This window comes from Benincasa hispida, chromosome 2 (assembly GCF_027475165.1).
Source record: "Benincasa hispida cultivar pf3 chromosome 2, pf3_genome.v1.1, whole genome shotgun sequence".
Taxonomy (NCBI): domain Eukaryota; kingdom Viridiplantae; phylum Streptophyta; class Magnoliopsida; order Cucurbitales; family Cucurbitaceae; genus Benincasa; species Benincasa hispida.
In genome coordinates, this window is record NC_143479.1 from 3,681,583 (window position 1) to 3,825,761 (window position 144,179).

Sequence of the window (144,179 nt, forward strand, 5' to 3'; positions counted from 1 at the left end):
AATGTTATAGTACAAATAATCACTTTCCTCAAGTGTGGATAGAAAGGGCATCTTAAAAAGAGTGCCCTCAGTTAGGTCGAGAAGTCTACTTGACACAATATGATGTCACAAGTAGCAAGTAATTCAAGGGTATAACAACTGGAAAAGAGTGTTTCAGTAGTACTGTTGGGAAATGGAAAGTACCAATCTAGTAGTAAACAAATACCATGACTCAATAGAAAATGAAAGAGTAACTAAAGGAATGTGACAAATACAGTGAACTATGATGATCAAGTTGTTCATACATACCAGTATTATTTAATATGAACAAAGTTAATATAAGAGTAGCACAGTGAAAGCGTAGTAAAAAGGAAAAGAAGAAGGTTGTAAAGTTTACAACCAAAGGATGTTGTCAAAGCCTAAGTTATAAGTAGGTTCAAGCAAATTTCGAAGACGAAATTTCTTTTAAGGGGGAAGAATTTTTAAAGCTCGAACCCTAATTATTTTAAGTAAGAGGAAGTGATGAGATGTCTCTTAATGAGTTTAATGATGCCATGACTTAGGAAGGATAGAGGGTGGAAGCATGAAGAAATAAGCTCGTGTAAGCTAAGTGTAAACCCCGAAATCTATGTTCCTAAACTAGTATGTTTCGCCAAAGGAATGATATATTAAATATTATATAAGTGAAAATCCATGCAAATTATAGAGGTTGGAATTTCTGTGATCATCATGAAAATAAAAAAACTTCTTCTTATCCCTTTTACACTGTAAAGTTTGCATTTTATCTGGCCATTTAAGCAAATCATTATGTCAAATTTCCATTAGAATCCCCTTTGGTGAAATTGTGGTAAGTATATATCTTTCAAATCGGTTTCCGTAAATGGCTTGTGGTTCAACCCGTTCATCTATCCTTCTCCTTTTGTAACTCTGAGATGGCCTTTCCCTCATGTCTATGTCTCTGTGATGCTCTCTAGGTCGTATTGTGCAATCTCTTTTGTTGCTGGTTGTGCTCTTGGATTTGATTGATTCCTCTGCGCTCATATATTTTTGTGCTTTGGTCATGAACTCTACATAGGATGTTGGCTATTTCTTTTTCTATAGAGCACAGGAGGCACTTAGTCTTGCCACCACTGCTATTAAAGTTGTGTTGATTCTGTGTACCCTTCAACTTGTAGGGCTTCATTGTTAAACCTGGCTATGTACTCCATTAGACTTTCCATCTCCCCTTGCCTTACTATCAACATGTGGACTTGTGGTTTTTGTTGATCCCTACCTATTAGGAATTGAGTGATGAATGCTTTGGCAAGTTCTCTGAATTAATCGATTGATTTTCTTTTCAATTTTTGGAACCAATCTCTAGCTGGTTCCGAAAGGGAAAAAGAAAAAGCCCTACATCTTATTGCATTTGAAACTCCGTGTAATTCCATCTAAGATCTATAAGTATCCAAACGCTCTAGAGGATCTAACTTCCATCGAATAGTTTTATATTTGGAACTTTGAACTTTTGGGGCAGCACCTCTCTCATTATCTCATAAGAAAATGGAGGGTTCATCTACTCGATTAAAGTTTCTAGGTCCACCCTGTCTGTTTTGCAAGTCTTCTGCATATCTTCCTGTATATTACTTATATCTTTTTGTATTTTGAGGAGTTCCTACTTCTAAAGTTTTGTTCTGGTTTGAGGTCTGCCTCGACCTTTTTCTATAGCCGTCTTTTCTCCTCAATTAATCTCTGCATATCAGTCCTTAGTGTATCCTTGGATGGATTCTTCACACTTGATCCTTCAGACCCTCTTCGACCTCGAGTATCGTGATAGGAGGCAGAGGTATGTATGTTCCTTTTGCTGGCCTTCTTCCTACATTCCCTTTGCAATTTCAATTTGTTGATTGTTGAATGGAGGTCAATTTGCTTATCGTTCTGGTTTGGCTTACCCTATGCGCAAGATTTTGATTCAATGTAGCCACCCTTTCCTTTAAAGCTGCAAATTTAGCCTCTGCCTCTTCCCTAGTTGATCGAGGTCGAGGTGAGCTTAGAGCAAGGGGACCTTTTGCTGAACGCTCTACGGTCCTCCTGGGATATCGTTCTTGGTCAGATTCACCTCTGCTATGCCTATCTATCTCACTTGTTTCCTTTGGCATTTTTTTCTCAAGTTTGCTAGGTTCGTAATATTCTTCCCCACAAACGGTGCCAATTATTGATGGCAAAATCCGAGCAGGGGGACTCACCTGAATTTCATATGCCATCGATAGTAAATTTATAATTTCGGGGAAGAAAGATGACCTACAAAACAAGAAAAGAAAACACAAGTATAGTGTCTGCCATAAGACCTCTTATGCTTAAGTCAATATTTAACAAAAGGTCGAAGTAAGTTAGAGATGGTGGAGAAGAACTTACATGGAGATGTGCCTATTACCCCATATTTATAGCATATGGCGGATTGTGGATTCTAAGCCTAAATAGGATTAGGAAAAGGGGATCTTAAACCAAGATGAGCTCAGAAAGAGTAGCTGGGATTAGGGAAAGTAGATTTAGGCTGGCCAAGAGGACTTGAACTTATTTTTTGGGTGAGTTAGGTCGTTTGACCCAAACTTGCCCACCTCGGCCTCGGAGGCTAAGGCCGAAGGGGGCAAGTTGGGTCTTTTGGCCTAACGATTCTCATTTTCTTCCTCTTTGGCCCATTGGCCCATTTTACATCCCTCATGTCTTCCCGAGCTCTAGATCCTTGGTCTAAAAATGACCTAAAACAAAAATAATACTTAAAAGTCAAATTTATGTTTATACATCGGTTAATTGATATGTGACTTGTTAGAACCTCATATACCTAAATTAATCTTTCGTTCAAAGGTAACAGATATTGCAAACGTGACCATTTGACAAGACATGTGTCACACCCCACCCCGAGCCCGTGCTTCTAAGCCCGCGGTGAGGCGTGATATAATATGTTACTTCTTTAGCTCCACTACTAGTTTCTTTTAGTATATTTGCAGCGAAAAAGTATTACATGCTTTTAATAGAAACTAGTTTACAAGTCCAAATTATAAAATACACATGGAAACCCTATCCCGGTAATCGGTCTTATTTACAATTATTTTTCAACTTGTGGCAGACCTTAACCAATACCGCAACCTAGGCTCGTCAGCTACCTGCAAGGTAAACATAGAGATAAACCATGAGCTTTTACAAAGCTCAATGTATGGTAACACAAATATAAATCTTCCACAACAAACATGAGGTTTCCAAGTGAACCTATAACAAAGCATGAAGCTTTCACGAATCCACCTACACACACGGTAGATGTTCAACATACAATATCATAATAATAATACCAGCCTATGTGCACATAGCTCCTCCTATCATGGGCTCAGAAACTAGGCCCATCGGCCCTTTGACCATCCCACTTCAAGGATTCTCTATCCCACAGCCTCAGGCACTAGACTCCTTGGTCCCCTGACCATCCTGTAAGAATTTACTTTGGGCTTAGGTTCTAGGTCCTTAGACCCCCTGACCATCCCAATCATCATACATAACCTACAACATATTAATTTAAAATATGCTCAAAAATAACAAGGGAAGAATTAACCACTCACGGTGAAGTTATGGAGAACTTTCCACGCAGTTCACTTGGTTTCCCTGATTCTACTGTTGGATCTTATTTAGTTTTGAAGCTTAGATTACTACCACTTACGAGCCTTATCTCAAGACAATTCCTTCTTAAAAAATGTGTGAAAATGTCTAACTACAATACCTTAAAGTTTCGCTCCCAAATTTCTTGGCGAAGGCTCTGAGTATCAAATTTACTCTTTCTAGCCCGGCTTCCTTCTTTTTGGTGAGCACCTCTCAGTTTTCCTTAATTTCGATAGCCCTAAAGGTAGCTTTTTGCTGAGGCAGCCACATCAAAAACTAGACTTAATTTAGAAACTTTTGGTTTAAGAATCACTTGATTCGCACAAGTGGTTTGGGAGAACTAGTGGTTTGAAGTTGGCCTTTCGCTGTAGTCCAAATAGTTTGGCTCCTCCGCGTCCTTGCTGGAAATCTCCGACCCACACTTAATTTTTCTCTCTTTTTATTTTTCCTCTCTTTATACTTTTGGAGAAATGACTTGGTGTGTAGGTTGGAGTGAGGCGTCCCTCCTTATAGGCGTCTAAAAGCCTTCCAAGATCGACACCTACTTCTCCATGTGTTGTTCCTAAGGATTGCCAGCCTACAACCCTTTCCACCTTTTGCTTGAGGTGTCTACCAACGCAAGGTTTGAGCCATGCAAGTGCTGGATGTCTCTTTTCTACAATGCCAACACATGAGACTAAATTTTCATGTCCCCTTAAGCCTCCACCTCAATTTCTTAAGTCCGAAGGTTTCTTCTCAACGAGCCACATGTTATGATGACGTCTTCCTCATGAGCTCAACCTTCTTATGCGCTCATTCCCTTCAATATGCGTTCACTAGGGTGATTCTTAATGTATACAACTAGCCTAAGGTATCAACGCATAGTATACTTAGAACGCATAGTAGGGCCTCGACACATAGTATGATTTCCAACGCATAGAAATCCTTAGTCTTCCTTAATTTCCAACATAGCACCATCGTGAGAGCCAACATCATGCATCCAATCCTAGTCTAACGCATGGCCTATGTCCAATGCATTCCAAATGAAAGCCATCACCAACCTCCAACGCATAGCAAGGTCGCACGGCTCCAACGCATGGCTTAGCATCAATGCATGGCTTGGGTGCTTGGCTGATAGCTTGGCATCGACGTATCGCTCAGCAGGGCTCGCTTGGCCGCTCGATGCATGGGCGATTGCATTGTTCGCTCGGTCGCTCGACGCATAGGCACTTGCATCATTCGCTCAGCCACTCGACACATAGGGCGCTTGCATCGACGCATTGCTTGGCACGACAGCTGGGCCCGCTCGCGGGGCTCGCTCAATCACTCGACGCATGGGCAAGGCGCTTCGACGTATAGCTGGGCGTCTGGACGAGCCTGCTCGATGCATGCCTAGGCACTTGGCCGAGGTTGCTCGACACATGGCTGGCGTCTGGCCGAGGCTGCTCGATGCGTGCCTGGGCACTTGGCCGAGGCTGCTCGACGCATGGCGGCGTCTGGCCGAGCCTGCTCGACACATGCCTCCCTCCAGCCCTTGTGCCATCCTTCAACCGCTTACCACCCTTCAACGCATCCTTTTGCCCAAAATGATGATCTAACCTCCAAGGCATGTGTTACTCTTGTTACACTTCTACCTTTGCCTAAGTCTTTAGGGCCAACGCATGAACACACCTAAGCACTTAGTCAAATTTTGTAATAGGAATTTTTCTTAACCACAACTTCACCCCATAGGGTTTAAATCCCAAAGTATTCTATTCCTTTTTATCCCTTAGGGCCCTTCCTACTCTTACCCTAAGATTTAATTCTTCTTTATTCTATACTATTACGGGAAAATGGGCTATGGGTTTTACAACATGGTAAAGATGTTAGTTGTAAACGAATTGTTATGCCATCGACTATAGTATTATTATAGTGAATTATAACTTCTTCTTTTTTTTTGTTAATTAACAAAAAGTAGAAACAAAAAAAAAGGAAAAAGAAAAAAGAAAAAGATGAGGCCATTCTATTTCAACAATATACTCATATCCAAGTCCTATAACTTTGGTCTGCTATTCCGAAGGTGATTTTCCTACTCCTAACACTTAAAAGTATTCTATCATATTAGTTAAAGAATTGAAAGATTGAAAAGTATTTGATTGCCACAAAATTTATTAATATTTAATAGATTGATAATTGTTTTTAAAACATCTTTGAACTTACGTACCTTGCAACCTCAATTAATCGATATCAACATTTCCATTCTAAATATTTTACTATTACCATAAGATTTGAGCTACAATAGGATATTAAATGGCTTACTTTTTTTTTTAAAATATATATATATATATATATATATATAATAATTGTTGTGATGGGAGACTAAATTTCTAACCTCAAAAGAAGATGCATGTCAATAATCATTAAATTAAACTCACTTTGTCATTAAATTCTTACACCTTGTGTCAAGCTGTGTAAATATTTTGTATTAGCATCCTTGAGTTTTTATTAAAAGAATTCTGAAAGTTAATTGTCACGTCCAAAATCAGTGGGCAGAAGTCCAATCTTAAAACTAATTGTCAAATATGTTAAGTGAGGACTCGTTGAACCTAGTGATAATTTGACATGTACTTTTTCTTTTGAAATCGGAGGTTTGATCCCTCATTCCTACCATTATCGTACTAAAAAATGTTTAGATATATTAGATAATAGTTTGTTTCTGTAAAATCAAAATTATACACACCAACTCCACCTGTAGTTTTCTTTATTCCGTTATCCACCTTTTAGGGACATTTCAAACAATAGTTTGTGGAACTTGAGTAAGAATTCATATATTTCATTATCAAAATGCACACCATTTGTAAAGAAGAAAAAAAGGAAAAAAAAGACCAAAAGTCAAACTGCTATAGGCGACCAAAAATATCTTAAATAAATATTAATAGTTTCTTTTAGAGCTCATCAATTTGACTTTAAAATATTTTAAATTCAAATGGTCTCCAAGTGATTTTATTATTTGATGTCTCTGCATTAAAATGACAAAACCAAAACATGTTTTTTCTTATATATATGTAACTAAAAAAGTGTGGCCAAAAAAAGAATACGCCAAAAAAAAAAAAAAAAAAAAGAAAGAAAGAAAGAAGAAGAAAAAGTAAAATACATTTAGCCTAAAGTTTCTAGTACATGTCTATTTGGTCTTTGAGGTTTTATAAGACTTTAACTGTTAGTTGACTTAAACGTATTGTTGATTGGACTGTTAAATTTATTCGTCCATTTTTACTTTAAAATTATTGAAATAAGATATATACTAGGTTAAATTTTGAGATATTTAAAAAGAAAAGAAAAAAAAATAAAAGAATAAATATTTTATTTTTAGTATCTTGCATGTCTCATTTCGTTATTGAAACATTTTTAATCAAAATTGTTTAAAATACACTTCAAAAGTATTTTGAATGGTTGTCAAACACACTAAACCGTCTATGGTTGAGATTTTTCGAAATCGTGATTTATCTTCATGTAAGAGAAAGAGACGCGCAAGAAACCAAAAACAATTTTTTTTTAATATCTCAAATTTCAACCTAATAAATTTCATATTTCATCTAAGTAAAAATTGACAAGTAAACGAGTACACATCAACATTTAAAAGCTCCAGACGATCCGTTAAGTCAATTAACGGTCAAATGGGTCTAGAGACCATTTAGAATTACTAGATCTTTTACTATGTGATTTGCATGTGATATTGCATTTTATATGACCATTATATTAAAATATGAAAATTAACAAATAAAGAAATAAATCTAAATTTTAAAAAATATTATGAAATTAAATTATAATTTTCAATAAAAAAATGTTTAAAAAGTAATAGTAGTAGTTAAAAAAAATAGAAGCAATATTAGTTAGTAAAAGATTTACACAATTACTCTAGAGTATATAATTCTTTTCATATATTGTTATGTAGTTTTGATAAATCAAAACTATTATATTCCAATACATGAAACTTGGAAATTTTGAAATTACAACGCTGAAAAAAAAAAGTAAACAAAAAAGATAAAACTAAAATGAGGTATATATTGATTGTCATATTTCATAAAATGACATATTTAATTAACTATAAAAAATTTATTAAACAGTAATATGTTTTCTTTGTTATTTTTTTTTTTTTTAAAAGAGAACTTATTTTAAAAAATATGTTACATTCGAATAAAAACTAACGTATGAAATATTATAAAAAGGTATAAACATGAATAAATATTAAAATAAAATAAATTCAATACAATAATATTATATATAACATTCCAATGTTAGTGGAGTCTCATTGTCTATGATCAATTAGGCTCCTTCAAAGGTATGATAGATGAAAATGTCTCTTACAGGCTGTTTGTTTAAGGTTTTATAAATACACATAGTAATTAAGGATGCTGATAAATAATAAGTCTGGAAATAAGATTGATTGGAATCTAAGATGATTATATTTGGTTGTGTCATTGGAATGTTATCAAGATTTTATTGGAATGAGAATGAGATATTTTTGTATTTAAATCTATGTAAAATTTTAATAGATTAGTTGAAGAGTGAGGAAGTTTTAAATATTTAATAATCAAATAATAATATTAATTAAATTATTGATTACAAGTATTTGTAAAGTGAGAAATTTATAATTAAAGTTACTCGATTATATAACTTGATGGGACCAATTTGATGAATTTATATAGTTATGATGTTAATTAATGAAACAACTAATGAATTCTGATTAATCAATGATAAACTAATTATAATTATTAAAACAAATAAATTCATATTATATTAATCATAATGGTTAACTATCGATTCTATTGAAAAATAAGTATGAGTATATATGTGTATATATAAATTAATTTATTAAACTATAATAAAAGGAATATAAGCTGAAACATCTCCCGATTGGGTCTCCATTTCAAGTGTTGCTCCCATCGGACTTCTTATGTCAGGATATGGATCCAATAATAAATATTCCTTTTTAGGTGGTCTACGAGCTGCTGCTCAATCAATTAATTATGAAATACCATTAACTCTATGTGTATTATCAATATCTCTACGTGTGATTCGTTGAGACATAAAATTATTTTAATATATATATATATATATATATTGTTTGTTTGTTTGTTTATTAAATAGGAGTAGTTAAATTCATACACTATAATTTAAAATTTAAATAATTTTATAAAGTATAAATTTAATTTTGGAAAATTATTTCAAATGGTAAAACCGTTGAAAATATTTACAAAATATAGCAAAATTTTAGAACTATCAATGATAGAAGCTAATAGACACTGATAGACTTCTATCAGTACTGTCTATCATTGATAGTTCTAAAATTTTTCTATATCTTGTAAATATTTTGGTTTATTTTTCTATATTTAAAAATAGCCCTTTAATTTTCATATAAAAATAATTTAATTAATTAAATTTAATGATATATAAAATAAAAAGAATAAAGAAATGTATTATAAGGAGAGAGAGTGTGAATGAAGAAAACTCATGTCTTTTTTATTGGAATCATTCATGGGTATAATAGATGCATGAGAATAGCTTAAGTTCATGTCAAGGCTACAAAACTTGTCCGACAAGGGGATGTTTATCCCTTACCCATCTCAATTCCCTCAATCCAAACGCCCTTTAAATACTCGCTTATACTATGAGATGTTGGATTTCTTCCACAAAAGTGTAATATTCACAATTTTTGCAAACCAGAATGTAAAGAAATATGATTGTTAAGGTTTCGTTTGGTAACTATTTGATTTTTTTTGTTTGAAAATTACACCTATTTTATCCATATTTCTTACAATGATCCGTATCTTTTTGAAGTACAATGATTGAATTCTTAGCCAAATTTAGAAAGTAAAAAAAACAACTTTTTTTAATTCTAAAAAATTGGCTTTATTTTTTAAATCATAGATGAAAAGTAGATAACAACGAAAGATATTTTGAATGCGAATAGTATCATAAGCTTAATTTAAAAAAATAAAATAAAATGATTATCAAATCGGACCTAAAATATTTATTAGACAGGCCAGAGGAGGATATATATTTGGAACATAGGGGAGCGAACATCTTTTCATTACCACTATACTTTGTAAAGGGTGTTATAGACTTCCTTTATGTCATGTATTGTTTTTACTCTTAAAAATAAATATCAACAATTATAAAAAGAACTAAAAAAAGATACTAATAGCAAGTGAGGAAGATTAAACAAATACATCAAGTAATTTCTTTTTTTTAAAAAAAATAGAATTCCTGAAGTAGAATTCCTTGCTTTTTCAAGATCAATGACTTATCACAATATCACGCTATCACCATCGTCATCATCAAATCATCAAATCAAATTAAAAACTACATAAATAAATAAAGAATAGGTCATATTTATAATCCTAGAAAAATCGAGGAAGTTACAAAACTTGTAGACCCGATTAGGTAATCATTTAGATTTTGTTTTTTGTTTTTTTTTTTTTTAAATTAAATCTATTTCATTCACATTTGTTATAATGATTTGCATCTTTCTTAACTACAATGCTTGAATTCTTAACCCAAGTTCCAAAGATAAAAATAACTTTTTGAAAGCTATTTTGTTTTTAGTTCTCAAAATTTGGCTTGATTTTTTAAATCATTGATGGAAAGTAGATAACAAATAAATAAATTTGCAGGTGAAAGTCGTGTTCATAGGCTTAATTTTAAAAAATAAAAACAAAAAAACAAAATGATTACCAGATAAGACTTTAATATTTCATGCATTTTTAATTCTATGAAGTATGGATAAATTCGGGAGTTACATATACTCATCAATGTTATAAGTATGGGTATACATAGGCCGGGTTGAAGGAATTTTGTAGGCCAACCTGAAAATTCGAGTTTGCTTTAAATGAACCCTAGGGTTCATTCTTGAAGGGTCAATCCAACTCAACCTAACCCAAAATTTTCGGGTTGGGTCGGGTTAGGTCATCAGGTCTTTTTCTCTTTTTTTTCTTTTTTTTTCTTTTTGCATTTTGATTTTTTTTGAATTTTTTTCCTTACTTCCTTTTCTATCAAAGATTTTGATTTTTGTAGGTCAATAAACTTTCATATTTACATAAGTGAACTAAATATATTACATAAATTATTAAAAATTTAATAATCATACAACATGTATTCTATGCAAAAGTTTTAGCATTTACTTTAAAATACAACCGCCATAAATTTAATATAAATTTCAAAAGAAACTAACTCAAATCATTAAAATGTTCAAGTTCAAAGTCCATACTCAAAATATTCAAAGTCTACATTCAAAATAGAAACAAAAAGTTCAAGTTTAATAATAACTATTAACCCATTACATAAAATTCCAAGTTCAATAATAACTATTAGCATATTACAAAAAAAAAAAAAAAAAAAAAAAACAAAAACAAAACAAAACAACACCATGACGAATGAGTGAGTTTTCTTCTTCATTTTTGGTCTTTCACTTCTCAATGCTTGAAAAAATTACAAAAACATTAAACTAAGAGGATCATTTATAACATAAGTAATAATAATATATTATCTTGTGGTAGTAAAACTTACTATTAAAATCATCAATATGCTCCAAATCCAATTATTTATTTCAAAACAACGAAGGATGATTGACTTTCTACAAAACAAATCAAACAAAATTAAATATATTAATTATTTGAGCATAATACATGTTAGATATGTACAATAAAAAATTTATTTAATAACCTGACTCAATATTTTCACCCTCTAACTCTTCAAGTTGTGGAGCCACCACGAATCCAATTTGTATACATATCAAGATCTCCACTGTTTTTGGAGTCAAAGAACTTCGAAAGAATAAAAAATCCTCCCCTGTATTAAAGGTAGATCAGAAGTCACTGTAGATATCGCAACCGCCAAAACATCTCGAACAATTTTTGATAAAATGGGATATTAGCCATTCATTTTCCACCAATACAAAATCTCAAAATCATCCTTATCTTCAATATCCTTGTCAGACAAATAAGAACTCAAATCATTCTCCACTTCTAATGAACTTTCTTCTTCTCTCAATCTCTTAAAAGTTATCCACGGATCATCTATTTCATCGTCCACACCATGATCATCTTCATTTATAGTGACAGTCTTTGATTGTTGAGAACCATTAATACTATGACTACCTCGAGTGGAAGTGTTATGTGATATGTAAAAGTCATATAGACGATACAAGTATATCTTCACAGTTCACACTCTCAACTATATCCTTAACAACATCACTCTCATAAGCATTGGAAAGATAATAATTCAAGTACTTTAACTTGTATCGATGATCAATTACCATAGCCACAAACATCAATTTATTCATTTTTTTCAAGTGAACCCCAATACTGATAAGTTGGTATTATCACTCCATTTGTTTAAAGAAAATTGAATTTTATTAATTTCCTTATAACCAATGTTAGAAGTCACCTATGAAGATTCCACTTATCTTTGTACACTTACAGTCAACCAATCAGATACACTTTGGGGTCAATCTTTTATTTTCACGGTTATCTTCCTCGAAGTAATCAACAAAACTTTAGTCCTCTTTCTCTTCCTCTAAAGTTCTAAAAGCTTTCTTAAATTTAATTGCATGTTCAAGCATTAAATAAGTAGAATTCCACCTAGTTGCCACATCTAAACAAACAAGAGCCTTACACTGAATTTTTTATTGTTTCACACAAGCTTAAAATTTTTCCTTTCTCTTAGGTGATGATTGAATATATCTCACAGCATTACGAACACCAGTAATAGAATCATGCATATCTTTCTATCCATCATTTACAATAAGATTGATAATGTGAGCACAACACCTCATGTGTAATAGTTCTCCATCTAAAACAACAGAATTCCAACTTTTGAGTCTTTTTTTAACATAAGAAATAGCCTCATCATTAGAACTTGCATTATAACCGATGATGGAAAATTTTTTGTCAATCCCCGCATTCTAACAAAACTCTCAATCACTTTCCTAATAGTTTCCCCCTTATGATTAGTAACTTGATAAAAACTCAAAGTCTTCCTATGAAAAATCCATTTAGAATCAATAAAATATGCAGTGATGACCATGTGGTTCATATTTTGTAGTGAAGTCCCTGTGTAAGTAGTAAGACAAACTCTTTGAGAGCATTTAACTAGAAATAATTTTAACTTTTTTTTTTCTCTTCAAGATAAAGTTGATATATATCTCTAGCGATTGTTACTCTCGATGGAACATCAAACTTTAGATGAAACACAATAAAAATGTCTAAAACCCTCTGTGTCAACAAATTTGAATGACAACTCATTCATAGTTATCATCTTAGCACATGCTTGTCTATACATTTGTTGGCAAAACAACAATGTCGTCACAAAATTACTAGCATTGACTCTTTTTTCTATTATTTGAAGGTACAAGAGTTAGGGTGGTTTGTCCTTTTTCTTCTTTTCTGTATGGGTACTTTTTATATTGATTTCTTAAGTGCTCCCATAAAGTACTAGGTCCACAAGTATTACTGTCACATGCATAATCTTTACCACAATAGTTTCACTTGCACCTAGCTCCATCATTAGCACCCACTTCCATTTTTTGTGATATGATCCCATAGAGAAGAAGTTGGTTTATTAGGTCTCTTTCAATTGGACTTGGGAGGTAAGGATGGTATATCTTTAGGAGTTTGACTAACATTAGGAGGGGAGGGGGAGGAGGAAGAGGCAACATTCAGAACAATCCATGTGTTGGGATTAGTGTCCTAATTCTCCCGAAGTCTCGTTGTTTTGTAAAGATGCACATTGTTAAATGAATAAAATAAATGTTATTTAATTCTGGCATTTACTCATATCCAATAAACAAAGCTCCTTGGTTATCTTATGTGAACTTAAGTATGTATATGTGATATACAAGTGGATCACGTCTTAAGTGATAACCTAAATCGATCTGCAGTATAAGGATTAAGGTGCGATACCTGATCCTGGTGACACTACGGATACGGCCCGCTTTGTAGAGGTTTGCAAGTGTTGTAAACTACTACAGATGGTTGATCCTGACCATTCATGTGGAGACGTGGAGCAGGGGTGTCCTATACAAAGAGTTTGTATAAGACTTGGACCACGAGATGACTAGACTCTGTATATAACGCCGTTGATACTAGAGACTTACATCTCACCTAAACGACCATAGGTGACACGACCTCAATCCTGAGTGTTTTGTGAACTCCTGCCTTTGAGTGCAGTCCTTTGATTAGTATGGGTGAGAGTGGCCAGATTTCCAACTCAACATGCCTACCTTTTTGGGGACTTGTCTGATCTGGGAGCTGGGAACTCAATCCACAATATGGAATTCACTCCTTTCTTGAAGTAGGGATAAGTAGAGAGATGGCTCCTTTAAGGGTTGATTCCGGGGCTTGAACATAGTGGCCACAACTTCTCTTTGGAAGAGAAAACTCAGTCATAGTGAGACTATGATTTATGTTCATTAGAGGAATCAATGGTACTTAAGGAGACAGATGTAACTATAGGGGCATAACGGTTATTAGCCCAGCTGTACTTATGAGCGATCTGTGAAGGGTTATCGCACTGCTCATTGGTTAAGATGGACACATAATATATCTGTAGTGAGGAGAGTTCAGCTGTCGATCTTTAGTGGAATGCCTGGTAGTTAACGGATGGTGGATCCCGTGACTAAAGAGTTTAGTCAGTTATTCACGTACTGTTGGAGCTTCGGATCTACAGGTCCATGAGGTCCCCTTGGTAGCTTGGATTCTGTTGAATGATCAGTTTTTGGTGTTGATTTGAAATGTTCAAATTGACAAGAGGTATTTTAATTATATATGATATAATCGGTATGATGTATGAGATACATCTAGTGGAGGATTGATGTAAATGAGATTTACATTAAGTACCATGGAATAGGAATAGAACTATGGTTTATATGTTTCATGAGATGAAATATTAAAACTATAGGTTATAAATATAGTATGATAAGTTGGTTATCATTTATGTTTAGAATAATATTAATTATTAGATAATTAATACTTTTTCTTTTAAATAACCAAATGTAGTGGGTGGTTATTGATCATGGTAACCGTGAGTATAAAGGAAATCGGTTTTCTATTTTTTTTTTTAAAAAAAAATAAGAGTTTTTACAAAAGTTTGAAAAGTTTTGAGTTTTTTCTCCGGTGAAAAGAAACTCACGGAAGTCATCAAGTAAATACATATTTACTAAACGACGGCTGGGCAAACTAAACGATCGTGTAGGTGCTAGCTAAACGATCGTCCAGTGTTTACTAATCGATCGCATAGCTTTGCTAAATGATCGCTGACCCAAGGTAAACGATCGCGTAGAATCGACCGAGCTAGACGATAGAGCTAAACGATCGCATAGTTTTATCTAAACAATTGGGCATCGACCTATATGATAGGTCTCCAACTTCTCCCACTTGCCCAGTCGTGTAAGCGATCGTTGTTTCCTCCGTTCGTCTGCCTCACACCAAGTCTGAATAGAGCCCATCCTCTGGATTCTCACTTCGAGAATACCAAGGTCGCCTTGTTGGTGGTGTCAGACTCGGTTTTCTAGAGGCCGTTCGTGCTGCTGCGGAGGCCATTCGCTGTTGCAGAGGAGTTCGTGACCGAGGAGTTCGTTGAGGATGAGCCCGAAGAGTTCGTGTTGTGTTCGTGCAATGTTGCGGTCATGTAGATCGGGCACTCCTGGTTGCTGTGATTGATCAGAGCGCGCATCGGAGCGTGGAGATGCTTCTACCTTTGTTAGTACAGTCTTTCCTTATGTACATTTGATGTCCATGCTGTAATTTCTCTATATATTTGCATAACTGTTTGTATTGAAGTCGACTGTAAATGTATTGTTGATTCATGATTGTAATTTGGAATAATCTTGCTTCCGCTGCTCACGGAAATCGCGTTTCCGATTTTCTTCAATTGGTATCAGAGCCAGGTTCTTTGATATTCCAAATTACAGATCTGAATCGAACGGTTTTTACAGTCACGGTGGATTAACCGTTTTCTGCATTTGTGGATGATTTGATGAATGTTTCGGGTTTAAAATTGCCTTTTTGTTAAAGCTTTCGTTATTAAAAAGTGTTAATTGTAATGGCCCCTGCGTTTTTGGGCAAAATTAACTTTATAATCGAGTCTGTAATTCGAAAAGTTCGATTTCGTCGAGTCGTTCATGATGAAGCTTTGACGCATGCCGATACAGTTCTCAACGAAGAAGAAGATCAAGCGTTGATCGGATCGTGTAGCCTCAGGTAAACTATCGTAAGGATTTTACTAAGCGATCGTTTAGTTTTATTTTAGACGATCGTACAGTATTTTCTAAACGATCATTTAGCTAATGCTAAGTGATGGGGTAAATTGTTTACCATATCTTGTAGCATTGGTTGCGTGATCACATAGGCGCTGGAGGTAGGCGATCGTAGTGGGAGCATGCGATGCTCATCGTTTAGTTGAAGGCGCGTGCTAGACGATCACGTAGTAAGTAAGCTTCATCACTTAGTTACTACCTATGCAATCGTGCGTATGCGATACGAAGACGCTATCAAAGCGATCGCTTAGACGATGGTGCTTCACGGCATCGTAGTCGCTTAGACGATCGCGGAAGGCAGGTGTCGTGCGGAGCGTGCTAAACGATCGTGTACTTCTAGCTTCATCGCTTAGTAAAGGTACACGATTGTGTTGTAATGGCTAAACGATCGTATAGTAATGCTAAACGATCATTTAACTCTAGGAGCGCTGGTAAGCGATAGAACGAAGGATTTGTTTTATCGTGTAGACGATCGTGGGGTGCTTTGTACACGATGGATGGTTGAAGAATCAATGCTTTGTCGAGCAGTTCAAGACCCAGTTCGCCTGTTTGACCCGGAGACTCCTTGTCTTTGTAATAGATAGCTTTCTCTTTTTGTGTTTTAAGGCAATTTTACCTGGTTCATCAATTTTTATTGCTTATACATGTGATGTATGGTACTTATATGTCAAAGTGTTTGTCATATAGTTAAAAACCCACCTTAGGTTGTGCAATTACTCATGCATCATGTATTATAAATGTTATAATATTGCATGAAGAAATTACTTGAAAGTATGCGCATGCACCATGAAATATAAGAGTTATATTTTGCATGCAATGAGCATTATCATGCATCATCCTTTTATTATAAATGTTATAGTCTAAGGGTGAATGGAAGCATGTTTTGCTTGTTTCATTGCGCTTTTTATATAAGTGTTATATAAAAGAAGTAGCAATGAATGGACAATGCATTGAGCATGACACTTAGGCCGTTTATAAATGTTATGAATGCCTTGTATGTGTTAGCTTCGCAATTTGGTGGTTGTTTCCGTTTATAAGTGTTATAAAGGAAATTAGACCTAAAATCAATAATTCAAAGTTGTATGTGGACTTAGGGTGAACTTGAGTTTTTAAAAGGGTTTTAAAATTGGATTGAGATAGACCTAAGCTTAAGTGGTTCTAAAGAGTTTAATAACCTAGATTAATCTAAAATCGGTTTAATAGGATTAAATTGGTTGGAATAAAAGATAAAATTTGTTGTAAACCTATCTATAAGGGACCTTTTGTCTAAGGTGGGTTCTGGCTAGGCTGGGGTTCTTAAGTTGACGGAAACGTAACACCCCTACTTGGGAACCTACCTGGAAAGGTGAATTAAATAGATTTTCAACAAGCATGCGACGTTTTGATCAAAGACTTCGTTAAAGAGTTTAATGGATGATGATCAAAAGTTGTTCAACTATCCAAAGTAAATATTACTCTTGGAAAAACCTAAAAGTCACTTAGTTAAAATCCTTAGCCGTGTTTTTTCTAAGTAAGCTAAACCCTAGGTTATAAAATACTCAGTGGGAGGAGAAGGCGTATTAGATATGTCTATGATTCCACTCACGTTTCTCCCTGTATGTTCACACCGTGAGATTCATGCTTGGCCTCGAGATGCCCTAGGATGCATCCCCCTTCGGATGGTGTTTGCATGAGTCAATATCAAGATGGACGGAGAGAGTATTTATAGTAAGTGGGTGAAGGGTGTGTGCCAACACGTCCTATGGTCTCTGTCATTAGTTCACACCGTGAGATCATTCTGTACGCCCTCGTGTCGCCTTCGATGCGGCCCCCTTCAGATGGGTTTTGTGTAGTTGGTTATATCAAGGTGCACTCTATAAATGGATAGGGTCGCTTTAGGTTTTGACCCAATCGGATTTTTTCCCTTCAGATTGGCCTTTTGGGACGGAGCTCTAGGGCTTAAAATGGCGGGTCACACTTACGGGAGATTATTAAGTAAGTTAATGATCTCTTGGCCAAATCAATGATTTCTTGTCGTTATAGGAACAAGAGTTGTTCTGGTATTAATGACTAGTTGAGATCTTCTCAATTTAGAGGAGGGATAACTGACCTCCCTTCGGTGGCTTTTGTCCTAAACTTTTAAAGCGTCATTACGAAACTAGATGTAACACGGGGTTCATGTTAGTTCTGCTAAAACCTTATTGGATGTTGTTTTGTTTTACAATAAGTATTTACTTAAAACCTAACGTAGGTCAATGTGTTTTTCTTTTCAGCAACTCGTTAGTATTTTTGTTTAAAGCTTTTAAAAATTCCTGATTTATTACAGTGGAAAGAATCGTGTGAAACGAATTTCGTAGCAAACGACCTCCATCCCACTACTCTCCAAAAGAGGAGACAAGACAGTAAATATGATTTATTGGTCTTAGAGACATGTTTGGTGAAGAATGATGATTCTGCCTAGATCCTAGATTCAAGTGCTACCAATCATGTCAGTTTCTCTTACCAAGGATTTAGTTCCTGGCAGACGTTGCCATAGGGAGAAATGACTCTTCGACTCGGTAATGGAGAGGTTGTTTCACCTGTTACTGTAGGCAGGCTGAAGTTATTTGTTGACAAGAAACGTTATCTGTTACTGGATAATGTTTTTATAGTTCCTCATATTAAGAGGAACTTAATCTCTGTTTCTTGTCTCATTGAACAAGGCTATACCGTCTCCTTTTCTAAGAATATAGTGTTTATTTTCAAGAATGGAATGGAGATTGGTTCTGGTTCAATGGAAAATAACTTATATGTATTAAGGTCGTTAGTCATAAAAGCCTTGTTTAACACTAAAATTTTTAGTACGACAACAACAGCTAAATGACCAAAGGTTTCTCCAAAGGAAAACGCTTATCTTTGGCATCTAAGGTTAGGTCACATCAACCTCAATAGAATTGAGAAGTTGGTGAAGAGTGGATTTCTAAAGAGTTTAGAAGAAAACTTCTTGCCGGTATGTGAATCATGCCTCGAAGGTAAAACGACCAAACGACTTTTTACTTGAAAAGGTTACAGAGCCAAGGAAGCCTTGGAGTTTGTACATTCAGACCTCTGTGGTCCGATGAATGTTAGAGCTCGAGGTGGGTATGGATATTTCATTTTTTTCATAGATGATTGATTATTCAAGGTTTGGGTATCTCTTCCTAATGCAACATAAGTCTGAAGCTCTTGACAAGTTTAAGTAGTATAAGGCTGAAGTTGAAAACTTGTTAGGTAAGAAGATAAAAACACTACGATCTGATCGTGGTGGAGAGTATATGGACCTCCAATTCCAGAACTATATGATAGAATATGGGATTGCGTCCCAACTCTCAGCCCCAGGTACGCCTCAGTAGAATGGTGTATCAAAAAGGAAAAATAGGACCTTGTTGGACATGGTTCGGTCTATGATGAGTTATGCTCATCTTCTAGACCCGTTTTGGGGTTATGCAGTGTAGACTGCATGTTATATCCTAAACAACGTTCCCTCGAAAAGTGTGTCTAAAACACCTATTGAGTTATGGAGAGGCCGTAAAGGTAGTTTACGCCACTTCAAGATTTGGGGTTGTCCGGCACATGTGTTAGTGACTAACCCAAAGAAGTTGGAACCGCATTCGAAGGTTTGCCTCTTTGTGGGCTATCCCAAGGAAACAAGAGGAGGATACTTCTATGATCTAAGTGAGAACAAAGTGTTTATTTCCACTAATGTTATCTTCTTGAAAGAAGATCACATGAGGGATCATAAGCCACGAAGTAAGCTCGTTTTATGTGAGATCTCAAGTGAGACTGAGACTGTTGAGGGTTCAACAAGAGTTGTTGAGCAGGCCGACAGATCAACAAGAGTTGTTGAGGTCGGAACGTCTAGTCAACCAGCGAGATTACCTCGACGTAGTGGGAGGGTTATGAACCCACTGGATCGCTACATGAGTTTGACTGAAGCCCAAAACTCATTGCAAATGATGGGGTCGAGGATCTGTTGTCTTTTAAGAAAGCAATGGAGGATGTTGACAAAGATGAATGGGTTAAGGCCATGAATCAGGAAATGGAGTCTATGTACTTTAATAATGTCTGAGAGCTTGTTGATCCACCTGATGGGGTAAGACCTATTGGGTGTAAGTAGATCTATAAGCGAAAGAGAGGTGTAGATGGAAAGGTGCAAACCTTTAAGGCTAGGCTCGTGGCAAAGGGTTATACCCAGGTTGAGGGAGCTGACTATGAGGAAACTTTCTCACCTGTTGTCATGCTTAAGTCTATCAGGATTCTCCTGTCCATAGCCACATTTTATGATTATGAAATATGGCAACTGAACATCAAGACTGCCTTTCTGAATGGTAATCTTGAGGAGACCATCTATATAACTCAACTAGAGGGGTTCGTAGTTCCAGATCAAGAGCAAAGAGTTTGCAAGCTTAATAGGTCCATTTATGGGCTGAAACAAGCATCTCGATCTTGGAACATTAGATTTGACACTACTGTCAATTCATTTGGCTTTGACCAGAACGTTGATGAGCCTTGTGTTTACAAGAAGATCATCAACAGCTCAGCAGCTTTCCTGGTACTGTATGTGGATGATATCCTACTAATTGGGAATAATATAGGATATCTGACTGACATTAAGAGTTGGCTAGCTGCCCAGTTCCAAATAAAAGATTTGGGTGAGGCACAGTATGTTCTAGGGATCCAGATCATTCGAGATCGCAAGAACAAATGGTTGGCCCTGTCTCAAACATCGTACATTGATCAAATGTTGATCAGGTATAGGATGCAGGATTTCAATAGGGGTTTGTTACCTTTCATGCATGAAATCGTTCTGTCTAAAGATCAATGTCCTAAGACACCTCAAGAGGTTGAGCAGATGAGACGGATTCCCCATGCTTCTGCTGTAGAAAGCTTGATGTATGCTATGTTGTGTACCAGACCCGATATTTGCTATGCAGTAGGGATTGTTAGTCGGTATCACCATGTATAAAGATCAATCACATATAAATAGTCATGTACACAATATTATTATGCAGTAGGGATTGTTAGTCGATATCACCTTAAAATTTTTTCTTAACGTGTGGGTGTGTGAGGGGGTTTAAACATAATCAATGCTATTTTCTTTCATTTTTTTTAGAATAGGTGATATTATTATACAACAACAAGGAAGATCCCACAGTCGGGGATCAAGGCATCAAAGCAACAAGCAAAGACAGGGCACTAAAACCAAAACAAAGCCAACAAGATAAGACTAGAACAAAACCAACACATAGACACAAACTCGCAAACCACCAGGAAGAAAGGCAGAGAAAAGAACCCAAAACCCCACAAATTAGAAGCTACAACAAAACAGAGAACAACGTGAAGTTCAAAAGGAAAAAACATCCGTACACACACTAGATAAGACCAAGAAGGTCAACCCGCCAGAAAGTAGCACGAGCACGACCAAAAGGTGAACCAGAGAAAACACCGACCTCGGTTGACCTCCATGCAGCTGTCGATTATGCTACTGTCAGATGTAGTATATGGACGCACACCAGAAAACACGAAACAACTTACTACGCACCCCTTTACCCGACCCCACTCGGCACAACCAACTTAACTCTACATCCCAACCAGCCACCCAATGCGTCGAACCCAACTGATGTAACACACTAGACCACACATCTCTCCCAAACCCACACTCAAAAAATAAATGATCCCACGACTCCACACCTCCCCCACACAGAAGGCACCCCCTCTGACAACATACCCCAACTCCTCAACCAATCCCGCGTATCCAACATGTCCCTCATTGCTAACCACGTACAGAAGGAATGACGTGGAATACCACCCCCCGCCCACAAAATACCAGCCCAAGACACCCTAGGACGACGAGGATGTATACTCTCCCAAGCACTAGCGATAGAAAACTGACCACTAGCATCCAACACCCAAACCCAATAATTATCTCCCCTCACTCTAGGCCCCACTGCCTGGATAAAACCTTAGATCTCAAGTAGCTCCTAAGATACTGTAGGCCACCTCCGACCATCTCACCATCTAAGAACTCCGACAACCACGCTTCCAAACTACTTCTTGCATCATGAACCACCGTAGACCCGTATGAATCCAAAATTGCGCCTCCCAGCAGCCAAGGATCCCACCAAACAAAACAAGACTGTCCATCGCCAATCATCAAACGAACCAGATGCTTGAATCTATCTCTACTTCGCAAGATAGCCCTCAAGCACCAAAACCTCCCAACCTCATTCCGAACAGTCCACAACGACCGCCCACGCAAAATATATGCCTCCACCCATGCCACCCAAAGTGACCCCGATTTAATTAAGAGAAGTCAGAGCAGCTTCATAATAGCAGCCTAGTTCCAAGAGGCCACATGCTTCACACCCAACCCTCCCTCTCCCAATGGCAAGCACCCTCATCTCACGCCACCCATGCACCACCCCGACTCACCACACTACGATTCAATAAATAACTACGTAAGAGACAATCAACCTCATGAGTTACATACGCAGGCAACACGAATATGCTACACCAAAAAACCTGAAAGGACTATAAAACAGACCTAACAAGCTGCAACCTCCCAGCAAAGGAGAGGGACCTTGCTGCCCAACTTCTAATACGAGCTGTAATCCTCTGTATCAAAGGCGCACAATCCACAGCCCTCAACCGACCTGCCAAAAAAGGTAAACCCAGATACCTAACAGGACACGAACCAAGAGAGACACCCATATACGCAACTAGTTCCTCCGCCTCCCAAACTCCACGCTCTCAATAAACATGGAACTCTTCCCAACATTTGCAACTAACCCAAATAGCTTTGTAAACTCTGTCAATACCTGCCTCACAAACTCCAAAGAATCTTTCTCAGCTGCACAGAAAATCATCAAATCGTCTATAAAAACCAAATGAGTTAGGCCCAAGTGCTCACACCGATCATGGAACCTAAACCACACAGAAGGTTTATTCAACAACCTAGACAAGACCTCCACCACCATCAAAAACAAAAAAGGAGACAACGGATCCCTTTGCCTCAACCCCTTCTTACCAGGAAAAAACCCTTCAAAGGAACCATTAATCATCACAGAGAACTTAGGCGAAGTAACACAAGCTCTCACCCAACTAACAAACTGAAGGGGCATACCTATAGCCAACAACACACCAAACAGAAAATCCCAATTCATCGAATCGTAAGCCTTCTGAAGGTCTACTTTAACACACAACGCGGCTTCCCTCTGCCCTTTTTATAGCTCCTCATGAGCTCCTGACACAATAAAATGTTATCGAAAATCAACCTGCCCGGAACAAATGTAAACTGATTACCACTGATGAAATCAGGCATCCACAACTGTAATCTCTCAGCTAAGATCCTCAAGATACACTTATACACAATATTGTAACATGAAATAGGACAAAACTCCTCCATACGTTCAGCTCCCCGCCTCTTGGGGATGAGAGTAATAGCAGTAGAATTAACTCTACCAGGCAGGTAACATGTTTCAACAAAAATTCAGCACGGCGTCATAGAAATCATCTCCAACCACATTCCAAGCAGCTCTGTAAAAATTCACCGAAAACCCATCAGGCCCAGAAGCCTTCCCAGACTTCATCGAGAATAAAGCCTTCTGAATCTCCTCCAGACTCACTGGTCGATCAAGTGCCTCCACCACCTCCTCGGGCTAACTGAACTGTACAATGTCCCTAATTCGGGCAGTAAGATCCCTATACCCCACATGTTGAGCCCCTAAGCAACCCCGAAAGAATTCTACCGCCACCCCTGCCACCCTGTCATACACCGTCTGGCGAGTCCCCCCAGCATCCACCACCGTAAATAAACCACTGCAGCTGCGATGAGAACAAACACAACGATGAAAAAAAACTGTGTTCATATCACATAACTTCAGCCACCTGACCCTGGCCTTCTGCTGGAGTGACGCCTCCTCTAATCTCGCCACTAACTAGAACATCTCAGTGGCCCGAGCCGCCTCCGCACACACCGACTCTGAATAAGGATTCCTTTCTACTGCAGCCTGAGTAGCCTCTATAACCTGATAGTATCAAGAAAACCCTATGCTTCCGCCCAATGAGAAAAATAACGGAACGTAGGAGGCAGTCTATTCCTCGTCTCCCCTATAGAAACCAGAAGAGGGCTATGATCAGAAATCCCCCACTGACCAACCCTAACCTCCGAATATAGAAAAGCTACCTTCCACGCCTCATTGGACAAGCATCGATCCAAGCGTCGCAAGATACCATTCCTCTGAAGTTTACTAGTCCAGGTAAACCAGTTACCTGTCACACCCAACTCAACCAGATCCGCCTCTAATAACACCTCATCAAACTCCTCCATCTCCCTCAAGCTAGAGCAACCACCAAAATCTTTCGAACTACTACGAATAGCATTAAAATCCCCCAAAACAACTCCAAGAAGCTGCCACGAGGCACACACATCAATCAACTGAGAGCACAAGTTCCTCCTCTCGCTGACGTGATTAGAGGCATACACCGCACCAATATGTACCCTAGCACTAGTACAATATCCACTAAAATTCCAGAAATGAATTGATCCCCACTGACATCAATGGAAAATCATAGACACTCTTCCACCACATCACCCAAATCCTCCCAACTCCCTACACACTATAGCTACACATACAACTCCAGGCATCACCAAACCTACCCATCACCATACCAAAATTTTCACGACAAACCCTCGTCTCAAGCAAACAATAGAAAGTAACAGAGGAGGAAGCTAGAAAGTCTGCCACCACCCTACACTTGACAGGGTCATTCAATCCCCCTAACATTCCAGGAACACCAAATCATGAATCTTGCAAGAGATCACACCTACCACTTTCCACTGGGCCTTTGCCCAAACTCCCAAACATCCCATCCATAACAAACAACGGATCAGGATCTGCCCGTACTAGAGCCAATGCCAACGAGTCTCACCCCCTTATCATACAAAACATCAAACTGATTACGATCATCCACATGCTTTACAAACTCTGTAATTCCAGGAGACCCATAAACTACTCTACTCTTCAAGGGTGCCGTACCTCGTGACCCACTCCCACCCCTATGCCCTACACTTTCTCTATCACGCCTACGTCGACTAACCATAGTAAATTATTCAACCCTCTCCATGCCTTTAATCTCATCCACTAGGCTATCTTCCCTCACACCCATACCCAAGTCCTGCCCCTTCCTCACACTCTCAATTCCCCCATTATCCTCTAAACACCCCTCATTGAATGCCACAATACATAACTCCCGACCCTTCTCTACACCCTGTTGCTCACACACTGCCCCAGTATGCCCAAAAAAACCACAACAAGAACACCTACGAGGTTTCCACTTATACACTATTGGAATAATAAACTCCTGACCCCGCATTCTAACAGTGACTGAAGGGGACATTAACGAATCACCATCCACCTAAACACAAATCCTCGCATACGATAACCGTCACCGCTCTCTTGTTGCAACATCAAAAGAGACAGGTTTACTCACGACACTAGCTAACACTACTAAACCCCTATCCGTCCACAACTCAAGTGGATCACGCTCCAGTTTAATCCAAATAGGAATAGAATCAAACACAAATGTTTCAGGATCAATACCTGGAGACCACTATCGTAATAAGATGGGCTTGCCACCCAAGTGCCACGGACCATTCTCCAGCACCCAATCCAATGACTCTACCTTCTGAAAATTAAAGATAATCATATCGTTATCCAACAAGGTAATAGTTGGCATCTCTACACGTCCCCAAATTCTCTAAATAAGATGAAAAATAATAGAATATGAGAGTTTGGCATCCACAAACTGACCGACTAGAGATTTCTCCCATACATAGACACCCTCACCAATAATCTTCTCACAAGGTTCAACAATAACTTTATCATTTTCAACCAATGGGGGAATGAACTCCAAATTACCCCTCAACTTAGACCAAAAACGGCTGCCCACGACTTCCCCCTTTCACGCTGGATCCAGAACACCAGAACCACACCCCTCCTCAATCGAACCACCTTTGGACCAAACCCCCTAGCTACACTGGTTTTAGGAATTGACTCCTCCTACTCACGAAGAACCTGAATGTCCACCGATCTACCCTCACTTTCACAAAGCCCAACCCGCGACTCCTCACTGTCTGACTTCTGCACCCCCCCTTAAGCCTCTCAACTCTGACCCCGCACCACGCGGCCCACCCACCAAAGCTCCCACGCCTATCGACCCCTTCCCCAACACCCCCTGCACCATTCCACTTCCTTCACTCAGCCTCAGCCCACTCCTAACAGGCCCGCTTATTCCAGCTCCTTCAAGGCCCACCTCAACACCCCTCACAACCCGGTTTTCATTCGGGCCCCCAACACCCTCCAGGCTCCCAGACACCCCCTTCACTTCCTACCCATCAACTAACCCAATACCCAGCCCACCCAATTCAACCCTCACAACCCGAATTTTCCTCTTCAACCCAACGCTCCCCATACCAGACCCTTCACCTTCCTCAGAGTGACTGTCAGACAACCCAAAATCCTCCACCTCCAAAGAATGAGCACCCAATCCCAAATCGTTCTCCAGTCTAAGAAGACGAAAGGGTTGACGAGCAACTCTCCCTCTATTCTTCTCCTTCAGACTTAGAGGCGATCGCTTACGCACCATCATCACCAACTTTCACCGTATTAAACCCACACCTCAATAAGATCATCACCGTCTGCGAACCAACAGAACCTAGCCTCACCAGTCGATCGCGAGCACCTCCACCAGTTAATAAGCCGCGAACGAAACCCGTACAGACGTGAAACCAGGAACCACCCGTATAGACGCAGCTTCGAACGCAGAAAAACAATCCACGGCCGTCCATCAGTCCCCCAGTCCACCAGACACAAACGAAACCCGTATAGACGCGAAACCAGTCCACCAGTCCACGGCCGTCGAACACAGCTCCACCCAAACAGACGTGAAACCAGGAACCTCATAGACGCGAAAACTAGGAATCCACCCATACAGACTCAGTCGACGACGGCGACACGTAGAAACCAAACGTAGCCCACCCGAACATCCACCAGGAATCCAGTACGCGAAACGATGAAACCAGGATGCGAAACCAAGAACGTTGAAACCAGGAATCCATGATGGCGTAGAGAACCCTAGGCGGTGGCTCATCCTCCTCATTCTTTCCTTTTTTTCCCTTTTTTTAATCAGTAATCAATGTTTTTATAATTATTTTTAAAGGTATGTAATTTTATTGTATTAATGGGTAAAGAATAAAATGTCAAGACTTAAATTGGGAGGGTGGAACAAAACAAATATACAAATAACAATTACTGAAATGATACAAATTGGAATTACAAAATTAATATTTGGACAAAATCGTCCTAAAATGATTCTTCACGTGAGCCCATTTTTAAAATAGTAGGATTATTCAAATGTTGGCACCCCATTATGAAACTTCAAGGATCAAATTGACATCTATATAAAACCTCAGGGATCTAAAACGTATTTTATCTGAAAAAAACGAGCTCTTTCATTTGATTAAAAAAATATCTTTGTTATTTTAAAAGTTTGCTAGTTCTCCTCCATTCAATTAATTCCATATTTTCATAGTTGTTAAACCATTTTGTTTCGTCCTTGTCCTAGATTGCTCCCAGCGATTGAGCACCTATTCTTGAGTATATAATTATGAGTGGTTTAGCATGGGAGGCCTTCATCGATGAGCATATGATTGGTAGCTTCATCGTAAGGCACATGTTAAAGCTCTTTGATCCATTGCATGTCTTGGTGTGGGAAGACAACATCAATTACTCGGGAGCCATTTCTCAGTCAAGGTTAAGGCATCAGTTGTTTGAAGTGTGGATCGAGTACAGGAAAATAGGCGAGCAATCATTCGTCCTTCTCGACTCGAGTTCACTTGTCACTATACCCCTCTTTCCTTTGGTTTGTAGTTTTTCAAATACACCTAGGAAAATGAACTCCACCTTGACCACCTTTAACAAAATCACGAGACTATACAATACAAGGTTGTTTTCTGCAAGAATCTATCTTCATGAGAATTTGAATTAAGTCGAGTTATGTACGAGTCGTCTACTCAATGCAAGACACTTTTTTCAATCCATATGCCTTTAACCCCCATGCTCAGTCGTGCTCAACTTAGGGAGTCATCTTCCTCATTAGGTGATTGTCTATACGTTGGTTAGGCTCTACCCATAAAACCACCAATAACTCCACCCATAAACCCACCAATAACAAATTTCTATCCATGGTTAAATTTCATAATTTAACTTTATCAATCAATAATCTATATCTATAGTATATAAAAAAGTTTATTATATGACACAAACTTTTTGGATCCGTTTTATCATTTTCTCACTATTATATATTTATATATAGATATGTATGTCATACATACATATACAACGGTGGATTTACAAAGAGGCCCTCAACTTCAAGTTCTATATATTATTATATACTTATGCTCCTCAACTAAAACATATATATTGGCTCATTAGCATTTATGCTATTACGTGTGCCCCTCGGGTTCTGTTTCTTAAAAACAAAGAAAAGGAAAAAAAAAAGAAAAAGAAAAAAAATTTCTAAGGGAAATTCTTATAAATAAAAAAATTTAAAAAATATTTATATTTTATAACAGAAAGTTGTTGCTTGTACTTTTAAAAGTTTTTACTATAAAAATAAATATTTTTAAATTTTTTTATATTAAAAAAAATCTCATATTTTATTTGGGTGAATAAATTTAGATATATTATTATTCTGTAATTAATATTATCTAACATCAATATTAAACCAATGTATTTAATGTTGTATCATTATATTTTTGCTAATATACTTGGTGGATGATTTTATAGTTGCTAATATACTTAGTGGATAATTTTATAGTGATTTTTGTTAGAAAACATAATATATATAGGTTGTTTTTATGCATAGCAAAATGACTCATTACTAATATAACAAAATATAAAAAAACCAATCGATTGGAAAAGTTATATATATATTTTTTATTATATTTGAAAATATTTTAAGTGATTTTACCCTTTAAAACAATTTTGTATATAAACAACTTTCTAACCATAGTAGTAAATAAGAGAACATCTCTTAATAAAGAGTTTAGAGATCATAATTTCAATCCAAGGTAGTCGCCTACCAAAAACCAATATCCCACGTATTTCCTTAGTAACAAATTATTATTATTATTATTATTATTATTATTTGAAGATTTAATAATAAATACATTTTTTAAAATTTTTGTTCAGATTAAACTTCGAAATTTGGAAGAATAATGAAATCATGGCAATTAAAATAAAAAAAAGATGGTTTTATTAAGATGATTATCACAAAATTTTTAGAAAGAATATTACCAAATATTTTAATTTATATATTCTTTTATCATACATTTTAAATTTAATTAAAAATAGTTAATATGAAATAAATATTTTTTCTCACCCATTTCTTAAATGTTTTTTCATGACTTCTTGAAAAAACATCTCTTATTCATAAATTAAAATTTATTATTAAACACTAAAAATTAAGAACTAAAAATGGCCCCAAAAATAAATATGCATGGACGTACTAAAAAAAAAAAGGACATATTATATCATCACATGACATATTTTTTAGTTTGGAAAACATATCAATGCTGAACTAAAATATAAAAGAAAAAAAGAAAGCTTTTTGGTTTTCACAAGGCCCAAACGGTTCCTAGGGTTCTCCAAATTACAACCGGTCTACTTCAAAACCCTAATTTGCTCCCTATATATACCATCTCTTCTTCCTCGCTTCCTTCTCTATCGCTCACAACTTTACATTCTTTACACAGCCAAAGGCGTAGAACCACAGCAGAGCTCAAAAATGGCGGAAGGGCTTGTTCTGCGAGGCACAATGAGGGCTCACACCGACATGGTGACGGCCATCGCTACTCCCATCGACAATTCTGATATGATTGTCACCTCCTCCCGTGACAAATCCATCATCTTATGGCGTCTCACCAAGGAAGAGAAAACCTACGGTGTTCCTCAACGAAGGCTCAATGGTCACTCCCACTTTGTTCAAGATGTTGTCCTCTCATCCGACGGTCAGTTCGCCCTATCTGGTTCCTGGGACGGCGAGCTCCGCCTCTGGGACCTCGCTACTGGCGTTACATCCCGTCGATTCGTCGGACATTCCAAAGATGTTCTCTCCGTCGCCTTCTCCATCGACAATCGCCAGATCGTCTCCGCCTCTCGTGACCGAACGATCAAGCTATGGAACACTCTCGGTGAGTGCAAGTACACAATCCAGGACGGCGACGCTCATTCTGACTGGGTTAGCTGTGTTAGATTTAGCCCTAACACCCTCCAGCCAACTATTGTTTCGGCGTCTTGGGACAAGACCGTGAAAGTCTGGAACTTGACCAATTGCAAGTTGAGAGTTACTCTCGCTGGTCACGCTGGTTATGTTAACACGGTGGCTGTTTCGCCGGATGGGTCTCTGTGCGCTAGCGGAGGGAAAGACGGAGTGATTTTGCTGTGGGATTTGGCTGAGGGTAAGAGACTTTATTCCTTGGATGCCGGATCGATTATTCATGCTCTTTGTTTCAGCCCCAACAGGTACTGGCTCTGTGCTGCAACTGAGAGCAGTATTAAGATCTGGGATTTGGAGAGCAAAAGCATTGTGGAGGATTTGAAAGTCGATTTAAAAACCGAGGCGGAGAAAACTGATGACACCCATGCTGCGACTGCCAACAAGATTAAGGTATATTTGTTTTTCCCTGTTCATATTGTACTTGACTCATTCTTCAATTCTATCAAATTTGAGGCATTCCAATTGTTCTATGCAAATTTGAGGCATTTCAATTGTTTTTCTATGTTCGTTGATGATTGATCGATTTATTCTGGTGCCTGCGAATACTAATCACATTGTCTTAGTAGTATACCATGTTATTAACATTCAACTTGATTATTCTGAAGTATGAAATGTCGTATAATTGGTGTAGTTTCACAATGTTTTCAGAGCTTAATCACGATTCTAACTATAGAGTCACTTACATATGATAGTTGTCCCAATTTTCTTATTGTTTATATATTACCCATTTGAAGTGCATCCGGAATAGATTAGTGATTTTGTCTATATTTCTATCTGGAAATGTCTTGGGATTATGTTTATGCCTCATAATGAAGTGAAACTTGCACATTTCGAAGTCACATGCCGTTCTTTAGTCAAATTTTATGCAAAAATTTAGATATTGGTATGCATGATTCGCAGGGGAAATCTTCCTTTTTGATGACTGGTTGTCAATTTTTATACAAGCAAACCTCAATTTTTGAACTCGTGCTTCCTTTTGATGAATTTATTCGTTCGTCTATAACTGATTCAAAGTTTTTTGTTGGATTTGCAGGTTATTTACTGCACAAGTTTGAGCTGGAGCGCAGATGGGAGCACATTGTTTGGTGGCTACACAGATGGAGTCGTTAGAGTTTGGGGAATTGGTCGTTATTAGAAGAAATATCCATCATGATTATTTGCAGACGCACTTTTTTGTTTCTATTTTGAGAAGAAACTTGTTAAACCTTAATCCTTACAAGTATCAGTGTTTAGAATTTTCTTTAGGGTTTTGCTGGGAGTGATGATGAATCATTTGGTTTTTAATTTAATGTTGAAGATTACTTTTGAGGTCAACAATGTTTTGTCTTTGAGATATGCCAAAATTCAGAGGTTTAAAGTTTCTGATATTTTCTTTAAGAGAGGGTATCATAGTTGCATGCTTCTATAAAGGCTTCGATGTGATGCTGCTGCCACATATAAGCTAACTTATGCATCATCTAAAATTAATCTATGGTGAATGAATGATGTTTTGCAAAGAATCTCTATTGGCATTTGTAGCAAAAGCCATGAAGTAATTTCGGGCCGTAGTTAATGTCTGCTCCTATGCGACAAGGTGATTAAATTCATATTAATGTTGTATTGAAATCAGACTGCGAAACAAAGACTTCCATGTATATTTGTTTCAAGGTTCCCCCCACCCCCCTTAGATGCGTGAATTTTAAAAGACTGAGTGTAAATGGACTTTCTTTTCTCTTTCATCTGTTACTGTGTTACTGTTGATTTGTGATTTTCCCCCTGTTGATTCTGTATTCCACGCAATATCAAGTTGTTTAGATTAATAATTTTCTCCCACTAACTCATGAGTATTGTTATTTTGCCGTCAACCCTAGTACATGTTCCACAATGCTACCAGCAATTGTTTCATTAGAAATCCTCTTTTTCTCGGCCAGATCCCTCCACCATTGCGAACTCCAGTTAGATTTAGGTATGATACACTTCTAAATTTCGGAATCCGGGGACCTCATGGTTCAGTCAAGAGCTGGGAAGAAGAGTGCCTCGAGGCTGATTTTCCTATCCCGTGTCCGGTTTTATAACTTTATTTCATGGTATTTACATGAGAGTCAATTGTTAGAAATGAATAAGGGGCATTGAATACATATGATGAGCTTATATTTTTTGGGTTTAGAAAAGTGCGGATTTTTCAAAAAGAAAATCTTATGATAATCATGCGTAGAATATTAAAGGGTAGTATTATGTTCAAGCAAATTTCAATAAATTGTGATTGGTTCTATTTTCACTCTTTTTTTGATGTATTGCAATGGATTCAGCAAAATTCGATAATTAAACTAGTGCTTGATTGGATAGAATAGTATATGGAAGACATGTACCAAGCAAGGTGGACAATAGGTGGGAGAAATGGAGGTTTGGGCTCAAGGATTTGGTGTTGCTCATATTTTACAAGAGATGCTTACTTATAAATCTAATCTGATCAATATTAGAGCTTGGCAAGAAGTACTTGGTACTACTATAATTAGAGGAACAATTCCTAAACTTGAGGATACTCCAGAATCTTTTTTTGAGAATTACAAACTTTGGCTTTGGAATAGAATCATTTCTTGTATCTAAAAAGAACTTCCAGATTAATAGGAAGGAAACTTAATCAAAATCAAGGCATAGAGGAACTACATTAATCCATTCTAAACTTGGATGAAATAAAGAAATACCATCTCCCAATTGGGTCTCAACTATTAGTAAAGCAGTCATACTTTACTTAAAACAAAACTTGGTTAAGTGGTTCTTTCTAAAAGGCGTGAATGCAAATAAAAAACATCTCCTAGATGAGCTTCAATAAATATTTTACGAGTATTTATAAAAGAATATTTAAGATATCTGTAAATATTTAATATTGATATTAAACTTATCAATTTACGGATATATCGATGAATATTTTAATCAATGGTTTCACGGTTGTGTTGTATACCACTAATAGTGTTGTCTTTCATTTTATGTTGGGCTCTGGATGTGTCAAATAGAGGGATCAAGGAGGTCAGTTAGACTTGGACTTGTCAGACTGTGGGTCAATGGGCCTTCGGCCTTAGTTCAATTTACAACAAGTACAATATGGAGGTTTGTTAACACTAAAGTTTCATAAAAATCAATTCGACATACCTAAATTTTAGAGGCTTATTAGATAAATTAAAGAATTTAACGACTTATCGAACACGAATAATTAAATTAAACATGTAATCTAACCCCTAAGCAACAATTTCTTTCATAAATACACTTGAAAATATTGCAATTAAGAAATAAAATCAGACTAATGTTCTGAACAAGTTTAAAATACTCCATTGAAAATGAAGTACTTGGGTAAGAATGCCCTACTAAAATGTAGAAAACGACAAAACTAAACTGGACACATAAAAAAGAACACACCAATTTGTAACGAGAAAAAAAAAAAAGGAAAATATGATCATTACCTTTCTCAGAAAATAAATAAATAAATAAGATTAACTCATCAAAATTTGTTGGCTGTGGATTGAGAAAAACTTAGTTGCAGCTATGTTATGTGCAACCCAAGTTGCATCTAACGGGAAATGTGATAATTTTATTTTATTTTTTAAAATTATTATTATTATTATTATTATTATTTGTGCGGTAAAGAGGAGGGGAGCACATGAGCACCTAATTATTGTTTTGAAAATAATGGTAAAAGCCCACTTTATTAAACTAATTGAAGAGTATTTATAGCAGTACCAACTCGGTAACAAACTCAACGACAAGAAACAACTTTCTAAGTATATTAACTAATTCTCCCCCTCAAGATGGACTATGAAGATTACAAATTCCCATCTTGTACATGAACTCCTGAATAGTGGATGATGGAAGAGTCTTACTATACATATCATCAGCTAATTGATGAGAAGACCGAGCATAAATAAGTTTCAACTGTCCTTGTTGAATCTTGCCACAAAAAAAGTGACAATCGATTTCTATGTGTTTGGTTCTTTCATGAAATGCGGGATTAGAAACGATGAAAATAGTAGCTTGGTTATCATAATAAATGGTAGCTAGAGCTTGAAAAGGAATTTCTAAATCAGCAAGAAGATGAATCTGTCGAGATTGATACCTAAATTTCATGGGTCATGTAGTTTGTAATTGTAATATACAAACATTTTACTCATTTAATAAAATATGAGATGTTTTATTCAATATTTAGTAGCATTAACCCACAAACCAATAAACTAATATTCAAAGTTAACATATGTAGCGTAAACATGTATGTAGAGACATAGTTGGATCATGTTCAAGTGATAACCTAAATGGTTTGTGGTAGATGGATAAAACTTGGTACCTTATCCTGGTGACACTATGAATACGACCTACGACCCACTTTGTAGAAGTTGCAATTATTGTAAAGTGCTACAAATGATTAGACATGTGAGTAGGGGTGTTCTATACAAAGGAGTTTGTATAAGACTGGACCACAAAATGACTAGTTTTATTATATAATATCGTTAATAATAGAGATTTTCATTTCACCAGGATGACCATAAGTGACATGACCTAAATTAGTGAGTTGTGAACTTATGTTTATGCAGGCGATCCTTTGATTTGTATGAGTGAGAATGGTCAAATAACTCAATAAGCCTACCATTGTTGGGATTTGTCCGATTAGGGGAACACAGCTACACAATATGGAATTTATAATACAAGGTTGAATTTGTAATTTCCCAGTCTCACTACTGTCGTTTCCAAATAATTCATCAACTTCATCAATGTCAATATCTCCATCATTTCCAGGTTCAAGAATAACTAAATCTTCAGGACGCATCGACATATTTATTATGATTTTTTCAATTGTTATAGTTGACAAAAAAAAAAAAATGTTAATATGTCAACTCAACAAAATTCAATTTGTTCAACATATATAATCTAAATATTATACATTTAAATAAGCCCAAATCTAAGATTCATAAACTATAGCCTAAATCTAAGATTCATAAAATATACATTTAAATTAGCCCAAATCAAATATTCATAAACTATACATTTAAATAACCCAAATCTAATATTCATAAACTATACATTCAAATAGCCCAAATCTAAGATTCATAAACTATACATTTAAATCAATCTAAATCTAAGATCCATAAACTATACATTTAAATCAGTCCAAATCTAAGATCCATAAACTATACCTTTCAGCCCAAATAAAATCAAAATAATATATCCATGAACCAATCTTCATTTTTATTTCTACATTCAACCTACAAATACATAATCGTCGAATGAATTAATCATAAAAAAAATAGCCCAACAAATAGACAAATATATACATATATTTCTAGATTCAACCCAACAAATAAATCATGGATCCATAGCCTAAATGCAAATAAAACGATATATATATATATATATATATATGAAGATTATATATTGGAAAACAACGTAGGGAAAGAATTTTACCACGAAAGCGTTCGAACGATTTTGGACGGACGAACAAATGGAGGAGAATTTCGGACGAACAAATGGAGGCAAAATGATATGTTTGGATGCACAAGATGGAAGCAAACGAAGAAAGATTTCAGATGATTTTGGAGGGAGAAGACGAAACAAAAAGTGGATGGAGGAAAAGGCAGAAGTGTTCGGATAAGAAAGAAGAAGAGGCGCGACGTGATTTATGGAGGAGGAAGTCGTGTACCGGGTACATGACGTTATACGATTACCTCAACCAACGCTGCATGACTGTCATGGTAGACTGCGCGTGCCAGATCAACAGGAACTCGTGTACCTGGTACACGATTTAAAAACCTATTTTTTACAATACTTTCACTCTTACCCTATATTTGTCATTATATATTAAAAAAAATTATTTTAAAAAAATTTCAAGAAAGAGCAACTTAAGCTCCACCTACATTCATTCTCTCCCTTTCTTTACATGCACAAAAACATAATATATATATATATATATATATATATATATATATATATATATTAAGTTCAATGGTAACATGCCAATTTTTTGTCAAGTTCATTCAAAGAAAGAGCACCCAATTATACAGAGGCTGCACAATAGGGTGCACCCAAGTTTTTTACTTTCAATAACTTTGATGCACCTAAGTCCATTATTCCCATTGCTCTACATGGACAAGAAAAAACAAAATTTTAATATCTTTTGAAAAAAATACAAAGCTACACAATGGAAAGATGTAGCTAAGTTTTTTCTTTTAGAAAGTGTAATATTAGGTTCCACGTCCATACTTCCCATATCCAAAGAGGAATGTAGAGATAGGAAAGATCGACACACAGATATACGTGATTCACTATGTTAGCTAATATTATTTGAGAGAATGTTTTTCAGAAATTACATAAAAAAACGGTGTCTCCAGGGTTAGAGAGTTTATATTGCGTACTACTCTAAATCCTAGGGTCATAAACGTAAATAACTGCAAATAGACCTGTACTTGATTGTTCGAAACACCGACAAACAGATTTAAGGCATTTCAACATTTACATACAATAAAAAATAAACAATAATTTTTTTTTTAAAAAAAAAATCTCTCATACTAGCTTTAAATAATCGATTAATTTTTGGTTTGTGGTGGGTTTGTGAATTGGGCTTCGACCCTCATTTGAACTTGGATATTTGTAATAGAGGGTAAAATAAGGGAAAATATCTAAAAATATATCACATATTTAAAATATTTGCAAATATATAAGTGTTAGACTAATCAACTTTTGAATTTTTCTAATTTCCAATTTCGCCCTCCTTTATCTTATCTTGTTGCATACCTTCTTCTTTCTTTTTTTATCTTTTTAATTTTTTTTTTCTTTTCTTCGGTTTTTGCTTCTTTCCTTTTTCTATATTTTTTATTTTCTTTCCTTTCTTTCCTTCTTTGGTTTTTCTTCTTCTTTTTTTTTTCTTAATTTTTAATTTTCTTTTCTTTCTGCAGTTTTTTTTTCTTCTTCCCTTTCTTTCTTTCTTTCTTTTTTTTTTTAAATTTTATTTTCTTTCCTTTTTTTTTTTTAAAAAAAAAAAAATTTCTTTCATTTCTTCAAATTTTGTTTTTTTTTTTAAAAAAAATTTATTTCTTTTTTTTTCAGTTTTTGCTTCTTCTCTTTCTTTTTTTTTTTCTTTTTAAATTTTCTTTCCTTTATCTATTTCTGCTTCTTCCTTTTTTTTCATAAGAACTATAAGGCTGAGTTTCATCAGAAATATGAGGCTGAGTTTCATCAGAAATATGAGGCTGAGTTTCATACTCAAAACTTGAAAGTACTTTATTCATAAGCGACTTAACACCAACAAGCCAATCATCAAGTTTGATTATTATAACGAAATAATAAATATAAATAGCAAATGAAAGTCTATCAGTGATACCCACTAATATTTCTATCATTGATAGCTTAATCTTTGATGATTTTTTCACAGTTAATAGCCACTTATAGAAGTCTGTTATCGTTAGCCAACTTAGTGAATTTAACTAATAAAGTTGAATCTTGAACTAAAGTGTAAGTGGAATACCTATAATTCATCACTAATAACATGTTTATCAGTGATAGAAGTTTTCATAATTATTTGATGGTAAAAAAGAATGACGGAAGTTATCTCTAATAGCATGTTATTAATGATAATGCCTATCATCGATAACTACAATATAAGTGATATCAATGATATAGGTGATAGAACTTAGGTGATATCAATGATATAAAAGTCAATTTCATTTAATGAAAGTCTATCATTGATAGTCACTGCTAAAAGCTATGGGGGATAGCCACTAATTGAAGCTATCAGTGATATTCGTATATCAGTGATATGACTTAAGTATATATTAATAAAATGAATGATATTTAATGATATTGGTGATATGACTTATGTAAATATTAGAAATAGTCACTGATAGACCTCTTATTGTTAGACTTCTATTACTTATAATTTTAAATGTTAATCTTTGAAAGATGATAGTTTCCTTTAAAAAGTTGATAACTACTTATAAAATTCTATCCTTGATATCTACTCATAGCCTTAGGTGTTAATATTTCAAGTTTAATTCCAATTGATCAAATGTATCAATGATAGTCATTAAAAACTTATAGTAAATTAAAATGGGATATTTCAAGTGTTTCTATTTTAAGGTTGTATTAATATTTCTCAAATTGAAAGTCATCACTGATAGCAATTGATAATAGCTATCAATGCTAGTTTTCTATTTGAGAAAATCGAAAGAAGAAGCACAAAATGGTGGGTTGCGTGTGGGTTTTTTGGTCATTTACCTATATAGCTATCGTTGATAGCTGTTATCAGTGATAGCTGGCGCTAATTTTGTAATATATCCCTAATATGTTTATTCTTTTTTTATATCTTTATTATTTTGAGTCTGATTGCAACCAACCCTTTGAACTTGCTTCTCGAAGTTTGTGTCTTTAGGCCCACTTCCTGAAAATTAGAAAATTAAAATAATGGAAAAATATCTTTTTGGTCTAAAGTTTCTTGATACAATTTTCATTTGTTCTATAAATTTTGGAATATTACACTTTTAGTTCTTGAGTCTTGATTTTGATTTTAATCTAGTCATAGGTTACAAAATGTTACAATTTTATCTTGAAATTTGAGTTTTATTTTAATTTGGTCTTTAAATTTCAAGATTTACACTTTCAGTCTCGATTTTTTAATTAAATACTTACTTTTTAGTCTTTAGTATTAATTTTTTTAAAATCATTATGAAGTAAATTTTTAAAATTAATTATAATATAGTAAAAATTAATTCATTAGAATTCTTTTTAACTAATCAATAAACATTAACACTTAAAATTAAAAGTAAGTATTTAGTAAAAATTTGAAATTAAAATGTAAATCTTGAAATCTAAGAACCAAATTGAATCAAAATTCAAAATACTGCACATGATATACTTTCAATAGAATCTAGCGGTTGAGCTTAGTTGAATGTAAATACCAATATATGGCAGAAATATGATTTGAGATGAAAAACTATAGACAACTCTCTCCTAAAAATACTAACAGCTACTGAAAATATGAAATTCTTTTAGATAGCTTCCATTATCATAATTTTTCTTTCAATCATTTTCCATAATTTCTCTCATTTTAAAACTACAGCAATTTGCTAAACAAAGAGCTTGGTTTACTTAAAAGATGTCTTTTTTTTTTTTTTTTTTTTTTCCTGAAAAGATATTATAATTAAAGTGTAGGGTGAAGGAATCGAATCTTAAACCTCGAGGTCGATAGTATAAATACTATGCTACGCTCTTGTTGGCTTTTACTCAAAGATGTTGTAAAAAGCTGTAATTGGGGCATAAATTGTGATACCTAAATTTTGGGTTTGAGACCAAATTTGGGCTTCCTCAAGATTTGGGAGAGAAGCCCAAACTTTGGCCCAATTTTAGATTAAATATAAACTTGCTAAATTATGAATTTAACTTATTTTTAGTTTCTTTACAAAAAAAAAAAAAAAAAAAAAAAAAAAAAATCTTGTTTCAAGTTTCTGACCCTAAATTTCTAGAATGGTAAGAGTGTAGATATAAATAAAAGGCTGAAATTTAAAATTTGTCCCTTGTACAAAATCATGTGTATATAGTTTTTATTGAAGGCCCCATTTTTTATTCTTAAGATGAATAAAATTGTCTTTTTTTTTAAAAAAAAAATTATTATGGTGTTGTTGGGTAACCATTTGGTTTTTGATTTTTTGTTTTTGAAAATTAAGCTTATAGACGTTACTTCCATTTTCAAATTTTTTTCTTTGTTACCTATTTTTTACGAATGATTTTACAAAACCAAGCCAAATTTTAAAAACTAACCAGAAGAGTTTTTAAAATTTTGTTTTTGGTTTTAGAATTTGGTTAAGAATTCAAGTATTACATTTAAGAAAATTGTAAATCATGGTAAAAAATTGAGAGAAAATAAACTTAATTTTCAAAAACTATAAAACAAAAAAAAAAAAAAAAATAGTTACCAAATGAGATCTAAAGTATAATAGTTCGACATGTTTAGGTTGAGTTAAAAATAACCCTCAAACTTTGAAATAGTTTTTTTTAAAAAAATTAAATGAAATTTATTTATTTTTTTTAACCACAACTCAAGTCACCTCCTTCTCGAGGTTGGGTGCCTTTATATTGGATTCTATAAGTTTGGATGAAAGGATTAATAAAGTATATGATATTCTATATTGTATGATAATATTCATTATTTTATAATTTTCTTACCCAAGTTTTCATTCTTAATTAATACGACAAAACTGAATATTGACCTCCAAATAAATAGTTTGTTTCCATGATTGGATGGTTTTAAATATCAATTCAAATGCAATAGGTGGTTCCGTGCATTTAAATGAATTTGTCCAAAGTGCCAAAGTTGCTATCAACTTTGAAAATGAATAATCAATAATGGTGCCATGTGGGTCTCAGTATATATATATATATACTTTCAAAATAAGAAAAATAGAAAAAAAATTATAATTCTCTTTTTCCTTTTAGTGATCTTTCACTATAGTGGAAATGGTTCAGTTCAATTCGATTTGGTGGTCAAACTGAATCGAACAAAAAATTTTAAAATTTCTATACGTGAAACCGAACCAATTTATTGGTTCAAATCGAATCGAACCGAACCACATATATGGTTCGATTTGGTTTTAAATTCCATTTCCGTATTTTTAAAAATATGTATATATTCTTTTAAAAATTAAAAAGCGATTCGGTTCGTTTTTTTTAAAAAAATTCGGTTGTATTCTTTTTGTAAAACATATATATATAAAAGTTAAAAACGGTTGAATTCGGTTTTCGAAATTAAAACCGTATTAATTCAGTTTCAAAATTTCTTTAAACCAGATTGAACCGCATTTTTAAGTTTGATCAAGTTTTCGATTTAGTTTTGAGAAACGGTTCGGTTTTTGTAGTTTGAATGGTGGCCCCTACCTCTCATCATCATTTATAATTGATAGGGCACAATTATTTACCATTGTTTTAACACAATAAGAATGAGAAGATTCAAACTACAGATTTTTGAACTACGCTCGCTTTGATATAATTTAAAACATTTACATAGTTTTTCTCCTTTTACTGTTGTACCCAAAAAAAAAAAAAAAAAAAAACCCCTTTCTTATAGACATATTGAAGAATTGTCTATACACATAAAATCAAAATTATTGACACAGTCTTTTCTTAACATCCAGGTAAAAAAGAGAATCTTTTGTGGATAAGAAATCAGATGGTAAAGACTTTTTATTTTTCTTTATAAATAAAAATGAGTGTTACCAAAAAAGATGTTGGTGTCTATATGTATCATAAAGTCTTTGACAAAAATACTTTAGGTAAGAGTACAACCATAAAAGGATCATTTACCCTTTTATTTAAAGCATGTGTTGTATATGACGTGTATAATTAGCTCTCTTATGATTTATGAGGCTTATTAAGTTTAATGTATTTATCTTACCTTATTTTATTGAGAAGAGTACTTATCTTATTGAATTAAATAATGTTACATACTATTTTGAAGTATGATGTTATTTATTTATCGTGTGGATAATTTTTTTCATAATATAATTTTATTATATATTTGTGATATTACTTTGGAAGACTTTTGTAGTTGGGAAGATCTTTTAAATTTGACGAGAGATCTCATTAAGGGCAATATGAAGAAGAAAAATAAGTGGTGGATTGGGAAGGCAAAGAGGTGGTTTTGACTTTGGAAGGTAATTAATAGAATGGGCCATGGTGTTCCATGTTACACCCAATTATCAAGAGTCTAGGTCAACTTTGGTGTGTACATCGGTATTGCCTTTAATTTTATTTGGTATAAACAGTAAAATTTCTAAGCCATAGGCTCATAAATGTGAGAAAAGAAATAAATTTATTGAAACTAAATCCTATTTTAGCGTTAGATTTTGGTAAAATATTAGAAAAATAATGGTTCAAAACGTTTGATGGACTCCAAACACTATAAAAAAAAAAAAAAAGGTTATGACTTTGATTTCAATTCGTCTCAATTTAAAGCACTTAATTTGGTTTTCTAGTTCGGTTGTATGAGTGGATAATACTTTGAAAGAGTGCCCTTGTTATTGGAAACAGAAAGAAATTTTTATGTGATTGTAATAATTTTTCATATAGTAAAATTTCTAGTTTATAGTTCTTTTCTCCCATTCGGAATTTTACCACATTAATTTTTGTGTTCTTAGTATTTATTATTATTATTATTATTATTATTTTTGCATATACCTGTAATAGAAGGGAGAGGATTTTGCCAACGTTTAATTCATTCTTTGTTTACCAAATGAAATCTTATTTTAATCTCTGTGTTTTTAATTTTTGTCTATTTTTCTTTATTTTTGAAACGTAAAGTTTGAATTTGATAACCTATAGTTTAAAGTTTTATTATTTTGGCTACTATAATTTCATCAAAGGGTTCATTTTGATTGAAGTGTCTATAAGAAAAGATTAAGCGGAAGCTTATAAATGTACTTTTAAATTAGCATACATGAAATCATTTATAATTACATAGAAGATTTAAGATATGATTGTTACCATTTTTTCATCATGGACCTTAAAATTGTTTTTGTTCTTTCAAAACGTAAATTTGGTAACCTATATCTTTAAATTTTATTTATTTGGGTCATTATACATATACTTGGATCAAAATGTTCATTTTTTTTTTTAAATGAATGTTTAAGACCTCGTTTGGTAATCATTGGATTTTTTTTTTTTTTTTTTTTGAAATTTAAGTTGATTTCATCCATATTTATAACAATGATTTGCATCTCTTCTAAGTACAATAGTTGAGTTCTTAACCAAATTCCAAAAACAAAAATAACTTTTTAAAAGCTACTCCTTTTAGTTCTCAAATTTTGGCTTGGTTTTTTAAACAATTGCTAAAAAGTAGATAACAAAAGAAGAAATTTGGAAGTAGAAGTAATATCTATAAGCTTAATTTTTAAAAACAAAAAACAAAATAGTTACCAAATATGATCTAAACTTTTCATTTTTTTAAAAAAATTATTTTGAATAGCATTGTTTTATTTTCAAAAGGATAAAAGTTATGTTTGAATTTTACAACTAAAAAAAAGTTTTAAATAAAAAATTTAAAATTAAAAAGGTCAAACAAAAATACAATTTAATTAAACCAATATAACTTTTATCCTTAATAGTTGACTTTTTTTTTTATTTTTCATCGTGCAAAAGATTTAATTTCATTAGGGGATTGAACTGTAGACCTCAAAGAAAATCAAATCAATTATGTTTGAGCTAAGTTCACTTTAGCAAAATATATCGAATTTAAATGACTTGATACATTTTACCAAATTTTGAATTAATTATACCCAAATTTTTTAGTATATTACAATTTAACATTCTATAATTAGAAAAGAGTGCATGCACAAACCTTCTTTTAATATTTGAATTATTATAAATATTATGATAATAGATGTTCTTTCTTAATATCCATTGACCATGTGTTATGCCTCCATTTTCCAAAGTGTTGTGCATGTGTCTCAATGTTACACATTATTAGTGTTCATATAATTCACCTCCTACTTGCCAAAATGACTATAAATAATGATATTTGGTGGGTTTTGGAAAACACATATTGGACAAATTCCATGAAAATTGGATAAAGTAGAGAATTTAGAGAAATTTCTTATTTTATATTTTGCTAATTTAATTAATTTATATATATATATATCATGTTTAATTTATTTTATTATCATATTATATTATATTCATTTAATATTATATTTTATTGGTATTCGTTTTTTCGTTGCGTTTCTCAAGTTCACAACACGTTATTAGCACGAGCTCCTATTGTTTTCCCCGCTAAAGATAGGTTCTAAAAGTATGTCAGTTTTCCCCTCTTCGTTATAATTAATAAATTTAATGTTATTTTGCATTAATATCTATAAAAATTCTAATATAAATATAATATTTTGTAATAGTGTTACTATGGAAATATCATAACATTAGAATTTGTAGCGTTTTATATTAATGGTAATAATTATTCGTCATTAGTGCTTGATGTCAAAATACACTTGGATGCCAAAAAAATGTGATCATCAGAAAATAATTTTTCTTCCTAAAGCTTGTCGTAAATGGATGTACTTGATGCTCCAAAATTTTAAATCAATAGGTTAAAGAAGACATTTTCTACATGTCTCGAATACACTCCTGCAACAACAATATTGAGAAAAAGGTTTTAAACAATATTCTAAATCAATTTCTTATCTTCTCGTGGCCAAACAAAATAACGAGTTATTGATAAAAAATCATGAATCTCGACCAACTGAAACAACATCATTCCCTGAAGTGAATGCTGTGAATTTTAATAATAATTGTGGTCGAGGTCATGGTTGTGTCCGTGGCAGAAGAAGAAATAATTATTATTTTCGTGGTGGTCGTTTTAATCATTCAAATTTCAAAAGAATCACACAAAACTATGATCACAAAAAAAAAAAAAAAATCCACAAAATAAGAGTTCAAAAGTGTTAAAAATAAATGCTTCTGATGCGGAATGACTGGACAAAAATGTAGAAGCAAATTTTGCATACCAGGATAATGATATATTTGACCAATCCCATATGACAAATTTAGATGTGACAGACTTCTTTAAATCTCCTGAAGAGAAAGTCGGCAGAATTGATAGAACATTAAGTGTTTTCTTTTGACTTTGAAAATATCTAAACTTGTTTTTTTTATTCATCTCCATGTTTTATTTTCTTCTTAGTAGATGTTAACATTTCTATATTTCAAATATTTTTTTCTTATTGTAATTTTTTTCTTTTAATGAAGAAACCTGGATCATTTTCATATGTTGGGTGACTAAAAAATGAGTTAAGAAGATTTATGTCTGGCAGACAGTGCAATTACACACACAATACTTACAAGTAAAAAATAATTTTCAAAACTGGCAATGCTGGAAGCAAAAGTCAATACAATATCAGGTTCTGCAAATCTAATTGAAGGGATTGGAAAAGCAAAATATTATTTTATCTAGAGGAACAACATTTACAATTGACAATGCATTGTTCTCTAGTCAATTAAAGAGAAATCTACTTAGTTCTAAAGATATATGTTGCAATAGTTATCATACTGAGTCTGATAGAAAGACTAATATGGAGTATCTTTATATCATATCTACTGTCTCATATGAAAAACGTATATTGAAAGAGTTATCTTCTAGATTATATTATACTCATATACGAGTAATTGAAACATATGAAAAAATAAACCTGAAGTTCATGAATCCAGACATATTTATAATTTGGCATGACCAATTGGGTTATCCAGGATCTATAATGATGAGAAGAATTATTGAGATTTCAAATGGACATCCATTGAAGAGCCAAAAGATTCTTTAATCCAATGAATTAACATGTGATGCTTGCTCTCAAGGCAAATTAATCATTAGACCATCACTAGTCAAAGTGGGGATTAAATCACCTGCGTTTTTAGAACAAATTCATGATGATATATATGGATTTATTAACCTACTAAGTGGGTCATTTAGATATTTTATGGTATTAATAGACGCATCCAGCAAATGGTTACATGTGTGCTTATTATCCAGTCGAAATCTTGCATTTGCAAGATTACTTACACAAATAATTAAGTTAAGAGTACAATTTTCTGATTATACAATTAAAACCATTCGTCTTGATAATGCTGGTGAATTTACATCCCAAGCTTTTGATAATTATTGTATGTCAATTGGGATATGTGTTGAATATCTTGTAGTTCATGTTCATACACAAAATGGTTTAGCAGAATCTTTTATAAAACGTTTGCAGTTAATTGCTAGACCATTGCTTATGAGAGCTAAGCTTCCTACATTTGTATGAAGACATGTTATTTCGCATGCAATGTCACTTGTACACATTAGGCCATTTATCATAAGTACTCACCATTACAATTAGCTTATGGCTATGAGCCAAATATTTCCCATATGAGAATTTTTGGATGTGTAGTATATGTTCAAATTGCTCCACCACAACGTACTAAGATGGGTCATCAAAGGAAGTTAGGAATATATATTAGATATGATTCCCCACCAATTATTAAATATTTTGAACCCGTAATGGGCGATTTATTTACTGCACGGTTTGCTGATTGTCATTTTAATGAGACAAAATTTCCAATGTTAAGGGGAAGAAGTTAAGAAGTTAAAAAAAGAATTACATGGAATACATCGTTATTGTCTCATTTAGATTCCCGTAAGAATCAATGTGAACCTAAAATTCAGAAGATAATTCATTTGCAAACTATAGCAAATCAGCTACCAGATGCATTTATAGAGGTAAAGAAAGTAACTAAATCACATATATCAACTTCAAATATCCCATTGAAAATTGATATTTCAACACAGCAACTTGTCATTAATGAGTTTGGAACACGCCATAAGCATGGTATACCAGTGGGTTCCAAAGATAAAAATCATTGAAAAAGAAAAATAATTAATAGTAAAAAAGGGCTTGGTTGAGGATGTAAATATCCATGAAGAAATATTTGACATGACTAGTGAGCAAAGTGAAATACCTAAAGATAATAATGAGATTTCCATAAACTATGTCATGACAGAAAAAAGATGGAACCGAACTCATCTAATTATTGACAATATTTTTGCGTATAATATTGCTCTTGATATTATATCTAAAAATGAGGATTCCGAACCAAAATATGTTAAACAATGTTGACATAGAAAAGATTGACTTCAGTGGAAAGAATCAATCGAGGCTAAACTAAACTCACTGTCAAAATTTCAGTTTTTAGACTAGTAGTCTAAACACCAAAAGGTGTCAAACTTGTGGGATATAAATGAGTATTTGTGAGGAAAAGAAATGAAAATAATATGGTCATACAATATAAAGCAGGACTAGTTGCACAAGATTTCTCACAAGGACCTAGTATTGATTATGAAGAGACGTATTCTCCAGTGGTGGATGCAAATTGAAGGACTCGTGAGGTCACCTGCGGAAGCGGGGATTGTTTCCAATTTTCAAAATCACAAAATTAAGATACAGAGAACATAAATTATGCATTATAAACAGAATTTTACAACATACTTTTTAGAAAAGGAAGAAGGGTTAGAAATTAAATACCCTTGAAGCCAAAATCTTCACGAAATCCCTTCCAATTGATCATGAACTCTCCAATTCTCCTTGAACCAAAAACAAAAGTCCAAGATGGCCCCCCACCAAAAGGTAATCCTCTGTATTCTTCTTTGGTAGAGAATCAAAAAGTAGGTGTGGGCTTTATTTGTTTTTAAGAGAGAGAAAAATTTCCCTAGAAGAATTACGGTGGGAGATCAAAATCACACAGACTGTCTGTGTTCTCTCGTGAGGAAGATGATGAATACATAAAAAAAAAAAAAAAATCCCAGATTTTTCTACGATTATGAGTAATTAAGAGAAATAAAGGCCAGAGAGTTGCCTTGATTTAAATTTAAATATATATATATATATATATATATATATACACGTATGATAACTACCTTATCATATAGTATATATTAAAATATATGTTATATAAAAAATAATATATAACCTATAGTTTTTACATTGTATAAAATACAATATAACCTATAGTTTGAATTTGCTCAATCAATCGTGATATTTAATATAAATCACATTTATACTAAATTTAATTACATGAATCCAATTCATATAATTAGTATTTGAATCATATTCAAATATTTAATTCCTCTCAAAATAAACTTTATATTATAATGTAAAAAATACATTATATTAATCATATCACAAATAATTAATTTAAATTAATTATATCATATATAATTAATACCCTCAATTAATTTGAAGAATTCAAACTAATCCAAAATTAATTAGCAATAATCCTAGTTGAGCTACAGAGGGGACCTTATGGACATGTTGATTGAAGGTCCAATAGTACTTGAATAATTAATTAAACTCTTTTAATGAAATTACTTAACATCTATTAACTACCAGTCACTCCACTAAAGACCAACAGTTGCACTTTTCGCACTACAAATATATTTCTGTGTCCATTGGATATAATCAGACAATAATGTGATGACCCTTCACAAATTGCTCATAAGTACAGCTAGGCCAAAATTACCGTTTTGCCCCTATAGTTACATCTAATTCCTTAAGTACTACTGATCTCTCTAAATAACAATAAATCATAGTCCAACTATGACCAAACCCCCCTCGGGTCAAGAGAGGGTGTGATGCCGACATTAGGAAAAAAGTGAATTCGTTATGTTCCCAACCCTCTAATAAGACGAATCCCCAAAATGGTAGACATATTGAGTTAGTGATCTCGCCACTCTCATCTATGCAAATCAAAGGACCGCCTTCATAGGCTGGAGTTCACAACTCACTCAGGACACAGGTCATGTCACCTATGGTCATCTTGGTGAAATGTAGGTCTCTATTATTAATGGCTTTATATAATGAGACTATTCATTTTGTGGTCTGATCTTATACAAACCCTTTTGTATAGAACACCCCGCTTACATGTCTCTACATAAATGATCAGGATCAAATCATTTGTAGAATTTTACAGCAATTGTAACATCTATAAAGTGGGTTGTATTCATAGTGACACTAGGATAAGGTACCCAACTTTATCATCTACTACAGACCATTTAGGTTATCACTTAAACATGATCCACATGTACGTCTCTACATACATGTTTAAGCTATAGAAGATAACATTAGATGTTATTTTATTGGTTTTATGGGTTAGAGCTACTAAATATTGAAAAATAAATAAATTATTTATACAATACAATTACAAACTACAGGACCCACGAGATTTTGGGCATCAACCCCAACATTACACTAAGATATTTAATTGGTCTGACTGTGTATGAAAATCTGGACATGCATCTTGATCTCTTGATAATGATATTTAAATGAGAAACCTAGAAGGATTTAAGGTACTTGAAACGTATAAATCAAATTAAAGAGAATTGTATTCAATAAAGTTATAGAGATCATTATATGGATTGAAATAATCAAGACGAATGTGGTACAATCGCTTGAGTAGATATTTGTTTAATAAGGATATCAAAACAATCAAATATGTCCATGTGTTTTTATAAAGAAATGACAGTCAGGATTTTGCTATTATTATTGTATATGTTGATGATTTAAATATAATTGGAACTCCTAAAGAGCTTTCAAAGGCAATAGAATATCTTAAGAAAGAATTTGAGATGAAGGATCTAGCATATCTTAAAAACAAAATTTTGCCTTGGCTTACAAATTAAGCATTTAACATATGAAATATTTGTTCATCAGTCAACTTATATAGGAAAAATTTTCAAAAGGTTCTATATGGAAAAAAATACATCCACTGAACATTCCAATGGAAGTTCGTTCACTAGATGTGAAGAAAGATATATTTCGATCTCGAGACGATAATGAAGAACTTCTTGGTCCTAAAATACCATATCTTAGTGCAATTGATGCACTTATGTATCTTGTTAATAATACAAGACTAGATGTTGCATTTTCAATAAATTTATTAGCAAGATATAGTTCTTCTCTAACAAAAAGAAATTGAAACGAAATTAAGCATATACCCGTTATCTTCGAGGAACGATTGATATAGATTATTTTTATTCAAATAAATCAAATTTTGATCTAGTTGGTTATGCAGATTCTGGATATTTATATGATCCACACAAAGCTAGACCTCAAATAGGTTATCTATTCACATGTGGAGGAATTTTTGTATCATGGTGGTCGATGAAATAGACCATAATAACTATTTTCTCAAATCATGGTGAAATTCTTGCAATTCACGAGCCTAGTCGAGAATGTATATGACTAAGAACAATGACAACACATTCGTGAAACATGTGGTTTGTCTTCTAATACAAATCTTCCAACAATATTATACGAAGACAACACAACATGTATATCCCAAATCAAATGAGAATATATTAAAGGAGATAGAAAAAAACATATTTCATCAAAACTTTTCTACAATCATGATCTTGAAGAAAATGGCAACATCATTGTAGAACAAATTTTTTCGAAAGATAACCCGATAGATTTATTTACAAAGGCATTACCTATCACAATATTTGAAAAACTGGTGCACAACATTGAAATGCGGCGACTTAGAGATCTCAAGTGATGTTTCCATGAGGGGAAGTAAATACACTTTTTAGAAGTATAAATTATATGAAATATATACTCTTTTCCCTTCACTAGGATTTTTTTTCCATTGGGTTTTTTTCCTAGTAAGGTTTTAACGAGACATATTTCATATATATAATGAACATAAGGGGGAGTATTATAAATATTATGATAATAGATGCCCATTAGATGATCATGCTTAATGTCCATTGACCATGTGTTATGCCCTAATTTCCCAAAATGTTGTCCATGTGTCTCAACATTACACATTGTCCATGTAATCCACTCAAACTGCTTGTAAATAGTAGCATTTGGTGGGTTTTGGAAGACACATATATTGAACAAATTCTATGAAAATTGAAGAAAGTGGAGAATCCAAAGAAGTTTCTTATTTTATATTTTGTTAATTTAATTTTTTTTATTTATATATTAGGGTTAATTTACTTTAATATTTATTTATTTATTATCTATATTATTTTATATTATATTTTATTGGTATCTGTATTCCCGTTGTGTTCCTCAATTTCATAACATAAATATGATTTTGAATATATGTCAAAGATGCAACCATTTTAGTCTTAAACTTTGAAATTCATCCCATTATAAATTTGCAACTTAAACATGAATAAATGTTGCAATATTAGTAGTAGACTTTAGAGACTTTTGCAAATTTAGCCCTCTAATGAGTTTTAGCCTCAAATATAGTTTAAAAAAAAATGTGTTCTCTTATACATTAAATGAATATTATAAAACATATATACAATATGAATAGATCAATTTTTAGAGAATAAATGACAGTAGAGTCAAGAAATTTATGACAAATTTTGACGAATTAATTTCTGTATTAGTCATGAAAGTTATTATTATCCAAAACTTTATTTTATTAAAATCAATAAGCAAAAATTCTACATTGTTATCTTTTTAGTAAGTAAATCAATAAAGATCAAATCAAAAGTAAAAATTTAACACTTATTTAAATTTAGATTCTGATTCCATGAAATTGAAAGTTTAGATTTAACAAACAATAGAATTTGATAAGCTAATGATAAAAAATGATTATTTTTTTTAAAAAGTAAAATAGTTTTTAAATATCTAATTTCAAATGAAGTAGTAGATGTCAATTTTTCTAGCACGACAACTATGATGATGAGAATTCGAATTGTCTACTTTAGAAAGAAAGGTCTGATTCCATGATTAATGCATTGCATTCTTGCGTTAGAGCAATTACTTCTATCTCACTGACTCTTCTCTTCTTCGTCAGAATATCCTTAAGAAATTTTACATATTTGGGCATTTGTTCCAAGGCTTCTATAAGTGGGATGTTAATGTGAAGTTACCTTAGAAGTTCAAGGAAATGCTTGAACTGCTGTTCATCATTCTTCTTTAGCAAGCGTCTAGGAAATGGTGCTTCTAGCTGCACCGTAGGTGTTCTTGCGTTAAACATGCTCGGGTTGGAATGACTTGTAGATTCAGGCGTTTGTTCTTCTTGATCTTTGAATGCCTTTGGGTGTGTTGTGTGCTTAGTTGATGAAGGATTGTTGTTTCTTGGGTTCATTGTTCTTTCCACAAGAGGTTTGTTGTTTAACAATGTCACCGCATGACATTGCTCTTTTCCGTTATTATTTCTTGGTGTTTCTGTATTGCTGGGCAGAACTCCTTGTGGCCAATTCTTCAGCTCACCAACGATTTGCCGCACTTGTATCTCCAGATTTCTAATGAATGACGCTTGGCTTTTTAACAATGCGTCATTCTGGGCGATGTATTCCTTTAAGAGATTTTCAAGCGGAGAAGCTAAACTCGACGCATGACCACCTCTATTGAAGGATTGTTTGTGAGGTTGCTTGGCTGGAATCCAAGCGGCGATCCCTGCCTCTACTACTGGTTTACCCCTGGCTGGTGTTGCCCTACTGGTATCCCCCCTAAGAAAAATTTGGATGGTTTCTCCATCCGGGATTATAAGTGTTCGAGAATGGGTTGTTTTTAATAAAGCAGACTGACTATGGATTCTGCGGGTAGTCAGTATAGGAATGAGGTTCTTCATAGCCTACACAGCTAACTACGAGCTGTACGAATGCGTCCACCTGATTTATCTTTTGCGTGTTTGTTGCATTCTCAAGTGATATATTTTGCAAAAGGTTTGTCATGGTAGCCACTTGTGCAGAAAGCGTGGCTATTGCATTAGAACCAATAGAGTTTACATTCTGAGAACATCTCCTTCTATTTGTTCTTGCGTCATAAGTACCATCTACCCATTCCATGTTGTGTTTGGTGATGCGGTCTAATATTTCCTTAGCTTCATTGTAAGATTTATCCATGATATCGCCAGCTGTGACTGCGTCGGCTGCCATTTGAGATGCTCTGTTCAATCCTCCATAAAAGGTTTCCATCTAGACAGTTAAAGGTAATCCATGATTGAGACAGTTCTTGGCCAGTCCCTTGAAGTGCTCCCATGCGGCACTCAAAGTTTCAAATTCTTCTTGCTCAAAATTCATTATTTCTCTTCGCCTCCTTACATTAGTGGTGGGTGGAAAATATTTTTGCATGAATTTTTCCACTAAATTTTCCCGAGTTGTTATCTCTCTAAGCTCCAAGAAACTTGCCCATTGTTTTGCGTCATCACGCAGAGAGTATGGGAATAAGGATAGGCTGATGGCTTCTCGGGTGATTCCAGGAATCACAAACAAATTTCACGTCTCTAGGAAGCGTTTCATGTGGGCATGATGGTCTTCTCCACGGAAACCTCCAAACTGGCCAGCTGTTTGAAGCATTTGGAGCATTACAGATTTCATTTCAAATCTTGTCCCATCCGATATTGGATATATGATCCCTGGTGAAAAATCATACAACAAAGGTGACTCATACTCCTGCATGGGACTCGTAATACTGTTTGCCATTATGATTGGATTTTGAGTAGCTTGGCTATCTGTTGAGCTAAGTTAAGGTTTAATTGATCATCTGCCATTTGTTGTTGTTTTTATTGTTACTGTTTGAGTTATTGTTGCCTTAACTTCGACGACGATTAGATCGGTTTCTTCGTTTGGAGGTCCTTTCAACTCTGGGGTCGTATAGGTGCTCAGGAGTGTTTTCCCTGCTCATAAAACATTTACAGGCTTCGACTTAGCTTGTAATACTCCTTAGCTGCAAGTTTTCTACAAAAGATACAAGCAAAATTCTGGTTAGCCTTGTTTCCAAATCCCCAGCAACAACGTCGAAAACTTGTTCGTGTTCCTCGTAATGCGAACTAGGAGTGTATTGTGTGAGGAAGTTGTAAATAGGGTGCAAGTGAGAGTATGAATGATGCGTTATCTTTCTAAGTAACGATTTTGGATGATACATGCAGGGATGCGTTACACTTCTTCTAATGCATTCAAGTTTTCTTGAATCGGATCCAAGTATAAATCTAATTCAAGTTCCTGGTTAGTCCAGGGTCGAACTCAGGGATTTAGATCAGAACTAACGCAGGGTTTGTGTTGTAGTTAATGTAGAAGGATCCTAAGTAAGTGCTGGATGAGTTTTGTTTACACTAAGTTACTGCATGCGTGCAAGAAGATGCAAAAGGTCAAGTGGAAGACAGGGGTTCATGTAAAAACGGTGTTTAGTGAAAGTGGTATACATTGATCTAAGTGAGATGTACATGTGAGAGAATGTGGTGTGGATGGAAATGAACTTTGCTTGCTTATAATCCAAGTATGTGTAGATGCGTTGGGTTTCTTCTTAGCTTTTATTTAGTACTTCTCAATGTGAATGCCACATAAATTCCTACCTATAGGATGTATGCGTTAATCACAGAAAGTAATGAAACACTTGTGCCTGTATCTCTAGATGTACCAAGCGTTTTGACTTAATGCTTGCTTGCTTGCTTATTCTCTTGAATAATTCAAGCTAGAATAACTTTAACCAAGTAATTATATTGGCTTAAGTGTTTAGAAATTGAACTTGCATGAAGTCATGAATGCGTCTAATATATAGCGAGAAATTAGTGGCAAAGTGTAGTTGATCAAATATGTGATTCCATAAAGAACCAGATTGTCTTTACAATGTCAATACTTAATCGAATGAGATGAAGAGAATAGAATTGAGATGAAAAGAAAAGAACCAAGTCGTAGAGTACAATCTCTTGTCTTCTTTGACTTAATTTAAATGTGTGTACAACCAATTTGTGGGAGAAATGGAGGAGAGTTCTCTCTCGAGCTAGGTCTCCTTCCTTCTTGATCAACGATGGAAATAGATATTTTCCCTTTGTGTTCTTATTGCAACAGCAACAAAGCTCTAAGTCTTTCTGGTTTTCGGAATTATACATAATGAGCTGATTACCCTTCTTTTGTTTGGATTTCATCTATTTATAGACGTTGTTCTTCACCAACTTAATGATGAGGCAACATTAAATTCCATACCTTGGTCAGCCGCTTGACACTCAGACACTTTTAGACACCGACAATCAGTTGCCCATGCTTGCAAGTGGTGATTTGACACAAACATCTTAAGTCAATGAACCTTTGCTGCGTTGAAATCCCTCCGACGCATGTTCATGCGTTAGCTTCGCCTGCGATACTTAGAATCTTCGTTGAAAACTTGCGATAATATGTGTTAGTGACACAACTTTTAGCAATAAACATTATTTTGTAAAAGTTTAGTAGTGTTTGAATAATTCCATGCATTTTCTCTAAGAATGATGAGATTTTATCATTAAAAATCCTAATTGTTCCAACTTTTGAGAGACAATGACTTGTATTTCTACAAGTTATCAATTATTTATTTACATGTGAAGGAACTGTTGTATTGTGGTGGTTAGTGAAACAGGCCATAACGGCTATTTTCTTAAATCATGCTGAACTTCTTGCAATTCACGAGGCTAGTAAAAAATGTGTATGACTAAGATCAATGAGTCAACATATTCGTGAAACATGTGGTTTGTCTTCTAATAAAAATCTTCCAACGGTATTATATGAAGACAACATAACATGCATATCTCAAATCAAATGAAGATATAGTAAATGAGATAGAAAAAACATATTTCACCAAAACTTTTTTCTATAATCATGATCTTGAAGAAAATGGCGATATCATTGTAGAACAAATTTGTTTGAAAGATAACCCGATAAACTTATTTACAAAGGCATTACCTACCACAATCTTTGAAAAACTGGTGCACAACATTGGGATGTGGTGATTTAGAGATGTTTCCATGAGGAGGAGTAAATATACTTTTTAGAAGTATAAATTATATGAAATATGTACTCTTTTCCCTTTACTAAGATTTTTCCTAGTAAGGTTTAACGAGACATATTTCATATATATAATAGACATCTAAGGGGGAGTATTATAAATATTATAATAATAGATGTCCATTAGATGATCATGCTTAGTGTCCATTGACCATGTGTCATGCCCTAATTTCCTAAAGTGTTGTCCATGTGTCTCAACATTACAAATTGTCCATGTAATCCACCTTTTACTTTCCAAATTGCTAGCGTTTGGTGGGTTTTGGAAGACACACATTGGGCAAATTTCATGAAAATTGAAGAAAGTGGAGAATTAAGAGAAATTTCTTATTTTATTTTTTGCTAATTTATTTTTTGTTTATTTATATATTATGTTTAATTTACTTTAATATTTATTTATTTTGTTATTATATTATATTTATTTTACTATTATATTTTATTGGTATTCATGTTCCTATTGTGTTCCTCAAGTTCATAACATGCATGTTTAAATATGTGAAAGATGCATTAATTTTAGTCTTAAACTTTGAAATTCATCAAATTATAAATTTTCAACTTAAACATGAATAAATGTTGCAACATTAATAGTAGACTTTAGAGGCTTTTGCAAATTTAGCCCTCTAATGAGTTGTAGCCTCAAATATAGTTTTTGAAGAAAATGTGTTCTCTTATACATTAAATGAATATCATAAAACACATATACAATATTAATAGATCAATTTTTAGAGAATAAATGCCAGTAGAGTCCAGGAATTTATGATAAATTTTGACGAAGTTATTCAATTGTTAATTTATGATAAAGTTATTATTATCCAAAACTTTAGTTCATTAAAATCAATAAGCAAAAATTCTACATTGTTATCTTTTTAGTAAGTAAATTAATAAAAATCAAATCAAAAGTAAAAATTTAACACTGATTTAGTCCAATTCCATGAAACTGAAAGTTTAGAGTTAGAAACAATAGAATTTGGTAAGTTAACGATAAAAATTGATTTTTTTTAAAAAAATTTAAAAGTAAAATAGTTTTTAAATATCTAATTTTAAATAAAGTAGTAGATGTCAATTTTTCTAGCCCAACAACTATGATAATGAGAAATTGAATCGTCTACTTTAGAAAGAAAGATCATGCCAATTATCGTTAAGCTAAATTCACTTTAATTGTAATATATGTCAATTATTGTTGAATATGCTCTCCTATTAATGTTTTTTTTTATTAATAAGGGAATATGTTATTAATTAAGCATTATTTTTATTATTTACTCCATGTTTGACTTTTGGACAAGATATATTTGAGTGTCATGGTCATGCATTCATGCTGGACAAGATATAAATGCTCTTCTTCTAGGTGGCAAACAATTCAGCTTTGACATTGTCAGTTTGAATTTGTCACCTACACATATAATATTATTCAAAAATTAAAAATCAACCGCTTGAAGTAAGGCTATAATTATTCGTTATTTATTGAATTTAGTTGAAAACTTTATGCAAATAATTTGTCAAATTAAAAAAAAAACTATTTTCACAAATAGAAAAAAACGTTAAACTATTTATGATAAATAATAAAAAAATATCGATAAACATTGATAGATTTCTATCAACATCTATCAGTAATAAACTTATATTAGTTTCTATCTCTAATAGATACTGATAGACTTCTATCAGTCTCTATCAAAGAAGATTAACATTTTTTTTATTTTATGAAATAGTTTCTCATATTTTTTATTTCTAAAAATTTTTCGCACAATAATCCATAAATTCTCGAATGAATTTCAATTATAGTTTAAGAATTTTGAAAAGTTTCATACTTTGAAATTTGTTGTAAGAGTACTTTTAAATATTAAAACTGATTAAAAAAAAAAGTTAATCTCAAAAGATATCTTTAAAAACATATATATAATTAAAACTTCATTAATAAAATCATATATTTAATACATGTTTTTAATAGAATTGACAAAAATATAATACATTATTAGTTCTTATTTACTTTCCCTAACGTTTGACTTTTGTAGTATACATTTGAGGACTGTGGCCATGCATGCATGCTAGGACAAGCTATAAATGAATGTTACCTACCCCAGTAACAACAATAAGAGAATAACCCTTTGAAATAAGGTTAAAATGAACCTCTCCTTAATTATTGAATTTAGTTGGAAAATTCATACAATTTGTAAAAGACTAAATACAATATTTAAAATTATTCCAATTATATCCCACGTTAGATTTGGTAAATTTTCATTTATACCCTTAAATTTAAAAATTTGTAAATTATTCGTCAAAATAAAGTATAGTAATTAATTTGATAATAGATGTGTAAATATTAAAAGGCGTACGTGAAATTATCTATCTCGAAAGATATCATGACCCATAAAATCATTTACATAATCAACAATCACCATGTTGATTTACTTGAATTATATACATCATAAATAAGGTTAGATAATGTTTTCCAAATTTGTATCAACTAATTCTTAATTGTCATCTTATTTTGATGAAAAAAGCTCTCTCAAGTTATTTTCTAGACAAATTTTGAAGTTCAATGCTAAAATTAGGTGTATAATTGAAAGATATCCTAAAATTAAGATTATTTTATAATGTTGTTTCGAATATATTAAAATGAACCAAAATATTTACAAATATAGTAAAATGTCAATGTTTATCTGTGATAGATAATGATAAATACTGATAAAAAAACTATCATTTATCACTGATGAACATTGATAGATATCTATTAGTATCATCAATGTCTAGATAAACTATGACATTGTGCTATATTTATAAATATTTTTAACATTTTTCCATTTAAAACGATTTCCGTATTTTGCATTTTGCATTTTGCATAGTTTAACCTAAAAAAGGACTTTAGAAGAGTACTTTTTACTTTTACTTTAATAAAGAGCCAAGAATTTGAACTTTCAGTTTCAACTACTAGTTTAACCAATATCTTTACCGTAAGTAGATCACCACACTATAATTGTCTGGTCGATAATGCAAAGCAACAAAGCAAAGTTCTTTCTTTCTCAAAAGATACCATCATTTGTATTCATATGTGATGAAGAAAAAGCAAAATTATCGACAAAATAGTGACAGAACATTAAGATATTTTTCTACTTTGATTGAAAAGATAATTCAGAAAACGTGGACAAGGGGCTACACACATTATGAAACTACATCATCCCATCATCAATTATTGAAATTCTTTACCACAGAAAATGAAGAGAAAAGAAAAAGGAATAATAATAATTCACAAATAAAAAGGAGAATGAACGAGAGTATCCAAATTAAATGTAATTTCAAGAGAAGGAAAGAAAAAAAACTCAAGTGGGTCTTTGAAAAAAGGCCATTATCACTCTCTCTTGAGCTTAAACGTCTGATTCTGATTGTTTCCCTTATCACATACGCAAGAAGAAAGTGATCAATAAGTTCTTGGAATGGGAAAATAAAGCCGTGTGAGATTGCAATTTGGAGCAGTTATCAATAAGCAATTAATGAAGGCTAAAGGCGGTGGACAGGTTTGCATGATCTCTCCAATTCTTTTTCACTTTCTATATACATACACACACATTATATACATACCTTAAACGCTCCATTGCTTCACAAATCGAAAAGGGTTCTGAAAATTTTCTGCCAATACAGTTGATTTAGAGGAGATTTGGGGACGAAAGCTTTCTCAAACAGGGGAAAATGGGGTTCTCTCTGTTTTCTTCTCCTTTTGTTCATCCTCAGCTTAAACAGATTGTGGCTAAGATGACTCTTCTGGATACTCTATTGTTTTATGTCAGTTTCTCTTCTTTCTTCTACTTCTTTTGGGTTCTCTTATTATGAACTTTTGAACTGAAATTACATTTGGGGATTTGTGGTTTGTTCTTGATAGGTAGTTCATTTTGTGGACAAGCTTGGGTTGTGGCATAGAATGCCAGTGTTTATAGGGCTTGCTTATTTGGGGATTAGAAGACATTTACATCAGCGTTATAATTTGTTGCATGTTGGATCTATGTACGGCCAAAAGTATGATCATCAACAGTTCTGCTACAGAACGGCTGATGGAAGTTGTAATCACCCTTTTGATAGTTTGGTTGGTAGCCAGGGAACTCTCTTTGGCCGCAACATGCCTCCATCAAATTCTCCTTATGGGGTAATCTTCAAACTTGTTGTGACTCTGATTTTCATGTTCCATTAGGTTTTTAAGTATATAATTGGATTCTCTGGTTGCCCGATGGATTTTGAAACGGTCAGTGGACCGATATCTTGATAGGCATTTCTTAGAGTTGAGTGATGAGAGCGATGGAAATGGTGCATTTGTGTGATACTGTTTAATAGATGTTTGGTTGTCGTATGCAATGAAGTGCAGGTACTTGATCCTCATCCATCAGTGGTGGCCACAAAGCTATTGGAAAGGAAGAACTACATTGATAATGGCAAGCAATTCAATATGATTGCTTGCTCATGGATACAGTTCATGATTCATGACTGGATTGATCATTTGGAGGATACCAAACAGGTAAACAATGCATTCATAGCTTAATTGGTTAAGATATTTACGCTTGACTATTCGAATCTCCACTCGCATACTTTGTTGGACTCACTGAAGTAGGGAAAATGTCAAGTGAGCTTCGACCCAACAAAGTAATTTGTTTTGAAGAAGAGGGTTATGTAAACTGATGCCTTTGAGTTGGACAGGTAGAACTTACAGCTCCTGAGGAAGTTGCAAATGGTTGTCCTTTGAAGTCATTCAAGTTCTTTAGGACCAAGGTGGTTTCAACAGATTCCCCTTACCTCGAGACCGGCACTCTAAACACAAGAACACCTTGGTGGTGAGTAATGATGATCTCTCATATTTCTTGTATGCTATATGAGTGGACCTACTTTGAAATAGTGCTTCAATTTGTGTACGAAATAGGCTATAAAAATAATATATGGTCATTTTAATTAATATATGCAACTTCTGCCGACTTTTGAGCAGGGATGGAAGTGTAATATATGGCAACAATGAGGAGGGGATGAGGAGAGTAAGGACATTCCAAGATGGAAAAATGAAGATTACAGGAGATGGGCTTCTTGAGCATGATGAAAAAGGCATTCCCATCTCTGGAGATGTTCGAAATTGCTGGGCTGGATTTTCCCTCTTACAAGCACTATTTGTCAAGGAGCATAATGCTGTATGTGATATGCTAAAAGTAAGTTCAAATTCTCACTTCATTGTCTATAACATAATAGTTGTAATGCACTTAAAAGAAACTCAAGATTAGTTTCAGCCCATATAAACAGCCTACAATGATGCTGATATTGCTTTGTCAAATACCTTTTCTTCTTTTTCCAACATGTCATAGCTCTGCAGAAACACCCATGCTCGTGAAGTCCCATCCATTGTTTCACGAATCTACTTCGATTAATAGAAACTGTACAGTACATTTCATTTAACAGACTAGAGATTTTGCACGTACTTTTCAGGAGCATTACCCGGACTTCGACGATGAGCAGCTTTATAGGCATGCCAGATTGGTGACTTCAGCTGTAATAGCTAAAATCCACACCATTGATTGGACTGTGGAACTTTTAAAGACTGAAACTCTTCTAGCAGGAATGAGAATTAACTGGTAAGACAAGTGAGGAGATTTATACAAGTCAATCTAGCTTAGAAAATTTTCTCCAAGTGCTCTGAAAATCAGAGGTAAACTTTCTTGGGGAATTTATTTTGCAAAAAGTCTTCTTTGTGCCACTTGTTTAGGTTTTCTCAATCTTAAATCTGAAGAACTACTTTGTCGTGTTCTATACAGGTATGGATTTCTGGGAAAGAAGTTTAAGGATACGTTTGGACACATTTGTGGACCGATACTCAGTGGATTGGTTGGTCTAAAGAAGCCACGAGATCATGGAATTCCTTATTCTCTAACAGAAGAGTTTGCAAGCGTCTACCGAATGCATTGTCTTCTACCTGACAAATTAGTTATCAGGGACTTGAAGTCCACCAACTCAGATTATAGTGACCCTCCTGTCGTTGAAGAGTATTTCTTCTTTTCCCTACGATCACCTATGCCTCTAGAAATGTTGTTAAAGTTCATAAAAGCAAACTTAGAAGGCGATAAATAGTTTCAAACATGGAAACTAATTTCTTTCAAATTATTGGCAAAACTATTATCATGAATGTAATCGAGTTTCATTCAACAGATCATTCAAAATCCTATGATTGTCTTGTGAAGAAAATTGTGAGACGTGATCAATGATTACAAAATGTATTTGAAATCACAGCAGTTCTAAATGTTAAATCCTTGAGTTTTCTAATGATGGCATATTTGCTTTTTACAACAAATGAGATATAGGAAATTCAAACCTCCAGCCTTGAGGGAGGTAGTACATGTCAATCACTCACTTTGGCGAGCACCATTTGTTTGTTCGAAACTATATTTTGCATTATTTCAAATTGGGATGAGTTTCTATCCAAATTTTCACAAATTTTGAATCTAAAGAGCACCTACTTTTTCATGATTAGGGTGCCCATGGAGGAATTGGTGGGAAAAGAAGGTGAGAAAAGGCTAGCAAAATTAGGAATGGAACAAATGTTGGTGTCAATGGGTCATCAAGCATGTGGAGCGCTCTCTCTCTGGAACTATCCATCATGGATGAGAAAACTTATTGCCCACGATGTCGACGGGGATGACAGACCAGATCCAGTCGACATGGCTGCCATGGAAAGTAAGACTCTTAAATTTAACTAGGAAAGAAACTCTCTTTTTGTTCGTTTGCTAGTATATGCCACTTATAGCCAAGCTTTTCGGTGCTAACATCTAGATTATGTAACGGTGATCAGTCTTCAGGGACCGAGAGAGGGGTGTTGCGAGATACAACGAGTTTCGCAGGAATTTATTAATGATCCCCATAAGCAAATGGAAAGATTTAACAGATGATATAGAAGTTGTGACTGCCCTTGAAGAGGTGTATGGAAATGATGTTGAGAAGTTAGATCTACTTGTTGGATTACATGCTGAGAAGAAGATTAAAGGGTTTGCAATCAGTGAGACTGCCTTTTTCATTTTCCTCCTCATTGCTTCAAGGTATGCACTATGCTATATATCTCCACAATGAATAATGTGCATAGTAGAGTAATGAAAAACCAAAATGACAATGAGATGGTTATAGCTGTTAACCCGTTTCAAACCTTGTTCGTGGTGCTGATGTGCAGGAGGCTGGAGGCCGATCGATTCTTTACGACAAATTACAACTCGAAAACCTACACAGAGGAAGGCCTAGAATGGGTAAACAAGACAGAGACACTGAAGGATGTAATTGATAGGCATTTCCCTGACATGACAAAAAGATGTATGAGATGTTCAAGTGCATTCTCTGTCTGGGATTCTTTGCCAAACCCAAAAAACTACATTCCCCTGTATCTCAGGCCAGCAACTTGAATAATTTCTGTCTTTCACCTAACTTTTTTTAGGATGGACATGCATAAAATGTATCTACTACTTCAGATAAGCAGACAATATGCAATTATATGTATGTACATACATATTGAGGTTGCGTTTCGTTGTTTATGTATAAAACTAAATTAAATATTTGTTTTGTAAGCAGTTAAATGCCAATGAGAAGTATAAGAAGCAGACTCTTAAAAAATAATCATAAATCTTGGGAGGTTGGAATTCATCCTTCAATACAAAGAAGAAGAAAAAGAAAAGCATAACCATATCAAAACTGGTCTTCTGTCAAAATGTTTCGGAGAGAATGGAAATTCAAGGATTCTATTTGGCACACGTCTAATCTTCTCTTCATTTTTAGTAATATCTCTAGTAATATCTCTCCATCTTCAAAGGCTTTGATGGAATATTCAATCATTTGGAATTTTGGTAATCATCAATAACAGTCTTTCTCTTGGAGTTACAAGTGGTGGATTGATGAAAAAAATTGCATAAATGCTGCCATTAAGTTGTATGGCGCCCACTTCCTTACAAGCTTCCAAGATCATATTCAATTCAACTTTTTCAACATTGAGAGCATATATGGCATACTCATTTTCTTTATCTTCTCCTTCTCCTTTTCCTATTCAATAAATGACTCCATATCTCTTTCATTCAAAATGAATCACAAACTCTAAACAATTTGTATTGTCTCATTGTAGTCGTGAAACCAAATCCGATGTAGTGAATATGATCAGGAATTCATTAATCATAGATTAAATATGCCATCGCAACAAGTGTAATTAACTTATTTACAAATGACGAGCAGGCCATTGCTAAAATTCATAATGGAGATATAGGTCCAGTCGCCATTAAAGTGTAATGAGCGGATTTAGTCAATTTCAATTCTAAAATCAAAATCCACATCCACATATTTGGTAGTATCAAAATAGATACAATACATCTTAGATTGCTTGGATCAGTATGATTACCACATGTGAATAGAAGGAAGGCATTCGTTCTTACAAGATTAGAGAAATTTGCATAATTTAAAACTAGATCATTCCAAATTTTGGAGACAAATCTCAAGTTGGGGAAATTGGAGACAACAAATTTAGAGGAGATTTCACGAACACTATGCGGTGGAAGCTCCCTTCCTAACTTCATACTCTCCGTCTCATTTTTTTCCCCACAGATTCAGATATGAAGAAATTGCTAATTAATTAGATTGGAAATAATAATGAATCGATATGATTTAAATACCTGAATTTAATTCCTATTTTAAAAAAAACCTCTCTTTAAAATACTTAAAAACCTATTTTTCTAGAATTCAGATTTCAAATAGGTGAAGGATATAACTTTTATGCCCTTTTACTTATTTATTTATTTTTAATTATAATTTGAAAGAAAGTAAACACTTATAGGAAAATTATTTTAAATAAAAAAATTGCCCAAAATATTCACAAACAATAACAAAATATCACAGTTATCTGCGATAGATCACGATAGACTAGTATCTATATTTATCTGATAGGCATAGTCTATCGTGGTCTGATTGCATATAGACTGTGATATTTTGCTATCATTTGTAAATATTTTGGTTCATTTCCTATATTTGAAAACAACCCAAACTTATATCATCTCATTTTTGGGCTCTGTTTAGATGTAATAAAAAGGCCCAAAATATTTAAAATGAATAGAAAAAAATAAACCCAGCCTAAAATGAATTAAATAATATAATAAAATGAATGTAAATTGACAAAAAACGCAGCCCATGGCAGTGAAATACCAAAAACAATCCCCAGTTCACACAAAAGTCGGATGGGTTCCAACCTACCCACTCGAATTATCCAATCACCCGATACCATGACTAATCGTCTTCCCATGCTTCTCCAAATGGCAACGACTTCTTCTTCACATCTAACAGTACACAATAACCATATATCGTGCTCTATCTCGAGAGATCGTTGGTTTCTTCTTCTTTTGTTGCTGCTAATGCCTATCCTTCTTCCACTGCTTCATCTTCTTCTCTCGCTGCTGCTACTGCGTTTTCTTCATCTTTTTCTCCTGTCGCTGCTGTTGATTCTTCAAGGTTACAATCTATCATCAAATCAACTCTTCAAGGTTATAATCCTTCTATTTTCTTTTCATTTCATCAACTCTTCCATTTAATCATGCTTATTAAATGTTATTAAACATAATTTTATGTAAATAGAGGGTAAGAAAAAAAAAAGTGGTCGAATCATCAACAAGTAAAGGAAGCAAAGGAAAATGAAAGAAAATAATGAAAGTTGAATCACCAACTAACAAAGCAAGAGGAAACAAAATAAAATCTGAAGAGAAGAAGAAGGTAAAACCAATTGATCATTGATTGTTGTTGGTAGATAGTGTTAATGTCATTGGTGTTTGATTGATAACTTCGAATTGAGATAGACAGTGATAGAGCACTATCATTGTCTATCTAAGATAGATAGAGATAGGATACTATCATTGTCTATTTGATATAGACAATGATAGAGTTCTATCATTGTCTATTTTGTTGGGGTTGATGCCCTAAATCTCGTAGGGTCCTGTAGTTTGTAAACACCTGTATGAACAAACTATTTGTGATATAATAATATGAGATATTTTATTCACTAGAGTCTTTGAAATATAATATATTTTAGTTGCATTAATCACAAACCAATAAACTAAGATCCCTGGTTATCGTTGTAACTTAAGCATGTATATGATGACATACAAGTGGATCGTGCTTTAAGTGATAACCTAAATGGTCTGTAGTATATGGATATAGGAGGGAAACCTTATCCTGATGACGGTATGAGTGTGGCCCACTTTGTTGATGTTATAAGTGTTGTAAAGTGCTACAAATGGTTAGATCCTGACCATTTATGTATTAGACATGCGAGTGGGGATGCTCTATACAAAAGAGTTTGTATAAGACTGGACCACGAAATGTTTAATCTCATTATATAACGTCGTTCATGAAAGAGACTGTCATTTCACTAGGATGACCATGACCTTAATCCTGAGTGAGTTGGAAACTTCTACCTATGAGGGTGGCCCTTTGATTTACATGGGTACGAGTGACCAAATCAACACTCAAACCTACCACTTTGGGGATTCATCTGATTGGGGAGCTGGGAACTCAGCTACATAAGACGGAATTCACTCCTTCCCCGATTCAGGGGTAAGTAGATAAATTACTCACTTAAGGGCTGATTTCAGGGCTTGAACAATATGGCGTCACACCTTCTCTTGGCCCGAGAAGGGTTTACTCATAGTAGGACTATGAAGTATTGTTCATTAGAGGAATCTGTGGTACTTAAGGAGTTAGATATAATTACAGGGGCAAAATGGTAAATTGGCCCGACTGTACTTACGAGCGATTTGTGAAGGGTCATCATACTGTTGATTGATTATATCCAATGTACACAGAAATATATTTGTAGCACAAAGAGTGCAGCTGTCGGTCTTTAATGAAGTGCCCGACAGTTAATAGATGGTGGATATCGCGATTAAAAAGTTTAGTCAGTTATCCACGTACCATTGGAGCTTCAAGCTATAAGTCCATAAAGTTCCCTTGGTAGCTCAATGGATTTATATCGAGAATCAATTTTTGGGTTGGTTTGAAGTGTTCAAATTAACAAGAAGAAATTTGATTATATATGATATCATTAAATTGCTTCAATTATATGTAATATAATTGATTTGATCAGATACATTTATTGGAGGAATTATTATTAAATTCCATAAAGGAGAAAAAGAACTATGGTTTATATATTGCATGAGATGTGATATTAAAGCTATAGGTTATGAATATACTATTTATTTGTAATTAAATCAATTATGGGATAATTGATTTCGATTTTTTCTCCTAATAACCAACTTAGTGGGAAGTTGTGATCAGTTATGGTAACTAATAGATAAAATGAAAATCTTTTCATTTTTTCGATATGCGATTGATAATCGAATGCACAAAAGGAAATAGCTATACAATAGCTTGAAAGTATAAACGATCGTGCATCGAGTTTGCTATACAGTAGACACTCATTTTCTAAATGATCGAGTACTCAGTCTATACGATAGACTCCAAATTTCTTCCACTTACTCGATTGTTTATACGATTTGTCAATTCCTCCTTTCCTCTACCAAATCCATACAAAGCCCACAACTCCTAGATTCTCACACCGAGAATACCAAGGTAACCTCGTGGTGGTGTCTACTTGCTGTTTGAGGATCGAATGTTATTTGTTCCTATTCAAGAAGATTGTTGAGGCGTGACGTTCGTGCTGTTGAACGCTCGTACTGTTCTAAGAAGCACAGACACAGATACAGATACATGATACGGATACGATATGACGATACGTTAATTTCTAAAAAACTAAGATACGGATACGTTGAAGATACGTATTATATATATATATATATATATATATATATAATGTCTAATTAATTTCTATAATACATATTTTAAGTTAGATTATAATAGATTCAAGAAAAGAGTAAAAACTTGAAAAAAATCCAGTAACGTCGAGTGATTGTTGAGTAACTAAAGTAGACGGTAGGAAAGAAGTAGAAGATGAAGATTGAATAATGAAGTTGAGGATGAAGGAAGTGTGAATCATGATTTAAATAGTGAGAGAGAATGAAATAATGAAGAATCATGATTTAAATAGTGAGAGAGAATGAAATAATGAAGATTTAATTATGTTTCGTTAATTTTTTTTTTTTTATGTTTTATCATTTTTAATTTATTTTGTTTTCGATTGCTCAATTTAAGTGGACTTTTATGTTTGGAAGTAATTTTAAAATGGTTGAAATCATTTTTGTCATTTTCAAAATCACTGTGAAACATGTTTAATTCTTCAAAACTAATTTTTATGATATGAAAATTACATTTAAAAGTGTAAAATTGAAAATTAAATTATTTTGAGTAATTAAAATTATGTTTTCAAGTGATTTTAAAAATGAAAAAAGTGATTTTTGATATTTTAAAATCACTCCTAAACATGCATTAAAATAAAATGGGTTGTAGGTTGGGCTTTTAAATGATTGGGCTTAAATTTTGAAACAAAAAATTGATCCACGTATCCCTTTCATGTATCTGGAAGTAGATACACATATCTGAAAATTAAATAAAAATAAAAAAAATCAGATACTTCAAATCACGTATCAGACATGTATCTGCCACGTATCTGGACGTATCCGTATCTAATACCGATTCTCTGCACAATTAGAAGTATCTGTGCTTCCTAGGTACTGTTTGATCGAAGGGAACGAGAAGAAAAGTTCACTTAACCCTTAGTGTTATTTTACGAAGCATGCTGTAATTTAGAGTTTATGCATAACTGGTGTTGTTTGATTGTAAATGTGTATGTTCTGTCACAATGGGGTTTGGAATGATCTTGCTTCCATTCATTGGTTCTCTTTGTATAGAGTTCCTTCATATTTGTGATAAACAGTGATAGAGTTCTATCATTGTCTATCTGAGATAAATAGTGATAGTGTTCTACCATTGTCTATCCGAGATAAACATTGATATATTTCAATGAATGGGGTTTTAAAGGATGGGGATGACTTCAATGAATGATAGAGTTCTATCATTTAAGGATTTGACTTAGAATGGTTGGGGGTGGGGGGGTGGTATGTGGTGATGTACAATTAGATCATGTCTTATGTGAAATTGATGACATACACTACTCCAACCTTATTTAATAATGTATTTAAGGTTTTTATTTGACTTATTTAATAATGGGTTTTCATTGTGTTGTTATGCATCGATGCTTATTTAATAATGTACTTGTTAGTACAGATTTTTCTATATGAGTCTATCTATTGATACATGGTGATAGACTAGTATCACTATCTGTCTTATGAACTTTAGCAACTATAGAAAAACTTTAACATCAATACATACTTGTCTACTTCGAATTGAGATAGACAGAGATAGAGTACTATTAGTGTCTATCTAGGATAGACAGTGTGTTGGGTATTATGTCTTAAAACTCGTTGTAAACAATAAATTTATTCTGTTATCAAGAAAGATGTTATTGAGATTTATTCAATAAAGTTGTTATTAAATATATGAATTGCTCATTTCGTTTTAGAAAGAACCTAAATCCAATCAACTAAGATCCATGGCTATCACATAAACACTTGGACTTTATGTGGAGACATAAAAGTGGATCAAGTTCGAGTAAATAGTCTAAATGGTCTATAGTATACAGATAAGGCTAGGTACCTTATTCTGGAGACACTATTGGACGCGATCCATTTTGTATTTAGTACAAACGATGTGATCCTGAATCGTTCATGTGGAGACATACGAGCAAGGACATCCTATGCAAAGAGTTTGTATAAGACCGGACCAAGAAATAAGTTACTATTACTTTATAACATTGTTTACTGTTTAAGGCTGACTATTTCAAAGTGATGACTTAGATAACTTGACCTTAATCCTGAGCTAACTATGAACTCTTGTCTATTTGGGATTATCCTTAGATTTTCATGGGTGAGGGTTGGCTCAACAACACTGGTTCAATAAGCCCCCCATTTTAGGGGTAAGACTAGGTAGATAGCTGCGGACATAGGATGCAAAATGGAATTCACTTCTATCCGCTTTTAGAGATAGTAGAGAGGTTATTCCCTTAAGTGCTGACTTCGGGTCTTGAACAAGAGGCCGCACCTCCTCATTAGCCCGAGAGGGACTAGGTTTGGTGATTGGATCACAAATCAATTGTTCATTAGAGGATCGTGGGACTTAAGGAGAAAGATGTAATATTGGGGGAAAAATAGCTTTTGACCCAACCGTTATTGTGAATAACTTGGGTTGACTTACTGATTATGGTCATATTGAGTGGACAAAAATATATCTACACTAAAGGGAGTGTAACTACTGGGCTTTAGTAGAGTGACTTGGTAGTTAAATTATTTTGATTAATTGGGTTAAAGAGTTTAGCTGGTTAATCTTGGATTGTTGGAGCCCATGATCTTTAGGTCCATGAAGTCCCCTTACTAGCTCATATCGAGCTAAACCTTAGAACAGTGTAACAAAGAATTTGAAGTGTTCGAATTCAGTTTTTGGAGTAAAGTGTTAAATATATCCAATATATTTAACCTAATGTTTAATTGTGAATTAAACATAAAGAGAGAGAATAGGAGATATTTACATAAGATTTAAATATCAAGACTATGAATAAGGATTCCTATTGATTGAGATTAGCATTAAATTTAATAATTAAATATTAAATTAAATTAGTTAAAATTTTTAATTAATTATTTAATGTTACTTTAATTTAAAATTAATTATTAGAATTAATTTTGAAATGAAATGGAATTGGTCAAAATTGCAACAAAAGTCAAAATAGTTGACTAGGTCAAAATTATTGACTAGGTCAAAATTACAACAAAAGTCAAGATTTTGACTTTAGACTTTTGGAGTAAAAATTTCAAATTGTTGTTTTTGGACTTTTAAAGTCAAAGATTGACCTTTGACCAAGTTAGTGAAAAAATCCAACATTTTTTAGTGAGAAAATCCTAAATTTGTGTTGCTAGGTGTTCATCCAACTTGAAGACACTAATCCCACTTTATGTTAATGGAATTTTAAGTGTCAAATTCTCATCAACTCAAAATTTCATGATTTGCATGTTTTTTCTATAAATAAAAGTGTTATACGTTTTTTACTTCTTCTTGGCAAAGTGGATTTTCATGAGATTTTTTGTGAAAAATCTAACCCTAATTCCTCTCAAATCCTTAACATTTTTCTCTCCAAATTGGTCACTCACCAGATGCCACCATCCCGTTCTAAGGTTGGAGAATTTTCGGGAAGACTCTCACGGTAGTCTAAGAATCGTTCGTGGGGAGATTGGAGCGGATTTGGAGAAGATTTTAGACTACAAAAGTTGTACTCTCCATCCTTTTGTTTTAAATTAAATTGCATGTTTATTCTTACTAAATTAACATGATTAGAGTACTTTAGATCCTTTATTTCTTTCGTTGTACATGTGTTCCTTCTATCAATTGGTATCAGAGCATGTTTAAAGTACTCAATTATTGTTAATTTTAGTTTTGATGGGTAATTTTTCGTGTGATGAATGATTATGTGCTAAAATGGATAACTTTGGTTTTAGCATCTAAATTCTATCTTTGGTTGTAATAATTATTGTAATTTCCCGGTGTTTTATGGACTTTAACTTGTCGTGAAGGGTCTATATTTTTCCTAGAGTCATTAAAGTTGATCTTAAGTTGTAATTGCTTAATTGTGGAAAGTGGATAGTTTGCTTTTTTTTGGTGAAATTTTCCCTTCAGACCCGAATCACCTCACAGACTCGGTTCACGACCCAATGACCCGATGTCCTGACCCGACTTTGAAAGGTGATGCCTGATGCGGATAGATGCTCCAGACCCGACCACGACCCGTTTGACTCGCGTCTGACCCAGTTTGTGATGGCGTCCACTGTTGCATGGCCCAACCCAGTCGTTCCAGCCTGAGTCGATGACTCAAGCTGATCCGCACCAGCCCAAGCCATCCTGCATCAATGATCCGCGTTCGTGTATTAGAGCTCCAGCCAACTCATGTTGCACCTGGCTTGCTCGGTTCAGTGATTGATTGGACTAGTTCAGGTGGTTTCTAGTCAGTTCAACCCAGTTTTGCTATTTTAAAGACCGATTCAGGTGATTTTCAAGTGGTTCAAGCCAGTTCGAAGTGTTCAGAGGTAGTTCGAGGCTGTTTATTGTTTATTATTGTAATAAATTTAGTTGTTTGCTAGCTTAGGATGCCAAAACCAGTCCATTTTAGTGTTAAGTTGTTATATTAATGCATCGAATGAATTTTTATATAATTGTTATATAAAGCATGTTAGATGCATGTTATAGGTTTATTGTCTATGTTATAAGTTTTATAAAAAGAGATAGAATTTAAAATCTATAACAAAGATAAAAACATGCTCACTTAGGGTTAACATAATCCAATCAATCCTGTTTTAGTAGTTAAAATAGGTCGATATCTTGTAAAACTAGTGGTTACAAGAATAACTCACCCGATGAGATCATGTCTAAGGTTGGAGGTATTTAAGTTGACGATTTACGGAACACTTGCTACCTGGGGATCGAGCCGGCATATGAGTTAAGTTAACTCGGTTTTATGAGCATGAGTGAGCGATGTGAGGTAATAAATTGGTTTATCACTTAGACATTGTAGGGTTAAATCCAATATAAATATTATACTTGGAAAAATCACCTAGACTTAAGGTATGTTTTTTTAGCCAGAATATACCTAAGTAAACATTTACCCAAAACAAATAGAACACTTCAGTAGGCGATTAATAATATATGTGATATATTGTTTTTAGCTCTCACGTCCCTAAGAGTTCACATTGTGAGGTCCATGCTTGGCATCGTGTCGCTTTTACTACGACTGCTCCATTCGAAAAGTGTTTGCAAGGATCAATATCAAGGTGAATAGGGAAAGTGGTTCATAATAAATTGGTGAAGGAAATGTGTCAACATATGCTACAGTCTCCTCCATTAGGTCTGACCGTAAGATTCCTATGTTGCGCCTACTTGTTGTTTTTAGGCAGCAGTAGGACTATCTTTTCAACGATTATCCCCTCGAAGGGTTGTAACATGAGATTCGGAACAACTCAAACTCTAGAAATTGATAGGGTCTCTTAGATTGATTCCCACTCGAATTCAATAGCATTATTGAGGCCGACCTCTAATGTCTAAAAATGGTGGGCCACGCTTATGAGAATTACTAAGAATTAGTATATTCTAGACTAAAGAAACGATAACTAAAAGATCTATCAGCATATGACTTACTCTGGTAAAAATAATTAGCTGAGATTATCTCAATTCAAAGGAGGAGTAACAGACTGCCCCTCGGTAGATGTTGCTTTAAACCTGGGAAGTATCGCCCAATAAGAATAATGATGGGTACATTATTTTCTTTATTAAACCTGATTGGATAATATTAAAAAGGTTTATAGCAATTCACTAATAGAATTTTTTTTATATTTTCAACATGATTAGCTCTTTAGTATAACTACTTGCTTTCGAAAAATTCAATTGCGACAATTATGTTACGTGGAAATCAAACTTAAATACAATACTGGTAATCGATGATCTTAGGTTTGTTTTAATGGAGGAGTTACTTGAGTTATTGTCCTAAATCGAGTGTATCTTGTAGTTTATAAAGATAAATTATATATTCAATAAAATAAGAGGTATTTTATTAATGTTTAGACTATATTAATTCAATCCAATAAACTAAGATCTAAAGTTATTTTATGAAACTTATGTTGGGATTGGTGTCCAAATTCCCTCGGAGTTTACACATTGTTATGAATAAAATAAGATTTTATTTTTCATTTACTCATATTCAATAAACAAAGCTCTATGGTTATTGTATGAAAACTTAAGCATGTCTATGAGATATACAAGTGGATCATGCCTTAAGTGATAACCTAAAAGGGTCTATAGTATAAAGTTAAGGAGGGATACCTGATCCTGGTGACACTACGGATACGACCCTTTTGTAGAGGTTTACAAGTGTTGTGAACTACTACAGATGGTTGATCCTGACCATTCATGTGGAGACATGTGAGCGGGGGTGTCCTATACAAAGAGTTTGTATAAGACTGGACCACAAGATGATTTGTCTCTTTATATAACGCCGTTGATACTTGAGACTTACATCTCACCTAATCGACCATAGGTGACATGACCTTAATCTTGAGTGTTTTGGGAACTCCTACCTTTAAGGGCGATCTTTTGATTAATATGGGTGAGAGTGGCCAGATTGCCAACTCAACAAGCCTACCTTTTTAGGAATTTTTCTGATTTGGGAGCTGAAAACTCAGTTACACAAAATGAAATTCACTCATTCCCCGAAGCAGGGTAAGTAGAAAGATTGCTCCCTTAAGGGTTGATTCTGAGTCTTAAACATAGTGGCCACAACTTCAATTTGGAAGAGAGAACTCAGTCATAGTAGGACTATGACTTATGTTCATTAGAGGGATTAGTGGTATTTAAGAAGTTAGGTGTAACTGTAGGGCATAACGGTAAATTGGCCAGCTATACTTACGAGCGATCTATGAAGGGTTATGACACTGTTGATTGGTTGATATGGACACAAAATATATCTATAGTAAGAAGAGTGCAGCTGTTGGTCTTTAGTGGAGTATCCGACAGTTAACGGATGGTGGATCCCGTGACTAAAAAGTTTAGTCAGTTATTCACGTATCATTGGAGCTTCAAACTACAAGTCCATAAGGTCTCCTTGGTAGCTCAATGGATTCAAGTTGAGAATCAGTTCTTGGTGTTAGTTTGAAGTATTCAAATTGACAAGAGAAAATTCAATTATATATTTTATAATTGGTGTGATGTATGAGATACATCAAGTGGAGGATTAATGTAAATATGATTTACATTAAGTACCATAAAATAGAAAAAGAACTATGGTTTATATGTTTCATGTGATGAAATATTAAAACTATAGGTTATAAATATAATATGGTAAGTTGGTTATCAAATATATTTATAATAATATCAATTATTGGATAATTATCTCTTTTTCTCTAATAACCAATTGAGTGGGAGATTATTGGTGGTTTTATGGTAACCGTAAGATAAAAAAAAATGGTTTTCTTAAAATTAGGTTACTAAATTCGGAAAGAAACTCACGACAAGGCTATCAAGTGAAAACGTTTCACTAAACGATAGCTAGTAGAGAGACTAAATGATTGTGGAGTGTCACTATACGATAGCTCACTCAATTGGTCGTAGTTAAACGATCACAGGGCATTGTCTATACGATAGGCTGCCTTCTTCTACACGATTGAGCATTCATCTATACGATAGACAGTTCTCATCTCCCACTTGGTCAACCGTCTACATGATTGTTGTTCCTCCAGTCTCTTCCTCTAACCAAGATTATACAGAGCCTACACTTCTAGATTCTCACACCAAGAATACCAAGGTAACCATTGTGGTGATGTCCTCACTCAACTCGACTAAGTTCGAGGTTTTGGAGGCCGTTCGTTGTGTTCGCGTTGTTCATGTGGTGGTTGCTATTGATTGTTTTGTGTTGTGGTTGTTGTGTTCGAGCGTTCGTGTATTGCTGTCTTGGAGACTAGACGAGCGTTCGTGATCGAGGGAGTTTGAAGAATAAGTCTTCAAAGGTATGACACTCTATCCCTTAATTATCTGTAAACATGCTGAAATTTCGTATTGTGCATGACCTGTTAGTTTCCATTTCTTGACTGTAATTGTTAGTATTCAATTTCGAATGGAATTTGGAATGATCATTCCGCTGCTCATGGAAATCCTCATGTCTGATTTCCTTCAATTGGTATTAGAGCCAAGTTGTTCTAATATTCCAAATTTCACTTCTGTTTTAAACTTCTTTTACAGTCGTGGTGGGTTTTCTGCATTGCGCTTAAGTGTTAAATGCATTTATGGATGGAGTTAATGAATGTTTATGGGAGAATTGCCTCTGTTTAAAACTTTCTTTTGATTACAAAGTGTTAATTTGTAAGGGCCCCTGTGTTTTTGGGCATAATTAACATGTAATTGAGTCTGTAATTCAAAGTGTTTGAGTTTGTTGAGTTGTTCGTGATGAAGTTTCGAAGCATGAAGATGCGGTTCTCAGCAAGGAAGAAGATCAAGAGTTGGTCGTATCGTGTAGCCTCAGGTAAACGATCGTTGGGATTTGACTAAACGATCATGTAGAATTTTCTATGCGATCGTGTAGTATTTACTAAACGATCGTTTTGCTAATGCTAAACGATGAGGTAAAGTGTTTGCTCTATCGTGTAGCATTGGTTGCCCGATCGCGTGAACGTTGGTGGTAAACGATCGAGTGGGAGCATTTGATGCTCATCGTTTAATAAAAGGTATGCACACTAAATGATCGTGTAGTTTGCATGCTTCATCGCATAGTCATTGACTACACGATCACGCGATATACGATACTTTGGCGCTCACCCAATGATCGTTTAGACGATTGTGCTTCATCGCATCAATGTCGTTTAGATGATCGTTTAAGGTTTGCATTGCTTGTTGCGTGCTGTACGATCGCGTACCTCATGCTTCATCGCATAGTTATAGGTGCACGATCGTTGCTAAATAATAGTTTAGCTCAAGAAGTGTAAGCAAACGATTGAGTAAAACGTTTACTCTTTTGTGTAGGAAATCACGAAGGAGTTTGGTACACGATCAGTGGAGATGCGTTTCTTCGCCTAGATAGTTTAAGTCATGGTGCACCTGTTTAAACTAGAGACTCTTTGTTATTTGTAATAAGTTAGCTTTGTTTTTTTTTAGGATTTTGAGGCCAATTACCCTGGTTCATCAACTTTTGTTTAATATACGTGAGATGTATGTGGTTTATATGGCATAGTGTATGACATATAGATTTGAAATCCACCCTAGGTTGTGCAATTATTCATGCATCATGTATTATAAGTGTTATAATATGGCATGATGAAGTTACAAGAAAGCATGCGCATGTAGCATGAAATATAAGAGTTATATTTATGCATGTAGTAAGCATATTCATGCATCATCTTTATATCGTTATAGTATAAGGGTTAATGGAAGCATGTGTGCTTGGTTTATTGCTTATTTGTATAAGAGTTATATAAAAGTAGCAATGAATGAACAATGCATAGAGCATGACACTTAGGCTAATTTGTAAAAGTTATGAATGCCTTGTATGTGTTTGCTTCGTGTTGTGGATGGTTTTGGTTGTTTCTGTTATAAGCGTTATAATGGAAATTAGAACTAAAATTGATAAGAAAGAGTTGCATGTGGACTTAGGCGAACTCATGTTTTAAAAGAGTTTTAAAATTGGATTGAGATAGACCTAAGTTCAAGGTTCTAATGGGATCAGCAACCTAAGTTTAATCTTTTTAAATTAGTTTAATAGGAATAAATTGATTGGCATAAAAGATTAAATTTGTATTAAATCTATTTAGCTATAAGGGACCTTTTGTCTAAGGCGGGTTCTATCTAGGCTGGGGTATTTAAGCTGATGGAAACGGAACACCCCTACCTGGGAACCTACTTGGAAAGGTAAATTAGATAGATTTTCTACAAGCATTCGACAGTTGATCAAAGACTCCGTTAAAGAGTTTAATGGATGATGATCAAAAGTTGTTCAACTATCCAAGGTAAAAGTTACTATTGGGCAAACCTAAATAGTCACTTAGTTAAATTTTTAGCCGTTTTTTTTCTAAGTAAACTAAACTCTAGGTTATAAAATACTCAGTGAGAGGAAGAGATATATATGATATGTCAATGATTTCACTCACGTTTCTCCCTGAATGTTCACTCCTTGAGATTCATGCTTAGCCTCGTGGTGCCCTGAGAGCATCCCCCTTCGGATGGTGTTTTCATGGGTCAATATCAAGGTGGATGGAGAGAGTGTTTATAGTAAGTGGGTAAAGGGTGTGTGTTAACATGTCCTGCGGTCTCCTTCATTGGTTCACATCGTGAGATCATTCTTGCACTCCCTTGTGGTGCCCTGGGAGCGTCCCACTTCAGATGGGTTTTGTGCAGTTAGTCAATGTCAAAGTGAACTCTAGAAATGGATAGGGTCACTTTAGTTTTTGTCCCAATTGGAAATTTTCCCTTTGGATTGGCTGCTTGGGGCGGAACTCTAGGGCCTACAATGATAGGTCACACTTATGGGAAATTGTTAAGTAAGTTAATGATTTCTTGACCAAATCAATGATGGTTAGTCGTTATAGAAGCAAAAGTTGTTTTGGTATTAATGGCTGGTTGAGAATATCTCAATTCAGAGGAGGGATAAATTGACCACCCTTCGACGGCTTTTGTCCTAAACCATTGAAGCGTCATTACGAAACTAGATGTCACACAGGGTTCATGTTAGTTTTGCTAATCCATACTGGATGTTGTATGCTTTTCAACGAGTATTTGCATAGAACCTAATGTAGGTTAATGTGTTTGTTTTTTTAGCAATATGTTTGATTTTCATTAAATGCCTCTAGTTTCACCGATTTCATTTAGCGGAAAGAGTCTTGTAAAACGTATGTCATGGTAAACGACCCCAAGTTTGTCATGGTTGAGGAGTGTCCTCAAGTTCCGACTCTTGATGCACCACGAAGTGTTCGTAATGCATATGTGGTATGGATGAAGGCTAATTCATTGGCCTGACTTCACATATTGGCTAGCATATAATGCTTTGGTCAAAAGGGTTAAGAACATGGTTATTGTACGTGAGATCATGGACTCGTTGCAAGAATTATTTGAACATCAGTTCTTACTTTTTGAGCACAGAGGGATAGATGACAAAGATACCAGTAGTGTCAGTTCCCAACTTAATCTCCAGAAAGAGAAAGCAAGTGTTGTTGACTCTGTTAAAGTTCATCAATGAGAAGTTTTCTTCGAAATGGAACTTGAAGCTTATTTAGGTTCCGATACTGATCCCACTACTCTCCAAAAGAGTCTAAAGATAGTAAATATGACTTATTGGTTTTGGAGACGTGTTTGGTAGAGAATGATGATTCTGACTGGATCCTTGATTTGGGTGCCACCAACCATGTCAGTTTCTCTTACCAAGGATTTAGATCTTGGCAAACGTTGCCAAAAGGAGAGTTGACTCTTCGTGTCGGTACCGATGAGGTTGTTTCAGCTGTTTCTGTAGGTAGACTAATGTTATTTTTGGACAAGAAACATTATCTGTTACTGGATAATGTTTTTGTAATTCCTCATATCAAGAGGAACTTAATCTCGGTTTCTTGTCTCATTGAACAAGGCTATACCGTCTCCTTTTCTGAGAGTAAAGTGTTTATTTTCAAGGCTGGTATGGAGATTGGTTTTGGTTCAATGGAAAGTAACTTGTATGTACTAAGGCCGTTAGTCATAAAAGCCATGTTTAATACTGAAATGTTTAGTACGACTACAACAGCTAAAAGACCAAAGGTTTCTCCTAAAGAAAACACCCATATTTGGTATCTAAGGTTAGGTCACATCAACCTCAATAGGATTGAGCAGTTGGTGAAATGTGGACTTCTAAAGAGTTTAGAAGAAAATTCCTTGCCGGTGTGTGAATCATGCCTTGAAGGCAAGATGATCAAATGACCTTTTACTGGAAAAGGTTACAGAGCCAAGGAAACCTTGGAGCTTATACATTCAGACCTCTGTGATCCGATGAGTGTTAGAGCTTGAGGTGGGTATAAATATTTCATCTCTTTCATAGATGATTATTCAAGGTACGAGTATCTATACCTAATGCAACGTAAGTCTGAAGCCCTTGACAAGTTCAAGGAGTATAAGGCTGAAGTTAAGAACTTGTTAGGTAAGAAGATAAAAACACTACGATCTGATCATGGTGGAGAGTACATGGACCTTCAATTCCAGAACTATATGATAGAACATGGAATTATGTCCCAACTCTCGGCCCCAGATACACCTTAGTAGAATGGTGCATCAGAAAGGAAAAAAGAACCTTGTTGGACATGGTTTGGTCTATGATGAGTTATGCTCATCTTTCATACTCGTTTCGGGATTTTGTAGTGGAGACTGCATGTTATATTCTGAACAACGCTCCCTCAAAAAGTGTTTATGAAACACCTTTTGAGCTGTGGAGAGGCCGTAAAGGTAGTTTACGACACTTCAGAATTTGGGGTTGTTCGGCCCACGTACTTGTGACTAACCCGAAGAAGTTGGAACCGCATTAGAAATTTTGCCTCTTTGTAGGCTACCCCAGGGAACTGAGGGGTGGATACTTCTATGATTCGAGTTAGAACAAAATGTTTGTTTCTACAAATGCTATCTTCTTGGAAGAAGACCACATCCGGGATCATAAACCACGATGTAAGCTAGTTTTACGTGAGACTTCTAGTGAGACTACTGAAGGTTCAACAAGAGTTGTTGAATAGGCCGATAGATCAACAAGAGTTGTTGATGTCAGTACATCTAGTCAACCAACTCAAGAGTTAAGCCTGCCTCAACGTAGTGGGAGGGTTATAAACCCACTGGATCGCTACATGGGTTTGACTGAAGCCTATAACATCATTTCTGATGATGGGGTCAAGGATCCATTGTCTTATAAGCAAAGCAATGGAGAATGTTGACAATGTTGAGTGGATTAAAGCATGAACCAGAAAATGGAGTCTATGTACTTCAATAACGTTTGAGAACTTATGAATCAATGGGGTAAAACCTATAGGGTGTGAGTGGATCTATAAGCGAAAACGAGGTATAGATGGAAAGGTGCAAACCTTTAAGACTAGACTCGTGGCAAAGGGTTATACCCAGGTTGAGGGAGTGGACTATGAGAAAACTTTCTCACCTGTTGTCATGCTCAAGTTTATCAGGATACTCCTGTCCATAGCCACATTTTATAATTATAAGATATGGAAAATGGATGTCAAGACTGCCTTTCTTAATGGTAATCATGAGGAGACCGTCTACATAGCTCAACCAGAGGGGTTCATTGTTCCAGATCAAGAGCAAAGAGTTTGCAAGCTTAATAGGTCCATTTATGAGCTGAAACAAACACCTAGATCATAGAATATTAGATTTGATAGTGCAGTCAAATCGTTTAGCTTTGATTAGAACGTTGATGAACCTTGTGTTTACAAGAAGATCATCAACAGCTCAGTAGCTTTCCTAGTACTGTATATGTGTGATATCCTACTCATTAGGAATGATGTAGGGTTTCTGGCTGACATTAAAAAGTGACTAGCCACCCAGTTCCAAATGAAAGATTTGGGTGAGGCGAATATGTTCTAGGGATCCAGATTATTCGAGATCATAAAAATAAGAGGTTAGCCTTGTCTTAGGCATCATACATCGATCAAATATTGATCAGGTACAAGATGCAGGATTTCAAGAAGGATTTATTACCCTTCAGGCATGGAATTGTCTTGTCTAAGGATCAATGTCCTAAGAAATCTCAAGAGGTTGAGAAGATGAGACAGATTCCTTATACTTCAGCTGTTGAAAGCTTAATGTATGCAATGTTGTGTACCAGACTCGAAATTTTCTATGCAGTAGGGATTGTCAGTCGTTATCAATCCAATCCAGGATTAGATCACTGGACGACGGTTAAGACGATCCTCAAGTCTTTGGAGAATGAGGGACTACATGCTCATGTATGGAGATAAGGATTTGATCCTTACAGGATACATAGACTCTGACTTTCAGACTGATAGAGATTCTCGAAAATCGACATCAGGGTCAGTTTCACTCTGAATGGAGGGGTTGTAGTGTGGTGAAGCATCAAGCAAGGATGGATCGCGAACTCCACTATGGAAGATGAATATGTAGCCGCTTGTGAAACAGCGAAGAAGGCTCTTTGGCTGAGGAAATTCCTTACAAATTTGGAAGTTGTTCCAATTAGGGATTTGCCAATTACTCTTTATTGTGATAACAACTGGACTGTGGCAAATTCGAAAGAACCTCGGAGTCATCGTAGAGGCAAGCATATAGAAAGAAAATATCATTTAATCAGGGAGATTATGCATCGCGATGATGTGATAGTCACGAAGATTGCATCAGAGCACAACGTTGCTAGTCCGTTTACAAAGGCTTTCACGACTAATGTGTTTGAGAGTCATCTGCAGAGTCTGGGTCTACGAGACATGTGGAATTTTATCTAGGGCAAGTGGGAGATGATACTGGGGTATAGAGTATGCCCTAGTTTATTGTATATTGTACTTGTATTTTTCATGTATTGTACATTAGTCTCCCGAGGCATTAGGACAAGTGGGAGATTGTTGGGATTGGTGTCCTAATTCTCCTGGAGTTTCGTAGTTTGTAAATTGTACACATTGTTATGAATAAAATAAGAGTTATTTTATTTTTCATTTACTCATATCCAATAAACAAAGCTCTATGGTTATTGTATGAAAATGTAAGCATGTATATGAGATATACAATTGGATTATGCCTTAAGTGATAACATAAAAATGTCTGTAGTATAAGGATTAAGGAGGGATACCTGATCATGGTGACACTACGGATACGACCCGCTTTATAGAGGTTTACAAGTATTGTGAACTACTACAGATGGTTGATTCTGACCTTTCATGTGAAGACATGCGAGCAGGGGTGTCCTATACAAAGAGTTTGTATAAGACCGAACCACGAGATGATTCGTCTTTTTATATAATGCCATTGATACTTGAGACTTACATCTCACCTAATCGACCATAGATGACATGACCTTAATCCTGAGTGTTTTGGGAACTCCTACCTTTGAGGATGGTCCTTTGATTAGTATGGGTGAGAGTGGCCAGATTTCCAACTCAACAAGTCTACCTTTTTGGGGATTTGTCTGATTTGAGAGCTGGGAACTCAGTTACATAAGATGAAATTCACTCCTTCTCCGAAGCAGGGGTAAGTAGAAAGATTGCTCCCTTAAGGCCTGATTCAGGGTCTTGAACATAGTGGCCACAACTTCTATTTGGAAGAGAGGACTCAGTCATAGTAGGACTATGACTTATATTCATTAGAGGGATCAATGGTTCTTAAGGAGTTAGGTGTATTGGCCCGACTGTACTTACGAGCGATCTGTAAATGGTTATCGCATTGTTGATTGGTTGATATGGACACGAAATATATATGTAGTAAGGATAGTGCAGCTGTCGGTCTTTAATGGAGTGTCTAACAGTTAACGGATGGTGGATCTTGTGACTAAAGAGTTTAGTCAGTTATTCACATACCGTTGGAGCTTCATGCTACTAGTCCATAAGGTCCTCCTTGGTAGCTCAATGGATTCACGTTGAAAATAAATTCTTGGTGTTAGTTTGAAGTGTTCAAATTAACAAGAGGAAATTCAATTATATATGATATAATTGGTGTGATGTATGAGATACATCAAGTGGAGGATTAATGTACATATGAGTACCATAAAATAGAAAAAGAACTATGGTTTATATGTTTCATGAGATGAAATATTAAAACTAAATGTTATAAATATAATATGGTAAGTTGGTTATCATATATATTTATAATAATATTAATTATTGGATAATTATCTCTTTTTCTCTAATAACCAATTGAGTAGGAGGTTATTGGTGGTTTTATGGTAACCGTGAGAAAAAAGAAAAAATGTTTTCTTAAAATTAGGGTTATAAATTCGAAAAGAAACTCACAACAAGGCTATTAGGTGAGAACGTTTCATTAAATGATAGCTAGTAGAGACACTAAACGATCGTGGAGTGTCACTATACGATAGTTCACTCAACTGGTCGTAGCTAAACGATTGCAGGGCATTATCTATACGATAGGCTACCTTTTTCTACATGATTGAGCATTCGTCTATATGATAGGCACTTCTCATCTCCCACTTGCTCAATCATTTACACGATTGTTGTTCCTCCAGTCTCTTCCTTTAACAAAGATCATATAGGGCCCACACTTCTAGATTCTCACACCGAGAACACCAAGGTAACCATTGTGGTGGTGTCCTCACTCAACTCGACTGAGTTCGAGGTTTTGGAGGCCGTTCGTTGTGTGTTCGCGTTTTTCCCTTCAAGTGTGCAAGAGGGAATTTACTCCTATCCGATTAGGGTTAGTAGAGAGGTTGTTCTCTTCAAGTGCTGATTCTGGGTCTTGAACAAGAGGTCTCACCCTCTCATTGGCCTGAAAGGAATTCAATTTGTTGATTGGATCACAAATCAATTGTTCATTAGGAATCAGTGGAACTTAAGGAACAAGAGGTAATTACAAGAAACCTGTGAAGGGTTAACTTACTAATCATGGTTATATCGAGTGGATATAATATATCTACAGTGAGGGGAAATCAGTTATGGGCTTTAGTGGAATCACCCATTAGTTAACGAATGGGAGTTAGATTGGTCTAATGAGTTTAGCCGATTAATCTTGGATTGTTGGAGCCCATAATCTGTAGGTCTGCGAGGTTCCCCTACTAGCTCGTAATTGGGTAAGCTTTAGGGTAGCTTGAGAAATTAATTTGAAACGTTCAAATTAAACGAAACAAGAGAATAAATATTTAAATATGATTATTATGAAAAAATTAATTTAAGAAAATCAATTTTTAAATTAAAATGATTTAAAAGTCATTTTTTGTTTTAAAAAGAAAAATGAAAAAACGTTTTGCATGGATTGCACAAAGTGGAAAAAGAGTTTTCTCCATTATCATCATCTTTATGCTCACACACAAAGCATTTTCTTCTCTACTTTGTTTCTCCAAGCATGAGCTGCAAGTCATGCACTCCATCTCTTTGCATGTTCATCTTAATATATAAAGAAGATTGGAGTTGTTGGAGAAGGAAAAAGAATACAGAATTTTGAGAGAAATTTCGGTGAAGAAGAGACTGTCTTCTTCAACTTGCTACTATGAGCTTTTCTTGTTTCTCCACATCTTCAAACTGTTCTTGAGTCCCACAACTCTGCCTAAAGCTCCAAGAGCATAGTAGGGAAGGCTTTGAGGTGGTTTACGTTGATATCAAGTGAAAACAACAGGTGAATAGACGTTTTCTTGGAGAGTTCATCAAAGGTATGTTCGAAAAACCCATTTTTTTTATGAAGAGCATACTTTAGTTTTTGTCAAAATTAATGAATTAGAATGCTTATGGATCCTTGATACTTTCGCTGCATGTTGTTTTACTTTTACAATTGGTATCAGAGCATCTTTTAAGCTTTCAATTCGGTCTAATTTTGGCAAGGTGGGTGTTTTTTCATGAGATATATGAAATTGATGCACTGCTATGGTTCTCTATTTTGGCATCTTAATTCTCTTTAATTTCTCAATTAAATTTGTAATTAGCTCTTTTTTTATGAGAATTTATGTGTTAGCAAGAGTCTGTAATTTATTTGGAGTCATTAGAGTTGAAATTAAGATGTAATTGAAGAAACAAGTGAAGAAGGTCGAGCTGCTGTTCCAGAGTTTTCAGCTTCTGCTTAAATCTATTGCTGAGGTCCAGTTGCTAAATGATCATTTAGCTCTAGACGTTACATGATAAGAAGAAAAGCTAGACGATCGTTTATATACACTGGTCATTGTGATGTTGAACGCTAAATGATCATGTACCTGCGGGAGTTAAGTGATGCGTTCATTTGCTATACGATAGCATTACGTGACCGTTTAGTTTTAGTCATGGGAACTAGACGATACGTTGATTTGCTAAACGATTATACTATACGATCGTTTAGCAACGATGTGCGTTAAGCGATGTGATGAAGTGCTACGCGATAGCACTGAGCGATCGTTTGGTCGCAGAGCTAAGCGATCGTGTAGATAAATGCTATGCGATGCGATGATGTTCTATACGATGGAGCTATGCGATCGTTTAGCTGCGGCGGATATAAATGATGACTTGAATGCGCTGGGCGATGGTGTTATGCGATCGCTTTGTACTATGCGATGGAGCTAAATGATTAAACTGTGATGGAACTAAACGATCGTCTAGTCCTATGCGATAGAGCTAAACGATCGTCTAGTTTCCAGCAAACACTATGCGATCGTGTACTTCCTTTCAACCCAAGGCGATGACACTAGATGATTATCTCCAGGCATTACACGATCGACCTTAGCAGCATATTGATAACGGGTAGAAATGCATGTTATCATAGTACTAAGTTCTTAAACAATGCTGGCTTGCGTTGATAAAACATGTTAAATTGCGTCCAAAAAGTATCAGATTCATAATATTGTGGTCGCATGCGTTCATCGCATTAGAATAGTTGATTTTTGTATTTTTGTGCAGAATATGCGATGACGCAAGGCAGAAATTGCGATCATAGAAAATCATTGGTTGAGCACAGCATTACCGCCAGGCTTTGCAGTGTTCGTGTTCGCAAATATTCATCCGAGAAGGATTGCCACAACTTGGTCAGCGCAACATGGTGGGCATATCTGGATGAAAGGCTAATTAATCGCGATAGGACGTAAAGCTGATGACAGTCGAATCCGAATTAAGTTGACAACCGATAACGATCACAAGTACATCCAACTTTTCGGTGACAAATATTCGACGCATTAGTCAGAAATTAAAGCCATCCCATCTGTACAATCCGGAGAGAGAAGCCGCCTTTCACCCTGGATGTTCTATAAATACCAAGGGCATCATTTAGAAAAGGGGCTAATCAGTTAATCAGTTCACGAGTTTACGAATTTGAAAGCTCAGCTTGTCTTTGTTCATAGTTTTCCTTTCGTTTTAAGGCAGAGTAAGAGAAGAGTGGTGACGCCGGAGATCGCTCAGGGAAACTCGAGAGAGAACCTTAAGGAATAGAAGTAGAGAGCGGGCCGACTCTCACGAGAGCGAGATTATTTTTTGAACACAGTAGAAAAATAGTGTAAAAGCCTGGGCAGCAAGAGATTACTACCAGGCCCTTTATTCTATACTTGCATTGTTATTTTGTACTTCATCTTTATATTTATACAATGGAAGTTCTATTTCTACATCTGTTCACTCTCTTAGCACGCATGAGTAGCTAAACTAGTCGAATGAGTTGAGATGAACTAAACTAACATGACTTAGGAAGTTCATTGCTTGCGATTGTCTTGTTTTATGTTGTGCCAAATACCCTTTAGAGCTACTCGAGAGAGAGTCTAAAGAAAGAACCTAATGACTCGAGAGAGCTAGGTTAGAATCTGGACTCGAGAGAGCAAGATTAGAATTGCATAAACAAGAGATAGGGACTTAGAGATAAGCTCTGTTTGTCAACCTGCATCACATGCATCCTAGATATGGGAATGATATTATGTGGTCACCTTATTTGTATGTGTGTCATTTTATCATCGCATAAATAAGAATAGGGGCTTATGTGTAGGTTCTATAGACTTAGCACATATATCACATATGTTCTAGCCTTAGAAGCTGTGGCATTTGCACCGAGAGGTGGTTTACTATTGTATGCATGTTGCATGATCGCATAGCATGAACACATCTTAGGAAGTGTTAGCCAAAACTTTTCTCAACCCGTTCACCGTATACTCATTGCATTTCCCGTTTACTCAACTCTTTTCAAACTCCGCCACATTTGTTTGTTTTTCATTAACACAAACACCAATCCCAACAATTTATTTATTTATCCGGTTACCACAAAGTTTTCATAAAAATTACCAACGTAACCTGTTTTCACAAGTCCTTGAGTTCGACCCTGGACTTATTAGGAAACTTAGTGGAATTTACACTTAGATTTCGCTAAGGAAACTTGAGTGCACAATGCAATTTCACCATCGCATATCATCCATAATTTGACTTCATAAAATCGAGCATCAAGTTTTTGGCGTCGTTGCCAGGGACTTCTGCAAAATAGTGTGTTAATTGTAATTTTTCTGATTTCTTTACAGATTTTGAATCTCTGGCGAATTAGACCCAGAGATTGAGAGGACATTCAGACGCAGACTGAGAGACAACTGCCAACAACAAGAGAGAACACCAAGAATGGCGGAGCAACCAGAAGCAAGGACCGTTAACGCAAATAATATAATGGCCAACCCTATCCTTTTGGCGAATGATCGCAATAGACCTATTTGGGACTATGCGTCACCTAACCTCTACGATTTCTTTCTAGGAATCATGAGGCCGGCATTAGATGGATCGAGGTTTGAAATGAAGCCGGTAAGTTGCAAATGATCCAGGCTGCTGGGCAGTTTAGAGGAAGGCATGGCGAAGACCAGCACGTCCACCTCCGGAACTTCATAGAAATCGGCAAAACTTTTGTGTTCCCAAATATCTCCACTGAGGAAGTTTGAATCACTCTGTTCCCATTTTCCTTATGCGATCAAGCAAGAAAATGGGCATATTCTCTCGAACTAGGGGAGATAACTTCGTGGGAACATGTGGTGGAAAAGTTTATGAAGAAGTATTTCCCACCAACTGAGAATACTAGGAGATGGAAATTAATAACAAATTTTTAGCAAGAAGATGACGAATCGCTCAGTGATGCCTGGGTGAGGTTCAAGAGGCTGGTAAGAGACTATCCATATAATGGCTTACCAGACTACCTGCAAATGGAGATTTTCTACCAAGGATTGAATCCTTCTTCGCAGATCACTGCCAATGCAACAGCCGCTGGTGGTTTGCTCGACAAAACATATGTGGAGACAAAAAGTATACTTGATCGCATTTCCAAAAATCATGAGGATTGGCGGGAAAGCGATCAAAGATTAAGAATTAAAGATAATGACGCAAACAATGGAGCCATCGCATCCCTGACTGCGATGATGAGTTTGATACAAGGCATCACAATTAATAATACGGGAGCGAAGAAAGGGCAGGTCAGCACAATTACTCAAGCAACCGCAAGTTGTGTCATTTGCGGAGATGCTCAACCGATGGAAGAATGCCCAACAAACCCGCAGTCGGTATGCTTCATGAGAAATAATCTCTATTCCGATACATATAACCCCGGGTGACGAAACCACCCAAATTTTGCGTGAAAAAAATCAACAACAAAGATTTCAACTTGTGACACAAAAAGGAGGGCCACCTAGATTTTTCCTGCAAAACAACGGTCCAGCGCATAGCCAAGCTAGCAGCTCACAACCATCGCAATCTTCATCCTTAGAGAGCTTGTTGAAGCAATACATTGAGAAAAACGAATCAGTGCTTTAGAATCAAGCTACATCCATTAGAAATCTCGAAATTCAAATGGGATAAATTGCGAGCGAGCTGAAAAATAAACCGTAAGGAGTATTGCAGAGCTCAATTAAGCTCCTTGTCAATGTTGGGGATAACGGGAAGGAACAATGCTTAGCAGTCTCCTTGCTTAATGACAACATGACTGCGGAAGTAAGAGAGAAGCCCATTACGACCAACTTGAATGCGGTGACAACCGAAGACCCGTTGACCTATAGTTTAGAGAAGCCCGAGGAAATAGACCCTAAAGTTACGTCCACCCTTAAGCCTTTAGATCTTGAGATAGAAGAAGTCCAACTACCAGCAACTCTGCAAAGATTGAAAGAGGAACAAAATGAGGAAGAAAAGATCGCAATAGTGGCTGCAGTGTAAAATGCTATGATCCCACCTAAAATGGGCGACTCAGGAATCTTCACTATACCATGCTCTATTGGAGGGACCTATAGTGGCCAAGCACTATGCGATCTTGGGGCAAGTATAAACATAATGCCGTTATCAATCTTCAAACAAGTTAATGCCGACACACTTACGCCCACAAAGGAAACTCTCCTGCTCGCGAACAGATCTTGTATACACCCTGAAGGAGAGTTGAAAAATGCCGCAATCTCAATCGGTAAATTCATCCTGCCGACAGACTTCCTCATTTTGGATTATAAAGCAGACAAAAATGCACCCATCATATTGGGACGACCATTCCTTTCGATCAGTCGAGTTCAAATTGATGTGCGCAAGGGGGAAATTGTAATGAACATTTATGGGGAAAAACTACGGTTAAGGCAGTAAAGATCCTAGAGGACAAAGAAAAGAGAGAAAAGCCACCATGGACGTGAACAAACCAACCTGGAATAAGTGATCTTTGAGTTATTATATGACTCAACTCCATCAGGGACGCAAGTTTTGGGAATCATGGAATCTTCAAGTTTTCTCTACTACTTAGAATTTTCAATTCACTATATCTTTTCAGTCTTTATCTATTCTTACTCTTCTACTTCTCTAAAAAAAAAAAAAAAAAAAAAAAGATTGCGATAACGAATTTTGTTTTGTTTAAAATAATTTGACCCTCTTTCTATTTTTCTTGCAAACGATTGAGGCGCTGGATTGCGGAGATGTTACACGAAGAAGCCACTTATCTTATTCCGTCACCGCAAACCAAATAAGAGAAATCACCGCAAAGATGGATGCATCAATACATAATGCGGGCGACAATGCAAATTTGGGGGTGTATTCTTCCTTATCTCTATTTCAAATTTTGCGCCATCACATCGCATGTTAGTTTTTAAAAATTTTATCACTGCATCCTCTTTGATTACCGTAATCATTTGACATAGATAAATTTAGTAAATTACCGCATTCTGTCTCCTTGCCAATTATGATTTCAATGATGAAAAATATGCTTCTATGTCTTTCCTATATACTAGAGTCAACTTAACTTTAAGATAGTCACCTCATAAAATATTTCTAGAAGTTAGAGGTTTACTCGCTTTCTTTCAAACTCTCTTTACGAAGTTTTCTATGAACATCGCATGACTTATCTCAATCTTTTAGCAATGAGGACATTGCCACATTTTAAATTTGGGGGTGAGGTATTTATTTTTGACCTTGTTATTTGAGAAAAAAAAAAAAGGAAAAATTTTGAGAATAACAACTCCACTGTCAACGCAATGGGAAACCCATGTTGATAAGAGTTAAGTTGTTAAAGGCACTTACTCGTAGTTGGATATCCACATGACACACGTGGGTATGAGTTTAGTAGAATCACCTATTAGTTAACGAATGGGGGTTAGATCGGTCTAATGAGTTTAGCCGATTAATCTCGGATCGTTGAAGCCCATGATCTATAGGTCCGCGAGGTCTCCCTACTAACTCATAAATGGGTAAGCTTTAGGGTAGCTTGAGAAATTAATTTGAAATATTCAAATTAAATAGAACAAGAGAATAAATATTTAAATATGATTATTGTGCAAAAATTAGTTTAAGAAAATAAAATTTTAAATTAAAATGATTTAAAAGTCATTTTTTGTTTTAAAAAGAAAAATGAAAAAACGTTTTTCATGGATTGCACAAAGTGGAAAAAGAGTTTTCTCCATTATCATCATCTTTATGCTCACACACAAAGCATTTTCTTCTCTACTTTGATTCTCCAAGCATGAGCTGCAAGCCATGCACTCCATCTCTTTGCATGTTCATTTTAATATATAAAGAATATTGGAGTTGTTGGAGAAGGAAGAAGAATACAAAATTTTGAGAGAAATTTCGGTGAAGAAGAGACTGTCTTCTTTAACTTGCTGCTGTGAGCTTTTCTTATTTCTCCACATCTTCAAGTTGTTCTTAAGTCCCACAACTCTGCCTAAAACTCCAAGAGCATAGTATGGAAGGCTTTTAGGTGGTTCACATTGATATCAAGTGAAAACAGCAGCTGAATAAACGTGTTCTTGGAGAGTTCATCAAAGATATGTTCGGAAAACCCATTTTTTATGAAGAGCATGCTTTAGTTTTTGCCAAAATTAGTGAATTAGAATGCTTATAGATCCTTGATACTTCCACTGCATGTTGTTTAACTCTTACAACTTTAATTCTTGTGGTGGGTTATTTAAACAAATAAAGAATAAGACACTTCTGGAGGCTGCTCTAGCATAGGAAGATGAAGACACATATAAGGACTACATCACTGGTAAATTTGATGTTAAATGGGCAGATGTGGATTTCATTTATACGATGATGAATATCAGTTACCACTGGATTGTCCTTGCAATGGACATTAACAGAGGCCACATATTCGTGTTCGATTCACTTCCATCATACACACCAATGACAAAGCTGGTGAATTAGTTAGAGCCATTGACTGTCACAGTACCATCCCTACTTCACTACTGTGACGTGGATCGTTCAAAGTCAGACCTATCCACAGTCCGTTGGAAAATCTCGCGACCTATGAACGTCGACATACAACACAGGTCGCTTGATTGTGGCATCTTCCCAATCAAATTACTAGAAAACCTGGTGACTGGTGCTGATCTGTTCGTAATCACTCAAGAGAAGATTAATGAATATAGGATGCAGTTAGCGTGTCAACTATGAGCAAATGCTCCATATTTTTTATGTGTATAGAACATGTATTTTTTATGTATGTAAAAACATTTATTTTTTATGTATAATGGAGCTACTGCTCTTTTCATTGTATAATTGAACATGTATTTTTTTTTATGTAAGTTTAAAGTTCAAAGTTCAAAGTTCAAAGTTCAATATCATAATTTTATCAAAACATGTATAATTGAGCTACCGCTCTTTTCATTGTATCAATGGTATGTATAACATTATTTGGTTCAAGGTTCAAAGCTCAAACATTGAGAGAGCAAGATTTTGAGATTGAGAGAGCGATATTTTGAGAGAGAGTGAGATTGAGAGAGCGAGATTTTGTGAGAGGGCGAGATTGAGAGAGTATGAAGTTATTGTTTTTTGTTACAAGTATGAAGATTGAGAGAGTATGAAGTTATTGTTTCTTGTTACAAGTATGAACATTGAGAGAGTATGAAGTTATTGCTTTTTGTTACAAGTATGAAGATTGAGAGAGTATGAAGATGGAGAGAGTAAGAAGATAGCTATAATAGAAATACTCCACCTTGTTATTATTTTTTGTTTACAACATGAAGCATGAAGTATGAAGTGTTACACGTATGAAGTATGAAAAAGTATGAAGTATGTTACAAGTATGACGTATGAAAAACTGATCTATGGTATTTATAAAAAATGAAATGTTACAAGTTAGTTACAAACTAAACTAGATGAAGGGTGTTTGTGTCACGGTCTCTAGCATTTTCAGCACGTCGCAAGGTTGTAAGCAGTTCGGTACAATTTTGGCAGTTATGCCCATAATTCCCACACCGACCACATTTCATTTGTTTGCGAAATTCTCCTCTAGATGGTATTCTTCTCACTCTCCGTCACCCGACTTGTGCCACAAACTTTGGAGGAAGGATAATCTTTTCTACATATTCAGGAGGTCTCTTTCATTAAGATATGTGGCCAAATGGATTTATAGGCTTCGCATACGCAGTCATTAGAGAGTCCACTATATAAAATTGACTGCAAAGACTGTGGATGGGTATATTTCGTTCATTGGCAGCAACAATTGCATTCAAACACGGGATACCAAGTAAGTCGAATTCCTTATACGTGCATTCCTTCGTGTGAAGATTGACAATATCGTCCAATCGATTATCTCGCATGTGTACCCGATAACAATCAATAGGCTCAACTCGATATCGTCTGCGCTTATTGGCCTCACTTGCCAATCGGGTTTCACAATAGTCAGAGTGCAATGTTATTCGAGATGCCCAGTAATTCTTCCGTTCGTAAAACCATGATTGGAGTATTCCTCTAACATGTTCAATCAAGCATACTATAGGCAATAGTCGATACTCTTTAGTTAACGAATTGAAACACTCTGCACTATTAGATGTCATGTTATCATATCTTCGTTCTATTTGATAAACCCGTGCCCACCTTTGAAGACCGATGCCTTCCAAATATTTTGTGACAGCACCATCTCGAAAACTATGGAGTTCGTCCTATTTTGTTTGGAACTCTGTCATGCGAAATGCCTTTGCTGCATCTCTAAATATCCCAACAACTGTGTTATCCTTAAAGTTTGTAACCCGATTTTGCTCTATATGCCATGTGCACAATCCATGAAATGTCGTGGGAAAAAATGCACGAATAACATTGCCGATAGATACCATTCGATCAGACACCAACACAAGATTATCGGATTCTCCGATACTACATTTCAGGTTTGACATAAACCATTTCCATGATCGATCGGTTTCATTGTCCACTATTGCATATGCTAGTGGGTATAAACGATTGTTCCCGTCCATAGAAACCGCAACCAACATGGTGCCTTTGTATTTTACTTTCAAATGTGACCCATCAACAATAATACAAGGCCGACAGCTTACAAAACCTCTAATACAAGGCCCTAATGCCATAAACATATACTTGAAATGCACCTTATCTTCAAGTTCAATCTCAAATACTGTACTCGAATTCTCTATTTTTAACGCTTCTCCATAAACATGTAGTATGGAGTATGAGTATTCTGGAGTACCTCTAGTGAGATCATATGCGGCTTCCTTTGTACACCACACTTTATCATAACTTATGTTCACGCCATAATCTCTCCTCATATCCTCAACGATATGACAAGGTTTATAAATACGTCTTATTCTCATGAGCTAATCTCTAATGAACTGACCAACAACCGTAGCAGTTGCTTGTCTATGGTCGTGATTCAGAATTCCAATGGAACATGTATGCGAATTGCAGTACTTTGTGATTTTGAATATATCAAACCCTTCCATTTTGACTGCATGAAGGCTCCACTTACATTTTTCCCCAATATATTTGACAGTGAACAAAGATTTGGTTGATTTCCTGATCTTAAATTCAAATTTTTTATTGATGGACAGAATAGATAATCTTATTTTCAAGTCCTTTTTGCTAAAAAATAGTCGACCAACTTCAACATCCTCTGTCCCAGATGAAGAGGTGCCAGACATAATCAACTCTATCCTATGACTTGAAGACACAGATAGTGGAATCATTGAAGCTGCTGTAGAATGACGCACATCTCCATGATCACGATCAATTACATTCAATCCTGCTAGTTACTCATTCACATCCCCTGAAGGACCACAATCCATATAATCGAATCTAGATGGTCTCTCATTACCAACAACTGAAGTACCACCCAATTCTGAATTCAATCTTGCTGGATTAGTACGGTTTTTGTCTAGCGATAATGTTGATGGTACAGTGTTATTAGACAATGGAATATCATCTTCTTCCTGACGAAACTGATATGATTCCTCGTATTGTCTGTCCATAGCCGTATCATCATAACTCACATTTCTAAACCCTATTCCAATATTTTCGTCCTGATTAGATTTCAACGTTACAGCTATCTGAAGTCTACTAAGCTCTTCTCGCAAAAGAAGGAAGCGAACATCATTATCATTTCTTATGCATTGTGGAGGGGCTTCAAATTCAAGCTCATATTTAACTTTCAGTATAAGATCAAACTCTGAAGAACTAACATTTGTAACCTTGTAAATTCAAGATTTAAGTTTTTTATACTTCAATGTATAAGGCACAATGATTCCTGTCAACTGTTCCCCAATATACGAACCTTTATTCTCATCCCAATCACCTTCATATCGAATAAGTAGACACTTTTCTGTCATTCTACAAAGTAAGAGAACATTTATCATTAAGTTGTACAAGCAATTGAAGTGTACTCTCACTCTCAATCTCGCTCTCTCTCAAAATCTCGCTCTCTCTAGTAATCTTGCTCTCTCAAAATCTCACTCTCTCTTAAAATCTCGCTCTCTCTCGTAATCTCGCTCTCTCTTGCTCTCTCTTAATCTCTCTTATTCTTGCTCTCTCTTACTCTTCCTCTTTCTTACTTTCTTCAAATACAAAATTTTGTAGTGCTACATTTCCAGAAATAACACAGCAAAAATAATTAAACAGACCCAAAATAATGAAACGCATTTCTAAAAAAGTTGTTCCGTTCTGAAAAAGCCTAGTTTTGAAAACCCCCGTTCGAAAAATCTCCGTTCAACAAAACACCATCGAAAACGAGAGAAGTAATCACCTTTGAAATGAAGTTGAGAGTTTAAAGAAATCGCCGTTGTATTGTGTTTAGGTATTCTTGATTTGATTTGAGGCTTCCATCGTGAAAATTGTCAAATCATTCGTACACTGATGAGCAATCACATCAAATCGGGAATTTCAAGCAAGAGCGAGAGCGTTTAATCAAACGAGAGTGAGATTTACCTTGTGTGGCTGGTGTAAGGGAAATTTACATAATTTGGTATGACGATGATGTTAGCAGAGGGGCAATTGACATTATTTTTTAAAAATAGGTCATTTGACACTTTGGACCCAAAAATTGGGTCATCCGTACAAATTTCCCTTTCTTCTTCCCTTCTGTTTCTAACGCTAGAGCCCCTCCCCCCTCAAACCTAGCACCGCCACCGAAGGGAAGTGGTCGTCTAATGCCACCGACGTCCGAAGCCCTAGCTGCCAGCATCTCAACTTCAGACCAACAATCGAGTTTCTTTAAGTCGCGCATCGGTCATTAGCCTTGTCGAGCGTTGTTGTCGCACGCCATCGGAGTTCCTTAGCTTCATCGTTCATTTTCTTGCCCAAATCCGAGCGTCCTAATCCTCGTCGCCTGCAATTAGCTATGCCTATCTCTGCTCCGTTTTGTCCGCCAGTTCGTAGGTTGTCGTTCGCGCCTTTGGATAGCCACACGTCGATCTGGTTCTTCTGGCCTCTGAGTCTTGTCAGATATGTGTGTTTTGGGGTAAGGACTGATTTATTTGATGGTTTATGAGGGTCTTTCTTGAAGATCTCCTTTACCCATTCAAGTTTTGGCTTGAAGCTTGTTTTGTTTTCATTTTTCAAGTTAGAAATCGAGGTTTGGAGGTGGTTAAAGTCGTTGTTCGACATAGTTTAAGGATCAAATTTGGGTTTTTTTTTTTAGAATCTATAGTTTTCAAAAAGTTTGAAGTGATTTGTGGATCCGTGCAATTAGATAAAGATTATTAGAAGTTTTTTTTTTTTTTTTTTTTTTTTTTGTTGTAAAAAATGAATTCATAAACAAATCAATGCTGTAAATGGTTGGATTTAAGTGTGGGTTTGTATTGTAGGATTCTATTCGAATTTTTGTTCCGGTAACCAAGTTCGGGTGTCGGTTTGGACTCAATATCAAGGTAAGTGAATTTCTACTGGTTCGATTTCGAACTAGTCGTCCCTACCATTTAGACTTTTTACTTAAGATTACTTGGATTGTTTCTTAAGACTGTTAAGACTGACTTGACCGATTATTTTAGATCATTTGGACTGATAAGTTATGACAGATCTAACTACATGATTTAATAGCATTGACTAATTGGATTGGACTGTTTGACCATGATGAATGTACTATTGACTGAGGATATACTGCAAATTTCATCTCATAGATAAATGATGGTAAAATATGATACAAGAGTTATATGAAAACTGATGCATGCTATGTTATAGAGTTCTTGTTAGGTTTTCTTATCTAGGCAAGTCTACACATATACCTTCAGGTTACATAGTAGGACTAATGCATGTTCCTTTTGGTTCATGTTTATGACTAATTTGTGTACCTTCGAGTTACACACTATGACTGATGGTGTTCCTTTGGGATCACATTTATGACTAATAGGTGACCCCTTCAGGATCACTAAGACTGAAATGATATGGGTGTACGCCAGTACCTAGATAAACTAGCTAACAGGTAACCTAGAGGGCCCGGTAGCAGGTCACTTACTGGGTATTATTATACTCATCCGTTCCTCTTTTATGTTTTTCTTTCAGGAAATGAAATGGACTGACAAGGGACAAAAGGGACCCATGATAGAGCTATACAGGGACATTAGAAAATGCTTCTGCACATGTTTTGTTTTGTTTTTTTTTTTTTTTTTTTGTTCCTTTCATTTGTGTATGTTGTCAGATGACATGTTTTCACTGATTTTCTTTGAGTCATTTTCTTTGTAGACGTTTTATTTGGGATCTCAACTAAATGTTTTGGTTATTGGATTTATTATTAAATTAATATTTTAGTTTAGAATGGTTGTTTATGTTTCCACTGCATTTACGTTATGACGGTCAAAATGTATGAATGAAAATGTGCATTATATTGTAACGACACTTGTCTAAGTACTCGAAAAGTCAGGTTGTTACAAATAGAAATAATAATATTTTTCTAGAATTAAAATCTTAAAAATTAAAATTAAGAAGATAATTAAATCATCATTTTTTTAACTACAAAAAAAATCACGAAAATTTGTACAAAAATAGAAAAATAATATTTTATTTAAGATTAAAGTTTGATTATAAAATGATAATCACCTCACACAAATAAATTTTTTAAAAAAACAATATAGATAAGATTATCATGAAAAAATAGGTTTAAATTAAAATTTAAAATTAAAAGAATAATCAAATCTAATCCAAAATAAATAAAATAATAAAAAGAAATTGGTTTTAGTTAAAGTTTACTTATTTTTTCGTTTTTTAGTTAATATTATTTTTATATTCTTATTCTTTGATTTTTAGAAATATTTAATATTGATTTTTTAGTTATCTTTCCAACATTATCATATTCAATCTATGATATGTATTTAGAATCATTTAAAAAAAAAAAAAATTGGCACATACTTATTGGCGGTTGCATAATAGATGGAAGCAGTCCAGTTGTATCCAATTTTTTTCAAAGAAAAAATGGATAATGATTAGGTGCAGTTCTGAACTTCCATTTTCCTTACCCACTAAAAATTGTTGACCACGAACTTCTCTCAAAGATTAAGTAATTGGATTTATATTCTTATGATTTGGACCATTTTTTAGTTTCCAAAAGGATTCTTCAAATTCCCTCTAGTACTATAAATCATTTCCATTGAAGTGTTGGACAAATTCAAAACGAAAGGCAAAAGGCTGCTCGAGTAATTTCCCTAAATGCAATATTAGTAAGAAGAATACACACCAAACAATCAAATTATTAAATTAAAACGCACAAAAATAATGCTTGAAGGGGATAAGGGAGATGGAGATGGAGATGGAGACGGCAGGCAGTCGACTGCACTATTGGAGCGATAGAGAGAGAAACAAAATGGCAACGATCATTTTAGGGTTTCATTTTGCTTTTACCTTTTCAAATTGGGGTGGACTACTTTGGCCTTTCATTCTTCCATTTTCACTCCTTTCCTTCTCATCTCTCCATTCTTTCCCAAAATCTTGTAGTATGTGGAAATTATTTTAAATGGTAAAATTGTTGAAAATATTTATAAGATATAACAAAATTTTAAAACTATCAAACTCTATTAGTGTCTATCAATATCAACACTGATAGCAGTGTCTATCATTGATAGTTCTAAAATTTTGTTATATTTTGTAAATATTTTAGTTTATTTTTCTATATTTAAAAACAACCCTTTGAACTAAAAAGAAAAAAAAAAAAATCATACATGCATAACATTTTACTTCACCTATCATATTTTTCATTTTATGAAAATAAAACATAAATTGAAATTGAACATTTTGAACTCGTTTCCCAACCATTTCTATTTTTCCCTTTTCGTTTTTTTAATTATATATTAAAAAAGCCATATACGCTTAATAACTGTTCTTTGTTTTTAAATACAAAATTCATTCCCATTGAAAATTTTCATAGATAAAAAAAATGTCAAACTATTTACCGAAATAGCAAAAAAAAAAAAAATATATATTGATACCGATAAACTTCTATCATAGATATTAATAAACTTTTATCAGACTCTATAAAAAAAATAACTTTTCTATTTCATGTAAATAGTTTCCCCTTATTTTTCTATAGAAAGTTTTTCAATTATTTTTTATTTTTTGTTTTCTAAAAATCATAAACCAATAAATTAGACCTGAAAAATACAACTTTAAAGACATTTTTTCGAGAAGACTAGACCATAATTAAAGCTAACTAAATGAAATAAAATGGTAAGAAAGATGTTAAAATGAATCTTAACTAATTTTAAAAATAAAAGCATACATAAGAACAAAGATTAGAGATATTGTTTTTAATCATAAATAAATTCTTTTTTAATTGACAAGACAATGTGTTTTGTGTGAAACTAAACAAATCAGAGCTGAAATAATACAAAATTGAAATCAGATCACTATTGACCATAAATAATTGACTATCTAATTTTAAAAAGTTTTTAAAAGGGAAATAAATTATTCAATAGGGAAAACATTTTATTGAATTTGTTTAATTTAATTGACCAACTAATTTAAATCTGAAAACATATTTTCATTTTTTTAAAAAAATTAAATAAGAACATAGAATACAATTTTATTTTTTTTAAAAAAAAAAACCCAAAAAAGAAAATTGTAAAACTTAACCAAAAAAAAAAAAAAAACTTAGTACATATGTTTCTTTTAAAAATAAGGGCTCATATAATATAGTTTCTTTGGGAATAAAACTTGAATTTTAAAAAAGAACTAGAAAAGAAACTTCCAAACATATTTTCAAACATAAAAAATAGAGAACTCGTCAATGGCAATTTTTAGCAGAAATCCCCCTATCCTCCAAATCGTTGTCAATGGCAATTTTAAACATAAAAGATTCGAGACCTAATGCCTCAAAGACAACAACGTAGATTATTTATTATAAGCTACAAAAGTAACGTGTAACCTTAATGGCAATCTGATTAATCAATGCATTTTATTGATGAAAGTGACCAATACAGTGAGCTTATACAGAGAACTCACCGTGAAAAGAAAATAAACAAACCAAGCAACTGAATAACAGAAAATGTAAAACTAATAAATCAATTGTAATAGCAAATAAAATACAGAAAACCCAACTTTTAGTGAGCTCTCTTAATACCCCCTCAAGTCCATGTGTTGGGAGGAACACACATTGAACTTGTTTCTTAACGGAAGAAAGGATGTAGGAGATAAAGGTTTAGTGAAGACATCTGCAATTTGAGCACTAGCTGAAAGATGTTGAACTCTAATATTCTTTTATTGCACAAGATCTTGACCAAAGTAAATGTCTATTTCAACATGTTTTGTATGAACATGAAGAATTGAATTTGCACTTAAGTGAACAACACTGAAATTATCACACCATAGAGTTGGAGGTTGTGATAATCAAATATGTAAATCTGTGAATAATGAATATAACCACACCAGTTCTGATGAAGCAAGAGCCAAGCTTCTATATTGAGTCTTTGTACTTGATCTGGAAATAATTGTTTGTTTCTTTGAAGCCCATTGAATCAAGTTTCCTCCAAAGGATACACAAACTCCAAATGTTGATTTCCTGTCATCTGAATTTGAGGCACAATCAGCATCATCAAAGCCTAAAATAGTCAAGTCTTTTGGCTTCTTAAACAATAGCTCATGATCAATTGTTCCTGTTAAGTATTTTAGGATACGCTTGACAGCTTGCCAATGAAGACAATTTGGAGAGTGCATAAATTGACAAACTTTGTTTACACTATAAGAGATTTTTGGTCTTGTTAAGGTTACATATTGCAAAGCTCCAACTATGCTTTTATACAACCTTACATCATCAAATCTTTCACCATGAAATGCTGATAAAACAGACCCATTAACGATTGGAGTAGCTAAGACTTTGCATCTTGCATCTTTGCTTTGTATAACAGATCTGATATATATTTCTTTTGTGACAGAAACAAACCACCACTCAGGATATGATACCTCAACTCCCAAAAAATAGTTCAGTAAACCCAGTCTTTGAGAGGAAACTTGTAGTTTAATTCAAAATTCAATCTATCAATCAAAGATGATGAACTCCCTGTGATTACAATATCATCAACATATATGAGAATATAACATAACACCCCATCTTCATTGTAAATCAGCAGAGAAGAATCAGCTTTAGAATTTTTAAACCCTTTCTGATGAAGAAAAGGTGTTAACCGATCAAACCAAGCACGAAGAGCCTGTTTTAGACTATATAGTGCTTTTTTGAGTTTACATACCTTTGTAGGGGCTGATTTATCAATCATTCCTAGTGGTTGAGTCAGGCATACTTCATCCTCTAGTATACCATGAAGAAAGACATTGTTAATATCAACTTGTTTCAATTTCCGTCCATAGTGTAATGCAAGAGTAAACAACACCCTAATAGTTATAGGTTTTATAACTGGACTAAACGTTTCTGTATAAATAAGATCAGCAACTTGATTATATCCTTGAGCAACTAACCGTGCTTTATGCCGAGCAATAGAGCCATCAAAATTTCTCTTGATTTTGAAAACTCATTTGCATCCAATTACCTTTTTATTAGAAGGTTGAGACTCCAAAGACCATGTGTCATTAGCAATCAAGGCTTTAAATTCTTCTGTCATAGCTTGAACCCAATGAGAACATTTTAATGCCTCTTTAACATTTAGAGGCTCTTCTTCAACATACTCCACAACAAATATTTTGGGCTTAAGAATCCTATTCTTGCCCCGTGTGACCATTGGATGTTGATTAACAACTAAGGAAGAGCTCGATAGAGGTACATGAGTGAATGATCTTTCATTTTCATTTGGAACAAACGAAGGGGATTGTTGGCTATGTGGAGATGAGTTTTGAGCAGGAGGTAGAGAAGAAGATTCTGGCAAAGGGTTGTCATCATTAGGTGAAGAAGAAAGAGGAGTATTTGAAGGCACAGACATGGGACTACTGTGTATTTCATTTGAACACTGGATAATAGGATGGTCATTAGACGCTGGGCAATCAGAATTTATTGAAGTACATGAAGAAAATAAGCTCAAACATTCAACATATTCAACAACCATTCACATTTCTTTAAATTTTTACAGTTTATTATTGTAACTACTTGTATCAGAAAATAGTATAAGTACTCATCATTTATAAATTTCGTAGCATACAATTACAATAGCTTTAAGAAAACTTGAAATCTGTAAAAAGAAAAGTTGTGACTTAGCTCTCGAATAAAGATCTCTTCTCCTTTCCGTGGATGTATGCATCATTTGCCGAACCACGTATATCATTGTGTAGTGCTCTTCTTCATTCTTTCTTCTACAAGATTGCATGCTTTTGATCATCGATCGTTTACTCAAGCAGTCGCACAAAACAAACAGAAAAATTAAGGTTAGAAGAAGCTTTGCAAAATCAAAAGAGAGAACGAGAGAGAGAGAAAAGAAATTAATTCTGAAAAATTCAACCCATCAGAATAATTTTTCTTTCACTTTCATCAGACAAGGGTTAGTAGAGCAAACCACATGGAACACATCAGCTGGAAGTTCGTGGACAAACGATAGCCAAGTATTCTACCAAATCAAAATTCTTTTGGGGAAAAATATTTGGACTCACGAAATTGGATCAGCAAGAAGGGCCATATTATTCATCATTTGGGCTCAGTTTTATTCATTCAACAAGAAGCAGGCCTAACAAAGTGGTATCAGAGCAAAAGACTTACAAGATTGCAGTTCTTGAAGATTCAAGTTTTTTATCCAAAGATGTCAGTAGCAAGATTCGAAGTGGAGAAATTCGATGGCAAAGGAGACTTTGGCCTGTGGAAGGCCAAAATCAAGGTAATTCTCGGCCAGCAGAAAGCTCACAGAGCCCTTTTTGACCCATCAACACTCCCTACCACTGTGATAGCCTAAGAAAAAGAAGACTGGGAGTTGGTAGCCTATGGTACGTTGGTTCTAAACGTTAGTGACAGTGTTCTTAGACAAGTTTTAGATCAAGAAACTACCTATAGGATATGGACTAAACTAGAAGAGTTATATGCTACTAAAGATCTTCCTAGTAAAATGTATCTTAGGGAGAAATTCTTTACATTTAAAATAGATTCATCTAAAACTTTAACTGATAACTTAGATGAGTTCAAGAAAATTGTTGCTGAATTTAAAACTCTAGGAGAAAAACTTGGTTATGAAAATGAGGCCTATGTGCTTCTAAACTCTTTGCCTGAACCTTATAAAGAAATTAAAAATTCTCTAAAGTATGGAAGGGACAGTATAAGCACAGACACTATAATCTCAACCCTAAGAACCAGAGAGCGAAAGTTACAGATTGATAGAAAGGATCATCCTAGTGGTGAAGGGTTATTTGCTAAAGGAAACTTCAAACAAAATCATTCAAAGGATAGAAAACCACATAACTCAAATCATAATAAGTCAAAACAAAAAATAAAATATAAGTATTGCAAAAAGAAAGGACGTTTAATTAAGGACTGTTTTATCCTAAAAAGAAAGAATCAAGAGAAAGAAAATGACTCAAAAGGCAAACAACCCGAAGCATCTGTTATAGAAGGCTTCTTTATCTACTCAGATGCTTTAGCCTCAACTTTAGACAAATTCAACCATGTAAATCCTCTAGGAAAACATGATTGAGTCCTAGATTCTGGATGCACCTACCACATGACCTCAATGAGACCTTGGTTGAACACCTTTAAAGAAATTGGAGGAGAAATGGTGTATATAGGAAATAACCAAGGCTGTAGAATCGAAGGCATTGGCTCTATTTCCATGAAACTTAAGGATGGAACTATTAAACTTCTTAGGAATGTGAGATATGTTCCACTACTTAAGAGAAATCTAATCTCCTTGGGTATGCTAGATGCAATTGGGTGTGAGTACAGGGGTAAAAGAGGAACCCTTGAGATGCTAAAGGATTCTAAGGTGATATTAGTTGGGGAAAAGATGACTTGTTTGTGGTCAAAGGAGTTGAAATGATGACAGGGACATATGTTGCCACCACAAATGAGATCATAGAGGCTGATGTATGGCATAAAAGATTATCTTACATTAGTGCTAAAGGCTTAGAAGTCCTATCTAAACAAGGAATTCTACCTAAAGGTCTTTCAGAAAATCTAACCTTTTGTGAACACTGTGTTTTAGGAAAAGCCACAAGGTAAAGTTTCACTAAAGCACAACACACCACAAAAGCTATCCTATATTATATACAATTTGACCTATAGGGTCCAGCTCCTACACCTAGCCTAAGTGGCTCAAAGTATTTACTTTCTTTTACTGATAACTTATCTAGAAAAAGTTGGGTCTACTTCCTTAAAACTACAGACCAAGTGTTTCATAGATTTAAGGAATGAAAACTCATGAAAGAGAAGCCAACTTCTAAAGAAATTAAATACCTAAGAATTGATAATGAACTGGAATTTTGTAGTGAAGAGTTTAACAAATTCTGTAAAGAAACAGGAATAACTAAGCATAGGACTGTTAGATTCACTCCTCAATAGAATGGAGTAGCTGAAAGAATAAATAGAACAGTCATGGAAAGGGTTAGATGTCTTCTCTCCTTAGTAAAAAAATATTGGGCTGAGGTAGCAAGCTACACTGTGTACACCTTAAATAGGTGTCCTCATTCCTCCCTAAACCTTTTAACTTCTGAAGAAAAATGGACCACACATCTACCTAACCTAAAAAATCTAAGAGTATTTAGATGTGTTGGTTATATTCACCAAAATCAGAGGAAACTAAAGTCTAGGGCAGTCAAGTGTATGTTTGTTGGGTTCTCAGAAGGTGTCAAAGGCTTTAAGATGTGGAATTCTATTGAGAAAAGGTTTTTCATAAGCAGGGATGTCACTTTCAAAGAAAAAGAGATGTTTATGCAAAAAGAAAAGACAACTTATGAAGTTCCTAATAGCCCTAATACTGCTAGGATTGAGGTGGAGACACCTAAAGATTCTTCCACTAGTCATAACCTTCCTATTGAAACTGAAGAAGAAGAAGAGGAAATCTTAAATGAGAATGCTGGGAATACTGAAGTTGTACCTGATCTAAGTCAGTATTCTTTGGCTAGGGATAGACAAAGAAGAGTGATAGTTCCTCTAGCTAGGTATACTGAAACTAATTACTTGAACCTAGTCCTAAATGCCACAATAGCTTCTAATGACCAAGAACCAACCACTTTTGAAGAGGTAGTAAATTGTCCTAATGCGTCTTGGATTCAAGCTATGTGTGAAGAAATGGAATCACTCACTGTCAATAATACTTGGATCCTAGCCCCTCTTCCTAAAGGATGCAAACCTATAGCCTCTAAATGGATATATAAACTAAATGAGGGCTCTACCAAAGAAGAAAAACCTAGGTACAAGGCAAGGTTAGTGGCTAAAGGGTTTACACAGAGGGAAGGCATAGATTATTCTGAAATCTTTTCACCGGTACTAAAACAAACCTCTATTAAACTTCTTTTATCTCTAGTTGCTCAGTACAACCTTGAACTAGATCAACTAGATGTTAAAACTGCTTTCCTTCATGGAAATCTAGATGAGGTTATCTATATAGTTCAACCTAAAGGGTTTGAAGAAAGAGGGAAGGAAGACCCATACTGTCTCCTAAATAAGTCTATCTATAGTCTTAAACAATCCCCTAGATGCTGGTACAAAAGGTTTAATGATTACATAGAGAGTTGGATTTCAAAGAAGTTCCTATGATATTTGTTCTTATATTAATTCATCTACCTATAAAGACAAATTCTATCTACTACTCTATGTTGTTGATGATATGCTACTAGCAGAAAAATCTAAGAAGGATTTAATTCATGTAAAAAATCTCCTAAAAAGAGAATTTGACATGAAGGATTTAGGTCAGTCTAGAAAGATCCTTGGGCTTGAAATTCAAAAAGACAGGGCTTCCTCAACTCTAACCATTAGCCAACTAAGCTACTGTGAAAAAGTAATTAACAAATTTAATATGTCTAGCAAAATCAGTCACTATACCTATTGCTAGTCATTTTAAAACTTTCCTCTGAAAACGCACCAAAAGAAACAGACATAGAACATTTGACTCAAATGCAATCAATTCCATACAATCAAGCAGTAGGGAGTCTAATGTACTTAATGATATCTACTAGACCAGACCTATCATACAACACTAGTTTTTTCAGTAGATACATGTCTAACTCTAGGAAAAGACACTGGGAAGCACCAAAATGGATTTTAAGATATCTAATTTGGTCTAAACAGTCAAAATTAACATATCAAAGTATTAATGAAACAAATTTATAGCTATATGGATATGTTGATTCAGATTTTGCAGGTGACCAAGACAAAAGAAGATCATTAACAGGTTATCTATTCTTATTTGGTCCTAATTTGTTGTGTTAGAAAGCAAATTTACAATCAATCACAGCTTTATCAACCACAGAAGCAGACTACTTGGCTTTATCAGAAGCAATAAAAGAAGTACTGTGGTTAAAGGGGTTGATGAAAGACTTTGGTATTAATCAAACAGTAGTAAAGATCTACTGTGATAACAAAAGTGTCATTCACCTATCTAGAAACCCTCAGTATCATTCAAGGACCAAACACATAGACATTAAATATCATTTTGTAAGAGACAAAATAGAGAAAGGATAAGTCGAGGTGCTTAAAGTTCATACCACCGAAAATGTAGCCGACATGCTTACCAAACCTGTGTCCAAACTCAAGCTAGCAAACTGTCTTGGTCAGATTGGCTTCCAGCTTCCTGAAGAAAGGTGAAGACATGTTAAATCTGGAAGGAGAAGAGCTTACATGTTAAGCTTAAGGTGGAGATTTGAATAAAATTAGCTCAAACATTCAACATATTCAATAGTCATTCACATTTGTTTAACTTTTTACAGTTTGTTATTGTAACTACTTGTATCAGAAAATAGTATAAGTATTCATCATTTACAAATTTCGTACCATACAATTACAATAGCTTCAAAAAAACTTGAAATCTGTAAAAAGAAAAGTTGTGACTTAGCTCTTGAATAAAGATCTCTTCTCCTTCCCGTGGATGTATGCATCATTTTCTGAACCACGTATATCGTTGTGTAGCGCTCTTCTTCATTCTTTCTTCTACAAGATGCATGCTTTTGATCATCGATCGTTTACTGAAGCAGTCGCACAAAACAAACAGAAAAATTAGGGTTAGAAGAAGCTCTGCAAAATCAAAAGAGAGAACGAGAGAGAGAGAGAGAGAAAAGAAATTAATTCTGAAAAATTCATCCCATCAGAATAATTTTTCTTTCACTTCCATTAGGTAAGGGTTAGTGGAGCAAACCACGTGGAGCACATCAGCTGGAAGTTCGTGGACAAATGATAGCCAAGTATTCTACCAAACCAAAATTTTTTTGGGGCAAAATATTTGAACTCACGAAATTGGATCAGCAAGAAGGGCCATATTATTCATCATTTGGGTTCGGTTTTATTCATTCAACAAGAAGCAGGCCCAATAGTACGATTGGTCAAGTCATGGATAACAAGACACATAGCTGACATGTTTGGCTGGCTAGCTGATGATTGATAGGGTTGTAGGATAGGAAAGCCTATAGAAATGGAAAGTATAAAGGACACTGATGTACTGTTTTGAAGAAAAGATGAAGCAGAAAATTTTGATTCATCAAAGATAACATGCCTCGATATATACACTCTTTCTGATTGGGATAGGCATTTATATCCTTTGTGACTAAAACTATATCCTAAGAAGATACATGGAGTAGACCGAGGGTCAAGCTTGTGTTGATTGTAGGATCTCAATGATGGACAACTGTATGAAGTCTATTTATCAAATACACTGTAGTAGAAAAAGCATCATCCCAAAAGTCAAGGTTTAGAGATGAATGAGATAATAAGGCTAGACCTGTTTCTACCATATGTCTATGTTTTCTCTCTACCATACCATTTTGTTGAGAAGTGTAAGGACAAGTCATTCGATGTTGAATACCTTGAGATTTTAGATAAGGGATGAATGAACAAAATTCACCTTCTCCATCAGTTTGAAGACAAAGTATGGAATTACCTAAAAGTTTTTCCATAGTTTGTTTAAAGGATAAGAATGCATTGAAAGCCTCATTTTTAGTTCTAAGAAAATAAATTTGTGTAAATCTTAAAAAGGCATCAACAAAACTAATATAATATTTGAATCCATTCCTAGAAGTTAGATAGGATGGTCCCCAAACATCCGTTACAACTAATTGTAGGGGTTTTGAGTAAGTAGTTTGATAATTAATAAATGGAAGATTATGACTTTTAGCTATTACACAATCATGACAAACAGAGAAGGTATTTTTATTGGAATAGGAAATGTACAAGATTGAAGAACATGCTTGATAGTTTTTAAACTCGGATGACCTAATCTATTATGCCATAAATCAAGTACAGGAAGAACAGAGGACTGAATGCCATTACATATTGTGACTGATATATGGAGAACTGGAGGAATAGCTTTTGGTGTTGGCTTATGCTTAGAGAAAATCCTTTGGGAATTAGCTTTTTCCATTGCAAAACAATAGAGTCCATCAATAAGATTGCCTTTGAGAAGAGTTTGGCCATTGAGATCCTTCACAAAGCAAACATTAAAGTGAAATTCAAAATAGACATGATTGTCTTTAGCAAACTGACTGATACTTATAAGGTTTTTGGTTATTTTAGGCACGTGAAGAAGATTCATAAGCTGTAAGACAATATTCGAATAGGCATTAGGAAAAAGAGATTGCATAAAAGAGTTCCCAATATGAGAGACATTCAAACCTGCACCATTATCGACAACAACCTTGTTGTCCCCAAGATATTCAGTTCCAAAAGTCAAATTTGATGCATCATTTGTGACATGATTAGTAGCTCCAGAGTCTGAAGACCATTGATTTTCCCTGTTGAGATCGTTTTGCACTGATAAAGTATTCACACATGAAGAACTTATATTCTGTCCTTGATGATTCGAGGAAGCATTCTATCTATTGTGACTTGAAGTTGGTCCATGAAACCATTTTTCAAGAAGAAGATAACACTTTAAGGCTGTATGTCCAAACTTGCCACAAACTTGACATTGAGGTTTACCATTATTATTCCAAAACCGTTTGTTTTGCTTCCCACTTTGGTTCTTGCCTTGTCTGTTACTATCAACATTATTTTTGGATTGAAACTAAGAAGAGGAAGGTTGTTTTGATTGATTTTGCATGGTCAGATTGACTGAAGGAATGGATCCATCTGTATTAATCAAGTTGTGTCTTTCAATTCGATTTTCTTGGGCAAGTAATTGAGAGTAAACCCTTTCTAATAAAGGATATTCATCCTTTTATATGATTATTGGCACTGTAGAGTCATATTCAGGTCCCAATCCGGCTAAAATATGCATAACATGGTCTTCGTGGGATACTCTTCTACCAGCTGCCTTCAACGAATCAGCTTGGGCCAAGAAGCCAAGAAACAATAAGACTATCTTGCCTTACCCAAAAATCATACTCTGGATTTAGTATTTTTGTAGAAGAAGATGGCGATTCAGTTGAAATAAACTTCGATGGGACAGTACTTTCTTGGTTGATGAATCGTTCAAGTCCATATCCTTTCAAAGTCGTTGTACTTTGAAGTTTCTAGGATAAAAAATTGCTTTCATCCAGTTTCAGAGTTGTAATCTTTCTTCTAGGATTGATAACTTTGAACGGAGTTGGAGAAGATATTGTTTCAGATGAAGCTTGCTCTGAAGGAACTCTAAAACTAGAGGACCAGTGAGCGGATTCCAAACTCCATTGTAAAAGAACATAAACATTTACAATCATACCGACACGATTATGCACTAATAAAAAAGTTACAGCTTGCTCCTTAAATTAAAAACAAATGATCGAGGAAATAATACCTTTGAATAACTTTTTCTTTGCGTATTTCCCTCGATCAGTCATAAACGCAACGATCAGCACGAATGCAACGAACAATTGGAACTTCCTCGATCACCAGCGAGTAAAACTCAATCCTCGATCCTCAAACAGAACTCGACACCACCACAAGGTTACCTTGGTACTCTCAGTGTGAGAATCCAGGAGCTGTGGGCTCTATATGATTTTGGATAGAGGGATGGATTGAAGTAGACGATCGAATATGCGATGAACAATTGTATAAAGGAACAAGTTTATCGTATAGACTTGATACTCGATCGTGTAGTAAAAGGCACTATTGTATAGTGAACTCGATACGATCGTTTAGTCTCTCAAAAGTAATTTGATTACTTGTTTTGTGTTGCATGAAATGAATCTGAAATACTATTTTTTTTTCTTTATCCCATTTAGCCATAAAACATCTAAAATCACCCACTAAGGTCAGTTATTGGAGAAAAAGAAAATTTATTATCTCGTAATTAATAACTTATAAATAAATACAATAACTAACTTATCATATTATATTTATAACCTATAGTTTTAATATTGCATCATATGCAACATATAAACGATAGTTCTTTTTTCTCTTTTATGGCATTTAATATAAATCATATTGATATTAATTCCTCCAATCAAACAATGTATCAAATACATCAATCAATTATAGCATATATAATTGAACTAATTTAATTATATCATATATATTACCAAATTCTCTCTTATTAATTTGAACATTTCAAACTAATTCTCAACTTGAATCCATGGACTTGTAGTTTGAAGCTCCAACAGTATGTAACTCTTTAATCACAATATTCATCATCCGTTAACTACTAGACACTCCACTAAAGATCGACAATTGCACTCTTCGTACTACAGATATATTTCTATGTCCATTGGATATAACCAATCAGTAGTACGATGACTTTTCACAAATCGCTTGTAAGTACAGGTGGGCCAAATTACCGTTTTGCTCCTGTAGTTACATCTAACTTCTTAAGTACCACTGATTCCTCTAATAAACAATAGATCATAATCCCACTATGACTAAACCCTTCTCAGGCCAAGAAAAGGTGTGGCGTCATATTGTTCAAACCCTGAAATCAACCCTGAAGGGAGCAATTTATCTACTTACCCCTACTTTGGGGAAGGAGTGAATTCCATCTTATGTAGTTGAGTTCCCAGCTCCCCAATCAAACGAATCTCCAAAACAGTAGGCTTGTTAAGTTGGCAATCTGACCACTCTCACCCATGCAAATCAAAGGACCGCCCTCATAGGTAGGAGTTCACAACTCACTCAAGATTAAGTTCATGTTATCTATGGTCATCCTAGTAAAATGAAAGTCTCAATTATGAACACCGTTATATAACGAGACTAAACATTTCGTGGTCCGGTCTTATACAAACTTTTTTGTATAGAGTATCCCGCTCGCATGTCTAATACATGAATGATCAGGATCAAATCATTTGTAGCACTTTACAACATTTCTAACACCTACAAAGCGGGCAAAACTCATAGTGTCACAAGGATAAGGTATCCCTCATTTATCCATATACTACAGACCATTTAGGTTATCACTTAAAGCACAATCCACTTGTATGGCTCCACATACATGCTTAAGTTACAACGATAACCATGGATCTTAATTTATTGGTTTGTGGTTAATGAAACTAAAATATCTCATATTTCATAGACTGAAGTGAATAAAATATCATACATTATAAATCACAAAATGTTTGTTCATACAAGTGTTTACAAACTATAGAACCCTATGAGATTTAGGGCATCAATCCCAACATGCTCTCTAGTGGGAGTATCCATTACTGAAGTGACCTACCAGAAGGGGAAAAAATCAGTTGTTTAGACTTCAAGCTTTATTACCATAATGGAATTCTAAACAAAACAGAATTCTAACAACAGGGAATATGATCACAAAATGCATTTTCATCCAATGATGAAAGTGACTAGCACAGTGAGCTTATATAGAGAACTCACTATAAAAAGAAAATAAACAAACCAAGCAACTGATTAACAAAAATATATAAAACTAAAGAATCAGTTGTAACAGCAAATAAAATTTAAAAAAAACCAACTTTTAGTTAGCTCTCTTAATACAAATTAAGGTGAGGAAAGAAAGAGTAAGTGAAAGAAGAAGAAGAGTATAGGGTAATAAGACGAAACTTGGCATTGTGATGTCAATTTGGAAGATGCCACCTTTGTAAGGAGTAGCAATAGAAGTAGGAATGGTGCTGAGCAAATGGGCAAGACTATTGGCTTTGGGGGTGATTCTAATACCAACACATCCAAGGATCATCCAACTCGAGGCTAAGGCCATGATGAGATAAGCCCAGTCCATAGCCTCCTTGTCTTTCAAATTCCTCCTAAGATTGGAGGTCCCTAGAGTTATGGTTGACAATCCTAAACACACAAATCAATAACAAAGAATCAATGTTAGACATATTTAAATAATAATATGTTTAATTAAAGTATAGGTTATGTATGTGGATTAGTAATTTATCACATTGGGTTATTTTATTAGATTGAACCCTATTATGTGATCTAGTTAATTAAGACCCTAAATTCCTAATTGAGTATGGAGTTAATGGGTAAAAGTCTATTTTTAGTTAATTAGGTTTTAATGAGAACCCTAATTGAATTAGTATAAAGAGAACTTAGGGCTATGGTTCCCAATATACCAAAACAATAAGCACTAAGTATTTCTTGAATCTTATCTAGAGAGAGATCCCACTAAGGGCATTTGGACTTTTGGTTGCGGAAGACTATAGACATCTTAAAGTCATCGACATCCCGAAGCTATCATCAATCATAATGGAATCTGGTATGTTATTTATTCTTGACAATTTAGCATGAATGATCCTAGGGTTAAGTCTATTTAATATAGATTTAAATATTTATGCTATCAAGTGGTATCAGAGCATGAATTTCATATTGGATTGTTGGTTTATATTCGTTTTTCATTGGTATTGTAATTCAATTTTGGATTTTATAAAGAATTTAAAGATTATTTTTGTTGTGGCATGAACACCACCTAAAAGTATAGCCCATAAATTGAATCGTGTTACCAATTGTTTAGATTTTATTCTTTTTTTTTTTTTTTGTTCTTTTAGCAATCTGTTGTGATTAATAGCCAACATGAACACAAACTTGTTTTTCTGATTAATAGTAAGCATGAATACAAATTGTGATTAAAAGAATTAAATATATACATATATATATATATATATATATATATATATGCACAGCTTATGCATATTGTTGTATCACCGACAATTGCCAAAATTTTTTCCATGGCAGCAAGTTTCTTTCATTTGTGGTAGAAGCAAGGCTTCAATGTCGATGGTCGACAAGCTAATAAACTGGACATCGATTGGAGAATCAAATTAGTCAATTACCAATTGAAATTTTGTTGATATTGCTTATTTGATCTTGTCGGTGGTTCATGATCTTGATAGTTGATAATTGAGTAAATTTAAATCTAGTTTTTTTAAATTAAGTTTGTGTATTTGAATTTAAATTATATTGTGAATCTGGTTTAATTTTGATTAATCATTTGTGGATTTAAGTTAAAATTGATTAATCAGGTTGTGGATTCAAGATTAATTGGTCATGTTGTGGATTTATGTTTAAATTTGATTAATCACGTTGTGATTTTAAGTTTAAATTTGATTAATCATGTTGTGGATTCAAGATTGATTGATAATATGGTAAATTTAAATTTAAATTTGATTTTTTTAGTAAATTTAATTTAAATTTTATTTTTAGGTAAATTTAAATTTAAATTTAGTTGACTTTCTATTGAATTTAAATTTAAATTTGATTGATAATGTGATCAATTTAAATTTAAATTTGATAGATTTTTTGGCGAATTTAAATTTAAATTTGATTGATTTTTGGGTGAATTTAAATTTAGATTTGATTGATAATGTGGTGAATTTAAATTTAAATTTGATTGAGGATGTTTGGCGATATTCACATGTTTATATTGCTTTAATTGTATTTTGTGTGTGCAATTATTGAGTGAATATTGGTAAAGACTATTTGGTGTTCTTCCTCCTTTATTTTTGTACAATAATATTATTATATTATTGTGTCTTATATTTTAGATTGGATTGGTCAAAATAATATGTTACCAAAGTAGCCTCTATTATCTAGATTAATTTGATTCTAAAATATAATATGTGTATATTCATGAATTTATGCAGATAATTATTGACCCAAAGGAAGATAATTATTTGGCCAAATTGTGGGTATGCATGTGGTAATGAGTATGTGGCAATTATAAGGATTGCTCATGTGAAAAATAGTTGGTCCAAAGAAAGATTATTTTCTTGACTACTTTGATTACTACGTTGAGAGTACCATTTACCGTTGATGTTTTTTGCCTAAAGGCTGGACATCAATGTTGTGTTAAATCTTGTTAAAGGGGCCCACCACATATGTGAAATTATTTTGTTATATTTTAATTGTGAGCATATGTTTTGTTGTTTATTGTTTCAGTTGGTCTACTCAAATATCTGAAAATCTGAGTTCAATCCCTAAGTTGAATGGATCAAACTTCAAGATTTGGAAGGAAAGTCTGGAGATACTTCTTGAGTGTATGGATTTGAACCTTTCATTAAGAATCGATAAACCTATTTATATTGAAGAATAGCCAAATACGGCTAATATAGAAAAGTGGGAACGGTCAAATAAATGAAATCAAGTATTGTCAAATTATTCAATATAAATGTTATATTGAGAAAATCTAAAGGACATAGATAAATTCATTAGCCAGGTTTTAACTAAGTATAATAAATTCCTAATAAAATATTAGAATACTTTAGTGGGAGGAAGATGGTATATATGATATATCAAATTTCATCTCTCACGTCCCTAAGAGTTCACACCGTGAAACCCATTTTCGGCTTTGTGTCACCCTGGGAGCGACCTCCCTTCGGAGAGTGTTTGCATGTGTCAATAACAAGGTGAATGGGAATATATTCATAGTAAGTGGGAGAGGGATGCGTGTCAACGTATTCCACAGTCTCCTCCATTAGGTTGCACCATGAGATTCTTATGGCCTGCCTGCGTGTCATCTTACAGGACCATCCCTTCAGAGGGCCTCATCATAGGGAGCAGAACAACACAACTCCAGCAATGGATAGGGTTTCTTAGGTTAATCTTCAACAGTTTTTTTCCCTTCGGTAGCATGTTGAAGCATACCTCTAGCATCTGAAAATGAGAGGGTCACACTTTACAGGATGAATTAAGTTAGTTAATGAATCCTTAACCGAAAGAACGGTAGTTAAAAACTATAGGAATAAAAGTTATTATAGTATTAGTAATGGTTGAGATTGTCTCAATTCAGAGGAGGAGTGGCTGATCACCCTTCGGTGGTTGTTGCTCTAAACCTTTGAAGTATCGCTGCAAAAACTAAAATCAATAGTTTAATTAGGATTCTTTGATTAAATATGTTTTGCTAAATTAATTGGATAATTAAGTAATGGGTTATGACAAAGATAACTAGTAAGGTCAACTGATTGGTATATGTTTCAGCATGTCTTTCACAATCATATCTTTGCTTAAAATTGAGAAATTAACAGGTGAAAACTATGCGACGTGGAAATCTAACCTGAATATGATTCTGGTTATCGATGATCTGCGGTTTATCTTGATGGAGGAAAGTCCTCCAGTCCCCGCTCGAAATGCATCTCAAGCATTAAAAGATGCTTATGACTGTTGGACAAAGGCCAATGATAAGGCCTGAGTCTACATCTTGGCAAGTCTGTCTAATGTTCTTACCAAGAAGCATGAGATCATGATGCCTCCACGTCAGATCATAGAGTCCCTCCGGGAGATGTTTGGACAACCGTCCTCTTAAACCCGACACAAGGCCTTCAAGTACATTTATAATGTGCGCATGAAAGAGAGCCAGTCAGTGAGAGAACATGTTCTTGGTCTAATGGTCCATTTCAATGTCGTCGAAATGAACGATATGGTGATAGACGAGCAGAGTCATGTGTCATTTTTTCTGGAATCTCTTCTGAAGAGTTTTCGAACTACCCTTCTGAATGAATTACAAACTTTTCAGTCTCTTATGAAAGATAAGGGACCAGTAGAAGGAGAGACAAATGTTGCCCATTCCAAAAAATTCTATAAGGGTTCATCCTCTGGAACTAAGTCTATTCCTTCGACTTCTGGTATTAAGAGGATCCAGAAAAAGAAAGAAAGGAAAGAGAAGTCTCTCGCTACTAGCAAAGGCAAGGGCAAATGCTTCCATTGTAATGTTGATGGTCACTGGAAACACAATTGTCCCAAGTACCTTACTGAGAAAAGAAAGAGAATGAAGATAAATATGATTTGCTAGTCTTGGAAACTTGTTTAGTGAAAAATGACCATAATGCCTGGATACTTAATTCAGGAGCCACTAATCATGTTTTTTCTTCTTTACAGGGAATTAGTTCCACCCAATAGCTAGAAAAGGGTGAAATGACGCTCAAGGTTGGAACGAGAGACATCATTTCAGCTCGTGCAGTGAGAGCTGCTAAGTTATCTTTTGGAAATATTTTTTTGTTTTTAGAAAATGTATACATTGTTCCTAAGATGAAAAGGAATCTTATTTCTATTTCTTGTTTAATTGAATAATCATACTCTGTTATTTTTAATTCAAATTTAAAAAATGGTGTGACTACATGTTCAGTTAAGCTAGAAGACAACTTATATGTTTTAAGACCAACTGAATCAAAAGAATTTTTAAATCATAAAATGTTTAAAACTACTAATACTCAAACTAAAAGGCGAAAAAATTCTCCAAGTAACAATGATACCTATCTATGGTATTTGAGATTAGAGCACATAAATCTCAATAAGATCAGGAGATTGGTAAAGAATGGACTTCTAAGCAAGTCAGAAGATGATTCTTTACTTCCATATGAATCTTATCTTGAAGCAAAAATTATTGAAAAACCTTTTAGTAGAAAAGGTTATAGAGCCAATGAGCCCTTAAAGTTCATAAATTCGTATCTTTATGGTCTGATGAATGTGAAGGTTATGGGAGGGTATGAATACTTCATCTCTTTTATAGATGATTATTCAAAGTATGGTTACTTATACCTAATGGAACATAAGTCTGAAGCCTTTGAAAAGTTCAAAAGGTATAAGGCTGAAATTGAAAACCTATTAGGTTAAACAATTAAAACACTTTGATCTGATTGGGGTAAAGAGTACATGAATTTAAAATTCTAGGACTATTTGAGTACAACATGGAATTTCATCCTAACTCTCAACATCTGGTACACCTCAGTAGAACGGTGTATCTTATTAGATATGGTTCGTTCTTGTTTTTAGGGTATACAGTAGAGACTGCAGCTCACATCTTGAATAATTTTCCTTCGAAGAGTATTTCTGAAACACCTTTCGAGTTATAGAGGGGGCATTGTTGGGTTTTACGTCCTAAAACTCGTAGTTTGTAAAAATTAAACATATTCTATTATCAATAAAGATGTTATTCAACATTTCTTCAATAAAGGTATTGAATCTATTAATTGCATTCATAAAGTCTAAATCAAATAAACTAATATCCATGGCTATTATATGAATATTTGAACTTTATGTAGAGACATAGAGATGGATCAAGTTCGAGTAAATAGCCAGAACGGTATACGATTAAGATTGGGTACCTTATTCTGGTAACACTATCGGATGCGGCCTACTCTATAGATGTTACAAGTTGTTGAAAAGAACTACAAACGAAGTGGTTTAGATTCATTCATGTATTGACATAAGGAGTAGGGTCGTCCTATGCAATGAGTTTGCATATGATCGGACCAAGAAATAAGTCACTCTTACTTAATAACGTTGTTTATTGTTTAAGACTGACGATTTCACTTAGATGACCTAGGTAACTCAATCTTAATCCTGAGCTAACTATGAACTCCTGTCTATTGTAAATTATCCTTAGATTTGCATGGGTGAGGGTTGGCTCAACAGTGTCAGCTCAATAAGCCTCCCATTTTAGGGGTAAGACCGGGTAGATAGTTGGGACATAGGGTGCAAGACGGAATTCACGCCTACCTAATTTAGGGATAGAAGAAAGGTTGTTCTTTTAAGTACTGAATCCAAGTCTTAAACAAGGAGCCCCACCCTCTCACTGGCTTGAGAGGGATCTGGTTTAGTGATTAGACCATAAACCAATTATTCATAAGAGGATCAATAGGAACTTAAGGAACAAGACGTAATATCGGGGGTAAAACAACATATTGACCCAACCGTTATTACAAACAACCTGTAAAGGGTCGACTTACTAGTTTGGTCAAATCATGTGGATACAAATATATCTACAGTGAGAAGAGTGCAACTATCGAGCTATAGTGGTGTGACTTGATAGTTAACGAATACTGATTAATTTGGTCTAAAGAGTTTTAGCCAATTAATCTTAATCGTTGGAGCTCATGATCTGTAGGTCCATAAGGTCCCTCTACTAGCTCGTAAAACATGAACATCTTGGATTAAATTGATCAAATTTGGAATGATATCAATTTGAATAGGGTTTGAATTTGAATAAGTTCAAAATCAATTAGGGTTCGTTTAATTATATTTGATATAATTAACATTTAATTTATTACAATAAAATGAAACTGGAGAGTTTATAATATTTAAATATTGATTCAAATATAAATTGCATGAATTGGATTCATGTTTAAAATTAATTGTGTGATTAATTTAATATTTGATATTAAATTAATTAGTTAATTAAATATGTTCAATTAATTAAAAAATAAATTAATTTCCAATTGCAAATTCAATTTAAGAAATTGGATTTTATATTTTTTTAATTTGACTAATTGAGAATTAATTAAATTAAATATTAATTAATTATAGAATTAATTAAAACAAATTGGAAATTAAGAAATTAATTGGAAATTTTGAGAAAGTGGGAAATAGTTGCTGGCCATCAATGAGATTGAAGGTGGTTGCATGCTGAGATTCAACAAAAACTCACAAATTTGAAGAAAAAAGAGAAGATCACTATCGATTTTGAGCTGATTTGGAGTGAAGAGCAGCTTGGATTTGGGAGAAATCATCAAAGGTATGTTCTTCTTGAAACCCTCTTTTGAATTTCTAAAATATCATGTTTTAGAGCTCAAATTAAATGTAATTATTATGCTTATTGATTTTGTTTGCTTCTGTTGCATGTTTGTGTATTCCATCAGGCATAAACCTAGTTTACGTTACTTTAGGATCTGGGGTTGTCTTGCACATATGTTAGTGACAAATCATAAGAAGTTGGAATCTCGTTCAAGATTGTGCCAATTTGTTGGTTACCCTAAGGAAATGAGAGGTGGTCTGTTCTATGACCCTCAAGAAAATAGAGTGTTTGTATCAACAAACGCTAAATTTTTAGAGAAAGATCACATGAAAGATCATAAACCACATAGGAAAGTAGTAGTAAATGAAGCTACTGAAGAATCAACAAGGATTGTTGATGAAGTTGATCCTTCATCAAGAATTAATGAAGGAGCCAGAACTTCAAGTCGGTCCCTTCCTTCTTAATCGTTGAGAGAGCCTCGACGTAGTGAGAGGGTTGTGATACAACCTGACCGTTACTTAGGTTTAACAGAAACTTAGGTTGTCATACTAGATGATGGTATTGAGGATCCATTGTCCTATAAAGAGACAATGAATGACAAAGACAAGGACCAATGGGTCAAAGCCATGGACCTTGAAATGGAGTCCATGTACTCCAATTTAGTATGGGAGCTTGTAGATTTACCTGGAGGGGTCAAACCAATAAGGTGTAAATGGATATACAAAAGAAAGAGAGATATAGCTAGAAAAGTACAGACCTTTAAAGCTAGACTTGTGGCAAATGGTTATACCCAAAGGGAAGGGGTTGATTATGATAAAACTTTTTCCCTTATTGCTATGCTTAATTCTATAAGAATTTTCTTGTCCATAGTCACATATTACATGACTATGAGATATGGCAAATCGATGTCAAGACTGCTTTTTTGAATGGCAATCTTGAGGAGAATATCTTTATGTCTCAGCCCAAGGGGTTCATAGTCCAAGGTCAGGAGTAAAAAGTTTGCAAGTTGAATCGATCCATCTATGGGTTGAAACAGGCATCCCGATCTTGGACTATTAGATTTAATATAACGATCAAATCTTTTGGTTTTGATCAAAATTAGATGAACCTTGTATATACAATAAAATCATCAAAGACGGTAGTTTTTCTAATACTTTATGTAGACGATATCCTACTCATTGGGAATGATGTAGGATACCTTATTGACATTAAGAAATGGCTGGCAGCCCAATTCCAAATGAAAGATTTGGGAGAGGCGCAGTATATACTTGGAATCCAAATCATCAGAGGTTGCAAGAACAGAACACTAGCTCCATCTCAAGTAACTTATATCGACAAAATATAACTCGATATTCGATCTAGAACTCTAAGAAGGGTTTATTACCTTTCAGACATGAGGTTCACTTGTCTAAGGAACAGTGTCTTAAGACACCTCAAGAAGTTGAGGACATGAGACGTATTCTCTATGCCTCAACTGTGGGCAGCTTAATGTATGTTATGCTCTGCGCTAGACTAGACATTTTTTATGCAGTGGGAATAGTCAGTAGGTATCAGTCCAATCCAGGGTTAGACCACTAGACTGCGGTTGAGAACATCTTCAAGTATCTTAGGAGAACGAGGGACTACAAGCTAGTGTCTAAGCATTTGATCCTTACAGGATACACTGACTCTAATTTCTAAACTAACAAGGATTCTAGGAAATATATGTCAAGATTAGTGTTTACCCTCAAAGGGGGAGCTGTAGTGTAGTTAGCACCAAGAAAGGATGCATTGCATGAAGTCTGAGTATGTGACTACTTGTGAAGTCAAAAAGCAAGAACTTTGGCTAAGGAAGTTCCTAAGTGATTTGGAAATGGTTCAAAATATAGACTTGCTCATCACCTTATACTGAGACAACAGTAGGGCTATAGCCACTACTGATCCATTTACGAAGGCACTCTTTTGGTTAAATTGTTTAAGGGTCAACTAGAAAAGTCTAGGTCTACAGAAATTTACATTGTATAATCTAGGGCAAGTTCAAGATGTGTAATGATTATATGGATGCCCTAGTTTATTGTGTTTATTTACAATAATCCTGCCTTTTGATTGTGTACAACCCACTGACTAGAGTTTTAGTTCAAGTGGGAGTTTGTTGGGTTTTATGCCCCAAAACTCGTAGATAGTAAACATTATTAATTGATCTTCATCAATAAAGAGTTATCGATGTTAATTCAATAAAGGTTATTGTTTGTGTTATTTGTCTATTTTGTTTTAGTAACCCTAGATCCAATAAACTAACATCTGAGGTTGTCCTATGAGTCTTGAACTGTATATGGAGACATACAGGGATTAATGTTCAAGATACAACCTAAAGGGTCTATAGTATAGAGATAAGGCTAATACCTTATCTTGGTAACATTATGGATACAACCCACTTTGTATTTGATATAAACAAAATGATCCAACGCGTTCGTGTAGATGACACGCGAGTGAAGGTATCCTATGCAATGAGTTTGCCTAAGACTGAACCGCGAATAGTAACAACTAGATGTAACACCGTTAACTAGTTAGGTTTCTATTTCAATTGGATGACCTAGACAACTTAGTCTTGATCCTTAGTATATTATTAGCTCTTATTCATGAGAGATTGTCCTTTGACTTGTATGGGTGAGGGTGGCCAGATCGCCAACCCGATATGCCTACTATCTTGGGGACAAGACTGAGTGGGGAGCTGGGAACATAATGATACAAGATGAAATTCACTCCTTCCTACCTTAAGGGTAAGTAGATGAGTGTTCCCTTAAGTGGTGTTTCTGGGACTTGGACAAAGGGGCCTACCCTCTCATTGGTCCGAGAGGGGTTTCTGTTTATTGGTTGGACCATAAATAGGTTGTTCATTAGAGGAGCATTGGTACTTAAGGACTCAGTTGACCCTGTTGGTGCTACGAACACTCATGAAGGACTAGCTTGCTGGTATTAGTCTATAACTGTGGACACAAAAATATATCTTTAGTGAGAATAGTGCAATTATAGGTATTTAGTGGAGTGTACCCACAGTTAATGAATACCGATTCATTTCGTTAATGAGATTAGCCAATTAATCTCGTATCATTGGAGCTTCTGATCTACAAGTCCGTCAGGGCCTCTCGTTAGCTCACTAGAGGATACTTAAAAAGGATCATTTGAATTATTCAAATTAATTTGAGGAAACTATATATTAATATGATTAACATATAATTAATTATGGATATGATCTATAATTAAATTGGAAAGTAATATTTGAATAAGATACAAATTAATTAATTCAAGTGAATTAAATGCATAAAGAATTAATTAATATAGAGTTATTACACATATATACGATGTATATGATAATTAAATATATACAATAAATTGGGCTTAATGTATAATTGATTATTTAATTATTGTGCAAATTAAAATTAAATAAGTGTTATTTAATTATGCAAATTAAATTAGTGTTATTTAATCGAACTAGGGTTGGCAAAAAAAAACCCGTGAGGTGGGTCAACCAATTGAAGGAACTCTTATCAAAGAGTACCTCTGAGCGGAAGCAAGATCGTTCCAAACTCATTGTGACAGAATTACCGCTTTCACAATCAAACAGACTAGTTATGAAATAACAACAAATTACAGGCATGCTTTGAAACTTTAATCAACAAAAAAGACAAGAAACATACCAGTTGAAGAACTCTTCTTCGTAGAAATCTCACTCTTGTCCACGAACTGCACCTCTCGCTCTCGTTGAAAACGTCCAAGCAATCGTCCACTAAATCATGGCGTCGTCTACCCACGAACAAACTCTTCACGAACATGGCAGCAAGGAAGTCACTACCACTCGGAACCCTCGATATTCTCGGAATGAGAATCCAAGAGGTGTGGGCTCTGTTGGATTTGGTAGCGAGAATGAGGAAGAGACGATCGTTTACCATGACCAAGCAAGTGGGAGATATCGGGTGTCTATCGTATAGACGATGCTTGATCGTTTAGGTAGAGGTACACGATCGTGTAGTAAAAGGGGCAAGATCGTATAGACGATCGTTTAGTAAATGCTCGGACACTTGATCGTGTAGGAAAAAGCTAGACAATCGTTTAGTAAAACATATGCGATCGTTTAGTAAACCACATGCGTATATACGATCGTTTAGAAACTTTGAGCTATCGTGCATGCTCTCGGTTTGTTATGCGATAGGCAGTATACACAATTCAGTGAGCGAATGTCTGATCTTTTGCAAAATGAAAACCATTTTAATTTTATCCTTCAGTTACGAAAACTAAATGCAATCTCCCACTAACTCATTCGGTTATGGAGAAAAAGTCGAATAACAATTATCCCATAATGGTTTAATTAAAAAAATAAACATAAGCATATTATATTTATAACCTATGGTTTAATATCACATCATATGCAACATATGAACAATAGTTCTTTTCTCCTCCACTACATATAAATCATATTTATATAATTTTTCTCCAATTAATATATCTCATACATTATGTCAACCATATCATATATAATTGACCAGTTCAATCATATCATATATAATCGAACTCCTTCATGTCAATTTGAACACTTGAAACTGACTCAAAAACTGATTCTCAACTTGAATCCATTGAGCTACCAAGGGGACCTTATGAACCTATGGCTCGAAGCTCCAACAGTACGTGAATAGCTGACTAAACTCTTTAGCCATAAAGACCGACAATTACACTCTTCTCACCACAAATATATTTCTATGTCCTTCGGATATAACCAACCAACAATACGATAATCCTTCACAGATGCTCATAAGTACAGTTGGCCAATTTACCATTTTACCCTTGTAGTTACATTTAACTCCTTAAGTACTGCTTATCCCTCTAATGAACAATACAACATAGTCCAACTAAGTGTGGACACCTCTCAGGCCATGAAAAGATGTGTGGCGCCACATTGTTCAAGCCCCAGAATCGATTTTTAAAGGAGCAATCTATCTACTTACCCTCGCTTCGGGGAAAGAGTGAATTCCATCTTGTGTAGCTGAGTTCCCAGCTCCCAAATCTGACGAATCCCCAAAGTTGTAGGTTTGAGTCGGCGATCTGGCCACTCGCATCCATGTAAATCAAAGGACCACCCTCAAAGACAAGAGTTCCCAACTTACTCAGGATTGAGGTCATGTTACTTATGGTCATCCTAGTGAATTGAAGTCTTTGTCATGAATGGTGTTATATAACGAGACTATAACACTTCGTGGTCCGGTCTTATACAAACTGCTTTGTATAGGACGCCCCTGCTCACATGTCTCCACATGAATGATCAGGATCAGACCATCTGTTCCAAGTCATAACACTTGTAACTATTTTACAAAGAAGGCCGCATCCGTAGTATTACCAGGATAAGGTTTTCCTCCTATATCCATATACTACAAACCATTTTTGTTATCATTTAAGACATGATCCACCTGTATGTCTCCATATACATGCTTAAGTTACAAACGACAACCAGGGATCTTAGTTTATTGATTTGTGGTAAAGCAATTAAAACATCCAATATTCCATAGACAAAAGTGAAGAAAATATCATATATTATTACATCACAAGCGTTTTTTATAACTGTGTTTACAAACTACAGGACCCAATAAGAGTTTAGGGCATCATCCCCAACAATCTCCCACTTGTCCTAAAGCGAGTAGGGTGAACAAACAACTAGTACAAAACAATAAACCAAGGCACTAAGGCCAAGTACAAAATATCTCCTACTTGCCTTAGTCCAGCCGCAGGCGGTCCCATAAACCCATGCTTTAAAGGTGACCCTAAAAAACTGTAGCCGTGAGAGCTTTTGTAAACTGGCCAGCAACGTTGTGCTCCGAAGCAATCTTCGTGACTATCATGTCCCCTTTATGCACTATCTCGCGAATGAGATGATACTTGTGATCCTGGGCTCCCTGGAGTTCGCTACAGCACCATTATTGTCACAATAGAGGGTGATGTGCCTAGACATGTATGGAACAACTTCCTGATCTGTCAGGAACTTCCTGAGCCAAATGGTCTCCTTAGTAGCTTCACAAGCCACTAGATACTCGACCTCCATCGTGGAGTCGGCGATGTACCCCTTCTTAGTGCTTTGCCACACTACTGCTCCTCCGTTAAGAGTAAAAACTGACCCTGAAGTGGATTTCCTAAAGTCTTTATCAGTCTGAAAGTAAGAATCTGTGTATCCAGTAAGGATCAAATCCCTAGTTCCATATACGAGCATGTAGGCCCTCGTTCTCCAAAAATACTTGAGGATATTCTTAACTGCAGTCCAGTGACCCTGGCCTGGGTTAGACTGATACCTACTGACTATTTCCACAACATAGCAAATGTCTGGTTTAGTACAGAGCATCGCATGCATCAAACTACCAACGGCAGATGCATATAGGACCCGTCTCATCTCCTCAACCTCGTGAGGCGTCTTAGGACACATATCCTTAGACAAAGTAACTCCATGCCTGAACCACAGTAGGCCCCTTTTGGAGTTCTACATCGAGTACTTGAGCAATAACTTGTCGATGTACGATGCCTGAGACAATACTAGCACTTTGTTCTTACGATCCCAAAAGATATGTATACCAAGAACAAACTGAGCCTCTCCCAAATATTTCATTTGGAATTGGGTCGCTAGCCAGTTCTTAACTGTAGTCAGTAATCCTACATCATTTCCAATTAGTAGGATATCGTCTACATATAACACTAGGAAAACTACTAATTTGTTGATGATTTTCTTGTAGACACAAGGCTCATCAACGTTTTGGTCAAAGTCATAAGATTTTATCGTAGTATCAAATCGAATGTTCCAAGATCAAGACGCCTGTTTCAGCCCATAAATGGACCGATTCAGTTTGCAAACTTTTTGCTCTTGACCTTAGGCAATGAATCCTTCGGGTTGCACCATATGAATGGTCTCCTCAAGATTGCCATCCAAAAAGGCAGCCTTGACGTCCATTTGCCAAATCTCATAATCATAATAAGCAGCAATGGATAGGAGGATGCGGATCGACTTCAACATGGCAACAGGCGAGAAAGTCTCCTCATAGTCAACTCCCTCCACCTAGGTATAACTCTTTGCCACAACTCGAGCCTTGAAGGTTTGCACCTTCCCATCGGCACCCCGTTTCCGCTTGTAGATCTATTTGCAACCTATAGGTCTTACCTCATCAGACTGATCGCCCACACTGGGTTGAAGTACTCGACTCCATCCCGAGATCCATGGCTTTGATTCATTCATCCTGGTCAACATCCTCCATTGCCTTCTAATAAGACAACGGATCCTCAACGTCGCCATCGGCTACCATAGCCAGGATTTCCGTGAAACTCATATAGCGAACAGATGGGTTTGCAACACTCTTAGTGTGTCGAGGTTCCCTCAACTCTTAAAATGGAACCGACCTACCAGATGAACTATCATCAACAACTCTTGCTGATGAAGCATGCTCTTCAACAACTCTTGTTGAAGTTTCAGTAGTTTTGTTGGAAAGCTTATGTAACACGATCTTACTATGTGGACTGTGCTCCCTAATATGATCCTCCTCTAGGAAGGTAGCGTTCGTAGACAAAAACACTCTATTTTTCGTTGGATCATAAAAATAACCCCCTCGTGTACCTTTGGGGTAGCCTACAAAGAGGCATAACCTCGACCGTGATTCCAATTTCTTCGGATTGGCCTCAAGCACATGTGTTGGGAAACCCCATATGCAAAAGTGATGTAAACTAGCTTTACGCCCGTTCCACAACTCCAGAGGTGTTCTCGCAACACTTTTGGAAGGAACACAATTCAGTATATATACTGCAGTCTCCGCTGCAAAACCCCAAAATGAGTCCGGATAAGGAAGCGTAACTCATCATCGACCAAACCATGTCCAACAAGGTTTTGTTTCTCCTCTCCACTACACCATTCTACTGAGGTATACCAGACGCTGAGAGTTAGAAAAAGATTCCATGTTCTATCAAATAGTCCTGGAGCCGCGAATCCAAAAACACTCCACCTCGATTCGATCGAAGTTTCTTAATCCGTCTATCCAATGCATTTTCAACTTCAGCCTTAAACTCTCTGAACTTTTCAAAGGATTCAAACTTCCATTGCATCAAATAAACATACTCATACCTAGAGTAATCATCAATAAAAATGATGAAATACTCATAGCCTCCCCAGGCTCGCACATTTATCGAACCATAGAGGTCAGAATGTACTAACTCTAGAGGCTCTTTGGCTTGATAACCTTTTCTAGTAAAAGGTCTTTTAGTCATCTTATCCTCAAGGCAAGATTCGCACACCGGTAAAGAATATTCCTCTAACTCCCTTAGAAGTCCATTCTTCACCAACCCCTCAATCTTACTGAGATTGATGTGCCCTAATCGAAGGTGCCAAAGTTGGGCATTATCTTTTGGAGAAACCCATTGATGTTAATTTTGAGTTGTGACAGTTTCAAACATCTTTATGTTATGGAGGGAACTTTTTACTAATGGCCTTAGCACATACAAGTTATTTTCCAGGTATGCTGTATAGATTTCTACACAATTTATGAATAAACACTTTATTCATTTCAAATTCAAGAATATATTTACACTGTAACAAGTATTTTACAAAAATTAAATTCCTTTTCAACTCAGGAACTACGAATACATTATGTAAAACAAGAAATTTCTTCTATAAAGTCAACTAGACTCTTCCCACTGCCACAACTGAGACGACATGCCTGGTGCCTACTCGCATCGTCATCTCATCAGCCTTCAACTGCCGCCAGGATCTAATCCCTGAACAAACATGATTAGTGGCGCTCGAATCAATAATCTATGCAGAATCATCATTCTCCACTAAACAAGTTTCCAACACCAGTAAATCATATTTATCTTGTTTCGCGCTGGCCTAAGCCTTAGCCTTGTTCTTCTCCTTGATCCAGCGAGGACAGTTCCTCTTCCAGTGCCTATCCTGGTTACAATGGAAACACTTTCCTTTGTCTCCAGGCGTTGGTCGCCTTCCTCGCTGGGCGACAAGTGATGGGTTAGCAGGCATCCTCCCCTTCCCCTTACCACCCTTCTTCTTCTTCCACTTGGTAGTGTTAAAAGTAGAAGGTGCAGACTTAGTTCTTGAGGTCGAACCTCGATGGAACTTCTTTGAAGATGAAGCAACATTTTCCTCACCTCCTCTCTTCTCCTTACTTTTCAATAGGGATTGGAAAGTCTGCAACTCGTTGAGGAGAGTTGTAAGGGTATGGTCCACTTTGTTCAGAATCGCATTGCTTACAAAGTACAGGAAGCTATCCGGCAACAAATGCAGGATAATGCTAACCTGGTTGCCCTCATGGATCCTAGACCCATTCATCTCCGCCACATTAAAGTGGACCATCATGTTAAGCATGTGTTCTCGAACAGAGGTGCCTTCCTCTATTTTGGAGTTGAAGATGCATTTGAGAGCCTCATGCTTGAGATGTTTAGATGATTGTTCGAACATCCCCCACAGGGACTCCATGATCTCACGCGTTGAGACCATGGGCTCATGCTTCTTGGCCAAAACGTCATTAAGACAGGCCAAGATATAAATTCGAGCCTTCTCATTCACCCGTGTCCAATGCACGTAGGCCTCTCGAACATTTTGAAGGGCGTTAGGAGGTGGAATAAGAGGATGCTCCTCCGTAAGGACGAACATGAGATCATCGATGATAAGTATTGTTGTGATCGTGTGTTTCCAACTAGCGTAATTCTTGCCTGTCAGTTTATCGGCACTAAATAGAGCTATTGTGGTGGTGGCTTTTTAAAACGTTGCTGAAAACAGAACAAACTTAATAAGTCTATGCTTTAACCACATTTTAACACCAATTTTAGTTTTAGCAAATTAGTTTCCAAGTACCCTAAGTGAAAAAAAAACTTCTATTTCGCAATGATGCCCAGTGAAGCAGGAAAAATGTCACCGGTGGGGTGATCAGATTCCCCTTCACTGGGATAAGACACTCTCAACCATTAGGCAGAACTAACTCTTGGAACTGCACCTAACAGTCACCATTCATTCGGTCCAGAACTGTTAACCCTTAACAATTCCGCGTAAGTGTAACCCCTCGTTTTCGGCCCTAGAGTCCCACTCTAATGCGCCCACCATAGGAAAAAAGCATATTAGGACAAGAGACTAAACGACTTTATCCTATACAAAAGATCAGATAAAGAAACGTGCAAAACTATCATCCTATAGGGGGACACTCCTAAGGTGCCTCGAGGCGATGCACAAACTTTATCCAACCTAACAAGAGAGACCATGGGATATGTTGTCGCACGTCTCGCTCCCACTTACTATGACCATTCTCTCCATTTACCTTGATATTGACCTATCCAAACACCATCTTTTAGGGGGACACTCCCAGGGTGCCACAAGGCCGAAGATAGATCTCACGGTGTGGACAATAAATGGAGAAACGCGAAGAGGTTTAAATGAAGTATCAGATACCCTAAGTACCTACCGCTGAATGTTCTATCTAGGGGTTCATTAACTTAGACCATCCGGCTACTGATTTTAATCTAAGTCGGTTTAATCTGCTAAAAAACAACTCTTGTCTTTGAAATTAAACAAGTTCAAGTAGTCACATTAAACTCTTTAATGGACTGTCCTCAAATTTGCATGCATGCATCAAATCTATCTAATTCACCTTTCCAAGTAGGTTCTCAGGTAGGGGACTTCCGTTTCCGTCACCTAAAAAACCCAGCCTAGACAAAATCCGCCTTAGACAAAAGGTCTCTTATAGATAGATTTGCTACACTTTAACCTTTTATTAGTCAATTTAATCCTATTAGACTGATTAAAAGATTAAAACCTAGTTTGCTAATCATATTAGAACTGTGATCTTAGGTTTATCTCCACCAAGTTTTAAAACACTTTTAAAACCATGATTCAAGCCTAAGTTCGCATGCAAGTCTTTCTTATAGATTTTAGTTCTAATTTCCTTATAAACTTTATAAAAGAAACAACTAAAACCATACACATTGCCACACAACTAGGTATTTATAACACTTATAAATTTAACCTATATGTCATGCTTCATGCAATGTCCATTCATTGCTATACATAACTTTTATATACAAGTAATGAACCAAGCAAACAAGTTTCCATACACCCTTATACTATAACACTTATAATATAAAGATGATGCATGTCTATGCTTAATGCATGCATGAATATAACTCTTATATTATATGATGCATGAGCATGCTCTTATGTAATTTAAATAATGCTTCTCTAAATCATAATACTTATAATAAAGAGATGATGTATGATCAATGCATAACCTAAGGTGGGATTTCTTCTATATGATATACCATATGACATATAAATAAACATACATCCTATGTACATTCACAAAGATTAATGGACCGGGATGAACCGCCTCAAAACTGAAAATAAAAATTCTATCTATTACATATTCCATCGAGAAAAACGGTTCACAAGCGAACCGGGTCTTAAGTCGCCCGGGCAAAGCTCCCATCATTTAGTAATGCGGTCGGGTATACACAATCGTTTAGCTACGATCGAGTACCAATAACTATGTGTTGAAGCATGAGGTACCCAATCGTTTAGCACAGAAGACAAAACACGCGAGTCTAAACGATCGTTTAGATGATGACATTGTTGTAAGGCACAATCGTCTAGACGGTCATATAACAAGTGACAAGTAAACTTTTTACTCTGCGATCGTGTAGTCAGGAACTAAGCGATGAAGCTTGCTGAGCTACACGTCGTCTACTGCGCGCGCGTCAACCTGCTCCCGAGTATCCGATACTCTACGATCGTTTACCCCATCGTTTACACAACCCGACCAACGCTTGGTCATCTTCATCCTCGAAGAACAGCAACTCCTTGCCTTGAAGCCTCATCACGAACAACTCACAGAGACTCAAACACTTTGAATTTACAGACTCGATGGCAAGTTAATATGCCCAAAAACGCAAGGGCCCTTACAATTAACTTCGAATGTAAAAGAATCTAAACAACCAGAGGCTTCATCCCAGAAAACTCCATTAATCCACATCCACTAAACCATTTAACAATTAAACAGAGTGTAGACATGCTTTACCTACCGAGAAAGTAAATGTTATTCTTTGCATCAATGAATATGGAATATCAAAACCTGGCTCTGATACTAATTGAAGGAATTCTTATCAAAGAGTACTTCTGAGCGGAAGTAAGATCGTTCCAAACTCATTGTGATAGAATTACCACATTCACAACCAAACATATTAATTATGCAATAACAACAAATTACAGGCATGCTATGAAACTTTAATCAACAAAAGAGACAAGAAACATACCAGTTGAAGAACTCTTCTTCGCAGAAATCTCGCTCTTGTCCACGGACTGCACCTCTCGCTCTCACTGAGAACGTCCAGTTGAAGAACTATGAGTGGATAGCTCTCAGGCCATGAGAAGGTGTGTGCCGCCACATCGTTCAAGCCCCGAAATCAGCCCTTAAGGGAGCAATCTATCTACTTACCCCTACTTCGGGGAAGGAGTGCATTCCATCTTGTGTAGCTGAGTTCCCAACTCCCAAATCAGACGAATCGCCAAAGTGGTAGGTTTGAGTCGACGATCTGGCCACTCGCACCCATGTAAATCAAATGACCGCCGTCAAAGACAGGAGCTCCCAACTCACTCAAGATTGAGATCATGTTACCTATGGTCATCCTAGTGAAATGAAGTCTCTGTCATGATCGGTGTTATATAACGAGACTATAACACTTCGTGGTGGTCTTCTACAAACTCCTTTGTATAGGACGCCCCCGCTCGCATATCTCCACATGAATGATCAGGATCAGACTATCTGTAGCAAGTCACAACACTTATAACTATTCTACAAAGAAGACCGCATCTGTAGCGTTACCAGGATAAGGTTTTCCTCCTATATCCATATACTACAGACCATTTTTATAATCACTTAAGACATGATCCACTTATATGTCTCCACATACATGCTTAAGTTGCAAACAACAACCAGTGATCTTAGTTTATTGGTTTATGATAAAGCAATTAAAACATCCAATGTTCCATAGACCAAAGTGAAGAAAATATCATATATTATTACATCACAAGCGTTTGTTCAAAACTGTGTTTACAAACTACAGGACCCAACGGGAGTTTAGGGCATCATCCCCAACACCCGCGGGGCCCTGACCCATCCGGGTCGAGGATTCCCCGATTTGACCGAGGGGCGGGATCAAACCTGGGAAAATTTTTTAGGCTGGGGATGGTATCCCTGCCTCGACCCTGACCCCGATTAATCCTCGACCCCAATTTGATATATTTATATTTTTATAAATATATATTTATAATATATAAAATAATTGATTTTTATATATATTTATAATATATATTATTCAAGCCTAAAATTAAATATCCAAACTTAACTCTAACCCAAGAAGCCAAGCCTAAACCTAAAAACTAAAAAAAGCCCTAAATTGAAAATCATACCACACCACACTATCTGTCATTCAATATTCACAATGTTGTCGTTTAACATTGTGCGTTCAAGCCGTTGTCGTCTGACAGTTTGTGAGGCGAGATCTGTTGCCATTCGCATTCTGCCTTGCTGTCGAGATTTGTCTGTTCAAACCGCTGCCATCTGCGAGTCTGCTGCCGAGATCTGTCTATTCAAGCCGAATCTACCCTACTGCTGAGTCTACTGCCGTCTACGGGGAAATGGGGAATGGGGCCCTGCGAAGACCCCGTTTCCCCAAATGGTGGGGACGAGGGCGGGTGAATTTCCCCCATGGGGGGTCTCCCTCCCCCTCCCCCTCCCCTTGCCCCGCCCCAACCTCGTTGCCAACCCTAAATTGGGCTAATTAATTAAATAAGTGTTATTTAATTCATTATGGAAAAGGAAAATATATTAAGGAAAGGCCTTGGCCCTTCCCTATATAAAGATCTCCCTATAGCCCTTGGCAAAACACACAATGTAGTTTCATTGTAGAGAAACTCTAACAATACACAACTTCTTAGTGTTATTGTGTAGAATTTTCTCCAAGCCTCTCTACACTCCAAAAAACATTATTCTCCTCTCCCTCTCCCAATAATTGGGTACCACTCATACTCTATTGGAATCCTAAGAGAATAACGAGGTTTCTCTCGTGGTAGTGTTCAAGATCGTTCAAGGAGTTATTCGTGATCAATATCGTTTGGAGATTTGTTCATTAGAATCTTGGAGAAACTTGTCCGTGGTATTAGGGAATCTACAAAGGTAAGAATCGATCTAATCATTCCCTAAAAGCATTCTAATTTACGTGTTTATTTATTCTATTTAGTGTAACGATTTTGTTTAATGTAAAATTTAATTGCAGGATGCAAGGCGTTCCTCGTTGAAACGCTTCTACTACCGGATTCGATCCCTAAAGTCAGACACGTAATAAAAAATTTCTAACAAAATGTAAACATCTCTAAAAAAATAACTTCAAATCTCCACTGCATGAGCTGAGACAACTTCTTCCGTTCCCACTTTGAAAGTCATCTCACCTTCTGCTAGCTATTTCCAAGATCTAGGTTCCTGAATGAAAGTGCAAATATGGTTAGGGCACCCGAAACTAGTATCCAGGTCAAATGAGAATTCTCCACTAAACATGTCTCAGTCACTAGTAAATAAAATTTACCTCGTTTTGCCTTTTCAACCTTTATTTCAGCAAGGTATTTTGGGCAGTTTCTTTTCCAATGCCTATCTTCCTTGCAATGGTAACATTTACCTTTAGCAATTTTGGACTTGCTTTAATTTGCAGGAGCTTTCTTTTTCCATTTTCCCTTCTTCTTCATCTGGATACTCTTATCTCTAAAAGTAGAAGGTTCAAACTTCTTGCCACGGGGTTTAGTCCCAGATGACAATCCCTTCTGAAATTTTTCAGGAGTTACAACATTTGTTTCCCCTTCTTGACCTTTATTTTTCATCAATGATTGATAAGTCTAAAGCTTATTAAGAAGAGTACTTAGATTATATTCTATTTTGTTCATCACCGCATTCATTCGAAATTCTAAGAAACCCTTCAAAATACATTCCATGATGAAGCTGACTTGACTCTTCTCATCTATGACAACCCCATTTGCCTTAACGATATTGAAAAGGACTATCATGTCCAGGACATGTTCTCCAATAGAGGTCCTCTTCTTCATTCGGGAATTATAAACGTATTTAAGAGCATCATGTCGAATGGATGAGGACGGTTGTCCAAACATCTCCTACAATGATTCCATGATTTCCTTAACGGTGACCATGCTCTCATGCTTCTTAGTCAACACATCAGATATGCTGGCTAAAATATAGGCTCGGGCTTTTTCATTTGCCCTAACCCATTTGTCATATGCATCCCGAACATTTCAATTTGCAATTGAGCTAGGAACTGGAGGACATTCCTCTATTAAAACAAAACTTAAATCATCCACAACTAGCATTATATTGATGTTCGATTTCTAGGTTGATTAACCTTTGCCGTTAAACTTATCGGAAGCCAAAACTTGGATACCAGAATTCGATATGCTAAAAATTTAGACAAAATCTATTAGTAAACTACTTTTAAACCCAACTTATTTTAGCAAAAGTAACAATGTACCCATATTTCATTATTAATTGCAACAATACTTTAGTGAATTAGAATAGATGCTACCAAGGGGCGCCTTCATTGAAGCAAGACATTTCTTGACTAAATATCAATACTAGAATAACTCTTTATTCCTATAGCAATTTAGTTGTCATTTTTGGTCGAGAACTTACTAACACTTAGTAATTCTTATAAGTATGACCCTCCATTTTCAGATTTCAGAGAATGGTATCAACAAGCTCTCAAATTGGAAGACAATGCTGAAAACGAAACTAAGAAACCCTATTCATTTCTAAAGTTTGTGGTGTTTACATCCCTATGTTACAACCTTCTGAATGGGTGGTCGCCTAAAAACGACACACAGGTGGAACATAGAAATTTCACGATGAAACCTAATGGAAGAGACCGCAGGATATGTTGACACATTTTCTTCACCCACTTACTATGAACTACTTCCCCTATTCACCTTGTTATTGACCCATGCAAACACTTTTTGAATGGAGCAGTCGCAGTAAAAGTGACACGAAGCCGAGCATGGACTTCATGGTGTGAACTCTTAGGGACGTGAGAGCTAAAAACAATATATCATATATATTATTAATCTCTCACTAAAGTGTTCTATTTGTTTGGGTATGTATAATTTACTTTAGGTATATTCCGACTAAAAACAACCTAAGTCTAGGTGTTTATCTAAGTATAATTTATATATTTTGGTTTAACCTACGATGTCTAAGTGATAAATAAGTTTATTACCTCACACCACTCACACATGCTCATAAAACCGAGTCAACAACACTCAAGAACCAACTAAAATCCCCAAGTACAAATGTTCTGTAAATCATCAACTTAAGTACCTCTGGTCTTGGGTAGGATTTAGCCCGGTGAGTTTGTAACCGAAGTTTTATAAGATAACGACCTATTTTAACTAATTAAAACAAGTTGTTATTTGTTAATACTAGGTGAGCATGTATTTTATCTTTGTTATAGATTTTAAATGTCAAATTCATTTTATAACAATTTATAAAACTATAGACATGCATTAAATCCATAACATACCACTAGCATTATATACTTTAATATAACCAATTATATCAAACATGAAATCCTAACACATGCATATTATATATTATAACTAATTATGACATACTTTTAATACATGTTGCATGCTCCTTATAATGGGATTTTAAATCTACATGACATACATTATGCACATACAAGATTTATTTATTATAACATGCATTCACAATGCATAAATAAATAAACATATACTAATATGGACCAGTTTTGGCATCCTAAGTAGTCAAATAAGCTAAACTATTACAATAATAATTAAAACTTGTCTTGAACCTGAAAGAACTCTAAAACTAGAGAACCAGTGAGCAGAAGCGAATCGTTCCAAACTCCATTGAGAAAGAACACATACATTTACAGTCATACAGAAATAGTTATGCATAAAGAATAAATTACAACATGCTTCTAAATGAAATACAAAGGGATCGAGTATAATACCTTTGAAGAACTCTTTCTTCACATATTTCCCTCGATCGGCCTCCAACGCGTCCAATAGCACGAACCCAACGAGCAATACAGCAAACAGCACGAACTGGAAGAACCTCGATCACAATCGAGTACAACTCGATCCTTGAGCCTCGAAGAAAACTCGACACCACCATAAGGGTACCTTGGTATTCTCGATGTGAGAATCCAAGAGTTATGGGCTCTGTATGACTTTGGATAGAGAGATGGAGGAGGTAAACAATCGAGTAGACGATTGAGTATGCAACAAAAGAAGGAAGTCTATCGTATAGACTTGATAATCAATCGTGTAGCAACGAGTAACTGTCGCATAGTAAACTCGATACTTGATCTTTATACTCTGTTAAGCTATCGTTTAGTAAAACACTTTTTACTCGATAGTGTTTTGTGAGATGTTTCGACCAATGATTTGAAAAACAATTTTTCTTTTTATCTCACAATTACCATAAAACCGCAAATAACCTCCCACTCAAGTTGGTTATAGAGAAAAAGAATTATTAATTATCATATAATTAATAAATTATAAATAAATACAATAACCAACTTATCATATAATTAATAAATTATAAATAAATACAATAACCAACTTATCATATTATATTTATAACCTATAGTTTTAATATTGCATCATATGCAACATATAAACCATAGTTCTTTTTCTATTTTATGATATTTAATATAAATCATATTTATATTAATTCCTCCGATCAAATAATGTATCAAATACATCATATCTATTATATCATATATAATTGAATCAATTTAATTATATCATATATAATCAAATTTCCTCTTGTTAATTTGAACACTTCAAACTAACCCAAAATCAGATTCACAACTTGAACTCATTGAGCTACCAAGGGGACCTTATGAACCTATAGCTTGAAGATCCAACAGTACGTGAATAATTGACTAAACACTTTAATTACGATATCCACCATCCGTTAACTGTAGGGCACTCCACTAAAGATCGACAGTTGTACTCTTCGCACTATAGATATATTTTTGTGTCCATTGGATATAACCAATCAACAGTACGAGGACCCTTCACAAATCGCTCGCAAGTACAGCTAGGCCAATTTACTATTTTGCCTTGTAGTTATATCTAACTCCTTAAGTACCACCGATTCCTCTAATGAACAATAAGTCATAGTCCCACTATGACTGAGTCATCTCTTCCCAAGAGAGGGTGTGGCCACTATGTTCAAGACCCGGAATCAACCATTATGGGAGCAATTTATCTACTTACCCCTACTTTGGAAAGGAGTGAATTCCGTCTTGTGTAGCTGAGTTCCCAATTCTCCAATCAGACAAATCCCCAAAATGGTAGGCTTGTTTAGTTGGCAATCTGGCCACTCTCACCCATACAAATCAAAGGACCACCCTCATAGGTATGAGTTCTCAACTCACTCAAGATTCAGGTCATATCACCTATGGTCATCCTAGTGAAAAGTCTCTATTACTAACGGCGTTATATAAAGAGACTAATCATTTCGTGGTCCGATCTTATATAAACTCTTTGTATAGGATACCCCCGCTCGCATGTCTCCACATGAATGATCAGGATCAGACCATTTGTAGTGCTTTATAACACTTGTAATATCTGCAAAGTAGGCCCTATCCATAGCATTATCAAGATAAGGTATCCCTCCTTATTCATATACTACAGACCACTTAGGTTATTAATTTAAACAAGATCCACCTGTATGTCTCATACTTGTTTAAATTTACATAAAATAACCTCGAATCTTAGTTTATTGGATTGAGTAAATGTTTATAAAATAACACTTATTTTATTAATAACAATATGTTTATAGAGTTTACAAACTATAAGACTACCACGAGATTTAGGATGCCATTTCCAACAATCTCCCACTTGTCCTAAAGCCTTGGGAGACTAATGTACAATACAAAGACAGTACAAAATACAATAAACTAGAGCATACACTATATCCCAATAATATCTCCCACTTGCCTTAGATAAGGTGTCGTATATCCCGTAGACCTAGACTCTCTAGATGACCCTCGAACAATTTAGTCGTGAAAGCCTTGGTAAATGGATCAACAACGTTGTGCTCCGACGCAATCTTCATGACAATCACATCACCGCGATGCACAATCTCTCGGATCAAATGATACTTCCGTTTTATGTGTTTGCCTGTTCGGTGACTCCGAGGTTCCTTAGAATTTGCCATAGCCCCAATGTTATCACAATAAAGTGTGATCAACAAAGACATATTTAGAACAACTTCCAAATCAGTAAGGAACTTCCTAAGCCAAATAGCCTCTTTAACGGTTTCACAAGCAGCTACATATTTGGCTTCCATAGTGGAGTCTGCGATACATCATTGCTTAATGCTTCACCAAACTATAATCCCTCCATTCAGAGTGAACACTGACCCTGATGTCGATTTCCGAGAATCTCTATCAGTCTAAAAGTCAGAGTCTGTGTATCATGTAAGGATCAAATCCTTACCTCCATACATAAGCATATAGTCTCTCGTTCTCTGAAGATACTTGAGGATTATTTTGACCACCGTTACAATGATCTAATCCTAGATTGGACTGATATTGACTGATAATCCCTACTGCATAGCAAATGTCAGGTCTAGTACATAACATTGCATACATAAGGCTACCAACAGCCGATGCTTAAGGAACCTGTCTCATTTCCTAAACCTCTTGAGGTGTCTTAGGACACTGTTCCTTAGACAAAAAATTACATGCCTGAAAGGTAATAAACCCTTATTGGAATTCTACATCAAGTACTTGATCAACATCTTGTCAATATACGATGCCTGAAACAAGACCAACCTTTTGTTCTTACGATCTCTTATGATCTGGATCCCTAGAACAAACTGTGGCTAACCATTCTTAACGTCAGTCAGAAAACCTACATCATTCCCAATGAGTAGGATATCATCTATATACAGCACAAGGAAAGCTACTGAGTTGTTGATGATTTTCTTGTAAACACGAGGCTCATCAACATTCTGATCAAAGCCATAAGATTTGATCCCAGTATCAAATCTTATACTCCTAGATCTAAATGCTTGTTTCAGTCCATAAATGGACCGATTAAGCTTGCAAACTTTTTTGCTTTTGATCTTGTTGAATGAATCCTTCTGGTTGAACCATGTAGATGGTCTCCTCAAAATTACCATTCAAAAAGGCAGTCTTAACGTCCATTTGTCATATCTCATAATCATAAAATGTGGCTATGCACAGGAGAATCCTGATAGACTTCAACATGACAACAGGTGAGAAAGTTTCTTCATGATCCACTCCTTCAACCTGGGTATAACCCTTTGCCACAAGTCTAACCTTAAAGGTCTGTACCTTTCCATCTACACCTCTTTTCCTCTTATAGATCCACTTACAACCTATAGATTTTACCCTATTAGGTTAATCTACAAGCCCCTAGACAGAATTGAAGTACATAGACTCAATTTCCTGATTTATGGCTTTAATCCATTCATCTTTGTCAACATCTTCTATTACTTCCTTATAAGACAACAGATCCTCAACTCCATCATCAGACATGATGTTTTGGGTTTCTGTTTAACCCATGTAGCGTACAAGTGCATGCACAACCCTCTCACTACGTCGAGGCAATCCCAACTCTTAAGATGGTTGACTATATGAACTGACATCAACAACTCTTGTTGAAGTCTTAGCAGTCTCATTAGAAATCTCATTTAAAACAAGCTTACTTCGTGATTTATGAACCCATAGAGCTACCAAGGGGACTTTATGGACATGTAGCTTGAAACTCCAACGGTATGTGAATAACTAACTAAACACTTTAATCACGATATCCACCATCTGTTAACTGTCAGGCACTCCACTAAAGACCGATAGTTGCACTTTTCGCACTACAAATATATTTCTGTGTCCATTAGATATAACTAATCAACAATGCAATGACACTTCACAAATCGCTCGTAAGTACAGCTGGGCCAATTTATCGTTTTGTCCCTATAGTTACATCTAACTCCTTAAGTACCACTGATTCCTCTAATGAACAATAAGTTATAGTCCCACTATGATTGAGTCCTTTCTTCTCAAGAGAAGGTGTGACCACTATGTTCAAGACTTGGAATCAGCTTTAAGGGAGCCATTTATCTACTTATCCCTGCTTCGGGGAAAGAGTGAATTCTGTCTTGTGTAACTGAGTTCCCAGCTCCACTAACAGATGAATCCCCAAAATGGTAGGCTTGTTGAGTTGACAATCTGGTCACTCTCACCCATACAAATCAAAGGACCACCCTCATAGGCAGGAGTTCCCAACTCACTCAGGATTCAAGTAATGTTACCTATGGTTATCCTAGTGAAATGTAAGTCTCTATTATCAACAGCGTTATATAAAAAGACAAATCATTTCATGGTCCGGTCTTATACAAACTCTTTGTATAGGATACCCCGTTCGCATGTCTCCACATGAATGATCAGGATCAGACCATTTGTAGCGCTTTATAACACTTGTAATATCTGCAATGTGGGCCCTATCCATAGCGTCATCAGGATAAGGTATCCCTCCTTATTCATATACTACAGACCACTTAGGTTATTAATTTAAACAAGATCCACATGTATGTCTCTACATACTTGTTTAAATTTACATAAAATAACCTCGGATCTTATTTATTGGATTGAGTAAATGCTTATAAAATAACACTTATTTTATTAATAACAATATGTTTACAGAGTTTACAAACTACGAGACTACCAAGAGATTTAGGACACCATTCCCAACAGAACCGCCACTAAAACACCCGAACGGACCCGAATCAGCTCCAAACCACTTGAACCAGACCTTAAAGGCTTGAAAATTACTGAATCGATCCAAAACCCAGTTGAACCAAAAAAAAAATGACCTGAGCCGGTCGAACAAAACCACCCGAACCAGATTCAACCTCGATCATGCGTTCTAGGGTGGCTGAAGAACAGCATTGCAACTATGTAAATTCAATAGCTATTTTGCTACTATTTTCTACAAGCTTGCTTCATTTCTTCTTCAATTACAAACTAGTTTCAACTCTATTACACCTACCAAGCTAAAATTAACGTAAATTGAGTGCTTAAAATGTGCTCTGATACCAATTGTTAGTGTTTAAGCATGCAAGTTCATGTTTTTCAGAAACAAGGGTTTAGAAAAACAACCTTTGAAACTCCACTAATTGCTCCAATCCCTTGCACGTTTCTGCTTGTCAACTTGATTAGCACCAAATTTTGACACTCAATTTAGCACTATAATTTTTTATTAGGTGGAATGGGTGGTGGGATTTTTAGGATAATCCCACTTTCTTTCTTTAATTTATTTATTTGATTAAAAAATTAATTTAAATGATAATTGAATTTGAATTTCCAAAATTCAAAATTTAATTTATTTTAAAAAATAAATAAATATATAATTAACTAAGCAATTTAATTAATTTAATATCAAATATTAAATTAATAAAACACATAATCCTAATTTAAATCTATATTCATATATGTTATATTTAAATCAAATTTAAATATTTTTTAAAATTCTCCAAAAACGTCTAATACGATAATTAAACGTTAATTATATAAAATATAATAAACCAAACCCTAATCCAAATTTGAACATTTCAAATTCTCTCAACACACTATTCTAAGGTTTAATCCATTTACGAGTTAGTAGAGGACCTAATGGACCTACAAATTATGAGCTCAAACGATTTGAGATTAATTGGCTAAACTCTTTTAACTGAATTAACCAAAATTTATTAACTACTGGGTTACTCCACTAAAGTCCAGTAGTTGCACTATCCTCACTGTAGATATATTTTTGTCCACTTGATTTAACCATGAGTAGTAAATCAATCATGCACATATTGTTCATATTAACAACTTGATCAAAATTACCATTTTAACCCTGTAATAAATCTTGCTCCTTAAGTCTCCATTAATCTACTAATGAACAATTGGTTTATGGTTCTACTAATAAACCAAATCCCTCTCAATCATAGAGAGGGTGGGGTCCCTTGTTTAAGACTAGGAGTCAATACTTAATGGAACAATCTATCTGCTAACCTTGAAATCAAGTAGGAATGAATTTCATCTTGCAAAACTATGACCCCAGCTATCTACCCGGTCTTTCCCCTAAAACGGGAAGCTTATTGAGTGGCGATGTCGAGCCACTCTCACCCATGTAGATTAAAGGATAATCCCGAATAAACAGGAGTTCATAGTTAACTCAAGATTAAGATCGAGTTACCTTAGGTCATCGAATTGAAATAGTCAATTTTAACAGTAAACGGTGTTATAAAGAAAAGTGATTTTTTCCTATTTCGGTCTTATGCAAACATATTTTGCATAGGATGCTCCCACTTGCATGTCTCTACATGAATGACTTTAGGATCACAACGTTTCTATCATATACAAAGTAGGTTGCATCCATAGTGTCTCCAGGATAAGGTACCCAACCCTATCCTTATACTTATAGACCATTTTGATTATATACTCAAACTTGATCCACTTTTATGTCTCTACATAAAGTTTAAGTATTTATGGTATAGCCAGGGGTTCGTTAGTTTATTGGATTTAGACTATTACAAGTACAATTTACATGTTCAATAACAACATTATTGAATAGACCTCAATAACAACTTTATTGTAAATAGAATGAGTTTAAAGATTACAAACTACGACTTTTAGGACATACAATCCAATAATATCATGGTTTAACAAGATACAAAATTGTGTGTCTCTATCTACTGCAAAATCCGTATACATTGTTGCAGGCAGTAGTTGTACTCAACTGATGTGGATGAAGCAGATGTTGAAGGAATACGATGTTCTATAGGAAGCCATGACTCTTTACTGTGACAACCTTAGTGCTATCAATATATCAAAGAATCCTGTCTAACACTATCGAACCAAACATATTGATATACGATATCACTTTATTTGTGATCTTGTGGAAAATAAGCAAATTGTTCTAGAACACATTCGTACCAAAGATCAACTTGCAGAGACATTTACTAAGGCATTGGATGCAACTCAGTTTGAAGCCCCAAGAGCTAGTTTGGGCCTTTGCAAAATAAATTTATAGCAAGTAATTATCGGGTGTTGTTTTTAGCAGTTTGGGACCTTATTGTTAGTAAGTCCATTAATTGTGATCTAGTCATGACCCACGCTTAGCATATCGTAGTGATTAAGTTAAATTTGAGTTTTCGTAGGTGAGTTATTAACTGAGGTACTAATCCCTTCCAATGTGGTTGTTCATCTTCTTCTTCATGTTGCTTCAACTATCCAAGTGATCTATTTTTGTATTGTTCTTGCATGATGGTGAACACTAGGAAGAAGACTTATGTTCGTAAGAAAAAGATGGTTCGTTTCAAAGAGAAAGCTAATCGGAAGAAAATTGTTAATGTTGATGTTTCTGCAACTACTACCAACGTGCATGGCGTTTGAATGCGAGGGCTACATTCTTCCTTTGGTGATAAACTTGCTACTTCTCATTCTATCAAGTAGAAGAGATCGAATGTTAGTTCTTTGGTTTTTGCTAAAAGAAAGATTGACCTGTTGGCCACGACCAGCTTAACTATGACTGATCTTATGGGATCAAGTAAGATAATATTTGATAACTGTAATAAATCTTCTTCTTCTAGTTCTGCTGAACATGATTGTCAGAGTCATGGTTCTAAGAAAAATATATCTTATGAGGTTGGTGAACCTTCTAGCAAAGCAGTTAGGGTTTCTGAATCGTTTGTCTTTGATAATTAGAATGTTATCTCTTCTTTTGAAACTAGTCTTGTTGTTGCGGATGTTAATGTCTCTAGAACTAGTCCCGACGTTCCTTCAAATGTTGATAGTCCCTCTAAATTGATTGATCGGCTTATGCATGTGTCTATATTGAGTGGTGATGTTACTGTGAATGTTTCTGCTTCTAATGAGTCTCTTGTGGTTTTTTCTGTGTATGATAAGCAAAGTGTTATTGAAGAATGTTGAAATGGGGATTGATTATCACACACAGAAAAAACCACACAAAGCAAAGTGTTTTTTCTGTGTGTGGTTTTTTCTGTGTGTGATAAGCAAGTGCTTGAAGAGCCTGTTAAGTTGTTGTCTTCAAATGAGAATGTTGAAAAAGTGTCTGTAGAGAGTAATAAGGTTGAAAGGGTTAATGTTGATCCTAACCAGTTGAAGAAAAGAGAGAGTTCTACAAAATCCTCTGATAATTATCATGAGTTGAATTTCTCCAGTCAAGATATAATGTGCCTATTAGTCAGATGATGTCCAAAATGAAAAGTGTTGTAGAGGATGCGAAGACTAGTTCTGGGACT

General features: G+C 35.0%; 2 protein-coding genes across 3 annotated transcripts; both read left to right on the plus strand.

The window, feature by feature from the left end:
* The first annotated feature begins 29,493 nt into the window (after window positions 1-29,493).
* Window positions 29,494-31,522, plus strand: LOC120071448 (small ribosomal subunit protein RACK1). The gene is made up of 2 exons (XM_039023741.2): window positions 29,494-30,598; window positions 31,242-31,522. Exons 1-2 carry the CDS (start codon window positions 29,717-29,719, stop codon window positions 31,341-31,343), a joined length of 984 nt encoding a protein of 327 aa, XP_038879669.1. The 5' UTR covers window positions 29,494-29,716; the 3' UTR covers window positions 31,344-31,522.
* A 27,129-nt stretch (window positions 31,523-58,651) lies between these two features.
* Window positions 58,652-63,122, plus strand: LOC120071394 (alpha dioxygenase). 2 transcript variants are annotated; one of them, XM_039023654.2, is made up of 11 exons: window positions 58,652-59,017; window positions 59,142-59,282; window positions 59,380-59,640; window positions 59,857-60,006; window positions 60,186-60,319; window positions 60,469-60,682; window positions 60,957-61,102; window positions 61,283-61,510; window positions 61,996-62,198; window positions 62,314-62,557; window positions 62,686-63,122. In XM_039023654.2, the coding sequence occupies exons 2-11, from the start codon at window positions 59,190-59,192 to the stop codon at window positions 62,909-62,911; spliced, it is 1,899 nt and encodes a 632-aa protein (XP_038879582.1). In that variant the 5' UTR covers window positions 58,652-59,017; window positions 59,142-59,189; the 3' UTR covers window positions 62,912-63,122. The 2 variants fall into 2 exon arrangements, with proteins under 2 accessions (XP_038879582.1, XP_038879583.1); XM_039023655.2 differs by having other exon boundaries at window positions 59,384-59,640.
* The last annotated feature ends 81,057 nt before the right edge of the window (window positions 63,123-144,179 follow it).

Coding starts and splice junctions, on each gene's coding strand:
- LOC120071448 (XM_039023741.2), top strand. CDS start 29,717: ATGGCGGAAGGGCTTGTTCTGCGAGGCACAATGAGGGCTCACACCGAC. Junction 30,599..31,241: donor CGACTGCCAACAAGATTAAG/GTATATTTGTTT, acceptor TTGGATTTGCAG/GTTATTTACTGCACAAGTTT.
- LOC120071394 (XM_039023654.2), top strand. CDS start 59,190: ATGGGGTTCTCTCTGTTTTCTTCTCCTTTTGTTCATCCTCAGCTTAAA. Junction 61,511..61,995: donor GACCCTCCTGTCGTTGAAGA/GTATTTCTTCTT, acceptor TTTCATGATTAG/GGTGCCCATGGAGGAATTGG. Junction 62,199..62,313: donor CGACATGGCTGCCATGGAAA/GTAAGACTCTTA, acceptor AACGGTGATCAG/TCTTCAGGGACCGAGAGAGG.